General features: G+C 37.1%; 2 protein-coding genes and 1 non-coding gene across 3 annotated transcripts; 2 read left to right on the top strand and 1 right to left on the bottom strand.

Annotated features, from left to right (window-relative positions):
* Positions 1–25,035: 25,035 nt before the first annotated feature.
* On the bottom strand, positions 25,036–70,946 carry LOC120530661 (calpain-A-like). The gene is made up of 14 exons (XM_039755085.1): positions 70,718–70,946; positions 65,729–66,079; positions 64,660–64,791; positions 63,017–63,174; positions 58,664–58,770; positions 55,233–55,416; positions 43,544–43,724; positions 42,841–42,912; positions 40,156–40,250; positions 36,375–36,452; positions 30,834–30,919; positions 30,506–30,628; positions 27,701–27,834; positions 25,036–25,731 (listed from the first exon to the last, which is right to left on the bottom strand). The coding sequence occupies exons 2-14, from the start codon at positions 66,062–66,064 to the stop codon at positions 25,489–25,491; spliced, it is 1,929 nt and encodes a 642-aa protein (XP_039611019.1). The 5' UTR covers positions 66,065–66,079; positions 70,718–70,946; the 3' UTR covers positions 25,036–25,488.
* Positions 70,947–82,110: 11,164 nt separating this feature from the next.
* On the top strand, positions 82,111–113,182 carry prpf8 (pre-mRNA processing factor 8). Its single transcript, XM_039757083.1, has 43 exons — positions 82,111–82,273; positions 82,820–82,934; positions 83,728–83,896; positions 84,079–84,243; positions 84,651–84,869; positions 85,002–85,214; positions 87,163–87,288; positions 87,382–87,487; positions 87,846–88,036; positions 88,156–88,275; positions 88,370–88,559; positions 91,055–91,174; positions 91,311–91,445; positions 91,568–91,697; positions 91,805–92,001; positions 92,323–92,529; positions 93,285–93,448; positions 93,863–93,989; positions 94,873–95,065; positions 97,690–97,877; positions 98,039–98,277; positions 99,350–99,496; positions 99,786–99,996; positions 100,195–100,311; positions 100,554–100,801; positions 101,174–101,353; positions 101,452–101,587; positions 101,925–102,094; positions 102,332–102,461; positions 102,883–103,029; positions 103,138–103,298; positions 103,406–103,597; positions 103,924–104,161; positions 104,379–104,507; positions 104,884–104,997; positions 105,189–105,362; positions 105,485–105,678; positions 106,106–106,345; positions 106,429–106,570; positions 107,540–107,680; positions 107,834–107,973; positions 108,269–108,471; positions 112,523–113,182. The coding sequence occupies exons 2-43, from the start codon at positions 82,832–82,834 to the stop codon at positions 112,675–112,677; spliced, it is 7,011 nt and encodes a 2,336-aa protein (XP_039613017.1). The 5' UTR covers positions 82,111–82,273; positions 82,820–82,831; the 3' UTR covers positions 112,678–113,182.
* LOC120532003 lies at positions 82,623–82,751 on the top strand. Its single transcript, XR_005634191.1, has one exon. It is a non-coding gene; the product is annotated as a small nucleolar RNA SNORA54 (small nucleolar RNA).
* Positions 113,183–114,348: the final 1,166 nt, after the last annotated feature.

Genomic DNA, 114,348 nt, shown 5'->3' with positions numbered 1-114,348 from the left:
AGGTAACATCTACCTAACCAAGGCCAACTGATCACTCTAGCCTGTTCCTTTCATTTTATAACAACCTGTGGTCCTGAGGTTAATGATGTACAATGAAAACAGATTCTATGCACACTTGAACACTCTGTAGTAGTAAACATGTAGCAAAACTAGTCACATAACAATAATGAGAAGGTTGTTGAAATAGTTCAGTAAGGCCGTACAACCTTAGAAACTACATAAACATTTAGAATGCAAATGCAACATAAAAAGTATAAAGTGCATAGGAAAAAACAACATCAGTTGAAAATGCAAGATCAATGACACTGGCATACAGAAAGCAACCTATGAAAATGGTTTATAGAAGACAACATTCTCATCCTATGGATAAAGTGAAGAAATAATTAAAATGCATGTAATATATTGGGGCTTGTTGTAAAATATTTGAATGTAAATCAGAGAATGTTATGCAGAAACTCTGCAAGGTTGTAGTGAGTGATCACCGTGGTATAGAAAAGTAAGCATGTGTCTCTGCAGGAAAGAGCACCCAAGTACATCTCAAATCTAAAGGACATGTCCTTATATGACAGGCAATCAAAGTTCAGGTCTTCAGCAGAGAACACTGCCTGGGGGCATAATCAAGGTGTACAAAATTCAGAAAGGTAGTGATAAAAATTGATCCATCAGAATGTTTTCAATCAATTTTAAAATCGCACATTTTAGAATAGGGATGGGAATTTATGAGAAGTGCATTCACGCTCTTTTTCACACAATAGGTTAGGGAAATCTGAAACACATTATCAAAGTACATAGCGAAAGTGAAAACCCTGACAATGTTTAAAAAGCAACTGAATGAGATATTGGGACAACTTACATGTTACCTAACCAAATGAACTTGATGGATTGAATGGTCTCTTCGCTTTTAAGATGATAAATTTATTTTACAAATCCCTTCTGATCTTTCAGAAGACAGCAGTATTTTAGATAAACAATGAAATAGTTCAATTTGCAATAGAATCTGCAATTGTTTCTCTCTTTAAAGATCTTTTGTAATTTTCAAGATCCCAGTTAAGCCTTATACAATGTCAGCATAGATATAAGGCACTCTTTGTGTTGGAGAGAATCCTGAGTGCCTGGAGAGCAAGACCAGTGTCAGTCATTCCTTGTCCTAACAGCTGCAGTTTGTGTTTTATTGTTGACTACATATTTATTTGTAATGCTCTGAAGAATGAAAATAATACGTATTGGCATAAATTATGAATATGCCTGAAGCTCCATCTTGAAATAACGGAGCACATTTTTAACTTCTCTGATGAATTTGCTCTGCAATATGCTGCTGCTTATGTGGCTAGTTCCTACCTTGAACAGTGAGCTCCTGGGCAGTTTGCAAAATAATTTGATAGATGCTTTCAAATGTGAAGATGGCCTACCTGAACAGATTACTGCCATGGGTCAAGGAAACTTGTGTGTCTGAGATGAATCATCAGACCTTGGAGCTAATGAGCCATGTTAGCAAATATAACATATATTATTATATATAAGAAAAAAAATGAAAGTGGTAATCCTCAACGTAAGTCTGAACATCAAATACATCCATTAATTTGCAGCAGTACCACCTGACACAAATTACATACTAGACTTTTCCTATAACAACAATTTACGTAGAAATTCATGAAGTAGTCAGCTTGATTTTTAGGTTTTTACTAACCGGTTAAACACAGTCAAAGTTTGTACACTGAACTTTTTCTGTTACTTTTTTATCTATTTTGGTGAAATAACAATTTCTGATCATAAACAACATCCAAACCTGAAACTACTGTGTTGCAGTAGCTGATGAACCATTTTTTGTATACAGCATGTTCAACATCATGTGGTGTAAATAAAATAAGTGCAGTTATGATGTAGACAACAATAATATATTGCACTGAAAGGTTGATTATAAAAAAAAGAAATACCCTGAACCAGATTGGTTCTTGGTGACTGCACTGTTGAAACTCAAAATACAGTGGATTAAGAAAATATTCAGACCGCTTCAGTTTAGTCAAAAACTGAAATCCCTGATTCATAAAAGCATTCATATCCTTAATTCAGTACATTGTAGAAGCCCCTTTGTCAGTAATTACAGCTCAGTATTCCTGGGTAACTCTCAATAGAGACTTTATTCAATTCTTCCTGGTAGCTGTTTTAAATTGGATGGGAAGCATCTATAACTGACATCATCAGCTTTCCCCCACAGACTTTCTATGGGGTGTCCAGTCTAGGCTTTGGCTGGGCCACTCAAAGACAGTCAGTGACTTGTCCCAAAGCCACCCCTGCCCAGCCTTTGTAGTACACTTCAAGTCATTGTTCTGATAAAAGGTAAACCATTACCCCAGTCTGAGGACATGTGCACTCTGGAGCAGGTGTTCTTCAAGGACCTCTCTGTATTTGGCTTCCTGCATTCTAACCAAGCTCCCTGCATCTGGCATTAAAAAAGCATTCCCATAACAAGATGCTGCTACCACCTTGCTTCACCACAGAGATGACATTAAGCAGGTGATGAGCAGTGCCATGTCTTCACCTGGCACAGTGGTTGGGGGGTCTGCTCAAAGAGTTTAATTTTTGTCTCATCAGATCAGAGAATCTTTATACTAATGCTCTCAGAGTTTTAGTGGATTGTCGTATGCCTTTTACTTAAGACTGGTTTCTGTCTGGCCACTCTACCATAAACACCTAGTCAATGGAATTCTGCTGAGCTGGTCGCCCTTCTGACAGGTTCTTCCATCTCAGCAGAACACTTCTGAAGCTCTGTTATAGTGACCTGACCAGGCCCTTCTTGCCCAGTTACTCAGTTTGAGCAGACGACTAACTCCAGGAACAGTCCCAGTGGTTCCAAACTTTACCCAGTCCACAATTATTTAGACCACTGTGTACATAAGAAAACTCAAAGGTATAGAAGTGATTTTATATCCTTGCACTGATTTATGCCTCATCACAATTTGATCATGGAGGTCTTCAGAAAGTTCATTGGACTTCATGGCTTGATTTTTATCCTGACATGCAGTGTAAATTGTTGGACATTATGTACACAGGTATGTATCTTTGTAAACGACGTCCATTCAATTAAATTTGTACAGGTGGACTCCAAACAAGTTCTAGATACATCTCAGGGATAATTAGAGCAAAGTAGGATGTACCTGACCACAATTTGGAGTGCCACAGCAAGGGGTCTAAATATTTTTATGAATGAGAGATTTACATTTTTGATTTTTAATAAATTTACAGACCTTTCTGAAAATGTTTTCTCTTTGTCATTATGGGTTATTAAGTGTAGACTCGTGTAAAAATAGCAGATTTGTCCACTTAAATTGAAATATGCAACACATCAAAGTTTGCAGAAAATGAACAGGTCTGAATACTTTGTGAACCCACTGTATCCCTAATAGACTCAGGAATTCAAGAAGGTTCCCTGATAGGCTGCAGAGATGTTACTGTGAATTTGGCTAACTAGACAGGAAGATTTTTTCTGAAATTATATAAATAGTGCAGAACACACTCATCACTGCACTCATCTTGACACGTGCTTTTTCTAGTATGGGGAAGTGGAGTCCATCCTGGAATGACACACACACACACACTTATTATAAGCCAAATTAGAGCTACTAATTAATATTCTGGGCAGCACAGTGGTGCAGTGGTAGCCAGTAAGGAGACCTGGGTTCACTTCCCGGGTCCTCCCTGCGTGTAGTTTGCATGTTCTCCCCGTGTCTGCGTGGGTTTCCTCCGGGTGCCCTGGTTTCTTCCCACAGTCCAAAGACATGCAGGTTAGGTGCATGTGCAATCCTAAATTGTCCCTAATGTGTGCTTGGTGTGTGGGTGTGTGTGCCCCGCGGTGCGCTGGTGCCCTGCCTAGGATTTGTTCCTGCCTTGTGCCCTGTGTTGGCTGGGATTGGTTCCAGCAGACCCCTGTGACCCTGATATAGTGGGTTGGATAATGACTGACTGACTGACTAATTAATTTACCATATATGTTGGCAATTGGAAAATTTGCACTGACACCAAAAGAATGTCTAGATCCATACAGACAGCATTTTGGCTAGAAATTGAACACAGGTCTCTAAGCATTTTCCCACCATGTCAATAAAGATCCATATCTCTTGGGGAAACTGAACTGTTCGATTACCTAAAATGAAAAAAACATATTCGTACTTTCTTTGCATGGAAGAGTGCAGAGTTTTTTTTTTTCAGAACTTGGCAGGAATTTATCAATGTTATTCTAAAATTAGTCTGTTGGGCTCCTGCCTAGGTTTCTGTTTAACTTCTGCTGTTTTAATAAATATGAGGAACTATAATATAATGGGCTTTTTGTTATCAAATAGCTATCTGCACTGGCTAAGGGTATGTTGCAAATGTTGATTGTGATGAATGTATCTTAATTTTTCTTTCATATATCACATTGATTGTATTTAAGATTGAACTACTCTTTTTCAGGTAGCAGTGTGTTTGATTTTAATAGATAAAATAAAATTTAAAAATTAATATAGTGAAACAAAGTAAACAATAATTCCTTACAATTGGGAACATTTCTGTTTTATCATGGTGTTATGACTTTTACAAGACTTTAACATTTGAAACGAGTCTCTGAAGGAAATCACAACTGCTGCAAAAAAAGAGTGATGTGAGAGATGTAATGCTGAAAAGGTCAGTATGGAGACATTAACTTTTTTGCCTACATAAAAGTATAAAATTATATAAACACAAAATAATGTGACTTAGTAAAGGGGGCAATGAGCCTTTCAAGAAGTTGCCACATTCTTACATATTTTCCATAGAGGGTGTTCTTGGCTGGAATCATATAACTTGGTATAGGAACTCACTTGATCTGTTCCTTGTCTACTTTTGGTATACTTTTACCTGACTATAGATACCTGCAATTCTCAATAAAAAATGAAAGTAATATTGATATAAACTGTGACAAAACTGCACAACAGCATCCTCCTGAATGTATGGAGCAGACAGCACTGATAAGATAAGCATAAGCACTTTGTATCCTGAACGGGTTTCCCTAATGTTTACACTAAATCTGCTATGAGGAGTCTACTCAGTCATAGTGTCTTACTGACCATCTCGAGACTTAGTGTATCCTCCAAGTTCTTGTCATACAGGTTATTCTTATGTCTTACTTCCGACCTTCTGTGACACAAATCAGAATATGGTAGGATGAATAAATAATTCGGTATACAATAAAGTCCTGATTCTCCCTGAAAGAACAAGAGACAGCGGGGTGGGGCAGTGGGGTGTGGGCACTGTTTTACTGAACTATACACAAACATTTTTACATTACTCAAACATGTACAGCAAAGCCACTTATATAATAAGGCACTTCATTACTTGTGTACTTTAAACAACATCATTCTTAAAAATAAAGATACCAGAGTGTTTTCAGAGCGCCGCCACAGAAAAAAACATTTTGGTTCCAGAAAGAACCTTTTTTACCTAATTCCTTAACAGTCACAGGTGAAGTTTAAGGCAACGGATGTACTGTTACTAAAATAAATCTCCAATGAAAGGTTGTTTTTTTACCTCAACTGTTTTTTTTTTTTGCATATTTTTGTAAATATGTTGATAATCAACACGTATGATAATTAAATCCACCGTACCTAAACAATTTTCGCTTGTAGGCCTAAGTCATCAATTCGATCAGCATTCTTATCCACATAAATTAGGTATTAATGTACCAATTTCACCTTGAGGTCACTAAGTTGCATATTTTGTTTTCAATATTTAACTCTTTTACATGTCATATAGCCGTTCCGGTCGGCGGCCTGCTCTTCAATTCGCACGCACTTGTGTGTCCGAGTCTTATGTTTGAACGTGCTGTCTGTGCAAACGGCGGAGCGGCGGTTTAGATAAACCATCCAGACAAAATATTGAATAGACGAAAATATCGCTTTAAATAAGTTAATAAAGATGTAAAGTGTAAAGTGCTTCAACCAATCAATCCATCCATTTTCTAAACGCACTTATCCAGAGTACGGGCGCTGGAATTTGGGTACAAGGCAGGAACAATAGCTGTACAGGTCGATGACCTATCGCGGGGTGAAAACACACGCACACACGCACACACGCACATCAAAGGCAAATTTAGCATCGCCAAACTACCTAAACTGCATGTTTGCAAGAGTTAAGCCAGCCTCAGATCAGTCGACGTTATATTTATTTTGCCACAAGTAGGCCTACAATAACCAGATACATTTTTTTTCCTCATTTCAGTATCGTTAGCGGAACCTCTGAATTTTTCAGAATTTCAAAGTTTGAAACCTGTTATTTTGAGTGAGATTTGGGTCGTAGTGTAACTTAATACTACGAACAATTTATTTTACATGAGTTGTGATAAGGGTGGCACGGTGGTGCAGTAGTAGCGCTGCTGCCTCGCAGTTTGGAGACCTGGGTTTGTTTCCCGGGTCCTCCCTGCGTGGAGTTTGCATGTTCTGCGTGGGTTTCCTCCCACAGTCCAAAGACATGCAGGTTAGGTGCATTGGCGGTCCTAAAATTGTCCCTAGTATGTGCTTGGTGTGTGGGTGTATGTGTGTGTGCCCTGCGGTGAGCTGGCGCTCTGCCCGAGATTTGTTCCTGCCTTGCGCCATGTGCTGGCTGGGATTGGCTCCAGCAGACCCCCGTGACCCTGTGTTAGGCTATAGCGGGTTGGATAATGACTGAATTACTGATTTGTGATATGATGTAAAAATGATCGTGAATAAAATGTAATTTTTTGTGGTTCGCCTAAAAACCTCCAAACCCGAAGCCTAAATGTCAAACTCCACCTGGTAACAGGTAACTAGTCATGTATTGATGTTAACAGATTTATAAAATACCAATGAGTTCCTAATGTTAAAGGACAGCTTTCTGTATAAAGTAAACCGGTTTAAATTTTCGTTGTTCTAAAGTTTTTTGCGTCCTCCGCGGAAAATAAAACATCTCCCTCCATATGTTTGACATACCAGTTTTTTGTTCTCTGAAACACTTTTTTTTCAGGTATTAAAATTTTTTCATGTTCTTTAAACGGACAGAGGGTTGCCAGATGTCCAAAATCACAGATCGGTACCGCCACCATTTCCAGCGACCAAAAATAAGTTGTTAAAGAACTAAGGAAGACAAACATATATACAGTATAATTTTATTTAAATGCATCTAGAATTTACCTAGATGTATAAAAATGTAAAATCTAAATATATACAGTATGTAAATAAGTACATCTATAGAAGAGAACATAAATAAGTCACTGAAGCACGAGTATGTTTGATATAATACGACACGACATATGTTAATAGAATCTTATTAACTACCTCGTTAGTCGGAAAGTCTTGGATGAGTGTCATTTCTTTTTCAAAACGAATTATACACGAGAAAGAGCACTCCTGAGGAGCACGCGACTACACGAGCACACGACGTACGCGAACTCAAACGGTTCCAACACTAGGATTCAGCTGACAGTTATACATTTTATTCCTAAAATGTGGTACACCCGGCGATCTACACAAATTTAGGGGGCCACTTTAACTATATGTTCAGTATAAAAATTGAAAAGTTAGGTTTTTTTCTACATACTGTACAATTTTGTTCAATCGGTATTTTCAAATGGAATGTGGGTCTCTGGATTTGTCTGTTGAACTTGGAACAGTCCCGCTCAAATCGGGAAGACTAGCAACTCTGAACGTACGCAAGCGCGTAGTCACGTTGACGGGAAAGCACGTGACCAATGCAAGCAGTTGAATACATGTACATAGAAATATACATCGACATATATTGGTAGAGGCCACATTCACTGTGTTGCCCAGTCGACACGATACGTCAACGCGTCCGTCATATTGCGAGTGGCAAAGTGCCGTTTAAACTAATACAGGTAGACGTGGAAACCAGGTTTTCTGATGAAAAAACAATAACGTTTAAAACAGTATCGTTTACATACAACAGATTTTGGCGAATCGTTTAAATGCAACCATTTATATCAATTTATACACTAATAATGGCAATTATTAAATAATAATAACATTATTATTAAATAATTCCTCCCATATAAGTAACATTTCTCGGACTGCCTTCTTCCATTTCCGAAATATTTCTAGACGTACTGAAGTATTGGTTAATGCCCTAGTCAGCTCACGTATAGATTACTATAATGCGATTGTATCTGGCATCCCACAAAAACTTATCCATCGCTTACAACTTCTTCGGAATTCTGCTGCCAGGATAATAACCTGCTGTTCTAAATCCACTGAACATAAACACCTATTCGCTCTCAACTTCACTGGCTACCTGTTAACTACAGAATACAATACAAAATACCGCTCTTAACATTTAAAGCTCTCCACAACCTCACTGATCTCCTACAGACTTACACTCCCTTTCGCTAACTCAGATTCTCATCTGCAGCTCGACTTTCTGTCCCACACATCAGACTCAGTGCTATGGGAGCTCGAGCGTCTCTCATGGTGCTCATCAACTCGGGAATTCTCTTCCCTGTCATATACGTCAGCTCGATTCAATAACACATTTTAAAACTACCTCAAAACTTATCTTTTCAAATTGGCATACCAATTGTGAATTTTGCACTGTTGCTGCCAGTTACTGTATCTTTTTTTGTTTGCTAATTATTGCTTTTTGATTTATCATTCTCTTGTTTTAATTTTACCAATGTTGTTTGATTTTATTGTAAGGTGACCTTGAGTGCTAAGAAAGGCGCCTATTAAATAGAATGTATTATTATTATTATTATTATTATTGTTATTGAGACGAAAACTTGACCAATGTCTGAAAGTCAAAATAGTAAGACTGCAACTGGCAGTCTGGTCTTTCTTTTATCAGTGAAATGATACACTCAATGACAAAAATAAACAATTGTATTGTATACAAATTGGCTTAATAATTTCTGAAAACATTTCACTCATTTGTCTCTCAATCTCTCTCTCTCTCTGTCACACACACACACACAGAATGTGGTTACTTAAATATATACTAGGATCTAAAATCCCTGAAACAGAATTGTCTTACATAGCTTTTTCTTTGTATTGCCACTCTGTAATTTGAGAGTATTCAGTCTGGCAATATAGTGCAGCCTTAGTTTGTGGAAGACAGACACAACTAAAGACAGGAGCATAAAATGATGGTTGTCAGTTTCAAACTGTGTTTCCTCAATGTGCTCCTTGAGAAAAAATACATCATCTGAACCAATCTGAGCCCAAACAAACTGATTGATCAAAGATACACTGACAGCTTGCCCAAATGTCGACTGTCCAATAACACGCTCAACTACTTTGACCACTTTGACTGGACCCTCAGAAGGAATCATCAAACCTCATTTGCTTTTTAATGTGAGCAAGTGGTAGCTTTGATCATATGATGCCGGTACAGCATCTGTTACCAAACTAGCACGGCACACATCACAGGACAGCTAACTCAAATTCCCGTCAAAGGGCTACATCCCACTGCTTCCTGAGGTGGATTTCTTTGGGAAACCTTCAGAGTTTGAGAAATGTTAACAGCTAACAACAATCTACATAGTTAGTGACTAAATACATTTAGCCAAAACGTTGTTTGGAGGCTCAATTGAGCATATAAATGCATAGATTTGCTAGCTTAGCCTGGCGTAGCTAAAGTTAAGATTATAAAATGGGATTTTCTAATGGCTAAATATAACCAAAACAATTGTTCAGCCTTACCTATGAAATGTAATACCCCGGGATCTGGTTTGGAGCGTACAGCGGTTTGTACAATCCCAAGCAGCACATACATGAGGCATCTTTATCCATTACTTCACTCCACAGCAGTGCCACTAGCAATTTGGTAGCAGCGTTGACATACAATGCTGCTGGTCATGTGGCGTCTACTAATTCTATGTCTATGGTTGACCAGTTCCAAGTTCGTTTCATTCCCTAATTACAGAATATTTGATTTGTCCGATATTGCCTGTTTTCGATAGGATTGATACGATTGGTGATTTTAATGTATTAAATGATGTATGCACTCCAAAGTGCTTTTTCTTCAAGGACTTGTACACTGCTCTGTTGGTGAACTCAGAAACTAGTCATGTTTAAAATACGGGACAATTAGGCTTTAAAAACATTGGGGCACCAAATGGTAAAAAAAAAAAAATGTGATTACCCTTGGAAATACAGGATGGTTTGTAATCCCTGAAGGAATATAAGATTATACCAGATTGTACCATTAACAACACTCTTGAGGAAGAAACCAGTCACACTGACTCATGCCAGACACATTTGGAGTTACCCATTAACTTAAACTGCCCGTCTTAGAGATGTGGGAGGAAGTAAAGTCAAGAAAGCTTTATTGTCATACCATCTATACACACATAGTTTGGTAAATGCAGTTATGTGAAATTACATTTTCCATGGCCACCAGGCAATATTTACACAATATATATGACAATTTCACAATATAGTGGCGTGAGAAATTTTACATAAGGTATATACAGCAAGGAGCAATATTTGTACAGATCAACTACCATGAGTCAAAAAAATGTAAATGGAATGCAGAACAGAACAGTAATATGAGCCTATGATAAGGGCACACATACAGGGACAGATCAGGGTAACATTGTATACAGGGGCCTGTCTGTCTGTGAGGAGAAGCTGTTGTTCAGTCTTTCAGTGTTAGTCCACAGACTCCAATACCTTCTGGAAGCAGGGAACAGAGACTGTGGGTTGGGTGAGTAGTAGGTATCCCCCACAATGTTAGAGGCCGTTTGTAAACAAGACCGTGATGGAGAAAGAGAAGCCTGTTGGTTTCCACAGTGTGTGTCATCCATTGCATGGACTTGTGATCAGACACATTACAGTTTCCATACTGGTCATGATGCTTTCATTGATACCCCACAGTGCTTTCTTGGTCGAAGAGAATGCATTGATTGATCATGTCAGGTCCTTCACCTAGGAATTTGGTGCTGTTCATTCTCTACCACAGATCTCTTGATGTAAGGTGGAGTGTGGGCAGGGTTGGCCTTCCTGAAGTTCACAATCATTTCTAGTTTTATCAACACTGAGAGAGTGTTTGTTATACTTGCACCAGTATAGCAGATGCTTCACTTCCATTCTGTTATTTGTCTCATCATTATGAAACTAAATTTAGGTAAAAAGCATGCAGAAACAATCTGAATCATGTCTACAAGGACAAGATTTTAATCCATGAGGCACTAGTGCTATTCTCTGCTGCATTCTACATTATCAAAAATAATGCTTCTTTAATGGCACTATAATGATTGGGTGATTCATCATAGAACCATCCATTGACAAAAAATGGTTTAATTCAAGGAAGTGTTAAAATGAAGTTGCCTCTTTGGGCTTGGAAATCCTCCATATATATATATATATATATATATATATATATATATATATATATATATATATATATATATATATATATATATATATATATACTGAAATCTTTAATGTATTAAAAAAACTGGACCTAGGATGTTTTATTGGACATATGTAGCAAGAGTCCTTTTAAAATCATGACCCTTTGGTATTTTACAAATCTGTTATCATCTAGTCATGGTTATTCACCATATGCACCCTATTATGTACCAAAATAAATGAATGGATCTTACTGGAACTGTCATGTGGGTGGGACCAAATATAGTTCTCCTATGGCATCACTCTGAAGAACCGCCCTAGCACTTTTATTTTTAAGAGTGTGTCATAACTGATATATTTGCTCCTGGTGAATTAATGTATAACTTTATTAAAAACTTAAATATTGCAACATAAAATTATTAAACAGTTAAAGTATCCCCATAAGTTAGAGAGACAATGTCTCAGTTCTGCAGCCTTCATTGGGCAGGCACTGTGGTGTAGTAGTTAAGGATTTGGACTTCAAACCTTGAGAGTTGCAGATTCAAATCCCACTACTGATTCCATGTGAAAATGAGCAAGTCACTTCACTTGCCTGTGGCCCAATTGGAAAAACAAAAGAAATGTAGCCAAATGTATTTCAGATGTTATACGTTGACTTGAATAAAAGCATCAGCCAAATAATCAAATATAAATTAAATATACTTGTCAGCGTGGTGTAGAGATTAAGGCTTTGGACCTGTTATTTCAAATCCCACTACACTGTTTGTCCATGTCAAGTCACTCCAGCTTCCTCTTCTCCAATTGCAAAGACAAAAAAATAACTAAATATAACAGTCAGCCTATTAAGTAATTGTAATAGAAACGTTACCACAGTAACAGACCCAGCGATCAATTATAGCATAGTGCGTTCATCTTAATAATAATCGCTGCAAGATACCAGTAAAAATAACTGAAATAATTTGTGCTCGCTGCGAATAAGAAGCGTAACGTTTCTTTCCTTACATTGCTGAGCCATACAACTCTCTGATATTCGCAAAACTTTACAGGACATCCGTGCGTCCGTTTGCTTTCAGAATCTCTTCACGGTCTCTTTGAATTTTTAGCCTCACTCATTCTGCCCCCTTGAGGACTTCGCGTTGAAAAACGAAGGGCATTGTTAAAACATGTAAAAACAAGTCTACAAGGATAAGTTTCAAGTTAATGATTTCAAGTAAAGCCAAAAGGTCACAGTCAAAATCAAATACAATAAGAGGAGCCCTGGAATTGTCACCTTGGAATATACGTATTGTTTAGGGATTTTTCTTTGCAAAGTGGGGCATTCGCGCTCGTTGGTCATCAAAGCGTGTATTTTGCGCAAACCCAATGGGTTGACAATGCCCAGTTGATGGCATTTATCAGCCCCGAACCGTCTCTTTTGAAGTTTTAATCCGTGCCAATGGCGGAGTCCCTACAATGCCATGCACACGAACGAAAGCGGTTCAAGGTGTCTCTTTGAAGATCCTTTGGAAAACAAAACAGAAAACTGCGTACGTGCAAAAGAGGTATTTCGAAAATGCAGGGGGGCAGGTAAATTGGGAAAGACGCAGTGTCCACGCAGCCCGAAATACACTGGGGTCTGAACTCTTTTTATGTGTATTTTTCATATTTTTTTTCTAGACAAATGGGAAGAGGCCAGGTTTTCAGATAAGCAAATTCAATTATTCATTCAATAGTCATTTTATGAATATACAGCAATGCAATATAATATTCAACTTCGCAAAATATTATGATTGCCCTGTCTGTGCCTAGCAGATGAAGCTCGTGCCGCTGGTTTGCAGTGCTGGGTTTCTTACTTTTTGAATTTAGCATATCCTGCCTTTGACACCTCCACCCGCTTGGACGTACAGAGCGTCTGAAGTGCTGAAGTCATTCATGTATATACTAGAAAAATAATTGAAATCCACATCTTTTACGCAGTCATAGCTCTTTTTATACATTACACGTGACGTAACATTAGATATTAAATGGAAAATACCATTTCTAAATTAAATATGTTAATTTGGCAATATAGTTACGTTTTAGTCTCGACTAGTTTAAGCTCGAGTATATTTACAAGCAAGCCATTCTACGCGATCATTTTAGCGCTGCCAAATAAGCAACTAATCTAAAAAGTATGTGGAAAGAAACCTGGGGTGTGAAATGTGCAGAGTCCGTAGTGATGGTGACCACTGAACAGCTGTGCCACCGCTGCATCCCCTTCTGTTTGGCTTTTGCAGTTGCTTACCATTAGTAAGGAAGCTTCTTTTAATAACGCACAGTAGAAGATATTTAATTTCTATACAAGCCGAATATTCTCTGAAAGTAGACAAACCCAGCATGGGTTGTTAGTAATGACAACAATCATAATAGGAGAGCATTTTACTGCTTATTCACCTCTTTAATTAATAGTTTTTATTTTAATAAGTAGTGGTCTTACTTGTTCTGATTTGTAGAATGTTTGTGATAAAATGCTTTCATATTGCACCAATTTAGATTTTTTGTTACACTGCAAATCATGTACTCTGCCGGAATATTAAAACTTGTCTTTGAACTTGTATATTTCGGAAAATGAACAAAAACCAAATAAATAAATAAGACTAGATAGATAGATAGATAGATAGATATTTCCTAGTTTACAGTATATTGGCCTGTTAGCCAATACTTTACAATCTACAGTGGTGTTGTTCTATTCACATGAATTAAATCCATTATAGCTTCAAATCACGAAGTTACAGTTCGAGGCAATTAAGTCGACACTGAAAATAAGTTAGCAACAACAACAATAATAATTGTAATAATAATGATGATGATTATGATGACCGTGGATGGTAACTATGAATGTTTTTTTCTAGTTTCGCATTTATTTATTACTGTATGGATACAACTGTTGTGGAAAATAAATCATTTTCTACGTGAATCTACTAGTATATCCGATAAACTGAAACTAATCTTTTTTTGCTTATGGATATTGAAAATCGTCATCACCCTAAGAGCAGTCAGACATTTAGTTAAGTAACACAGTACACATTTGTATCAAGTTTTAAGGTCCATTAATTACACGGGGGCACTTGACAGACGACGGATTGTTTTCAGACCCCTCCGTTTATTGGTCTCCACTCATGAACTTAATGAGATCCCACAAGCCTTGACATGTTTTCTGATTCTTATATATGTTGCCCTTTCAAAGTGTATTTCAAATGTGCCTGTTCCTAAAAGCGAAGCCCGTTTTGGACCCTACGTTCATTAGATAATAAAAATATGTGGCCGCAGTGAAATATTCTTAATAAATAATATCACACCACTAAAAGGTCGCACAGAATTGTAACGTATAAATTATAATTTCTAACAAAGTGAAATGGAAGACGTGCCAAGTAACAAAAGTGTGTAAGTTGGCTCATTGGAGCTGCTGAACAGTTGGATGACGCGCATAGCAATGCTGCCAGTGTTACATTAACACTACATATTCATTTAACACTTGCGATTTTGTTGTGCATTAAAGCTTTAAGGTGATGCAAAATGGGCATTTAAAAACACTTTGAATGCCACTATTTAAGTATTGAATCCACTTTACAATGTTTGCATTTATTTTATTAACTGCAATTACATTCTTATTTTTTGCGTTTTCACTATATTATCAGTATCAGTAGCTTAGTATATTATCAGCGTGACCGATTCAGTCAGGCAAAGCGTTTTAAAATATTCGATTTAATATATATATATATATATCCATTAATATTCTGTTATGCAGATAATAAGCAAATACATTTAAATTTATTTTATGGGATATTCCGAAATTATTTACGCACGGCGATATACAGAGTTACAGTGGAGGAACAGGCAGGCAGGATACATTTTTTTTAATGAGGTGGAATTCGCTTAGAGGGGCACTTCAAAGTGCCGAGCAGGGCTACCCCTCTTACTCCGTCAAGAGCGCTCCCACAGGGGGCGGGGACTCCGCGGACGATAAAACCAGACCACAGTAAGACGGCGGCATCACTTCTGTAAAGATCTGGCGATACTCATAGTGGGAGAGAAACATTTCAAGATCAGGGGAGGTTTTGGAAGTAACTGCAGTTGAAGTATGGAGACGTACCAGTGTTCAATGATTTATAACACCGCTGCGGCTCAAAGACGTCTAAAGGAACAAACTGTACCTCCAGGTAAGGACTGTTTATATGCCTTGTTTTAGTAGCTCTATATTTAGAAAACGATAAAACAGCTCAAATCTTGGCAAAGTCCACGTACCTTTATAAACTAAGGATGTTTACAAGTAAGATTTTTATGCCAGTTTTCTTTATTCGTTTAAAATACACATACACGTTACATGTACTGAAAACACATAACTGACATGTTATGCATTGGTAGTCAGTACAAAACCAAATGAATCCATAGTTTTAGTTTAGTTGCATACAGTCAAAATATATGTATTTTTTGTTTTAAATTGACTTTGAGCAATTGACTTCCAAAAAGTGTAATTTTCTTGCACTGATATGAGAACTAAATTGATATCATGTATGATATTAACAATATTAGGGACACTGAAATCCATTAATTATTTAAATATACAAATAACTTTTCATAGAAAGCTCCCTCTCAAAATACAATGCTACAAGTAGATTAGAAGTAAATACGTTCTAAAATTTTCTTTTTTATCTTTGCTGAGATTGTGTGTTATTCTAGAGTCTGCATGGGTTCTGGGGCCTCTGGTTTTCATGCATGGAAATGGGTACCCGAAACTGTGACCCTGTATAATTAGGTGTAGTTGTGAGTGTACCTTGCACTAGCTCAGAGCAGAAGGTGAATGGATGCATATTTCCGAATGTGTACTGCATTAGATTTGCTTCTTGCCCACTATACTGCTTCTGTTTTGTGAGTTATCTTTTACCTTTTATTTGGTCCTCTGTGAGTTAGTTTTGTTCTATAATACTATAAACTGACACCAATTTCAGGTCTGGTTCTTAACAGACTCGGACCTCTGCAATCTCCTCTGGAAAAAAAATTATTTGAATATACTTAGATGGGTAAGTGGATTGGATTCAATAGAATGGCTTTAGAGAGAACAGAAGATTGTACGAAACATAAGTAATTATTGTTATATGCTATGATCCTGAATTGAATTACACAGGTTTAAGTGCTTTGTTATGTATTTTTTGTGTTCTTTTTATTGTTATTATTCTTTTTAAAACTTTCCTTCCTATTTTGGCATCCAACAGGATATCCACAGAATCTGAAGGGAGTAAAACTGTCTCATGGGCCTTTTCAAAGAAAACGGACGGTCTTCAATAAGCAACAACTGGCTCACCTTGAGAAAGCCTTCAGTGTAATCGCATACCCAGACATCAATGCCAAGGAGGAATTGGCTAGAATTACAGGGCTCCCTGTGTCCAGGATTCAGGTAAGTCAATGTACAGTGCAAACCAAAACAATATCCATAGAAGAAGACAAAATTATAAGATTCCTGAAAATCTAGAGGGGGAAAAACTGCTTATAATTAAGCATTTGTAGGGATATGTGACATCTAAAAAGTGAATAAACCAAATGTGATTCAAACAGGTAAAATTACAAGCACATTGATAGATTTGCAAGTATAGGGAATTAAATTGTAGAGGACATGAAGTGTGTGGCTTGGTGATGGACTGACATGCCGCCTAAAATTGGTTTCTGCTAATATTGGAGTAAAATCTAAACTTGCACCCAGTGCTTCTGAGGTATAGGGTCCCATGTGACAGGAATAAATGTGTTGAGAATGTTATATTTGTTGGTCACCATGTATGTCATTTAACACATTTTGTTATTGTCTAGGTTTGGTTCCAAAACCGCCGAAGAAGATATTTTCAAGGTATGAAGCAGAATGCTGCTAATGATGTTGGCACAGTTGCCCCACCAGAATTTTCTTCTATTCAGTCCTATTCAGCCCTTTCTGCAGCTCCAGTGGTCACCACAAGTTCGACCTGGAAGCACAAGCCGCAGATTCTGGAGGAAATCAGCCAAAATGCATGTCCTGGAATAAGTCACTTATCCGTCATTCCTGTTTCAAAGAAGAACCTTCTCCACTCTACCAAAGGAAAAAAAAAGACTTCTGACCAGGATAACAGTGACAGCCATCATGCTCTTGAATCTTTGTTAGAACCTTTACCACCCAGTAATGTTTTGCTGCACAAGATGAATGAAGCAGTAAACTATGCACAGAGCAGTCATGTGAATGACTATAGTTATCGTGAACATTTCTGGAATTATACTCGGCCATCAGGCAGCTGTGTACAGTCCAGTCCAACTCAGAGCTACAGTCAGACTAGTCAAGTGAAAAGCTATGAACAGACTGACTACTTGATGTGTCCGGATTGGGCCAGCCAGTTGGACAACCACACTCACACCTCCCTGAATAAGAACATCACCACAAACAGGCAATTGGAGCCCTATACTCAAATCAACCAACAGCAGGGCTTCTCTCAAATTGACCAGTGGGAAGGCTACATCAATCAAGTGGAGCACAACAGTCAAACAGACCAATCAGTGAACAGCAGTCATTCCAGCTTATCAGAGAGTTATACTCTGTCATCACAACAAGAAAGCTATAGTTATAGCATGAATCCTCAAGATTATAGTCTTTTCAGCCCCAAGAGGAACTGTCAGTCAAGGAGCCCCTCAGAGAATGGCACTTATGAAAAGCTGAACACGGTTGACCAAACTGTACCTGATCAACAAGAACAAATACTCTTATGGGATGACCTGGAGCAAGAAAATAGCCTGAGCCCAATCACCAATTATCTCCTGGATGTCTACAGTTCACTGCAGTACAGTGATTTCTCCTTGTAGGAGATAGGCTTATACCAAAGGCTTACCTTACTTCTTAATATTTTATTATCTTTAGAACTTACTGACTGTAGAAATTCTGAAGTCTTATTTTTTAAATAGAGCACATAATTGAACCAAGAGACACAAATCTATGAAATAAGAAAACTTCTGCATGTTTGTTTACATTAATTGACATGAATTAGTCATCTCATTATTTTTTCTGATGAGTGGTAAGCAATCTGAAAATATGGAAAACTTTTTATTTTTTAATAACTGAGCATTAAAATCATTGTACAGTAATCTGCTTGTAACATCAAGTAAAGGTGGTGTACCACTCCAGAAAAAATAAAATAAATTATTCTCAGACATCTTATATCTGCATAATGTCCTTAGTAACCTGAAGTTGAGTCAAAGCACTTTATGAAGATTATATTTATAAGTTTTATTTTTATCTATTGACTATTATGGTACAGTGGAAGGTTAAAGTTAGGGGAGCAGGGGTCAAAATGTTGTCTTAAAAGGGTTTAGGTATCCAGCACAAAGTCAGTATTGTAGGCTGTGCCTGGATAACCCTAAGGGTACAGTAACCCAAGAAATACGCAGGTGCCTAATCCCTCATCATAAGGACGAGATGCAGAACAAAATCAGCCCTGTAACAGGAAATGGCTTCTAATATAGATTATGCTCCTCAGGCTGTATTTACTCTTTACATCATAGTTCTTTGTTGGGATCAAGGTTATTATTAAAAAGTTCTGCCTCATTCTTAATTTTTAAGGAAAAAAAAATGCAAACAGTGGAGCACTTAATCTAAAAATAACCCAATGCATCTACAGATTCTTCTTCTGCAAATGGTGTGAAGAAACATCAAAAGAGGAGCCTAAAGAGGGGTGTGAATCCTGCTCTGTCAGAGTGTCATGGTAATGCTTTTTTTCAGTTGATCCATGGTTGAACAAACTCAAAATAACAAGTTTTATCATTTGAAGAAGGAACACGTCAAGTGGGATTTGCATTCTGTTTAGAAGATTTTAATAAAGGCACTTAAAGAAATAAAGTAATATATATATAAATACAAATATGAAATGTTGACACTTCATACAGTACATACTAACAGTAAATGGGATTTTCATTTCTGAATTATGTTAATAACCAGTAATTATATATTATGTAATTATAAAAATAAAATATTTTTTTTAAACAGAGATGTATGTGCTCTTTTTTGTGATATTTGGTACCCCTTCCCTCGTCTACAAAGAAATCAGAAAAGGGTACCTGACAGCATTATCTTTCTTTTGTAAGATAAATAATTTGGCTCAGGTGAGGGTATCTTTTGCTGACTAGACAGACCAATGTGAAACCAGGAGGAATCCACTCGGGTATTAACAAAGTATATCAATGAACCAATCTCGTCTCCTGATTCTAAAAACCACTATCATACATTTACCTTCCTTTCAGGCAGCCTCAGCTTAAAATGCCAGTGTGCTGCAAAAGCAGACTGCAATTAATGTGCCATGTCCACTTTATTTAGAGTTTCTGTGGTGGGCCACCATGACTTCCAGTTGGAGGGCTGTCCTCGGCACTTTTACTTCAGGCTTAGGTCAGGTCCACCAGACTGGCACTGTGTGTTGTTTGAGAAATATTTTTACTTTTAGTGTTTTTTATTTATTTATTTTTTAGCTTTGTATTTTGATTCTTTTCTTTTGTTTTTGTGGATTTCAATACTGGAGTATGAACTGAATTTGTTAGCTTGGGGTTGTCTTGTAGGCAAACAAGTTTTTCAACAATTTTTGGTCCCGCTTTGTTTCTTTCTTTGTTTTTTTTTTGTTAAAAGTACATTTTTTAATATTTAGATACCCTGAGTTTTTACAGGCTTTTTCCTCTTCCCCTTAATAATAATAATACTAATAATAATAATAATTATTATTATTATTATTATTTTGGTGTTGCTATGAACTTGGAGTTCAAAACACAAACAAGTTAAAAAAGACTTTCCAAAAATGCCCACTGGGGGAATTTACCATCAAACCCCAGCTAGATGTAAGGGCAAACACAGGGTTTTTATAAAGTAAAAGATTTATTTCACTAAAAGGCTCAAGTTCTGAAGAGGAAAAAAAGTGCATATAATGTCTGCTAAAGGCTATTCTAAAAGCAACCACACCCAATGCAGTAATCCAGAGAATAGTCAAAAAAGAAGAAGAAGGTCAAAATAATCCAGAAAATCACAAAAGCACAAGCACAAAAAAACACATAAAATGAATTTTCACCTGTCTTATTTGCATAAATTCTTACTTCAGTAAAATGTAATTTCTGGATTGATAGAATAACATAAAACAGGGAAATGGTAGCTCATTTAATTGAAACAGTGCAATTAAATGCAGAAGTTGGATAGGATGAAGAGCTTCAGCTACAGGAGCCCAAATGCCAAGCTTGGGAACCAGTAGTCTAATCAATGTTTATCTTCATTGAAATACATGGAAGAAATTGACCTGATAATTCTTGAATTTTTGAATGTTTGCATATCTCCAGGTCTCCTTATTCTAACTGTTTTGCACTTAAATTGTTTCTATACTTCTTATTTTTTCTCTTAAATATGCATGTCCATTGCTAATATTGTATTTTATTGGCTTTTTATCACATTGTTCTGTAGAAATAAACATAAAGGCTGATTCCTTCCACCATGTAAGTGAGAATGGAACCCACAATTACTGTGGCAAAAGTGAAATAGGTTTCAAGCACTTAGACAGCAGCACTCATTTTGTGGAGAATTAGCCTTTAACAACTTTCAAAAGTAATGGAAAATCCTTGTTGCTTTCTATTTGTCTCTACTGTCTTCCAGTTTTCTCATCATACTTTTGAGCAAGTCCCAAATACATATTTTGGTTTGATTTTATTATGTAAAGCAGTATTTGTCTGAAAAGTGTTGATGCTTGATCAAATGCAGTATCTGACCAGAGTTACTCACTTGACTCTTTTCTTTTTGGAAAACAATGGATTTTTTTAGTACAATGGATACTATTAGCCTTGGAAGTTACCAGGATCTACTGATAAGTATATATGATATACTGTAATTCTGTTCAACTCCTGAAATGTCCAGCTTGGGGATTTCCTGCATTCTGTACTTTAAAGATTCAAATCACTTGCTGATATCTGGTATTGTAACACTTTTGGCAGTAATGACTGTAATGCCTGTTGTCTATTGGTGTGGGATGAAAAACATAAAACAAGTAAACTTATCTGTAACATATGAAGCCTTTTCCCAGAAACTCTGACAAGAAGCTAAAGAATCACTATTGAAACCAGGACTTCTTTTCTCTAATAAAATTCCTTGTAAAGAAACACATCTTATTTTATGTTGAAGATTTCCCTATACTGGCATAAACATATTCAGGGCATCGATGAATGGAGAAATCCTAATGAACACAGTCCAAGGTGCACAGAAATGCACATATACATATACTGTATAGGCATAAACTCAGATTGAGTCTATTGGAAGGACTGAACTGGCAAATTTGCGGCCTACGCCACAATATTTTATCACTAGATCAAGCAAACTAAGAACAAGATATATATATATATAAAATACCACCAGAACACTGGCAGAACATTTTGTTAAATAGATTAAAGTCTCATTTATTTGGTTCAAAAACAACATAAAAGGAGACAAAAAACAGAATTATCATAATTAATTAGGCTTTGGGGTCATTTATTTCAATTTAAAAGCATGCATGTCTTCAACCATCAATGAAAGGAAACAACTTCTGTTTATACTGCAGCATGGTGCAAGGATACTCTAGTTCACCTTACTCTTAATATGGTATAAAATTTACCGGTCCAAAAACACACTTTATTTAAAAATCTAAATTACTTTTTAGGAAAAGAAGTTGGTCACTAAGTCACTTCTCTTAGATTAAGCACCCCTGAAGAACATGTACTGTAGGTAGGTACAAGAAACATTTAGGTGTGTTTACTGTAACTGTGTTTGGGGATTTACGGTAAATGAATGTTGGACCATAAATTTGTTTTTAGTTAAAGAGTCAATTACTACATTTGTTAATTAAATATTTGTGTAATAATAAGTCAACAAACTGTTATAAACTAGTATAAATAAATTTTATGTAATAGTGATGATAGAATGTAATTATATGCACTAGTAGACTACATTAAGCACATGCTTTTTAACTTAAGAATATCGTATAGAGAGATTAGAGAAGAGTTTGTTACAGCGTAGTATGGATGAGCTTGCTAAGCTGATGAATTTCATGTTTACAGTGAATTAATAGCTGTTGAGTTTTTGTAATATTACAGTTGATATATAACAATTCAGAATTGGAAAGGGTTAATTACTGTAATTCAACAGCAGTGTGCTGCTACATTACTTTAATTATGCAGCCGAGTTTACTCCAACAGGTATATAGCCCTCTAAACACAATTCTCTATATCTCGATTAACAATATGCCAGCACTCAGTCACCCATAATGTGTCAAATTACATCAACAATAAAATGAATACTATAATGAAATCATAATCAATATGTTCAATGTTTTGGACTTTGGCAGTAAATGGGATGGCCTGGTTGGCACCCCAACTTTTCTTTGGTTCTTCTGTCCATTATTTGCACAGTAAACAGTAAACAGTAAACTGATCTATGATTTAAGTCACACAGAACATTATTCTTAATTAAGACAGTCAAGTTCCAAAATTTGTCAGTGCTTTTCAAAGGGAGATTTTAAAATTTGGAATGTTTCTACAGTGCACTCTGTTCCATCTGGTCGAACAATTCTGACATGTAAAATTTTAACAGGCGACAAGAAAGATAATGTAGTACATCTTCCACGAATAACATTAGACACCGAAGGAGATCTTGATATGCCATTCGTATTAAAGCGTTTACAGTTTCCAGTTAGAATAGCTTTTGCTATAACAATTAACAAATCACAGCAAACATTCCAAAAAGTCGGTTTATTTATTAGAGAGAAAGAACGTTGTATTGTCACGATGTAAGTCCAAACACAGAATCAAAATTCAATGCGATATTGAAGAAAAATTAATTGCAAATATTGTTTTTACTGAAGTTTTAAAGTAAAAGTGAAATTTTAAATAGTATTTGCATGTTAATATCAAAGACAAACATAATGAAAATGTATAACGCAAAGAATACCTAAAATGAAACATGAAACATAATTTTCTTTCAATTTATTATGTTTTACTATTTTTAACTACTTTTCAACTAAATCTTCTGCCTCTAACAATTCTTTGATGATCCCATACACATATCCGGGGGTTGGCGAGTGAAGTGAGCAGTAATAATAATAATAATAATAATGAAAACTATAGAGAGAACAAAGATAATCTTTGAAATTTTCTGAAAAGATGGTGTAATGTTCTCATCGAGATATTAAATTATTTGAAAGTCTCTTAAGAAAACTCTGAGGATAAAAGAGCACCTACTTCATGGTTTCCTTCAAGTGCTGTAGGCTGTTGTCTAATGAGGGAATTAGTAATGGTAATATGCTCATGGTTACTTCTTCTGGATCTGAGCACTTTCTTTCAGCATTTCAATGGCCATCTCATTTTGTAATTCAGTTTTGTCTGCAATATACAGTCTCTTAGGTTTTCATGGTGACTTGAATGCAAGAACTGTGAACAGTGTCACTGTTACCCAAAAAGCCTGTGATTGTCACATAATGTTGCTGTCTGGTGGCCTCAATGGTGATGCAAACATCTCAATGTGTGCCATACAGGTTATGTGTGCAGGTTGCCAAGTCTCATTTGTGACATATCTTGGTACCATACTGGCCCTCTAGTCTACAAAAAAATCTATCTGCTACATAATAAAACACTAAAGTCTGTATGTCCCAGCACCTCTGGGCAATTTGATTGGTTAGTTTGGCTTTGATGTGATTGGTCAGTTTGGTTTTGGTGACGTGATGAAAGAGGAAGTGCGAGTGTCAGACACATAAGGATGGGAAATGGCATGGGAGGCATGCAGAAGGAAAGTCACTTTCGAGATGGCAAGTATAAAAGCAGACAGGATGCGAGAACGACATTTCGAAAATATATAAAGAGTCTGAGAAGCAGGCTTTATGGGAATGCGCTTGAGAGAGTGAGTGCCAGTGAAGAAACATTGAGACACATGCGAGTATAGAGGAAAGTAGAGGAAAGTACACATAAGGCAAGAGATAGCAAATATTTTCAAATGATTCTACTACAAGTTTTGACAAGTTGCAGGGCTAGTTTAAAATAAAGAGCCTTAATTTATAAGAAATAAAATAGGAATAACTGTAGTGAAAAAAAAACACCATGAAAGAATAAGAATAACACCTCACACAGTGCTAGAGAGCTCCTATTTAGCAGTGCAAGGATCTTCTGTAAAGGGTAAGAAGAGTAAGATAAAATGTATAAAAATGTAATCATTAATATTAAAGAAACAATCATTTAGTTAAGAGGTACCCATGTGTTTCTTGGTGTTCGAGTACTTCGCCTGGCATCTGGAATGGCTTTTGTTTCCAATAAGGTTTAGCATTCCTGTACACTTCTTTCACACACCCCAGCTTCCTCTAACAGTCCAAAGACATGCTACTACATTGACTGACAAATCCATACTGAGATGTTGTGTGTAGGCATTTGTTCTGTGGACTGGTATCCCATTCAGTTTCTTTTTTCAACATGATGCTGTCATGGTAGAGTCTGGCTCCCCTTGTGTGTGCACTGAATAAGCAACTTAAGAAAACAAAGAGGCACAGCAGATGTGTAAAAAAAAGTGAAAATCAATCAGGTAGGTTAAATACTAAGTAGCTGAAAAGTGATTTGCTGTTGTGCAATTGTGTTGCTTTATTCACTTAATAATTTTTTAAACATGTGGGGAAAAAACATGATATTTAAATAATGTTAAATAAACAATTAAACAATTCATTTATTGAATTTTAGGATACTTTGTCATTAACACCACAAAGCAGGCTTTTTTCCCCGAAACGTTCTATTAATGAAACTGCATGACTTGTTTAGTTAAAAAAATGAAGGCCACACAGGTGGAAATGTGTTTCCCAAAGCAGCACACTCAGACAAGTTATCAATACAATGACAAGAGGCACCTTTGCATTAGATTTTGGAAACAGCTCATTCTGCAGATGAGAACTGGAGGACTGTCCTACAGATGTAAAATGTTTGAGAAATTGTGTTCTAAACCAATATCTACAAAGAAAACATCAAACGTACAGGTACATTTTTGGACAACAATTTTGGCTGCCTTAAAACCAGTGGGCAAAGAAACATATTTGCACTCAGCATTGGTAGAAGTAGTAGAGAGTTTCAGGTGAGTCATGTGGAGCTGTGGACATCTGTGGTGGGTTCATATATCACAAGAACAGAAGTTAAGAGCTTCATGGACCAGCACAGGTTCTTCAGTGAATATTCGCAGCATGTAGCTCCCGGTGGCACCTGGGCTGAAGGTACTGGGAATAATGACATAGCTGCCCACTGTCAGCTGGCAGCGGAGGTTGATGCTGCGCTGAGCCACATAGGGACCAGAGTCAGCCTCTTCTGCTTGCTTTGCCAACATGTCAATTGTCAATGTACTCTCTGGCTCATCTGTCTGCTCCAAAAGACAAAATAAACAGACATTAAAATGATGCATGGTAAAAACTGAATTTCAAATTCAAAAGTTATTATGTCACATGATATTATTCAAAACCACTTAATTAATTAATCTAACCGCTTATTCTAAATTTGGTGTCAAAGTCTCTCCAGGACACATCAGGCAAAAGCAGAAAGTCCAGTTCTTAATGTATGATTTATCTTCCCTGTGATTGTACTGACAGTGGAATCAGACACTTTGTAAGAAAGAAATAACAACAGTTATTCCTGAGACAGGACATATCAAAGGTAACATTAACAGCTGCAGCGGGAGTCCGGCTTTATTGTTGATGCATCATCAACAGTAAACTTGCAGATTTGACACAAGAAAAGGGGCGATGGGCTGTAAAAAATGTGGTGTGATCTTTTCTTGAGAAAGGCCTTTCACATAATTCTCAGACTTGACACCCTGTCCTGTCAGTGATTACAAGTATATCTCTTGCTTCTGGTTTTTTGTTAGAAATCCATTAGAACCATTTTTGTTTGATGTAAAATAAATTTTTGTGCAAAATGAATTAAATTTATATTAGTAATGTCAATGTGCTGCTTTGTTTTTTCTATGGATGCTGCCATTTTCTCGGACTGTTTAAATGGGCACTGCTGCTATGTGTTTCTGGTCACTGTGTTTGAACTTAGATATTAAGAGAAATTTAACAAAATAAAATAAACAAGCAAATCACTAAAGAAAGAATTAATTTAGAAGTCTGAACTTAACTCTGGTCTGGTTTCTAGCTAAGTATTTGGTTTTGGTGGTTTGGCAAATAGCTTCTCTAGGTACAGATTCTTGCTTCATCCGACTATTCTCCAGTCTAATCCTTAAACTCAGTTTGTACCACTGCCACTTGTGAGCCATCCAGGAACAAACATTTTAATTTCTAGTTAAGCAGAGTGGAGAATTTGACTTATTCAGTACCATTTGGCTAATAGTGAAAATGGCCAAATCAAAATTAATATCAAAGTTGATTAAAAATGTCACATTTATATATGCCTTACTTGAGTTTTTCTGAAGCTATTATTGGTTTAATGACATCCACCTTAATAAAAGGAAAATTACCTGTGTGTCTGTCCTTTTGCTATGTCTCTGCCATTCCAACAGATGGTGCATCACAAACATTTGTAGTAAAGCATTTTATTAATACAAATGTTTGTGATGGGGGCGGCACAGTGGCACTGTGGTAGTGCTGCAGCCTTGCAGTAAGGAGACCTGGGTTTGCTTCCCAGGTCCTCCCTGCGTGGACTTTGCTTGTTCTCCCCATGTCTGTGTGGGTTTCCTCCGGGTGCTCCAGTTTCCCCCCACAGTCCAAAGACACGCAGGTTTGGTGTATTGGCGATTCTAAATTCTCCCTAGTGTGTGCCTGGTTTGTGTGTGTGTGTGTGCCCTGCGGTGGGCTGGAGCCCTGCCTGGGGTTTGTTCCTGCCTTGCACCCTGTGTTGGCTGGGATTGTCCCCAGCAGACGCCCGTGACCCTGTAGGTAGGATATAGTGGGTTGGATAATGGATGGATGGATGGAATTACAAAATACATTCCTATAGAAGGTGCACTGCAAACATTAACATTAATCTTCGTTAATTACTTAGATTACAAATTATCTTCAATGGGTAGCAAAGCTACTGTCTTTCAGAAAAAGTAGGTATGTAGCAACTGAAAATACTCTTTTTGTCATAAAATGTACTGTACTACAGATATACTTTATTTTGTAACACATGTGTAATATGAATTTTTTATTACTGTTTCATGTTATTTTTACATATACTGGAAGTTAGTGGGTCTCATTTTTGGATATGGTTCACCAGTCTGACTGCTAAGTAGCATTCTGGTATTGGTTTCTACATTTTATAGGCAAATTTAAGTCATCTGAGTCATCCTTTTTGTTATCTACTTTGCTACTCCTCATATAAAGTATGTATGTGCTCAGAAGGCCACTCACCCTGTAAATCTGAAGGCCAATTGGATTCATTTTGAGTCCCAACTTTCTGTCTCTTCTGTTAAAGCTTTGCAACAGGCAGATCAGAACTGAGCATCTGCCATCCTCATCATCACCCTTCTCATCTGGGGACACATCTGTGGAGTGTCAGGTTATAATACAACAACCCCATAAACAAAATAGATAAAGAAAACAAGAAAACAAAACCTCTAACATAGTACATTCAAAATAAACAAATGTAGAATGGAAAAATACTGAGCTGAGTTATGATATATTCTACCTTGCATGTGTTGTATTGTATTCATAGATATTTTAATAGGAAGCACCATCATAAAAATTTTAGAAAAGTGTTATATAAAATTAGACAGCAATGGTCCAATGAAATATAAAAATGGGAGACTTTAGATAACGGTTAAAAAGAAAATAAAGCAACTGACTATAATAAGGAATATAAAAGGAAACTGACTAACAAATCTATTAACAATTAACTAATGACTGGTGCATTGTAAGACAGACTGGCATTTTCCATTTTACTAGGCTGGAACCGGAGTCTTGGTTTGGGAAACTGTTATCAGACACTCTTACTGCCAGCTAAAAGTCTCACTTTTCCTCCCTTTGGAATGCAGCATCTATCTGATTTATCTGATCAGATGATCGATTCCAGACCATGTAACAGCCAGGGACATCTTTCTCTAAGGCACAAAATGCACTCAAGTCCTGAACAAAGGACCATAAATCCAGGATGAGTAACATTGATGGATAGAACTTAGCACCAGGGGCCGACCTAGAGGACTGGCTTATATGCACCCAAGAAGCCAAGGACACATCCTATATTCCTCCCTATAAAAACCCTTGTAACGCCATAACTAATTGCTCTTCTTTCACAACTCTACAGTTTGACCTCGCCATAACTTGGCCACCCCATAGCCAGAACAAATAGCTGATCGGGTGTGGCTACAACAGCGGTCGAAGCAATCCCTTTACTCCAGTTGTGCGGGACTGGAAAGGTGGAATACTGGTCTGTGTTGGAGTTTGGACGAGATTGCCATCAGTCCAACCTTGCTGTGGTATTCAGTTACTTGCACACCCACTGACAAAGTGATGTGCTGAGTTTCATTCTGTACTCATTGTTTCTCCTATGAGTGTGTGGCCAAATACAGCTCCAACTCCATTATTTAATTCAGTGATGACACCACAGTCTTAGGTCTGATCACTAAAAATGATGAGAAAGCAGAATAAGAGATTCAGTGATGCCAGGATGACAACCTCTCCTTTAATATCAGTAAAACAAAAATGATGATCATAGACTTTAGGGAGCAGAAAGCAGAGCACATCTCCATCTACCTCAGGGGTAAATGCTGTGAAGAGGGTAATCAGCATCATTGATACCCTGATGTGGGCACAATATATCTCGGCCATTGTAAAGAAGGCCTTTGCTTCTGTGAAAAGTCCAAATGTCTCTCCAGCTGTGCTTAGTGGTGTCCATCTTCACTGACTGCATAACATCGGGGTATGGCACCTGCTCACCTCACAGCCTTTAATGTACCACAGAGTGATGAATTTGACTCGGTGTATGAGTGACACACAATTCCGTTCTGGTCAGAACACATATTATATGTGCTGCCTTAGAAAGGCAATCAATATCATTATTAAACACCTTGGATAGTTACAAACATCACGTTACAGGCACTTTTCTCCTTTTTGAATTCGTACAGGACCTCATTGGTACTCACACTCATACATTTGATTCAGTGACTGTTTTTATCTAAAGGTATAACCTTACTCAGCAGCCAGTCTTACTGACAACTGCAGGAATGTTTCTTGTATATATATATATAGGTTGATGTCATAATCGATGTTTCTTTTGTACTTATTGTTGGTATTGTACTACTGGCACTACTCTGAAGAATACTTAAGTAAGAACTTCACTGTACTTTGTACACATGACAATAAATATGAAATTGAAGCATGTATGCCATGAAACCATAACCTAAACCTATACCACTGTACCACTAGCAGCAGCAACAGCAGCCTCCACAGACTCTTTGGGTTTTAGCCTTACAATGGTCTTCCCATAAGCGTTAGTCATCAGGAACTGTGAATTATCATGCTTCACTATCCAACGCTTGTATTCCTCAGCTCATTACAATTGCATTTTCTTCTTTCACACTTGTAGAAATGAACGTTGACTTCATCATTGGCTGCCCAAGTCCCATACACAACAAAATAAAGTGAGTCATGCATTCTGTGATGATCATTCGGCAACACTGTTGTATTCATTTGTTAGCTAAATGTAGCCTGTCTGTTACCATGCACAAGTTGCGTCAGCCACCTTCAGTCCCTTTCATTAACAGTCTTTTTGCAAAGGCAGGGTCAGAAATGGCAGAATAAATTTGGAGTGATGACTCAGACTAAACATACTGTGACAAAATCAAATGTATAAACTCCAACAGGCTTGCTTTTCGTTATACATTTATATTGATTCTGCTGAAGCCCACCAGCACTGACATGTTAAAAGCCATTTAAACATTTAGTGTTGCTCATTCTACCTCTGAGTTACACTCACATAAAATTTCTTGGTATCTGACTACCTCTTTTAAGTATCATTCCCTGCACAGATCAAGTAGTCCTTATACAGTTTGGAAAGAGATTGTGAGAGCCACTCAGCAACAGTTTAAGAAGAAGTAAGATCAAGGGCTTATAAATAATATTGTTCATGAAACACTCCATGGCATTTTACAATTTAACAGATTAAATATTGCTAGTAATATTGTCACCTTTTCAGAAAGTTTTCATTACATGGCTTACCTGAGTCCTGGATAGTAATGGGATGTTGTGGGTTGGTAGCATACATCACCAAATTGTTGCGACTGCCTCCTGCATTAAACCCTGGTAGCCATCGACCTTTAACTTCTTGCAGGCTTCCCGATTCTATCAAGTACAGTTACTAGTGACTACTGTTGGACACCCAAAGTACAGAATAAAAGATGTACATCTAAGATTACAAAATTAGGTACAACAAAAAGCTGCACTGCTCCTGCATGTAACAAAGAAAAGTAAGATATGGAGAAAAAGCAAAAAACGTTACTTCTGGAACACTGCTTCTTTTAGCTTGTGGCAATGTTAGAAGTGTTACCTGAGATGCCGTTACAGTTGAAATCTGGCCCAAGTGTAAGGACAGTCACATTATCAAAATGTTCACAAAAATCATCAAACTTCATCCTTAAAAGAAAAAGAGAAAGGCAACCTTCTTTAACACATTTTTTCTTCACTTCCCCACTTTCCATATTAGCAATTCTATATAATCTGAATGTGGCTAATAACTTCTGCTTGTGTCATGCTTGCCTTTTTGGCTGTAGCTACTTTGAAATAATTTGTGACACCACAGATTATGAGGCTCTTTAGACTTTTGGTAGATTGCACATTTTCTTTGTATTTGCATGGCTTTTCTTCTGGGTACTTCAGTTGTTTTCCTATATCCCAAAGATTTATATAATAGGCAAATTGGAAATTCTGATGTAACTGGCCCTGAAGCCATGTGAAAGAATGGACTCAGTGATGGACAAGAAGCCTGTCTAGGACAATAGCAAAATTATATGCAGAAATGTTAGGGGCAATTTCACGAAACTATATGTGAAATTAAACTTGACTCTTTCACTCATCCTTGGCAATAACAATGGCAAAATTTGACACCCGCCTTGAGAAACAAAGTCCATATGAAACTTGTCTAAAGGTTCTTGATGGGCATAGCTCTCAGATTAACCAAGAGCCATTCAAATACTGTGGACAAGTTTTATATTTTATTTACACATTTATTTTTTTATTACACATTTTAACAAAGATAAATTTGCATTGTTAAGCATTTTAGATGGTCAAAGTTGTGGAAACACCTTTTCAAGTAGACTACAGATTCAAGTAGCATTAATCTTCTTGTGCACCTCATCTTAAATGTTTCTAGTGATAGGTGGTCTGCATCATAATCGAGAATTAGTAGAATTCAAGGTACCTTAGACTGAATTCTGGCCTGGGAAAGGGTAGTGGGCCCTTGTCAATTAAATACAGGAAAATAGATGTAAAGTTATTACCAATCAGTCTGAATGCTAAAATAATACTAGAGAGCAAATAAAAATAAATTTCCAACAATGTATTATTTGTTGGAATTTTGTTATTTTTATTTTTTGTTGCTAACTGTATGTACTATATGTTAATGTCCTATGTTAATATTTTTGTTAAATACAGTATTTAGTTATTTTTATGTAATGTGTTTTTTTTTAACTATGGTGTTATTACTATATTTTTGTTCTGTGAGTTATTTTTCTTGACTTTTATATAATGAACCCAAGGGGGTAGGGCCCACTGTAGGAATGCCATTGAGCTCTTATTGTTTAGCTTCATTTAATGGATTCTTAGCTTTTGACTTTTTTCCCTCTTTTTGGTTTATAATTACCACTTTCCAATTTTTAAATTGTTTGTTTTGGTATTGCCTCTTAAAGGGGATATTTTGTAAGTGTATTGACCATTCTTCAGTTTTCTGCAGCCATAGAGGAATGATAGAGTGGGGCAAGGATGCAGGGATCTGCATGAGCGTTTTAAATAATGAAAGAAAAAAAATTGCGCTTTGGAATATGAGGACCCCAAATAGCTTGTGAAATAAAAGTCATATCATTTTACTGAAATAAAAATAATCCATTTGAAAGAATTATGTAATTAATCCAAAACAGATTATAAATTGTCAGAATAGATTAATAATCTGTTCAAACTGATTTTTTTTCTTTTGGCTGACACCTATGGGGTTCTGTACTAGATCATACCGTACCTATGTGCTGGCTTTGTGCATATGCAGTAGTCTGTTCTGTTAGGTTATAAGAGACAGTGAACATGTGGACTCCCAAGGTAAGTTTTTGATTGTTTTTTTTTTTTTTTTTTGCAAAGTGAGTGACATACTCAAGAATTCAGCTTGAACATCATTAAAACAACAATTAAGATATTATTATAGATGATACATATCACCCATTTGTATTTGGGATAATAAGAAACATTGTTGTTTTTCTTCTTGAGTAGAGGGGTTTTACAGTTTAACTCTCCCTTTTAGGACTTATAGGCTTGGCCTTGTTTAAGTGTGTATGGCCCAAGCCTAAATTTGAGTTTCAGGGTCAGATTTATTTTACATTTCTAGGCCTTATCGCAGTTTGAAGGCCTTGCCTTTCCACTGAAGCCTTTTTTGAGTTTCATGGGCCCAGTCTTCCTAGCAGTAAATATGCATGGAAATAGTAAGTATAATAATGTGAGGGCCAATAATCAAATGAACAATAACAATTGAACTTAATTTGTATACAGTATTTCCATCCACCCATTCACCCATCATTCCATCCATAAATCCAGCCATCTTGCAAACAGTTTATTGTGTTCAAGATAATGAAAGTCAAAAGCTTATTTGGGCAGCATCAGGCATAAGGTGGGCACTATAGACATAAATCTGCCTTCATAGTGATGCCATAAACATTACTTAACAGAAACATAGGGACAAATGTATATGGATACTGTTCTGCACTGTTCTAAAAATTTGGAGAAACTACTGTGAGAGAATAATTTGGAGATAACAATAGTTAACTATTTTTGTATACTTTCCATATTAAAATATAGCATCTATGTTAGAATATCTTCTTCTTCTTTCGGTTGCTCCCGTTAGGGTTTGTCACAGCGGATCATCTGTCCGCATGTGGGTTTGGCAAAATTTTACACCGGATGCCCTTCCTGATGTAACTCTGCCCATTTATCCGTGCTTGGCATGAAGAAACACACTGGTTTGTGCATCCTCTGTGGCTGGGTTAGCATTTATCTTAGAATCTATCTTAGAATATAAAAAGATTAATAAATGTCAGAAACCTGTTCAGGCATATTAGGAAACCAGATAAAGGTCAAATAAATAACAAAGATAAGGATGTACAAGTTATCTGGGTATGTAACCCAACAAACCAATCAGAGTAAATATCAGGTGATGTGTATGCATTAATCAGCGCTATTATGTAAATTCAGTTGTTTATAAAATGGACCTCTACCAAAGGCCATCTTAAAAGTAATGTTACAATGGGCACTGGCGGGGGGCCCAGGAGCATAGGGGCCCACAATGTTTCTGATGCCTGTATATGTTTCTGTTTTTCTACCAAAACAGGGGCCCCAGTGCGCTACATTGCTCAGGGGCTATGATGCTGTTAAGATGGCCCCGCCTGCCCTTATTATTCTGATCATTTTGTAACAGACATCTGTGATAAATGCTCCCTCCTTGGCATTTTCTGAGGACAAGTTTTCTCCTGCCTGGTTTCTGACTTTTATTGAACTTGTCCTAGTAGAGGATATGTTTCTTTCTTTAATTAATAATTTAATTTCTACCACACTACTGAGTAAGAAGGTAGAAAAGGCAGCACAGCAAACAGTAGCCAACAGCAAAAATGGACCAGGAAATGGAAAGAGGGAAAAGGAGCAAAAGAGTAGCCAAAATTGTTACTAGAGTGTCAAAATTGATCAAGCACCAAAATCAAAAAAGAAGTGTTTTAGTTGAAGAGAAACAGAGCAAAAGTCAAGAAAATGTTAATCATAAGTAAAAATTCAAAATAAATGCAAGGAAAGGTTTTAGGATTCATCCCAGTACTAGGATACATGCGTAACAATGCAGCCATGTGTTATACTTGGAACATGAAAATGCAAACAAATAATGTAAAATAATGACAGATTTGTTGTATTTATAAACAACAACATCACAAATGTGGAGTTGGGACATGCATACATACGTGGGAATTTAAACAAGATGTTGATATATTTGAGAAAGGAACCCCCATTTTAAGGAAGATGCCTGGGTTAACACAGAAAACAAAGACAGGGACATTTAAGCATTGCAATAGCAGTGCGCTGTGAATCCCACAACATTGATGAGAGCACCATTAATCAACTTTATAGAAATAGCAGAAAGCAAGATACTGCTATGCCATAATAATATGCTGTTTATTTATCTAAATATAAATTGGAAAATCCAATAAATACTTTACAGCAAAAAGAAGAATTCTAAAAAGTGACTAATAATTTTTATTTAACTCAGTTTTTTAAAGTAGTGGCAAGAGGGGAAACCAATTTTAACTCTAGTAATCAAAGCAGAGTTCAGCACAGAGAAGATATTGAATTGTTAGCCCCTGTGATCAAGATGGAGCGAAAGTCTGAATTATCACTGAGTAAAACATAAATTACATCAACCTGCAGACATTTTGCTCATCTTTATCATTGTACATTTTATGGCAGCAATCATAAAAGGAACGACACAATCTAGAATATGTATGTTAAGTAAGGACGAGTTTAGATTCTGTTGTTTTAATATGAGAGGGTTTTATGAGCATGGAACACAAACATTTAATGGTGGTAAAACACATACTAGTATCTAACTTGACTTTAAGAGAGATTTTGATAATATATCTATTAAGTTTCAGCCAGGGATCCTCCCAACTAGGATTCATATATCTCTTATATCTGTTTTGGTTGTTTTTATGTTAAACATTGTTGAACATTTAGTTTCTTTATATCTAAGTATTTTTTCCTATGTGCCACATGTTTTGTTGGTCTTCTTGCAAGAGGCGGGGCCACCTGCCCATCACCATCAAGAGACCACCCTTAGCCCTTTAAAGGTTGAGAAATACCCACAGTCCCCTGCGGCTCATTGAATGCCCTAGGTGGTTTGTGAGTTCCCTTTGTGCTTATTCTGCGCTTTTTGTGAATTTTCTGTATCTTTGTGACCTTTGCCTCTGTTGTTTAACCATTCTGTCACATTTAATATTGGGAATGTGTTTGCTTTGGGATTACCTATTTTGAAGGCAATTTTGTGCTCCCCAGAAAGTATTCTCTACTACAGAGCATTTTTGTTTAAAATAAATCTTTTTATCAATAAAGATTCTACATTTGCCCTTTTTGTGATTAGCTAATGAGAAACTAATCATGAAACTGTGGATTTAGAAAGTGTGCACACGGATATAAACCAAATTTAACAGAAAACACTGGGCTTTGTGAGTCATGTAAATGGCTAATCTGTTTAAGTATTTGTTTAATTCTAACTAAGGTTGAATTTAAATAATGAGGGCTGTTGGTCAAATTTTCATGAACACTTACTTAGCTTGACTAGTAGACAGGATTGATAAAATCTCCCAATATGGAGATAAACAGAATTCAGGCTCAGTCTACAGTATATATATTAAATGAATGTTTATGTGAATCGTTATAAATAGGAGATAAAATATTAAATACAATTACAAAATCTAAGTTACAAGTAAAACTGCTAAACTTTACTAGAAAGATGTGAAAGCCCCGATGAACTCAACCAGCACAGTGGGGCAGAGGAATTGCTGTCTGACTTTTACTATCAATGCAGACTTTAACTCCTTCTCCTAGCGCTGGGATGGTCTTCTGCCTTAATCCTCTTATTTGTGTTATTTACATATACGAAAAGCTGTTTAATTCACAGTGTTATTTTAGCAAGTCTTCTGAGTTGTCTTATATACTTCCTGCCCAAGGTTTGATTCCTGCCTTCTGCTTGATGCTTTCAGGTTAGGCTCATGTTCTCTGCAACTCTATCAATAGATTAAATACATTTTACAAAAGATAAAGGTTTTCTATATAAAGACTAAGTGTATTACCATACCAAAATTCACCATCATCCTTCTTAGTGAACCCAAAGGCCTCCCTTGTCCAAACTGGGATCTCATCCCAAAGAGGTGAGCTGTCAAAAAAATAAATAAAAAGAAATGTACAAAACATACTCAGTGTTTTGAACTCCTGGAGGATTTAATTTTAAAATGGCACTATAAGAATAGCCATCCTGCTTGGTTAAGGAATGATGCAGACAGATTCATCAATAGTGTTTGGATCATAGACTATCTGACAGGTGACAGTTTAGGAAGTTTTGGAAATTGCATGTTGGAGATATTAGTGGTTCAAAAACACGTGGGCATCCCAGAGAACTTTCCTGTCTCTGTTTCACTTCTGTTTTTCAGTAAGTACAACTCCAATTTCTACTGTCTATTAGGAGTTCTTTGGTTATTCCACCATTGTTGGCTGTAGCGAATGGAGATAAGAAGAAGCAGTGCCTAAGATGGATATACATAAGTGATGGCACGTTCTGTTTAAGACTGATTTATTCAATTGAAGAGTATGTCCTCTTGGAATTGTCGGGCGTGCACTATGTGAACAATAGATCAACTGGGTTGGGTTATAGGGATGGGATTGACCCTGAGTGTTTCGAGCACTATGATATGATAATATTCAATGTACAAGGCAGGTGAGTGCTGGCAGCTTGTCTAACAAAATGCATGCTGGTATGCTCAAAAATACTGCCTGCATGAAACTACCACTGCCATTATAGAAATGCTACAAATGGAGAAGTGCCAGTACTTCATGCTGGTGTGTACCAGCCCACTTCAAGCTCTGACAAGAATTATAAAAAGGTAGTGGGGTACTTTTCCTGCTATGCAGGGACAACCAATTGCAACTGACTACAGAACCTGCACAGCAGGTTCTTCTGTTTGAGAAGGTTTAGGTACTTTATTGTTCATTTTAACTATTTTGCACTGTGAACTTACATTTTATGCTGCTGCTGAAGTAAGTTAATATCTATCTATCTATCTATCTATCTATCTATCTATCTATCTATCTATCTATCTATCTATCTATCTATCTATCTATCTATCTATCTATCTATCTATCTATCTATCTATCTATCTATCTATCTAATTCTTCTATACAACTTTTAATCTGTCATGTAATTACCAATAGGAGTTTTTTATTATGCTGGTTGCACTGACTTTGGTCTTTCATCATCTTATTTTGCATGTCATCCTATGTTACTGGCTATGCGCGAGCTACTGCAAAACTCCGGCTGTGATCTAGTTAGCCTTCCAATTTATATCGATTAAAGAAGGGATTTAAAAAAAATTGTTGGTTATGGGCTGGATGTGGAATTGGAAGAGGATTTTTTTCTCATAATGTCACAATCGAAGTGCGTTTGTCTAATCTGTCAATTTATCATTGCTGTTCCAAAGAAGGAAAATGTGGAAAGGCACTTTCGAACTGTTCATAAAAACTACAAAACTGACGTCCTTCCAAAAAGCAATCTGAGAAAGAGAAAGGAGAGGGAACTAAAATCGCAGTTAATCGGACAGCCATCAGTTTGGCCCCTCATATTGACTGCATTATTCGCCTCTGCCTATTTATGCGAGTCAGCCTTTTCCCACATGAAGATTATTAAATCCAAATACTGTAGCGACCATAAATGTATTGAATTGTTATTGTGCCATAAAGGTTATTCAGTTATGCAAGGTACAACAACATATATTTTATGTATAAAGTATACTCAGTGTGTATGTTATATATATCATTTTTAATGTAGGTAGATCATTTCGACCTGGTCATTTTAAAAGTAGCTCGCAAGCCGAAAAAGTGTGGGCACCCCTGCTATACACAAATAAAGAAGCACTATGTCCACTACTCCTCTTAGATCTGAGTGCTGCATTTGACACCATTGATCATAATATTCTTAGAAATAGCCTTAGTCAATGGGTGGGCCTCTCTAGCAGTGTCTTAAATTGGTTTGAATCCTACCTGACAGGGAGAAAATATTTTGTTAGTTGTGGTAATTACATCTCAAAGACACATGATATCCAATATGGTGTTCCACAAGGCTCTATCCTGGTTCCACTGTTATTCTCAATCTACATGCTTCCGTTAGGTCAGATTATCTCAAGTTACAACGTGAGTTACCACAGCTATGCTGATGACATACAGCTGTACTTATCAATAGCACCTGATGACCCCGATTCTCTTGATTCACTAACACAATGTCTGACTTGTATCTCAGAATGGATGAATAGTAACTTTCTCAAGTTAAATAAAGAGAAAACTGAAATCTTAGTGATTAGCAATAATGGATACAGTGAGGCTATTAGAAATAAACTGGATACATTAGGATTAAAAGTCAAGACGGAGGTAAAAAGTTTAGGGGTAATTGTTGACTGTAATCTGAATTTTAAATCGCATATTAATCAGATCACTAGGTCAGCATTTTTTCACTTAAGAAACATAAGTAAAGTTAGACCTCTTATATCACTGAAAGATGCTGAGAAATTAGTTCACTCATTTGTTTTCAGTCGACTAGATTACTGTAACGCACTCCTCTCAGGACTACCCAAGAAAGACATAAATCGTTTGCAACGAGTGTAGAATGCAGCTGCTAGAATCCTAACTAGGAAAAGAAAATCTGAACACATTACTCCAGTTTTGATGTCACTACACTGGTTACCTGTGTCACTCAGGATTGACTTTAAAATTCTTCTTATGGTTTATAAATCCTTAAATAATCTCGCCCCATCTTATATATAGGAATGTCTGACACCTTATATTCCAAATCGTAACCTCAGATCCTCAAATGAAGGTCTTCTTAGAATTCCAAGAACAAAACTTAAAAGAAGTGGTGAGGCGGCCTTCTGCTGCTATGCACCTAAAATCTGGAATAGCCTGCCAATAGGAATTCGCCAGACTAATACGGTAGAGCACTTTAAAACACTGCTGAAAACACAATACTTTAACATGGCCTTTTTATAACTTCAGACTAACTTAATTCAACTTAATCCTTTTACTCTGTATGTTCAATTTCCTCATAATAATTACTCATGGTGACTCTAAAATCCGTACTGACCCCTACTCTCTTTTTCTGTTTCTTTTTCCGGTTTCTTTGTGGTGGCGGCCTGCGCCACCTCCACCTACTCAAAGCTTCATGATGCTCCAACAATGATGGATGGATTAAAAGGCAGAAGTCTACGTGACCATCATCATCAAGTCCTTCCATGAGAACCCTAAATACAAAGAGGACTGTTTCATTTATGTTAGGTAGAATGCCCAGTGGGGACTGGGCGGTCTCGTGGTCTGGAATCCCTACAGATTTTATTTTTTTCTCCAGCCGTCTGGAGTTTTTTTTTTTGTTTTGTTTTTTCTGTCCCCCCTGGCCATTGGACCTTACTCTTATTCGATGTTAATTGATGTTGACTTATTTTATTTTCTTACTGTGTCTTTTATCTTTCCATTCTTTATTATGTGAAGCACTGTTTATATGAAAATGTGCTATATAAATAAATGTTGTTGTTGTTGTTAAGAATGGTTGATATTTGAGTAACGTACGCGTAGATCTCCGCATTAATGTTTACAGGGCACCATGCATAGCATATGTCTCTGTCATATGCTATTTGGTATGAGATTCATGAAAACATTGTTAATGTTTGTGATGCGCCATCTACTGGAATTGCAAATGCAATGGATTATATTACTAAAAATGTGATCTGACACCTTTTGAAATGACAGAGACATAGTGGACAGACACAGTGACACAACCTTTTAGTAAAGTGGATTTTGTTGTTTTTTTCTGCAATATTTACCTATCTCCCCAGTCTCCAGTCCACTCCATTGCCTGTCCAGAACCCCAAGGATTTAGAATTCGAACCAAGGGCATTCTGCCTCTTGGAGTAGTTAGCTAGGGGTTTGCAAGAGAAAATCAGAGAATAAGTATTAGCTTCATATACTGCTCATATAGTAGCACACTCATAATCTTACTTACTGTATGTAAACAATCACAGAGTGAGCCTAAAAAGCTCTTATATATTAAAAGCAGGAAGTATAAATTACTTTAATTGTGAATATTTAAGCTGCCTAATTTTTAAAGAAGCAACATGATCCCTCTCCGTCCAGTTAGGGGTCATTTGCCACACATGAATAAACGTGTTATTACCTTCCTTACCTAACAATTACATAGAAATCCTAGTTCCAGCCTTTTTATCTTGGGACCTTTTGCTGCCACCTGTTGGACAGGAAGCCTTGCACACTCTTGCTTAACTCTTAAACTCTCATTTCTTTCACATTTATTAGAGAGTCCTGCAACTCCCCTGTCCATAGAGTTGCCTGCTATATGATGTTCTCCAGGGAGAGGAATGAATTTATCGTTCCATGAATATCATATCCTCTCTTTCTTTTGTTTCAGTGCCCCTAGAGGTTTCACCTTTATAGCATCATGCTTGACACAATCTAACAAGTGCTGTCTCCCCACATTGGAATGCAGAGTTGCATTCTCTTTTCCAGTATGGTATTCTGCCAAGTGTGGTAGTATGCTCTGGAGCTTCTCCCTACTCAATGATACAATAAACCAGATATATTTATTATGATGAGGGCACCTTAGTATTACACCAAAATCAGCTTATGTGGTTCTGGGAAGTGTGACACGTAGCATTATACTATAGATACAGGGGCATTAGCACTAACTTCACAAGACTCAGAGTGCCGCAGATCATAAATATATTGACAAACGCATGATTAGTTTTTACACCCGCGCACACACACACACACACACGCAAATATATGTTGCATAGTTTACTGTCAAATAATGCAAATGTTTGCCGAATGGAAGACATCAGACACTTGGACATGAACCCAGAATATGCAAGCTTAAAAAGAAAAACATGCAAATAATGAAAAAAGACTTTAAGACCTCTACTCTCTGAACTTCACCTTACTAGTGACCCCCCCACCACCTACTCCTTCTTCCTCATTTGCTATTTATTGTCTTTCATTCCTGTATGTCTAATAATTTTCCTCTGATGATGACACCTAATAAGTGTTGTAAGCTCAGAAATAAAAGACTATTTTAAGATAGTAATTAATTTCTGATTATAAATACCCATATGTGTGCTTATGTACGTGTGTGTGTTATATTTATCAATTTGTATTCACTATCTTTTTGTTTCTGTTGTTAGTATTGAATTGTGAAAAAGTATTCATTATATTAACCTTCAGCCTGAACTTAACAAACTCACACACAGATGAATAATCCAGTGAAGGCCTCTTTGTACTTAAGTTACTGCTAAGCTGTGATCCTTTTATTGACATCATGCCCTGTGTGATTACTACTGCAGAATGTTTTTAACACACGGCTTTATATAACAGAAGTACGACTGCTAACAAAAGTGATGATTAATGTGTTTTTCCAGTAGCACCTTAATTCCATTTTTCCTCCAGTGGCTCCTGGAACCACCCACGAAATGTCACTCAGTTGGTTTCTGCTCAGACATGGCAATGCCTCAATAAGGCTGCAGATGCCAACACTGTGACCCTTTAATTTTAGCCCATGTCGTCTTATTGATAGAAAGCCTTAATATTGTTCATTACTGCTGTTTGTGTCTTTATTGTTTTGTGTGATACTTGCTTTTCATGCAAAATGTAGTAACAACTGGAATGTACACAAAGACCAAATTATAATGGTCAGTGTTTAACAAAATTTGATACAATAAAGTGCAAAAAAAAAAAAATAACAATAAGAGTTGAGAGATATATATATATTATGTGTAGGGCGGCATGGTGGCGCACTGGGTAGCGCTGCTGCCTCACAGATACGGGACCCTGGTTTGTTTCCTGGGCCCTCCCTGCGTGGAGTTTGCATGTTCTCCCTGTGTCTGCGTGGGTTTCCTCCCACAGTCCAAAGACATGCAGGGGAAGTGCATTGGCGATCCTAAATTGTGCTTGGTGTGTGTGTGCCCTGTGGTGGGCTGGTGCCCTGCCCAGGGTTTGTTTCCTGCCTTGTGCCCTGTGTTGGCTGGGATTGGGTCCAGCAGACCCCCGTGACCCTGTAGTTAGGATATAGTGGGTTGGATAATGGATGGATATATTATGTGCAGCATAAACCAGAGCAAATAAAAAGTTAATATGAAAACAATGCTACACTAAAGGCAGCTGGAGAAGTTTCCTTCATATCTATTAGGTAGGTATGTATGCTATTATCCATTTTTAACATTTAACACAATAATTGTTCAAGTAACATCTTCTTCAGCATTCCCACTTTCAATGGAAAACACCTCTGTAACTCAACTGTTAACCTTATTCTGGTTCAATGTATCATTAAAAATGGTTGAGGTGTTGCAGATGTTAAACTTAAATGGGAGAGAAAGAAATAGTCACAGAAAACACAGGAGACATAGTGGTATCCTCTCACACAAAAGGAAAGTAAGAACTGTGTATATAACAGGTACATTTTATAACACAGGAATCTACAATATCCAAAAAACATTTGTACAAACCTTTTTCACAGCTGTCACGCCATAGGCATGGCCTGCCACTAATCCGTCGTGCTGACCCCCTGCTTCTGTTTGCTAAAAACAGTCAAATGGAAAGGTTTATTGCTTGCTCTCATATGTAAGGACATGCTGAGAAAATGCAGAAAGAGTGTGTAGGTGGGTACCTGTTTGCATTTCTGGTGGGCAGTGATTGTCAAACAGTCAGCAAAGCTAATATATATGTAAATTAATACAGTTGATTTAAATTTGACTTACACTTACACTTTGATATTTCTTTTACAATAAAATTAAAGGATTTCTGTAAACCTACAATGCATCAAATGCATGAATTATTTTATCTTTATACTGAACATGGCTCCTTATATCTAGCAAAACTGCATCATCTGTTAAACCTACCTAACCATTAAACAGTGAGGGGGCTTCATGTTAAATTCACTCTACAGAAGTGGGCTGAGGATTTGCAGTAACAGAAAGCTTAACAACAAACAGTTAATCTCTTTATTGTAGTCTGACTATCACACATTTTTGGCGATGTCTTCTAATATTTTATTCTTTAACAAGCTGCACTCTTCATATTTCAGTCAAAGCTACCTGTTGAGCTCACCCCTTAGTGATGTCCTATTTACAATTCTTTACAATTCTCATTTTCTTTCATGACTGAGTTTTTGCTGTGCCATTATACTGTAAGTCACTAAAGAGAAGTTACCTGGCTAGTACCACAAGTAATGAGAGCTCTTTTTCTTGAGGCAGTAGCTAGCTGTTCATAAAGATGTTCTCGATGATTCGCGTAGTCAGCAATCCGGTACATCTCCCCGACTCCTCCAGTTAGGTCAGTTAGTGCATCCAGCGTCCAGCCACCTTCAATTGCTTTGTAAGAGCCATGAAGCCTGTGGAGTTACAGAAGCACTATGACATATTATTTCATAAATGTCCATAATCATGCACTTGAGGCTTGTTACCACTATGCATCTCAGGTAGAAATGAACCTGATCTAACCATTAATCTTCTCCACATAGACTGAAAAAGAGGTTTCATGAGTTTTACAGGAAACGTATGACCAACAGATATCATTGGTAATAGGGTTACACTTCCAATATAATGCAATATAGCATGACATTCTCATATCAGTTTAATCCAAGTCAGGGTCATGGAAGCTAACAGCTTACTCTGGTAACATCGAATGCAAGGCTCAAACTAAGCCCTAGCAGAGCAACAATCCATCACAGGGCTCACTCGAGCACACTCACATTGGGACAGTTAACCAAATATGCACTTTTTAGGAATGTAGAAGAAAATGTGAATTATCCAGAGAAAACCTATGCAGAAAGGGGGAACACACATCCAAGATTGTGTGGAACATGACTGGCCCTTCTTCCCGGCCAGTACCCCCAGGCCACCAGATGGAGCTCTCCCTGCAGCATGGAGGTGCCCCAAAGACCAGCAGGGAATTCTGGACAATGGAGTTTTTAGCCGCAGCCCTGCTGGATACCATGGGGACCACAAGGGAGTCTGCAGGGAGGCACAAGGACATCTATTTTCCTTACACCCCGGAAGTCTGTCCCAGTCACGTGGACAGAAGGAATAACGTGCTTCCGGGATGAAAAAGAAGAGTTTTGATCTGACCCCGGGGTGCTAAGAAGTCACATGGACTGAAGGTTTAGAAGCACTTCCGGGTCATGGACTATAAAAGACTCTGGGAAATCCCAGACAGATAAGCTGAGCTGGGTGGCAGGGTGGCAACGTGTCTGGGAGAGAGGAGGATTATTGATTATTGGTATTTGTTTATTTATATGAGAATTGTGGAGAGGAGCATGCTTTGTGCACATTATTATTATAATAAATCCATTATTTGGACTTTTATCTGGTGTCTGATCTGAGGGTTCAAAGGGACGATAGCGGCCCTAAACTGTCATAATTGGAATAAGTGGATTCAAGAACATTATGTTATTTGGTTAAGAACATTTTTATAAAGCCTGTTTCTGTTTTTTTAGCTAGTAAGTTGGTGGAGGGTTAGCAGTGTGGCCAGTGATTAAGGATTTGGACTTCAAACTCAGGTTGTGGGTTCAAATCCCGCCACTGAAGCTGTTTGACCCTGAACAAGTCATTTCACCTGCCTGTGCTTCAGCTGGAAAAACAAAAGAAATGTAACCAATTGTATCTCAAATGTTGTAAGCTGCTTCAGATAAAATCATCAGCCAAACAAATAAAAGTAATGTAAATACTCCACTGTGATTCGCTTAAATGCCAGTCCTCGGCACTCACAATGTAAACTGTGCATGTTCACCTTGTATCTGCGTGGGTTTTTCTTAGGGAATCTTCTGTTTTCCACTTGTAACATAAAGATTATACACATTAGTTAATTTGCTTAACCACACACATATTATTGATTTAGTGATTACTGTAAAAATGTTAGCAAAAATATCCTGCCTAGTGTTCATCTATATGTGGTATATATAAAAGAGTGTTCATCTATATGTGGTATATATAAAAGAGCAATGACATCCACATTTTTGTGTGTTTTTTGTAGTCTAATGTTGGTAGAAATACATGCCATACTGTAGTTTGGGCCAAAAAAGTGAAGTCAGGCTGATAAAACAGAGAGTGCTGCTTTATTGGTGTCAGCTTATATGTGTCTCATTATGTCAGGTTGTTTATGGAATTTGATGAGGAGCAGCACCTTTGTGATTCACCATATCCCGTGAAAGGATGTTGATCAGTTAATCTTAATTTTTTTGTGTTATACATTTTTGTCTACCTTGAACACATTCATGTTTTGCTAATAAGTTTGGGCTTTGATGTGTTGTTTCTCTGTGTGCAGTGAAAACCCGGATGAATGAAGGAAGGATGTGCAAACTTGCCATATATACCATAGAAAGACCAAGCAGAAGTCAAAACCGAGCCTTGAACTCTAGATGATTCCTGCAATGCACCTGACAATGCAAGGGTAAGATCTTCACCACATGTATTTGGAAGATACATAAATAAATTCAATGTTGTTCAAATGTATTATTAACTGCTAATGTGTTTAAAATATTGCTAAACTATCAAGACTACTTGTTAGAGCTAACTATGAGCTAAGAGCTAAATGAATTCTTGTCTTTACTGGTTTTTTAAACTTGATTTGGGGGAGTCTACACTATAACTATGGTTATACAATTCTCTGTGAAAGAAAACTGGACATCTGCAAGTGGCTGTTGGGGATGTGGGTGGCACTGGGGAGCGAGGAGTAGTTGGGTGTATCACAGTTTTACAAATCTGTATTCAGACGCATCTACACTGCTCATACTTGCGACATCTTTAAAGAATAAAAACAAACTGGTGATGAATGAAACAGGTACGTTTCCATTTGCATAGTTTCTCTAAACTGACATTAAAATTTATTTTGAAGGCGATTTTGCAACCGTGAAACATGAAACTCACTAAAAAGTTTTTTTTATATTTATTGTAGCTTTTAAAGGTGTTTTGGGATGAACAACAAGCCATATTGTAAAGTATTGTATTGTATTGTAAAGCCTCTATCACTCCATATTTACCTGTGTTCTTTCCTGCAGCTGCATAATGCTTCTAATCTGTACCACACCAGTAAAATCAATACTATTTATGTCTATGATTCACTTCACAGTGGATTGTTCTTTTAAGAATGTGACATGCTGCATGTTTTACTAATGAAGACACACTAAAATGCACCATCATCCACATTATTGTGTTTTCTCCTCAGGAAAATCTCACTACACAGGGCATGTCCTTCCACCATTACTGGGAAACTGCCCTTTGTTTCTGGAAGCAAAATGTAAGCTATTTCACTTTTTTTTTTTGCAAAGCAAAGTTTTCTGCAAATTTAGTTTTGTGTCAATAATTTCAGTCATCACAAAAACCAAGCCAATACAGCTTACAAAGCCACAGATATATTAAGGTATTTTTCTATTTGTGTACTTTGCACACCATTTCTTGCACTTGCTTGGCAGTGTATTGCTATGCTACAATGCTATCAACACATACTTTTTTTATTGCTTTCACATATGTTTTAGGAAGAACAAACTCAATAATGTCCTTACTTAGAAAGACGTTCTTGGCTGCTCACCCTCTGTCTCTTGTGGTGGGTTGTATTTATCACTCATTGTGTTTGTCCTTAAGTAACTTATAGAATTCACAGCATTCAACTCCAAAACTAACACGGACAGATAACATTGCTTTCATTGTGGTAATGCTCAAGAAGTGATTTTCAGGGGACCATAAACTTTAAGGTAACAAAAACACACACTAACTGAAGCTATAGTTCCAGAAAGATGCAAAACAGTTCTAACAGCCTTATCTAGTGTACTGTAATTAACCATTGTTGGGAAAAAAATCTTTTCATCACTCAACTGTTTTTTTTCCTTTACCCCAGACAGAAATATGGTAGTGAATTATGTCTTTTGCACTGGGCCCTTGGTTAATTGGTATGCTTTCATCAATTACAACTATTCTGGAAAATTCTTGAATCAAAATTGGAAAACCTCTTCTGAATTTCATGCCATGTTGGAATGCTCTTCTGTAGGACCAACTTCTGCTTATCTATTTCGTCAAACGCTCTGCCCAAGTGGTCCAGGTATTTAGCAGAGGTTGCAGAAAATGTCTCAACAGTACCATAAAACTCCTCTCTTATACTATTGTCATCTTTGAATAAAACACCCAACACCCAGAAGCCATACCACATGCACTTCAGAACAGGTAATCCACATGAAGCTAAGTATGCTTGGGCCTGGAAAGTACATGGATGGGAGCCCATCTAGAAAAAGCTTGGGTTGCTCCTGGAAGAGGTGTTAGTAAGGCCAGCAGGGAGTGCTTATTTGGTGGTTTGTGTGTTGACCAAGTGCAGTGATGGGGACACTGTGCTGTAAAAAGTGGCACCTTTCCTTAACTAAAACATAAAATTGAGGTCCTGACTCTCTGTGATCATAAATGATTCATGGGCATCTTTCATAAATAGTAGTGTGTTTCCTGATGTCCTTGCTCAATTGCCCATCATGGCCTGGTCATTCCAGCACCCTGATTATCCTCTGTCCCTTATTGGCTAACTACTTTTCTCACCCCTTCACCACCTTATAACTAATGTGTAGTGAATGTACTGGCACAAAATGGCTGTCGTCAGATCATCCAGATGGATGCTGCACATTGGTGGTGGTTGAAGTGGCTCCCCCTTTTATGTAAGTGCTTTGAGTGTCTTGAAATGCGCTATATAAATGTAATGTCTTCTCCTTCCACTCCTTACAACTGTGCCTTTAAGTAACTTGTCACAAATATTTCACTGTGTCTTGATGATAAACACAATTTAAGGTTACAAATGTGCAGTGCAATCTCCGTGACACTTATGTGCTTTCTCTCAATAATCTGTACTACTCTGTGAAATATTAAAAGAAAAAATAACAATTTTGTGCAAGTATTGCATAGTATTGTTTTCTAAGACGGTTTAGCACTTTTCTTGAGAAATAAAGTAAAAGCTGGTTGTAAAACTGAGCAGGTTGGGCCTGAACACCACCCTCTGCAATTGGATCTTGGGCTTCTTGACAGAGATGCCCAAGTCAGTTTGGATGGGCTGCAACACTTCCACCAACATCACACTGAGCACTGGAGCACCGCAGGGCTGCTTGCTTAGTCTACTGCTCTTCATCCTGCTGACTTACGACTGCACAGCCACACCCAACACCAACCACATCATCAAGTTTGCAGATGATGCGACGGTGCTGGGACTGATAAGCAGGGATGATGAAACAGCATACAGAGATGAGGTGGAACGGCTGTCCACATGGTGTGAAGGCAACAAGACAAAAGAGATAATTGTGGACTTCAGAAAATCACATCCTGCCCACATCCCACTCAGTATCAACAGTTTAGATGTGGAGACTGTTAGGAGTACCAAGTTCCCAAGCGTGCACATAACTGAGGAACTTAAGTGAACGCATAACACCTCATCACTAATCAAGAAAGCCCAGCAGAGACTACACTTCCTAAGGTGGATGAAGTGAGCAAGTCTTCCCCCTTCCGTCCTCACCATGTTCTGCAGAGGCACCATTGAGAGTGTTTTGACCAGGTGCATCAATGTCTGGTATGGCAACTGCAACATATTTGACTGAAAGCACCTAGAAAAGGATAGTGAAGACAGCAGAGAACATTATTGGTGTGCCTCTCCATTTACTGCAGGACATATTTTACAAACGCAGTGTCCGCAAGGCCTGCAGCATTGTGCAGGACCCCTAACACCCCTCACATGGAATTTTTCATACTTCTGCCATCCAAGAGAAGATACTTATGATTCCAATGATTAATAAAATAACAGTGAGAGGTCGAGCTTTTAGTTACAGGGCCCCTAAACTGTGGAATGGTCTGCCTGCTACAATAAGAGATCCCCCTTCGGTCTCAGCTTTTAAATCCCAGCTGAAGACTCACTATTTCAGTTTAGCATATCCTGACTAGAGCTGCTGATTTACTGTACATACTGCATCTCTGTTGTCAGTCATTAGCACTAAAACATAAGTAAAATGATAAGTTATAATTTGATACTAACCCTCACCTATTCTGTTTCTCTTCTCGGTACTCACATGTGGCACTTGGTGCCATGGCCCACCTGCCAAGTTGTTGTGCCTGCTTATGGTAAAGTCATCCCTGATGGATGATCGCTGGAATCATGGGAAAGAGAAGTCCTTTCATCGGATTGGCTGGCCCAGCACTGTTTCAACTGTGGAATGGCCAAATGTCATTCATTGCTAAATTCTGCTACGTACTTCTAAAATTTTTATTTTTATACTGTATTGAGGATTTGTTCTGTTCTGTGTATTGTATTGTATTGTATTGACCCCCTTCTTTTTGACACCCACTGGACGGCCAACCTACCTGGAAAGGGGTATCTCTTTGAACTGCCTTTCCCGATGTTTCTTCCATTTTTTCCCTACTGAGGTTTTTTTGGGAGTTGTTCCTTGTCTTCTTAGAGAGTCAAGGCTGGTCAAGGCTGGTCTGTCAAGAGGCAGGGCCTGTTAAAGCCCATTGCCGCACTCCTTGTGTGATTTTGGGCTATACAAAAATAAATTGCATTGTATTGTATTGTATATTGCAGCATCAAAGCCAGATCTGCCAGGCTGCAGGATAGTTTTTACCCCCAAGCTGTCAGACGCTTTAACACCATGTTGCCACCTGGGATCTTCCACACTGCGTCAACCACCTCTAAAAACAGAACGTTTATACCACTTTTATGCCACTTTCCTGCAAAGACTAGTGTGCATGTAGAAAAGTACTGAAAATCAAATACTGACCTTTAAGTATTTTGACACTCTTGATATCCTTCTGCTGTGAAACATTCTGACCTGTCATTGTTTACACATGTCTTAAATAACTATTATCATACACTAATAATTTCTCTATTATCTATATCTATTATTTATTATTTATTATATTACATATCTATTGACTATATTTATGTATCTAGATTGCAAATACCATGCATTGCATCAATGTTCATATTGCTAACTACAGTACACGTCAATATTGCTGCTACTTCTTTGTCTTGTCTTGTTTGTGTTTTAATTTTAAATTTAAATTTTTATTTTAATTCTATGTTTAATTTATTATTTGCACTTCATGTTGTTACACTGTGGACCCTGAGTTTCGCAATTTTGTCTATCTGTATACTTGTATATGATTGAGATGACAATAAAGTCCATCAGTAATATTGTATCAAAAGGCATACTCCTCTGAAGAGGAAACATTTTATTAGGCACAGTTGAGTGAACTTTCTCCATGACAGCCAACTAAAAGATCTGCTACCCACCACGGTATTTAAAGTTTACATGCACTTCAATGCTGCATGGGACCCAGGAACATACAGTATGAAAAACAGTACCTCTAAATGACAGTGGGCAATCCAGCCTTTAAATATTAGAAAAGAAGGGATTGTCAATACAACTAATATTAACTAATCAGACTTCATCTGGTACTTACATGCAGAAGAGAAAATTATGAAATGTTCAGTCAACAGCACTGTGAAGCATGATGGTAGTCTACACTCCCTGATGCGACAATGTTCTCCCAAGAACAGGTCCCAGAAAAAGAAACCGCTTGCCAAGGGTGTTGTAAAATATTTATATGCTGTCAATACCTATTGAAAACCTGCTGTCAGAAATCATGTATTTCACGGATGGCCTGCTTTAGGCAGATTTACAGGTGTGCCATACTATTTCCATTTCTTAATGAATGATGTAACTGGACTACGAGGGATATTCAGTGACTTGGACCGGTTCTTTTCTCCATCGCCTGACTTGTGTATTCAATCACCTTTTCACGGAGTTCCTTAAAAACCTCTTGACTACAGGCAGGTGATCTCCATTGAACTAATGTTGTGACTTCTAAAACCACCAGGCTTCACCAGTGATGATTTAGGTGTATCATTAAAGGAGTGAGTGCTTATGAGATCAATTATTTAATTAACATCACCAAGAGAAAACATCATGCCAAGGAACCTCTGAGACCAAGCTAGGACATGGAAGTGGTGCAGATCTACAAGCATCTGGGGGTTCATATGAACAACAAACTTGACTGGTCTGACAACACATTGGCCCAGTACAAGAAGGGCCAGAGCAGACTCTACATCCTAAGGAGACTCAGGTCTTTTGATGTGTGCAGTAAACTGCTAGAAATGTTCAACCAGTCCGTAGTAGCCAGTGTGGTGGTCTACACTGCAGCTTCCTGGGGAAGCAACTTGAGCTCAGGAAAACACATTGCCTAAACAAATTATCATGAAACCCTGCTGGTCTTTTAAATTAAACACAAGAGAACTGGATTGAAAAAGCCTTGGAGTCAGCACTTTTCAGTTTAATAGTCTATATTTTTCAAAGATACTTTCATATTCTGCTTATTATGCCAGGTTAGAGCATATTGGGTATAAATAATTGGGGTCTGTTATGGTTATTGTCCTTTACTTGTTATATGCACACAGAAACAGGTTACACTACACAATAAGCACAGGGAAACGTAATATTGTGTCATGAAATTCATACTTAGTGGTTGCACCTCAATGGCAAAAAAGATATAAAAACATACACCAATATAAATTCCCACACCAGCAACTTAAAGATACTCTCAGTGGAGTACCTAAATATTGCTGAGAAATTAAGGAGACATACCAATTTTCCTCAATCAATTTTAATATCAGTTTGTGCCATCTGTTTTGTGTGACCAGGTAAGGTCCTCATTGATATGCAAGCCACAGAATACAAAGTTGCTATCCTTCTCGATCCATTGATGTGTAATGGTATGTGCAGTGCCAGTGCTAGGTTTTATTCACCCCAGGCCAAACTTATTAGTGAGCCAACCAACTGTTCTGCAGCTGACCTGTGATGCTGGGTTCCTCCCTCCTTATGATCTGCACACTAGGTGAATGCCTATTTCGCCTTAATTGTGGCACCGGCCCTGGGTATGAGATGCTTTATCTTTTCTTCAGGTCTACACTCAGGTCCTAATCTGGGTTCCTGAGTTGGTTTGTCATGTGGTGGGTGCAGCAATGTGCTGTATCAGTGCATGCTCCTAACCTACAATCATATTTTTCATTTTGCTCACATTCACACTGCTAGATCTGCCACTTCTTTTCTGTAAGCTGTCTCATCACTTTTGATGATCGAACCTATGACTATGCCATATTTATCAAAATTGTTAATTATGTTGGTTTCATTGGTGGCAGTACATGCATGGATGGAGAGTACATAAAGCAGGGACTGAAAACACATCTTTGAGAAGTCACAGTTTTCATAACCAGTTTTAAACTGACTGAGGTCAGCTCTGTGAGGAAGTTCAATATCTAGTTGCTGAGGAGCGGGACCAGGCCAAGAGTATACAGTTGATCGATCATTTTGGTAGTGATGATTGTGTTGAATGCTGAGCCATAGTTGATTAACAGCATTCTTATGTACCTGCTCTGTGAATATGTTGGGACAGTGAGCAAACTATAGGGGGTTTAATTTGTTTGGGATAAAGGTATCTGTCTTGAAATAGATGGGGACTATGGCCTTGACAAGGAATGCACAAAAGATATCAGCAAACACATCTGCCAGTTTCATTGCACGTGCCCTCCTACATATACCCCGGTACTGTATCTGCACCTCCAGTGTTTTGTGTATTAATTCACTTCAGCATCTTAAATACTCTAATGAAGGACCTCAACAATGATATTTCCTGTGTACCAGCAATGGCAGTAATCTCTTTTGGTAGCTCGGTGTTAGGTTTTAATAACAAGCCTAAAAATGATACCATCTGCCTGGTAGAGGAGTGTCATTATTAGTTTCCTACGTTTTACATTCTTTTATTCTTTGCTGTGTTGCATGCATTGACTATTAGTAATAGTAAAATGACATTACTGTTTATTTCTGTTTTATTTTTTATTTGCCTTAAAATAAAATTTCTGCTTATTTTTATCTTGCTTTTAGTTCCCTTAATACTTGGCCATTTTGTAGCTACCAGAATGTGTGATTAGACAGGTTTGTGGAGGTTGTATGCAAGGTTTTACTGTTATTTGATGTGAAAAATAGCTTCAGCACCAGGTAGACTGGAAAACATGTTTTATACATGGACCCTAACAGGGTAGATAAAGGTTTACTGTTTCCGATTGGTTAATACTCCCTGCTGAATACCCAGGATGTGTGGATTCTGATCCTAGACTCTAACTAGAAATACAAGGAAAAGTAAGAAATTATGGCTGTACCTGTTCAATTCTGGATCTAGGTTGCACCTACAGTTAGGTCCGTAAGTATTTGGACAGTGACACAAATTTCAGAATTTTGGCTCTATATGCTACCACAAATGATTTGAAATTAAAAATTTTTACACAAATGATGTGTAGGCTTTCAGAAATAATTCAAAGGGTTTAATTGTATGAGCCATTTAAGAATAGAAGCCATATTTATACATGGTGCCCCCATTTTCAGGGTGCAAAAGTGTTTGTACAATTGACTGACAAGCTGTTCCATGGCCAGGTGTGAGCAGGTCCCTCCTTATTTCATGAACTATTAAGCAGGTAGTTGGAGTTGATTCCAAGTGTGGAATTTGTATTTGGATGCTTTCTCTGTGAACTCTCAATATGAGGTCAAAAGAGTTCTCCATGCAAGTAAAAACAAGCCATCATTAGGCAGAGAAACATCCAAGAGACAGCAGAAACACCAGGAGTGGTTAAGTCAACCATCTGGTACATTCTTAAATAAAGGAACACATTGGTGAGCTCAGCAACACCAGAAGGACTGGACAAATATTGAAGACAACTGTGCTGAATGATCACGGAATTCTTTCCATTGTGAAGAAAAAACAATTCACAATATTTAGCTAAACCAAGAACACTGTCTGGGAGGTAGGCCTATCATTGCCAAAGTCAACAATCAAGAAAAGACTTCACAAAAGTAAAAAATGTGGGTTTTCCACAAGGCTGAGTAAATCCTCAATCATAGGAAGGACAGAGTAGGTTTTTCTAGAAAATATTTTTTAAAAAGTTCAGTTTTAGAACAGTTTTCATTGGATAAATTAAATTAAAATTGATGGATAGAGAAGACTATGGAGAAGAGAAGGAATGGCTCATGATCTGTAGCATACCACATCATCTGTGAAACATGGTGGAGGCAATGTTATGGCATGGGCATGCATGACTGCCAATGGAACCTGATCACTGGTGTTTATTGATGATATGACAACTGACGAAAGTTGCAGGATGATTTTTGAAGTGTACAGGGCTACGCCATCTGCTCAGGTTCAGGCAAAACTGATATGACAATGCTTCGCAGTAGAGAAGAACAATGAGCTAAAACATACTGTGACAACAAGTGCATTTCAAGGCAAAGTAATGGAAAATTCTTTAATGACCAAGTCAGTCAATTGACCTCAACTCAGTTGGACAAGCAGCACCTGAATATAGCTGCAGTAAAGACCTGGCAAAGCAACAGGAGGATGGAAATTCAGAACTTGGAAGAGACCAAGTCATTGATTGCAAAGGATTTTCTCTTATGTATTGAAAATGATTGTTATATTTATGATAACGTTAGCTTGTCCAAATACTTCTGAGCCCCTGAAAATGTACAAATGTACAAAAATGTACAAAATTGTCCGTCTTTTCTAAATGGCTCATACAATGTTTTAGTTAAATGCCTTAAATTAAAACTGCAAGTATACACTTCAATCACATCTTGACAATTGAAAATTCTGAAAATTATATCATTGTCCAAATACTGTATATGTGTATATCGGTGACAAATGTACAAGTTAAACAGAGTGTTATGTATTTTTCCAAATATTTGTAGTTATTGACTTGCACATTGCATTTGTCAGTATTGACTGAGGCAACTGAAAAATACAGCAACTCGGTGCATTTAAATTACATTAAAAATACTAACTTGGCAAAGGCTTTCTCCAGAAGAGAAGGCCAGAATTCATTCTTTGCTGCAGAGCGTGCATAAATAAGTTGGCCATGCCGAACTGGGAGAAAATCATCAACCAGCACTTCCACCCAACTCCCGAATTGCCAGAAATGAAAGCGAAAAACAGATGTATAGCTGCCGCCCTCCAAGATGGTCTGCCCTGCAGAGAGAGAAAACCTATAGTTAGTGTTCATTTACACATTAGCAAGGTATTAAAATGCAAGACAGATGTGGTTAGATATGGCTCTTTAAAAAAAGATGTGCTAAATGTATTTTTTAGATAAACATTCTCACCCCAGCTTAATAAATGTGAAAAGTTACACTTACTGTTATTCTGTCTACTTAAAGTTAATTTTAACTTGAGTTTTAGGCAAATCTCTGCTTGGTATGTGTGATAGAGTAAAATATCTTCTTACTGAGGGTGAATATCATGAACAATATCTTTTGCAGTTTAGGAGTAAAAGAGCATGTACTGAAGAGCACATCAAGAGGCAGTCATAGATGTAATTATCCATCCATCCATTATCCAACCCACTATATCCTAACTACAGGGTCACAGGGGTCTGCTGGAGCCAATCCTAACCAACACAGGGCAGGACGCCAGCCCACCGCAGGGCACACACACTAGGGCCAATTTAGAATCGCCAATCCACCTAAACTGCATGTCTTTGGACTGTGGGAGGAAACTGGAGCACCCGATGGAAACCCACACAGACACGGGGAGAACATGCAATCTCCACGCAGGTAGGACCCAGGAAGTGAACCCAGCTCTCCTAACTGCGAGGCAGCAGCACTACCACTGCACCACCGTGCTGCCCAGATATAATTATTTCTTTTGAATTGTTTACAATATGTGAATGTACAAACTGTGGTTTTGTCTTTTAGTTTTTTTCATTTGATTATTGTTTTACAATACACCCCTTTATCCTTGCGATTTTGTTCTGGTCTCTTCCCAGAAATCCCTCTCTCAGGTGTTCAATCAGGAATTACGAGACAGCCTAATCTAAAGCACCTGCTACCATAACCAGACAGTATTCTTTGGCTCCCTTTTGTACCTTTATAATATTTTTTTTCTGATTTTGGCACTTGTTTTCAGGTTTTTGAGTATTCCTTTAATTGATTTGGGTTTTTCATTTCTTTTCTTGGATCAGCTCCTTTCTTTTATAACACTTTGGAATTTGTTCATATTTTTCTATGCTTAGTTTTGTTTCTTTAACCTATTTTTCTTTTTGAACTTTTGGAATTTTTCATTTTCATTCATTTAAATAAATTGCATTTAATGATTTTGCTATATCAAAGTTGTTTTGGGTGATGTTGGCCTTCCGTTTTAGAGTAAATTAATAACAATGAACTAGCTCTTTTTTATTGTTCCTTGAAGAATGACTAGTATATCAAAAGGACATGCAGTAAAAAAGATAAAGCAAAAAGGATCACCAAAAAACGGCCATTAGTGGCAGTCAAAATGATGCTGTAGTCAGATGCTGTAGGCGGTTAGCAAGTGTTTAAAACTACAAAAAGTCAAAAACAAATAGTTATTTTGAAAATCTAAAAGCATGGACTCTGTGAGTTGGGCACAGCCATCTTATGTACTAAAGGGGAACTGGCATCATTGAGTCATATGACTGGCAAATGTTGCAACAACTGAACAAAATGGCTGCGTCCAAAGAAAATCAAAAGAGTATTATGGCAAATAATAAATAATATTTCAAATTGATCATTTAATCATTCAATGTAATCATTCAAGAGTGAAAGGGAAGGTCTACAGGACAGTAGTGAGTCCAGCTATGTTATATGGGTTGGAGACGGTGGCACTGACTAGAAAGCAGGAGACCGAGCTGAAGGTGGCAGAGTTAAAGATGCTAAGATTTGCATTGGGTGTGACGAGGATGGATAGGATTAGAAATGAGTACATTAGAGGGTTGGCTCTAAATGGACGGTTGGGAGACAAATTCAGAGAGGCGAGATTGAGTATATTGGGAGAAGGATGCTAAGGATAGAGCTGCCAGGCAAGAGAAAAAGAGGAGGGCCTAAGAGAAGTGGTGGGAGAGGACATGCAGCTGATGGTGTAACAGAGCAAGATGCAGAAGACAGAAAGATATGGAACAAGATGATTCACTGTGGCGACTCCTAACAGGAGCAGCCAAAAAAAGAAGAAGAAGAAGATTTCAAATGAATCATTTGTCAAAAGACAGCAAAAACATGTCAGCATAACCCAGAGGCTTATGGCAATTGTCTCCACTTTGTTTATCCTTTGGCGCAGTATCAGATAACTTTGTGGTGTGTAAATGTTTATACAGTCAGAAATGAGGTAAACATAATTGCACATTACTTACAATTGTACAGTTTATGCCTTTTTTAAACTCACACTTACTGCTAAGTAAGTAAGGCAGGTCATTGTAATGACTGTTAATTGTGATGAGACTATTCCTCACAAGCACTTGGGTACATATTATTGATATTATTTTGGATTCTGATGTATGTTCAATTGCTGTGTGATTGGAGTTTGTACATTTTCCCTGTACCTGCATTTTTCTGTTTGTATTGCATTACATTTTCAGGTAACTGGAAATAGAAACTCTAAAATATGTTGTACAGTATATTATGACTCTAATTTGCAACATATTTAAAATACGGTGCACAGTTTTCTAAAATGTGTGTATAATATATTTTTCTTCCCTTTTTAAAATATACTATTAAATACATTTTTATATATCTAAAAACATATTGCAGTATAAAAAAATTGTAATAATTTACATATTTTATAATGCATTTCATTATACTGCAACATATTGTAATATACTTATCCTTGATGTATTTTATACCATATTGTAAAACATATTCATAGAGGTAGTAACATATTTTTGAAAATATACCATATAATTAATTTTTGTAAGGGTGTGTCTGCACAAGATTTTCTCCATGTAGTTCTATGTCTGTCTCCACATCCCAAAGACATGCCTGTTAAACTAATCAACAACTCCAGATCGACCCATTTTAAGTGACTGTGGGTTTGTGTATGAGGGAGCTTTAGCTATAGGACTGAAAACTCTATAATGACCCATCTGCCAATATTTAAAATAGAGCTGAAGACTGTCCTTTAATATGTGTATGTGTGTGTGTGTATGTTTTTCTGGGTTAGGATAGCACAGTGTCAATATTAGGCCCACAACCTGTATCAATTCACTCTCTATATAAGACCTGCACATTCCCTAACACATAGGGCCATATAGATTCTTTATAAAATGAAAGATTTTTTCTTAATGCAAATGTTCCAAAATAAATGAAGCTCCATGGAACACAAAAAAGTCATCCAAGGTGAACATCCAAGGCCCAATAAAGAAATCTAAGGCAAGGTCAAAAATCAAGAACCCACACTAAGCGTATGGAGAGACATAAAACAGACTCACCAACTCCCTTGTACATTCGAATGAACCACCCAGGAACTGTGGGAAACCCCCTACCTTTATATGGCTCAGGGCAGTCCGTGGTGGTGATAGGCCAGTGGTCTCGTCTCCTGGGGAGCCACCCAAAAAATACATGGAACATAACAAAAGATACATAGATACACAGAAACTACAGTAAGTAAATAAAAATATCTCTCTATTATAATAAAAAATCCTGTGACGAGACAAGACTTTTTAGCCTGGGACGAGATGTGACTTTTTCAGAGAGATGCTTTCACATCCTGCGAGATGAGACTTTGTGCCAAGAGATTTAACCACACCCGGGGCCGGAAATAAAAGACAAACAGTAGATGACAAAGTAAATTTCATAAAGAATTCAAAAACATTGGAAAGATACACATGCAGAGCAGGTTAGAGATAATGAAAGTATTAAAATTCAAAAGTCTCAAAAAATGATAGTAAAAAGATTTAAAAGAAAAACCTGAGACGAGACATTCTTGGAAATAATTTAAAGACCCACGAGAGATTTTAAAATCCCGCGAGACAAAACTTTATGCAAAGAGATTTGGAAAAGTTCTGCAAACATCTAAAACATTTACAACCACGCACATGATTCAATCATTTCTAATTTGTGTGAATGCTATTGTCAGACACAGTTCATGTAGAGAGAAAGAAACGATATTCACTCATGGGCATTGTCACAATGTAATTCCAAACATAGCGATATTGACTAAAAGGTAATTCCAAATATTATTTTTACTGAAGTATTACAGTAAAAGCATAAATTTAAAAAGTATTTGAGTGTGAATTTTAAAGCCAAAAAGAATGAAAACATATAATGCAACCAATACCTGTAATGCAACATGAAACATAAATGCAGAGCAGGTTAGAGATTATGAAAGTACTAATATTCAAATGTTTCGAAAAACTGATAGTAAAGATCGCAATAGTGCTAACAAACGGAAATTATTACTCTGTAAAATAACGGAACAGCAAAAAAGAGATTGAATATATGGACATAGTTGATATGACAGAAGTATGTAGATATTGTTCAGCATTAAACTTTAAGTTGGAGACTTGTACATCGTCTAATTCGTGTTGCCATCAGGGAAAAGTAGTGTTTCTTACTAATGAAGAGGCGTATCCGCGAGAATTAAAAGATTTGTTGTTTAGTGAAAGTGAAATCCACATACGCGAGCAGCAGAGATGCGAAGTGGCTGGAGCGCATAGCGCAGGCAGGGGCGTTGGTGAGCAGGGGACAAAGCCCCCTAGTTAAAATAAAAAATGAATCCAAATTGAACAAAACGGGCAATAAACAAGAATCTGAACCCCAGCCAGGGAAAGAACCCTGGCTGAAACATAACAATGTTAGGATAACTGATGGTTTGAAGGTGACTCCATGTGAGTATAATTATGAGTGTGTGTGTCTGCTGCCTTATCCAGGGATAGTTTCTGATAAAGCACTCTTCCCAATGTCATGAAATAGATTTTGAATGCTTGGACACTTTCTATAATTATATTTTCTTTTAAACTCTAGTAGCATGAACAACCCAAAAAGAGAGATGCTGGAGAAAGTCACAGAGAAACATTTGATTCTAATAAAGTAAACACACAGTTAAGTTTTGCTGGGTTGCCTTTAAGACTGCACTGTTTAGCATTTTGAATTAAACCAAAGCTCTACTTAAAAAACAGATCATTGGGATAAATTGCATGCAATCAAGTATGCAACTAACCTTGCTCATTTTTACAGATAATATTTCCATCCATCCATTTTCTTAACGCAATTTTACCATTATGGCATCACAAGAGTTAGAGTCTATCCCAATTGCACACTCTGTTTCTGGAATTATGATATTTTCTCTGGGTCTGGATGGGTTTTCCTGACACCCCATTTTCCTCCTACATACCAAAGGTGTGCAGGAGATGTTAATTGGCAATCTGAAATAGTATGTCTGTCCAAAGGTGTTTACTGCAATAAACTGGCCGCCCACACAGGTTTGATTCCTGCTTTGTGGTCAGTGACTTCAGGATAAGCCCCAGTTCTTTGTGGTTTGGTAATGGATAAAGAATGCTTAGAAAAATGATAAATGAATGGTTGGAGGGTACCTTTCATGATAAACTTAGTCATGGGGGATTTCCGAAGCTGACAAGACTACAGTTTAATACAATTTGCAAAATAATGTAGTAAAAAGTAAAATTCACTGAACTATGTGAGTTTAGAAAATGCGTGGACATACAGGGGGATGCAAAAGTTTGGGCAACCTTGTTAATAGTCATTATTTTCCTGTATAAATCGTTGGTTGTTACGATAAAAAATGTCAGTAAAATATATCATATAGGAGACACACACAGTGATATTTGAGAAATGAAATGAAGTTTATTGGATTTACAGAAGGTGTGCAATAATTGTTCAAACAAAATCAGGCAGGTGCATAAATTTGGGCACCACAAAAAAGAAATGAAATCAATATTTAGTAGATCCGCCTTTTGCAGAAATTACAGCCTCTAAACGCTTCCTGTAGGTTCCAATGAGAGTCTGGATTGTGGTTGAAGGTATTTTGGACCATTCCTCTTTACAAAACATCTCTAGTTCATTCAGGTTTGATGGCTTCCGAGCATGGACAGCTCTCTTTAACTTACACCACAGATTTTCAATTATATTCAGGACTGAGATGGCCATTCCAGAATGTTGTACTTGTTCCTCTGCATGAATGCCTGAGCAGTGCTTCGGGTCATTGTCTTGTTGGAAGATCCAGCCCCGGCGCAGCTTCAGCTTTGTCACTGATTCCTGGACATTGGTCTCCAGAATCTGCTGATACTGAGTGGAATCCATGCGTCCCTCAACTTTGACAAGATTCCCAGTCCCTGCACTGGCCACACAGCCCCACAGCATGATGGAACCACCACCATATTTTACTGTAGGTAGCAGGTGTTTTTCTTGGAATGCTGTGTTCTTTTCCTCCATCCATAACGCCCCTTGTTATGCCCAAATAACTCAATTTTAGTTTCGTCAGTCCACAGCATCTTATTCCAAAATGAAGCTGGCTTGTCCAAATGTGCTTGAGCATACCTCAGGCGGCTCTGTTTGTGCTGTGGGCGGAGAAAAGGCTTCCTCTGCATCACTCTCGCATACAGCATCTCTTTGTGTAAAGTGCGCCGAATGGTTGAACGATGCACAGTGACTCCATCTGCTGCAAGATGATGTTGTAGGTCTTTGGTGCTGGTCTGTGGGTTGACTCTGACTGTTCTCACCATTCGTCGCTTCTGTCTATCCGCAGTGGCTGCAGGTTTTTGTTCTGACCTGGTTGCTTAATCAGAAAGCAATTCTTGCCAATAAAGCACCAACAAGCTATGAAATTAAATTAACTCTGCTATGTCAGGTCATTCTCATATCCTAGATTTTCTTTCCCTTTCTATCATGCAAATGATTTGAAGGCTAAAATGGACGAGTAATTCTCAGTCCTTCACTTTTTTCTCTTCATTTTTCTTCCAAGTATTTAATTAAACCCAATAGTGCAGATAAATACAAACAGGTGTAAATGTAAATAAGCTAAATGGAGAAATGCTGCTCTCTCTTGTCATTTGCATGTTATTGATAATAAGGAGCAATTAAAATAGCTGTTTAATACAAAATTAAGCAATAAGGGCTCAAAATCACTAAAGTGAAGCAGAAGTGTTACTTTAGCAATAAGTGCTTTTTATTAAGCAACTGGGTTGGAGCAAAAACCTGCAGCCACTGCAGCTCTCCAGGACCGTGATTGAGGACCCCTGCCCTAAACCATGATGGTGAACAATCTTTGTCTTCAGGTCATTTGAGAGTTGTTTTGTGACCCCCATGTTGCTACTCTTCAGAGAAAATTAAAGGAGGAGGGAAACTTACAATTGACCCTCTTAAATACTCTTTCACATTATAGGATTCACCTGTGTATGTAGGTCAGGGGTCACTGAGCTTACCAAGCCAATTTGAGTTCCAATAATTAGTTCTAAAAGTTTTGGAATCAATGAAATGACAACGGTGCCCACATTAATGCACCTGCCTGATTTTGTTTGAACAATTATTGCACACTTTCTGTAACTCCAATTAACTTCATTTCACTTCTCAAATATCACTGTGTGTGTCTCCTATATGATATATTTAACTGACATTTTTTATCGTAAAAACCAACAATTTATACAGGAAAATAATGACTATTAACAAGGTTGCCCAAACTTTTGCATTCCACTGTATATTGTATATATTATTAATAACAAAGTTATTATATTGAATCTTCCAGAAAGAAAAATATCTTGACAGTCTTTGTTGGGTTACTGTTGTGTGCTTTTTGAATTATGTTTGTCTATTGGATGTCCCTTCACTCTGCCCACATACCTGAAGGGATGACCTGCGTGATGAGTTTTCTGGAATGCAGTACAGTAGCCACCGAAGCCCAAAACCAGCAGTCACCAAGCTCTCCCTGAATAATATCACTTTTACTGACCCCATCCTCCATAAAGCATGCCTTCGGGTGAAGACGCTGTGGAGATTATGTTAAGAGAAAACAGCACTATCTCATAATGGAGCATCACAAAGGCATTTCACTCCTACAAGGCAGAACTACTAGAGAATAAACAGAAAAAAAACATTTTATCATAAAAGTGGTTGTTAATATTTGTTCATAATTATTGTACTCAGCATCATTAGGTGCAAGGCAAGAACCAACAATGGATTAACATCCAGTCCATTATAGGGCATACACACATGCACACACCCATACAGGTCCAGTTTAAAATGTGGGAGGAAAAGCAAAGTAGACACACAGAATGTATAGACTTCACATAGACAGTGACCCGAGGTGCTGGATTTCTGAGGCAACAGTGTTAAACACTAGAGCCACCATTGATAATTTGCTTATATGTAAATGTAATATTAATGTGACAGAGATCCAATGCGAGAATGGTGTGCTGCCTGATGTGCGCAGTTCAGGGTGGAGTGGCACCACAAGATGTTATCATGCTTGCATGTTAGAGGGTTACCCTCTGGGTTCTGGGTAATCTCACCATTGATGCTAACTGTGTTGTCTTCCTTTTCCTCCATATTGCCTAGAAATCACCCAGTGAGGGCCACTAACAGCGCTCCTTCTGGTCCCTGGACGAAACAATCGAGACCACCTAGAAGGAAGTGTCACTCACTGACAAAGCAGACAACGTGATGGAGCTTCTTCAAATCCAAACTGTACTGAAAGCAAAGAGCCCTTAGGAGGGCAGCTCCTGACACAGAGAACCATAGAGATGTGGAATAATATAGCAGAACTTTAGGTACCTTCACATTTTGACTTGATGTTATGTTGATGGTGAATAGGAATGGCAAGGTTCTTGGGCTGGACGGCCTGCTCTCACCACAATTGTTCCAATATTACTCGAAACACATTAATAAAGCATACACAGAGGATCATGCTGCATTTTATAGCAGCTCTTCCATAAAGGACTAGCACTTACTAATGTTTGATAAGGGAATGGAGGTTTAGATTCCCAGCCTGGTCACTGCGTGTATGCAGCTGACATGTCCCCTTGTGTCCTTAAGTAAATAAGAATTTAAAAAATTAAGAGGAGACTTCTTGGCCCATCAAACTCATTTTGGATATCTAACAAATAAGTGACCAAATAGGGCTGTGTGCAAGCCACTCTATCTTATTGTAATGGACTAGATACTGAGGGGTTTCCCTATTTAACTACATTCCAAAGTTGTGTGTTAAATTAACTAGCCCAGTATCTTTATGTGCATGCTTGTGCCCTATGAAAAATGGCTATCCAATCCATGACTGATTTCTGTCTTGTACAAGCTAGTGCCTAGAAACATTCTGCCTCTATGCAAACCTATGCTGGATAAACTATAGAAAATGTTGTTTGTTAATGAGTGTTCTTGTAATAATTCTATGTTCAGATATGCCATAAAATTGCAGAATTAATGCAAATGAAATCCGATATCACCCAGTGCTTGTACAATAAGTTATTTTATTTACCAATGCTCTGAGCCAGTTGATTTCAGTCTGAGCCACATCTTCATATGTCAAAGATGATGCCACTGGTGGAAATTCAGGATCCTCCCAGGCCTTACCAGACTGCTGAATCTCCAACATGATCTGCTGGTATTGCTTTTGAATAAAATGATACAAGAGAGAGGCAGAACACAAAATACCCTTGAGCAAAACACGGAGGAAGAAATATAAGGGACACCAAAAAAGGTAATCAAACTGGAAAGTTAGGACTATCATTTAACATACTGTATACAGGGAGGTGACTTGTGGGCGAGGGGATGCCAGTGATAAAATGGAAAAAAAGAGGCACAATCAACAAACTTTAAAAGAGGGTCCCAAATTGCTGAAGGGACAACTATATCTAAGAGCCAGTACTGAAATAATAGAGAGGCCATGGGATACTAGCAGAATGCCAAGTGAACTCACTCAACATGTGGCAGCTAAGACACGACCTAGCTACATGTTACAGAAGGAAGGAAGTCTGAAAGCTACCCAGGGTACCTGGCTCTTTACATACAAACTGAGGCTCAGGAGTGCAGAAATTACCTTAAGCTACTAGGGACTAAGACAGCTCTTGTACTTTTAAAGTGTGTTGATGATCCTAGTGGTATTCCAGTGGCTGCAGCTGGATATCCCACAAATTAGGTTTATTGGCGTCTCTCTAACAGTGGAATATTGAGCTGAAAGTCAGAGGTTGAGGTACATCTTGTGTGTTTAAGGATTTAAAAAGTTAATGGGAGAGTGTTTGGAGTGTGGGCAACCAACATCATTTGACTGTAAAGGAACAGGCCCTGTATAGTTAGGCCACATGGAACTGCTAGTGTTTGCTTCCAGTTTATTTCAATTTGATACTTTATGCTCCACCTATCGCACGTACAACAGAAATGACATAGTGTGATATAGAGTGTTTGAGAGTGAGTGAAGAACTGGAGGATAGAGGGAATAAGACTGGTAGAATCAAAAAAAGGAAAAATAATAAGAAATAGATTAATCTGGAGATTAAGGGAGGAGTTTCTCAGAAGTGGTCTAATCCTTATGCTCTGTGACCACTCACCGAAGAGATCTGCTCACTTTTTGCTACCCATTCGGTCTCACTTGCGTTCTCCTCTCCCTGGCTGGTGAGGTCAGGTTCACTTCCCCTCTGGCGAACAGCTATGAGTGCATGGATTCCTGCAGTGATTTTGTCCCATCTTTTCTGCTTCACATCATCTCTACTGGTATTTAGCTGTGCAGCACAGTGTGTCTCAAAAGGTGGGTAGGACTGTGATGCAACCTGGGGAACTGCGTTCAGGCATGAATCCAACTGCTGCTTCCTTTTGCCAGGGGGTGTTTGGTGCAACACATGGATCTGAGTAACAGTGGTGTGGCTGCAGGAGCAGCTGTTTCCCATTGAAATTAGTGAGTCCTGTCAAAAAAGAATAACTTGGAGGTAATGCTCAGGACAGAAACTATCTTCTCAAGCAGGAATATTCAACATGGTATAACACACTCTTTTGTATTGTAAATTGTGATGTTGCTATTGGAATATGATTATATTTTATATTTTTATACTGTACAGGTTGAAACTTTGTAACTTCTCCAACATTTCCCCCAATTACTGAACAGAAAAAAAGTAAACATCCTGTAATTTGTGCAACTTCCAAACATTTTTTTCCTAGCCATGTCTTTTAGGTCAAATTTGATTCACCGTTGACTTTAATGGATTTTCAACTACATTTAGAGGAGTTTGTTCACAACCCATACAAGCATCCTCAGTGTCATCTTTCATCTCTGAAGTCTGAAGGCTTTTAGTAAATTGCCCTAACTTTACAAAAAATGAAAAATTCATTACAAATGCTACATTTTTGAACAGTTGATACACATTTTGAACACTAATGTGTCCTGTTTTAAAACTTAGGATATATACTGTATAAAATATTATCAATCAATCAATCAATCAACATTTATTTATATAGCACAAATTCATACAAAAAAATGTAGCTCAAAGTGCTTTACAAAATGAATAGAAAAATAGAAGACACAATAAAAAATAAACATAAGTCAACATTAATTAACATAGAATGAGTAAGGTGGCCAGGGTGGACAGAAAAAAAAAAAACTCCAAAAGCTGGAGAGAAAAAAAAAATTTGTAGGGGTTCCAGACCACGAGACCGCCAAGTCCCCTCTGGGCAATCTACCTAACATAAATCAAACAGTCCTCTTTGTATTTAGGGTTTTCATGAAAGGACCTGATGATGATGGTCACGTAGACTTCTGGCTTTCAGTCCATCAATATTATAAAATAGGTTTGAGGAGAAAAATCTGACCTTCAACACACCTAAAAAATGGGCGTTGGAATCAGATTAAAAAAGACTCATCAGGCACATCATTCAATCATTATTTGTAACATTGTAAAGGTTAAGGCAGGTTCAAGAGGAAGGTCAATTAAGCCTCAACCACTTCAGCCTGGTGAAACCTTTTACAAATTAACTTGCACTTCCTGCAAGACTTCTAGATGGATCATTAACACGTTCTTTTTCTTCTTTCAAGGTGTTTCTACCATGCAGTCACTTGTGGACATTTTCATATTGTCTGAATCGCTCCAGTGTTGATTGTTCCTGGGTCAGGTTTTCTGTGCTCTGCTCCACCACCTAGGTGTATTCATCCCAAATCCCTATAATCCTTCAAATCTTTCTGCCACCAAGCCCAATCAAACTCTGGAACTTTAAGTGTCAAACATTCTCCTGTTTTGTGTCTACTACTCCAGTTCTCCTAGTTCCAAATACACTCAAAGCTGTTTTTTTTATGAAAATAACTTGTAATTTTCAATCAATTTCATTTCTCTTTTATAAGAAGAGCTGCACACTGCACAGGCCTGTTTGCTGATAAATAAAATACGCAAACTATATCCTAGGACACTGTTGCAAGGCTGAATATAAAACAAATGTGCTTATTGGTTTATTTTCTGCATATTGAAATGAATGCTGTAAGCTGTCCCTTCAATGTTTATGGTAGAACATGTAAGATAGAAGGCCATTTAACCCAACAAAAGTTTGCTAATCCTATCCAACTAATTCCTCCACAATATCATCAAGTTCAGTTCTGAATGTCCCTAAAGCCCTACCATCTCCCACACTACTTCCTAATTTATCCCATGTGTCCATGGCTCGAAGTGTGAAGAGAAACCTCTTAACGTATGCAGAATTTACCCTTAACAAGTTTCCAACTGTCCCCATGTTCCTGTTGAGCACCTTTTAGAATAACAGTCTGTATCCACTGTACTAATTCCTTTCATAACTATTTCATATTTCTCAATCTGCTTGACTCCTGAACAAAGTTTTATAGTTTTCTAAATTCTGCATGTTTTAAAACAGCTTGTTCAAAAGTACAGAATATTCATATACTCACAATAATGTGCAATACACATGAAAATAATGTTTACTACACAACTAAAGTGGGTGCAGGTAAGTAGAAAATTACTCAATTTCAGCCTTTAAGTGAAACCATTCCAAATACTCTATGTGTCCTGGTTGATTTATTTGCCAAAGTTTGTAATTCTTATCAAGATAATTTATCAAAATCAGTATATGCTGGCTTTTACATTAATTTTGCTTATTTAAAGTCATATGAAAAAGTTTGGGAACCCCTCTTAATTCTTTGGATTTTTGTTTATCATTGGCTGAGCTTTCAAAGTAGCAACTTCCTTTTAATATATGCCTTATGGAAACATTAGTATTTTAGCAGTGACATTAAGTTTATTGGATTAACAGAAAATATGCAATATGCATCATAACAAAATTAGACAGGTGCATAAATTTAGGCACCCCAACAGAGATATTACATCAGTACTCCTTGTGCAAATATAACAGTCTCTAGACGCCTCCTATAGCCTTTGATGAGTGTCTGGATTCTGGATGGAGGTACTTTTGACCATTCTTCCATACAAAATCTCCCCAGTTCAGTTAAATTTGATGGCTGCTGAGCAAGGACAGCCTAGATGAATGAGTCTGACTTGTCTAAATAAGCATTTGCATACAACAAGTGACTTTGTTTGTGGCGTGAGTGCAGAAAGGGCTTCTTTCTCATCACCCTGCCATACAGATGTTTTTTGTGCAAATTGCACTGAATTGTAGAATGATGTACAGATACAGCAAGATGTTCTTACAGGTCTTTGGAGGTGATCTGTAGGTTGTCTGTAACCATTCTCACAATCCTGCGCATATGCCGCCTCTGTATTTTTCTTGGCCTGCCAGACCTGGGCTTAACAGCGACTGTGCCTGTGGCCTTCCATTTCCTGATTACATTCCTTACAGGTTAAACTGACAGTTTAAACCTCTCAGATAGCTTTTTGTAGCCTTCTCCTAAACCATGATTTGATTTGAGGATCCCATGCTGTCACTTTTCAGAGGAGAGTCAAAGGGAAGCACAACTTGCAATTGACCACCTTAAATACCTTTTCTCATGATTGGACACACCTGTCTATGAAGTTCAAGGCTTAACGAGCTAATCCAACCAATTTGGTGCTGCAAGTAATCAGTACTGAGCAGTTACATGCATTCAAATCAGCAAAATTACAAGAGGGCCCACATTTTTGCACAGCCAGTTTTTCACATTTGATTTAATTTCATACAACTCCATACTGCTTTACTAAAAATCTTTGTTCGAAAAACACCCCAGTACTCAGATGTTACGTGGAAATTAAAGACATACCACTGTTATATTTTTTGTTGAAAGTAGAGTAAATTATTATGCAGACTTTTTCGTATGACTGTATTTACACAACTTACAGTATTTAATCCTGCAGATTTGCCCATGTGTTTTATCTTTTCCAACAATTTTGCTTTTAATTTTTAAGGAGAATCTGAGACTGTTCTTAATTTTCCCTTCTAGCTAAAAGATGTTATAAATAGTGGACATATGCTCTTTTAAAGTAGATCTAGGTTATGGAACTAGGCAAAATTAAGATTGTTTGGCTAATTAGATAGATTTCTGTACTTATGAATACAACCTGTCATATTATTCAGAACTGTGAGACCTACAAATCTTTACCAATCATGTACCGTTTCTGTTAATGCTGTGCTGCAGCAGTACTTTCTTCTACAGCTCAAATGATGTACCTTTCGGAATCCTGTAGTCAGACTTTACTGAAGTTTACTCCAATAAATGTGGGCCTTGACTCTAGAAATATTTTCCAGGAATTGAGGAGGAGGTAAGTTTCTTTTACTCCCTAATTGTGAATTTATCTGCTCTGTAAAGCTCATTTGTGATGGGGTATCTGGATATGGTGCCTGAGGTGTGTTTCATATTGAGTCAGGCCTTTGAAGCACAAGGTCATATTGGGTCTTTTTTTAAGAAATGTTAGCTTCTCCCTGATTTAACCACGATAAAGCTGGTGTTGAATTTTATAAAGGTCTTAGGTTGTCTAGAAATGGCATGATGGTGCAGTGGTTAGCTCTGTGGCATCACAGTACCTGGGAATTGGTTCCCAGTCTAGTCACTCTCTATGCAGAGTTTGCATGTTCTCCAGTTTCCAAAGATGTGCACGTTACGTTGTCTCTAATTTGGTCCCGTAATGAAGTTGGTGTATCCGTGAGAGTGCTCTGTGATGGTTTGGCACCTATTTAGGGCTGGATCCTGACTGTTTCTGTATATTATTTACAGCTTTCACTACATTGAATGATTTCTAAAAGTTTTTCAACCATAGTACATTGTTGCTCCTGCCTCATGTTAGTCCATTAGTGATAACTTCATACTGATAGAGAAAGAGAGGGTTACAGAAAGAATTAATTCTCTTACATTTCAGATGATTCAGATGTATCCTAATCTCTTAACTATTTTTGCTCTAATTCCTAAAACTATACCCCAATGAATGTCACTCTTAAAATCTTCATGGTATTATAAATAGGTTGTCACGTGTTATAAAGTTATGCACAGATCTCAATTTCTAACTGTTAAATTGTCATTTTAAGCACGGAGCATAAAAAATGGTGGGGTCTGACAACAGGATGCACAAGAAGTCAAGATTTGAGCCAAAAGACAATTATGACTGACCCATAATACTTACCTTGTTATCTGTAGTAAATCCTGAAATTCAGTCTGAATGGGGAATCTTCACATACACTCCAATCATAAGCTATTTATGTCAAAGCTTAGTATTTCTTTAGCCTTCATGTCAAAAGTAGATGCACTTCATTAACAAAAGAGGACATAAGACGTGCTAAAATACTCCAAAAGCAGGCTAGTGACTTTTATTGCAGGGTAAAATGTCTGAAATCACCAGCTGCGTCCAGCATCTAGTCTTCAGAGAAAATGTCATTTTTCTTTAAAGTTTCATTTAGGAGCACCTTTATCATTGTTCACTTGCTTTGTATAACTGAAAAAGCAGGAGACCTACCATTCAGAAAAAAAATACACATCACATATGCCGCACGTGAAAACACATATTGTTTGTTTGTATATATCAAAGACTTACATCACAGTATATTACTTTTCTGCCTATTCATACGGTTTGCTGACTCAAGGCCCTTCATTATGATTGGTATTTTAATATACCAGCTGCTCCAAAAGCATTAGGAAACATGAACCAAAGGCAGGTCAGCAGTTTCCTGGCTTCTTGGGTTTGCAATTACAGTTTGAAAGCTAATATTAAAATGGTTCTCCTTTCATGACAAACAAGATATTGTGTGATCATGTGGTGTGCTTTCGATTATTTATAATAAACAAAATTCCATAAAGCACTTTGCTGTAGATCTGAATTTATTTTCAAAATTAAATAAAAAGACACTCTCTTACTACCTCTTTTCTGGGGATATTCACTATTCACTTTGCTAAAGTGACATTTATTTGTTCTTGAAGTGCACTGGCCTTAAGGAAATACATTTATCACATGCCTTCCTCTTCCTATAAATATTTTAGCACAGCCTAATTTTTTTTTTTTTTTTGCTGGCAGGAAGTGTTGTGACAAGCTCTTAGATAAAAAAAACACATAAGTTACTAATTACAGAATTTACAAATAAATAAACAGATTTGTTAAAACTGACAGGTAACAAAGTACTTTGAAATATAAATGAAGCCTAGCAATATGTATCCATTAAATGTTCAACTATGTCCAACTGACAACAAAAAGTTCACCTTTAAAGCCAAAAGAGAAAAAAACTGAATGGCAACATATGTTCACAGAGATAAGCACAAGCACATCCAGAAACCTCACCCAAACTTAGTTCCTGCTTTGCTGCTTGTGCTGCTGGGATACACTCCAAACACCCACAGCGCTGAAATGGATTAAGAGAGTTTCATAATAAATGAAAGGACATTTACTGTATCTAGAAGTGCTACTCATGTAATCTAATTGATATTTAAAATGAACAATTCACATTGTAATTCATGACACACATGGACTGGCATCCCAGCCGGAATTGAACAGTGCAATGGAAAGACCTTGAGCACTGGTGAATATTTTTCTCCCCATATACCAGATGGCAACATCCCTGGGTTAAGATTTCCACACGGACACCAGCAGGAGATGCTGGAAACTGTAGTCCCATGGGGCACCCCTGTTGGATTCCATGGGAGCCTCCAGGGGGGGTTGTTGGGATTCACAACCCCTACTTTCAGAGACTTCCATTCAGCAGGCTAAAGGTACCTTGTTAAATAAAATACATATTTAAACCAGGATTGTTTTGGTGAGTTGGTATTCAGGGTTTGAAGGGTACTGTTGTACCCCCTTCTGGTTACAATGTTCATGTTCTGTTTCTAGCAGAACCTTGTAAATACATTGCTAGAAGATTATCTGGATTTTCTAGTAATAATGCATGACGGTTTTCTGTTCAACATTGTGTTTTGTATTAATATTGCACTTCAAGTCAGATTTGTAATTATTGTATTGCATGTTAGGCTCATTAGCAATAAAAATAAATGGCATTGAACTTTATTAAAACATGAATTAAATTGGAATTATCTAAATAAAAACTCAAATTCAAGTTTCAAGGAATAGACAAACAAAAGTGGGGAAGTTTTGTATGGGACCTGCATGTCAGACCTCCAGTGGCAATGACCTGGAGAAACTAACAATAACAGGACTACAATAGGTTAATTACTTGAACAACAAACTTCAGACTGCAAGGAGTCTTTCTGAAGAGCTCTGTGACTTCAAGCGTGGTAGGTACTGTGATAGGATGCCATCTTTGCAATGTGATGGCTCGTGAAATTTCATCCCTGCTGGATATTCCATAGTTAACTCTGACACATCTTCAAAAAGCAAAAGTGAGAAAAATGCATTTTTATGTGCTGTATACCATTTACTAGAAAATGTTTCCTAAAGTGAATCCACCATACATTTTCTACTGGAATCTCCAACATCACACAATGTCCCATATATTCTGTGCAAGTATAATCTAAGGTTTCTAGACAAACATCCAAGTACAGTTCAATATACCGTTAATCATTATATACCTAGAAATTTGCACTTACAAAAACATCTGTCCATCCATTTTATGAATTAGCTTAATCCAAGAGTAAGGTCACAGGGAGCACACCCTGATAGCAATAAGCACATGGAAGACAAACTGTCCATATTTGTCTATTTCTAGTCCCGGGGGTTTTAAATAACAAGTAAAACAAAGCAGAAGAGTTCATTTAAAAAGAGAATAATAATTTTCTTGAGCACTATTAGTAATGAAATAGTATGTACTTCATTCAGTAAATTTTATTCTTAATATAATGAAGAGTTTTGCCTTTTTTATTTGTACAGCTTTAGATAATATGGCCTATTTAAAATACATGATGCCATAAATTTACAGTGGCTATAAAAGTCTTCACGGCCCTATCTATTAAAATGGCAGGTGTTTGGGATGTAAGAAAAAAAGAAACCAAGATAGTTTTTGTCAGATTTTTTTTCACCTTTTTTTGTGAAATTGCAAACTATGCAAACAGTGTGAAAACAAACTAGAAACTGTTTAGAGAAAAAATAATAAAAATAAAAAAAACTTACAAGAACCTGTTTGCATTAGTGTGAACAACCCTAATCTAATAATCTGTTGAAGCACCTTTTGATTTTATTACAGCTCTCAGTCTATTTGGGTAGGAGTCTATCAGGTTTCACATCTTGACTTGGCAGTATTTTTCTATTCTTCGATGCAAACATGTGGTAGATCCATCAAATTGCAAGGGCATCTCCTGTACACAGCCCTCTTCAGGTCACTCCACAGATTTCTAATGGTATTAATGTCTGGGCTTTCACTGGGCTGCTCCAGAACATTAATCTTCTTCTAGTGAAGCCACTCCTTTGTTGATATGGATGTATGCTTTGGGTGGTTGCGGTGCTGAAATGTGAAATTCCTCTTTATAATTATCTTCCTAGCAGAGACCTGAAGGTTTATGCCAACATTGACTGGTATTTGGAACTACTCATGATTCCCTTGACCTTGATTTAAGCCTTCTGGATGAAGAATGCAGTTTTAAAACATATTGCTGACACTACATGCTTCACCATGTCTCTGGTTTTCCCAAACATATCTTTTGAAATTATGGCCAAAAAGGTCAACCCTAGTCTTGTCAGACCATAACACATTTTTTTCACATGTTTTTGAGAGACTAGAAATATCATATTTGCAAAATTCATCCATGGATTTTTTATTTGTGAAAAAAGACTTCTGACTTGCTACCTTCCACAATAGCCTAGATATAAGAATAATGGAGATTGGTGTCACATGTAGAGAGCAACCAGTATGTTCCCGAAAGTCCTGCATCTCATTAAATTATGCTGTACTTCTCTTCACAGCCTCTGTGACTGGTTTTCTCTTTGTCTTCTCCTTAAGTTTGGAGGGACAACCTCCACTTGTTGAGGATTGTCACATCTAATGCCCTGGACATTCTTTTGTGCCCCTGTCCTGATTGTGAACGTTCAACAATGAAATCCTGTTCATATTTTGAAAAGTTCTTGAGGACAATGGCTTTTTGCAGTAGGATAAAACCAAGACGATGTCAGGATAATCCTATAGGAACAGCTGAATGTTATTAAGAGGCAATCAGTGTGATTATAATTGATGGCAGGTGTATACCAGCCGGTATATAACACAAGATTAAATATGATTGGTTAATTCTGAACACAGTCACATCCCTAATCATATGTGCACACTCATGTAACCAGATTTTTGAATGTTTTGATCTTTATGTTCAGAATTACTTATGAACACTTTGAATTCACTCTTTTTTTGTCTGGCATCACCTGTCTCACTGGAGAATATCCCCTCCCCAAATGCCAAAACATACATATAGGCATCAAGCTTTTTGAGTTCCCTGCTATTTCTAGAACTCTAACCCCCTAGAAAAACTCAGTTTTAGGACATTTCTGGACCAAATAAAGTGTAAATTATATAGGTGTCTTCAGCAGAAATGACCAGAAGGACTTGAAGTTGTGCCTACAACATCAAATGAACCTAGGGGTTCAACCCCCTAATGGGATACAAGGGGTCAAAGTTACACCTTTTCACAAAACTTTGAAAAAATGGGGATCAGTAATGTAGAAATGTGGAGTGTTATTTATGCTATTTCAATTGCTGATCATGAATATGATAATATTTTTTATATTTGATTCTTTACCAGTGGTCCAAGCCCTCTGAGAGACACTGCCAGAAAGTGAAAAATTGGAAATTTAAAACATAAGCATGTGGGGTATCATGTTAGACTATTTCATGGTATATGATGGTATTTTTTTTATTGTTGTTTCTTTACTAGGGATCAGGCTCTCTTAGAGGTTAATTTCTATTACAGTCAAGAATATTTTGAACATTTAATTAAAATGCTCAAAACATCTAATATTATAAATAAGAATATTTCAAACATTTAATACAATTATTCTTGTTTATTATACCTCATGAAATGAATCATTGCTTTTCTTATGAATAATCTGAATTAGGGAGCCTTATACTACAGTATATCAGACACTTTTTAATTAAAAAACAACACTTGTTCTTTGCCAATTGAACTTATTGTTCACTCTAAAAACAATAGTATTGTGCATTCCTTAAAGTTATATCACATGTGAAACTCTGTATGTCTGTAATTTTATATTGTATACTTCATGTAAATGGCAGGTCAAATATGAAACTTTTTACTTTACATGGGAAATACTGCATTATTTTTTAAGCCTTTCCAAGGTTAAGCTCACTTCATTATTACACAATATGAACTAAAAATAATTACATCTATTACAAAAACTATGTAGGCAAAATTTGTTTGTTTTGCATCCACTTGAGGTCAATGATCATTTTGCAAGATATTTTAAAAATGTCACCATTGTCAGCAATTGTTTCTCCCTGACAGCTTTGATATCTTATAGAGAGAGAGGTTGGGTGCGCTAATAGCACATGACAAACCACCTGGACTGGGACCGAAGTGCAGCGGGCAACACCTCAGGCCAAAATAAATTCACCTACACCAAGTGAGTCAAGCCCTACATGTTAAGAAATACATTTGTCTTCACTATAATATTTGTAAGCCAACTGCTACTTTAAAATAACTGGAAACAAATGATTGTTAAAGTACTGTTAATTAAATTAATCAAAAAAAAGTTTCATGAAGGGTTATGTGCACTCATGTAGACTGCTACATTAGGGAACATAATTATATTAAAGTTTATTTCAAATTAAGTTGTCTACAGATTATTCTTTAAATTATTATGTTCACCTGACAATATAAATTTCCAAAACTTTGTGGTTATTACAGTAAATCTTATAAATGAGGAGGACCTCATTTTTTTTATTTTTCATCTCTTAATTTTTCATTTTCATTTCATTTTCATTTTTCATTCAAGATTAATGGGTCAAATTATATTCTGTATAGTAGTTCCCCTTTTAGGAATGATATTTCCAAATTTGTTTTCAATCAGCTCAATGGACTGTCTTTCCTATTGACATGCAATTATAGAATAGACAAAATCCTATTAAGCTAACAGGCATTACTGGCATTATTGGATTATTGAAAGAACATCTATAAGCATAGCTTTCTCTAGAGTATTGTTAAATTTGGAATAATGGTGATATTTTGTGCAAAAATAAGTGTATTTCCCAAAAACTTGGTTTGATCAAGACATCCTCTTGATAAGTCAGTTCTTGAGCACATGGGGGACTCTCATGAGTTGTGGTGAATTTACCTCTTATTGTAACTTCTCTGTTTCAGCTAAAGAGTTTGCCTTTGCAATGGAGGCTGTACCTGATGATTATGTGAGTTTGTATATAAGCATCTCTTACACTAATGTTGTTTCATTAGTTAACCCTGTTAATGCGGCTTGTGGACAAATTTGCTTTTCACAGTTCTTTAAGAATATTAATAATCAAGCTATTCATTCTTTATTTCAAAATGGGTATTTTCTGTACCTTATTTATCTGCATATTGGAGCATCATTGTTAATAAAGATGATAAACTTGAGAAAACAGTGATAATAATACTTGATAATAAACTTGAGAAAAAGCTTATTTATTACTGCATACATATTTTATTACAAAGTAAAGTAAATATATTTTAAAATTATACACATTTACCTTGTAAAGCACTTTCTTCAGAAATGTAAAAAAAGATGTGGTTGTTCTGTTTGTCAAATGCAACCAGAAACAGTGCAGCATCACTTTTGGCTTTGTCAGTATACTAAAAAGCTGTGTCAAGATATCTATATGTTTATTACTGATAAATTGTAAAGTGACTTTAATTTGTTTTATGAACATCTATTGTTTGGATTTCAAAATTACAATCTAAGTATTGGAAATCAGGCATACTGTATATGATTAACTTAGTATTAATGTTGGCAAATCCCTTGGGAATAACAAAATCAAAAAATCTGTTTAATATCTCCTACCATCTCCTTAATATCTCTTATATTTCCTAGACAAGAATGAGATTAGAAAGAAATAAAACTGAGACACTTTCATTTGTCACCTACTTCTCAGATTTTTTCCCCTGTGAAAAAATAACTTGGTATACTCATATGTGTTTCCTTGAATTTCAACAGACACCTCGGCAAAGTCACACAATGGTCTCAGATTTTTCAACATCTAAAAAAATTCTACAGGTTTATAAACATTCAAAGACATAATCCTCTCTGATTTGGTGCTGTGAATTGCAATTATCATCTGATCCATGCTATCCATTGAGGAAAGAGAAATAATCATAAGGGTTGGAGCTCAACCTGTTACCATGTTAAATGACTAATTTTATTGTTTCCAAACACAAATCAAAGTTCATAAAACAAAAGGTGTTGGACTGTGCATCCCACAAGTAACGCTGTTTCTTCAAAAACGATTCCATCCTATAAAAAGAGGCTAGTTTCCTAATGAACAACAACTTCTGGACTTGAGGCTGCTTGTATCCTTAGGGGACCAGTAGGGGCAGGGTTTCTGGCCAATGGCTGCATGTGATGTCACCATTCTGATGGCCTCTCTTCTTCTACTGTAAAGGAAACAGTGTAACGCAGTTACTGACTATGTTGCCCTTCCCTGTTACCTCATCAGAGGCAGGAAGTCACCCTCTAATCTTAAGTGTGTGTGATGCCATGTTAATCTTACTGCACTACACTTTTACTGTATAACAGCTATTTATTTGTCTAACAGATGCATAATCCTTGACACATTTATTTGGTCTAACTAGGGGGCTTCGCGCGCCAACTACCTTCTCCCCGGCCTGCACTATGCGCCAACTACTTTGCGTCTCTGCCACTCACATTGTGAAGAGAGGGGCTGAACACTCCACAAGCAGAAGCAGTCACTCCTCCAAAACACCCTCTTAAATGGTGATACAATTGGAAACAAATACAGTTTTTTTTACCTCTTCTTTGCTCGATCAGCTGCTGGCTGGCTTGCTGCTGCTACAGTGCCGCGTGATCTGCATCTTGCCCGGCTGTCCTTTTGTCTCACTGCCTTGGCTCTCTTCTCCCACAGACATCCTCTGCTCCTGTGGGGGGGATCCGCTCCCAAGGTGCGCCCCTATGAAAAGGAAGTTTTCTATTCTTTAAATTGAGAGACAGAACTGTCTCCTCTGACTACACACAGAGCTCAATTCACTCCTGAAAGAGACTTATGTTTGTTTGAAGTGTCTGAATAAAGGTTCCGTCCCTAAAATCTCCTGTGTATCTGTGCAATTCTGTGACCCAAGTGTGACAGCGTATGTGGATTTCACTTTCACCAAACAACAAATCTTTTAATTCTCATGGATATGCCTCTTCATTGGGAAGAAACACTACTTTTCCTTGATGGCAATACGAATTAGATGATCTACAAGTTTCTGACTTAAAGCTTTAATCCGAACAATATATTCGATCTCTTTTCGCTGTTCCATTATTTCACAGAGTAATAATTTCTGTTTGTTTGCGCTAATGCGATCTATACTATCATTTTTTTGAGACTTTCTGAATTTTATTACTTTCATTATCTCTAACCTGCTCTGCATGTTATCGCGCCAACGTTTTTAAATTCTTTACGACGTTCTACTTTGTTGTCTAATCTTTGTCTTTTATTTCCGGCCCCAGACATGGTTAAATACCTTGGCACAAAGTCTCGTCTCGCGGGATGTGAAAGTATCTCTCTGAGAAAATCACACCTCGTCTCTCCTTCCAAGATTTTTTTATTATAATAGAGAGACATATTCATTTTGCTTTGGCACTAACAGAGTGCAAGCAGAAAGGTAAACCTTTACATGCAGAAAAATCTGTCAACGCAACATTTCAAACATAAGAAAGGTTTAAGTATAGATTTTTTTACATTTTGTTTGTTAATATAGTTATTTTAGTGTTAACAACAACAACATTTATTTATATAGCATATTTTCATATAAATGATATCGCTCAAAGTGCTTTACAAGATGAAGAAAGAAAAATATATATATATATATAAAAATAAGGTTAGGTAATCCTAAGTAACAAAGAATAAAGTAAGGTCCAATGGCCAGGGAGGACAGAAAAAACAAACAAAAAAAAAACTCCAGGGGGCTGGAGAAAACAACAAAATCTGCAGGGGTTCCAAGGCCATGAGACCATCTAGCCCCCACTAGGCATTCTACCTAACATAAATGATTTCAATCAGTCCTCATGGTTTTCAGGCTTCACATGGAAGAATTAGATGATGATGGTCATGTGGGCATCTGGCCTTCAATACATTAATGTAAGGACTGCATGGTGCCTTGATCACGTGGTGGCGATGCAGGTCACTACTACAGAAGACTAGAAAAAAAAACAGCAGAGAAAGTGGAGGTTAGTTTGGATTGTGGAGCCATGATAAAAATGTTAATTAAATGCATATACAGAATATCAGTGTTATACTAAAATGAGGCTATAAGAAAGCCATATTAAAATAATGAGTTTTTATCAGTTTTTTGTGCTCCACCATATTAGCCTGGTAAATTTCTATTCCAGATTTTAGGTGCACAACAGCAGAAAGCTGCCTCACTGCTTCTTTTAAGTTTAGCTCTTGGAATTACAAGCAAACACTCATTTGAAGATCTAAGGTTACAATTTGGAGTGTAAGGTGAGAGACATTCCAAAATATAAGATGGAGCGAGATTATTTAAGGCTTTGTAAACCATAAGCAGTATTTTAAAGTTAATTCAATATCGCATAGATACCCAGTGTAGTGACATCAAAACTGGAGAGATGTGCTCAGATTTTCTTTTCCTAGTTAAGATTCTGGCAGTTGCATTCTGCACTAGATGCAATCGATTGATGTCTTTTTTGAGTAGTACTGAGAGGAATGCATTACAGGAATCTAGTCGACTAAAAACAAAAGCGTGAACTAATTTTACAGCATCTTGCAAAGTTATAAGGGATCTAATTTTTGCTATATTACTTAAGTGAAAAATGCTCTCCTAGAGATCTGATTAATATGTATTTTAAAATGTAGGTCAGTCAATAATTACACCTAAATTCTTTACCTCTGTCTTGACTTTTAATCCTAATGTATCAAATTTATTTCTAATATCCTCATTATATCCATTTTTGTGAATTACAAAGATTTCTGTTTTCTCCTTATTTAGCATGAGAAAATTACTACTCATCCATTCAGAAGCACAAATGAGACATTGGGTCAGTGAACCAAGAGAGTCAGGATCACCAGGCGCTATTGATGAATACAATTGTGTGTCGTCAGCATAGCTATGGTAGCTCACGTTATGCCTTGAGATAATCTGACTTCAAACATTCAAAGCACAATAAAGAAAGTCTTATATAGGCCCTCTTTCTCATTTCTAGGTTGTATTCCTTTACCATTGTATACTGACAGATCCTAAGCAGTGCAGGCATTCTAAAATGTCTGTCACTCTTTGAGCTTCAATACTTTTGTATATGCTGTACATTATGGTTATATGTCTGTAAAAATAATGTTACTGCCTTGATTCTTTAGGTAGCCTATATTACTGTTGAAATCTGAGCAGTGATTTGATTTTTATTTTGGAATATGAAAGTACTTGTATTGTGTTTTCAATAATATATGGTGCAATGTTTGTGGTAATTAAACACATTACCAGGATTACAAAACTGTAGTCCTTCTTAATAATTTTATTTGTTGCTCTAATTTATATCACTGTGCTCCAAATAGATTGTTCTCATTTTGGAAACTTGAAAGAGATGTAGCATAGCGGTTTAAGCATTGTATCTCAAACCCTGAGGACGTGGGCTTAAGTCCTGCTGCTGACACTGTGTGACCATGAACAATCACTTTACCTGCCTGTGCTCCAACTAGGAAAAAATAAAAGAAACCAAACTTGAATCACATGTTGTTGGTCATTTTGAAAAAAGGCATCTGCCTAATAAGTAAAAGCAAGATTAAAACAAGACTAGAAAGAGAAATGTCAAAATCCTAACACCTATTTCCAAACCAGATTCACGGTTTTGGCTACTTTTTACCACAGTTGTATCTCATGTCAACTTTATCAGTAAAGCTGTTTCTCCTAATCGAGTTTTAGGAGGAGGAACTGTGACAAAGTTGACTTCTTAAAATGAAATATAAATGAGAATCTCTGTTAAGACTCACAAATATCGGCCTTGGAGCGGCAAAAGTTTCCTAAGGGATATTATGCGCATGGTTTAAATTTTCCAGTAAGAAACTTTTTACTCTATTTTTGTGAAATATATGCGAGATTCTCTGTAAAAAAAGGCCATAACATGTATAGTGCTTTCAACGCTTTGTACGTTTTGTAACTAAAACTAGGGTCGTTTTAAAATTATACTAATTACTTTCTTGTGGCAATTTACTTTATATGAAACTGTTATAATTACTGTGCAATTTGCTTTTGTTATTTTTCTCATTACAAAAAAAACCCTAACTATGAGCAAGTACACGTTCTCTCACACGAATACATCCACCATCTTGTGTGTTACTGGACTCTGCCACATGCTGTTGGCAACTAGAGTGCCTATTGGTTGAGGTTCAGCGTGCAGTGACGCACAAGGACGTAACGTCCTGTGCGTGCGCATGCGCGTTTGTTGTACCGAGCTTGCGTGAGCAAGTGTTCGGTGCTGTACCTTGGCGCCTGGAAAAGATTGCATAGTGATGTTCGACAGGGAGTATTAAAAGATCAACACCATAGAGAACTGCGTTCATTAAATTGTTTTGTGGACAACTCGGTTGTCGATTACACCGAGGTAAGTTTTGCATATATTAAGAAAAGTAATTAGTTGGAGTACTTCATTTCAGGGAGGTAGGAAGGCCTACTCTCTGCATGGTGTGTTTTGTGCGGCTGATTATAAATGCGTAATTTTCAGAGGACTATGATCAATTTTGAGACACTTATTGTATGTTAAATGTGAGATCGTTTGAAGATTATGTTAAATGTCCTTGTATCTCTTTCTTTCCAATGTTAATGCCAGGCCGTGTTGTTTTTAAGTATCGTTGGAGCTCTCCTGCAGTTGAGTGTGTCAGAGATCCATTTTAACACCGACATCGGACTTGTGTGTATGAGTGATTTTTGTACGCGGGTGTTTAATGATACATATGCACTGCTCGTAACCCATTATCATCATTTCCCTGTTACTGGGTTCCATTCCAGTGCTAAATTAACCCATCTTGAACAAATAGTTTATTGCCGTTTGCTGTAAACTTCAGTTCTAGTTTGGGACAGCCTCATAAACTTTCAGAATTGTTAGTTTTGTTTTAGTGATTTGTTACAATTGTATTTCAAACATTTTTAGGTTTAAACCACAATGGCTACCCCTGCATTTCCGTATACCTTTGTCCCTCCTGGGATACCCACTCCTCCTGCTCCAATACCGGATTATATGTCAGAAGAAAAACTGCAAGAGAAAGGTATGTTGAATCACAAGAGTTTCTTTTTGTTATGTGTTTATTTTTTAAGATTGTGAACCGGGAGATTTAATAAGCATTTTTCCACGCACATGAGCTGATCATATCTGGATTTCGTTAGTCATTTGTGCTTTTTAAATCGGTCATACCTTTGTTTCTTTTGCTTTCTACATGATGTACATATCCATGACCCACTATACAGTTTACCAGGCCTTACTGTACATTTTATTTGTTGATATACATTATTGCAGTATTAATTATACATTTTTATACCGGCTTTTCCCTGCTCAGAGCGCTTCAGAGAAATTAAGAATGAACGACGGGGCATATCGCACATCACTGAATACAAACGACGCCTGCATAAAACATTCAATAACGATAAATCCAGGAAAAACAATGTTTTGAAGCAGAGTAAGGCACAGAAAACCAGATTAATGAATAAATCAAACCTTGAGAGAAAGTGAAAAGCTTTACAAAAAAATGAGGTGTGGTTTTTGCAGACAGAAGCTGTAGCAAGCATGTGCCATCCATCCCTGCAAAAATTCTACATTTGAATTATCTTACATCACACCTTGGCTTGTTGCCTAGAGTGTAATTTTTTTATGTTTTGTAAAGTGCAGTGTTATGTTGGTCACGATAAAATATACTAAGATGTGTTTTTGCAATTCAAAAACCAGTACAAAACACTCTTGGTAACTATACGATTGTAATGGAGTCTTTTTAGATTTACACCTCTTATTTCATACCGGATGAAAGGTTTTGCCTGTGCTTATTTGTTTAACTCTTTTTTTTGTAGCACGTAAGTGGCAACAGTTGCAAGCAAAACGTTATGCAGAGAAAAGAAAGTTTGGGTATGTTGATGCCCAGAAAGAAGACATGCCTCCTGAACATGTCCGTAAGATCATTCGTGACCACGGTGACATGACCAACAGAAAATTCCGCCATGACAAGAGGGTTTATTTGGGGTAATGAGCAACTTTTTCTTCCCTATATTGCATTTTTGGTTGTTTGCTTATTTTTAGATATTTTAAAGTGTTTGAACAAGCTAAACAATCAGCTGAAACAACTATAGTTATATTCAGAGCTAATGTGTTGAACAATATTTTAATGTTTTTTTGGTTTTTTTTTTCCCCCTTTCCGGGGACAGTGCTCTTAAATATATGCCTCATGCAGTTCTGAAACTCTTGGAAAACATGCCTATGCCGTGGGAGCAGATCCGTGATGTACCAGTGCTCTATCACATAACTGGTGCAATTTCATTTGTAAATGAGATTCCTTGGGTCATTGAACCGGTGTACATTGCACAATGGGGGTAAGCAAATTAAAAATCACATTTAGAACTTATAACTTCATAGTCAGTATGTGTGGATGTATACCTATGGTATTTATTATGTGTTTGTTTATGTAGTGTATATACGTTTTCGTCTTATTAACTTCATATTTTTTAAATCCTCATTAAAAACTAATTTCTGTAATATGTCCTTTGTTTAAATTAAAAACTGTTAGTGTTGCCCTAAGAAAGGTGTTATATAAGAATAAACTGAAGTTTAAGTCATTGATATAGAAAAACGGTCTTCCGTTCAAGATTTTGAACATCTTATACCTATTATGTTTTGTTTTTGCCCAAAAGCTTGTTTGTTTCTAGTTTAAGATTTTAATAGCAGTCGTGTAATGCCATTTTCATACAACTTTATTTACTCTCCAATTACTCTATGGCAGCTCAATGTGGATTATGATGCGTCGAGAAAAGAGAGACAGACGGCATTTCAAACGAATGCGTTTCCCACCTTTTGATGATGAGGAACCCCCTTTAGATTATGCTGACAACATTTTAGATGTTGAGCCTCTGGAAGCCATTCAAATGGAGCTGGATCCTGAAGAAGATTCCTCAGTTGCTGATTGGCTATATGATCACCAGCCTCTTAGAGACAACACCAAGTATGTGTTGTGTTTAAATATTAGACTCTTGAATATTCCTTATACTCTAATGTTTACAATCATTACATTTTTAAATGGTACTGTTAACCAATTCAGTCACTTATATTTTTTCCCTCTCTCCTGACTCATAAGGTTTGTGAATGGGTCTACATATAGGCGCTGGCAGTTTTCTCTTCCAATGATGTCAACTCTTTATCGTTTGGCCAATCAGCTTCTAACAGACTTGGTGGATGATAATTATTTCTATCTTTTTGACCTCAAAGCCTTCTTCACCTCCAAAGCACTTAATATGGCCATACCAGGAGGACCTAAATTTGAGCCACTTGTTAGAGACATCAACTTGCAGTAAGTGCATTAAAATATCATCTTGAATTTGACTTAATTTTCCTTATTTTGAGTAATACAAAGAATAATCCAGAATTCAGTCTTTGGCTGTAAGTTTGATGCATGTGGATGTTCCTTGTGGTTGAGTAGTAATCTGTCCCGAGTTGGTTGTTCTTGTAGGCATGGTTACCTGATTAGGCCATATGCCTTTTTATCCTGAACAGGGCAATCAGAATTATTTGGCATATGGAAATATTGATTTTGATTTGTTTCAGTTATGTTTGATAATTCTAAAATGTAAAATCACTGTTGAACAAGGGTTCCCAAACTTTTTGTTAAACTCAGGATCCCACAAAAGATTGGACGATCTGTTCAGTGTTCCTCAGTGCATGATCTTGGATTCTTGGTTATTGCTGACAGCAGCCTACTGCATGGTTTTGTTTAGTAATAGACATATTAAGTAAAACATGTTAACTACAGTAGACTATTGATACTCATGATCAAATGTTGTGCGATAGCTCTGGGCCAGGGGTTATAACTTTTATTTAGTTTTTTTATTTTTTTTAACTTTGCATCTCACCTTAGAAAATTGAATGTCTCGAAACACCACAATTTTTAAATTAAGTATTGAACTCTTATTAGGAACGGAAACATCTAAAGGCCTTTTTCTTTTTTAAACCCAACCCTAATATTGCAATTTTGGGGATTATAACTAGTGGTTACTGATAGCAGTTGTAGTTGCATGTCTTTTAATTCTTACATAATGGAAATTAATGTAAGAACAGTAGTGTGATTTACATATTTTTAATTTACAAAAAATATAGTTGTATGAATCCATATCAAAAAAGTAGAGAAACAAACTATATATAACTTTGGGTGAATAAAAACTCTGTCTGGGTAAAAGCCAAGTCACCTTCTAAGTTCTCCCTACTCCTGTATCTATTTGTGGAAAGATTAAGGTTCTTGAACATTGGCAGCTCTTTCCAAAACACAGGCTTTCCACAGTTGATTAATATTAGCGAGTACTAAATGAATTGTTAAATACATATTATTAATGTACGGTATATTGCTGTTACATCTTTCTCATTTTTAATATGTCTGCATTAGTCTGACACTTTCTGCTACAGTGATAAACACAGAGGTACACTAAAAAAAATAACAAAATCAGAAATATAGCACTGTTGAAAAATTGGTACTGTAAGAGTCAGCGAGATGCACACTCTGCTCAAACTTCTCGTGGGAAGGAGGAAATTCGCCTGTTAAGATGCTCTTTTTACAGAAAAATCCCTCAGTTTTGTTGCATGGTTTCTGTGCAGTCTCAAGTATGGTATAAATTGACTCAAAGAGGTGGGGATCAAGAGTGTTGGGGTTATGTTACACCCCTGGTAAGCAGAGGGAGACTTCAGATTGGCGTAGGCAGTTGCCATGATTAAAAAAAGATCAAGATGAGATTGAGATGGAAGTGAAGGCTTTGCATTAGAAGCGCAGGGAGTCAGAGAGGAGTGCTAGAATTAAAGTGATGCCGAGCAGAGAGAGACTTTTTTTTCCTCCCTTTTCCAAAGGCCTCCTTTTTTTTTTTTTTTTCCTTTGTGTTTCCCGTGTGTATCACCCGAGAGCCGCATGCGTATCACACAGGTTCAAACCTGCAGCTGTGGTCTTAACTGCTGCTTTAAAGTGGTCCTATATGCAAAGCAATTGAACATTTTGATTAATACTTATTTAAAAACTATGTGAGATAATTTAAAGACAATCTTTAAAATATGGCTAATTTTCTTTTAAGAGCGGCGGCCTTGGCTGACCCCCAAGCAAAGTATGGTCTCCCCCAGTTTGAAAACTCCTGGTCTAGAGCATTTTTTGTAGTTTTTTAAAACACAGAAATAATTTAGTGAAGGAATGTAATTGATCGATCATATATGTATATGTATGTATATTTTATAAAATCTGCTCTGATTTTTGTCCTGCAATGTAGGGATGAAGACTGGAATGAGTTTAATGACATCAACAAAATCATCATCAGACAGCCAATAAGAACGGAGTACAAGATTGCATTTCCATATTTATATAATAACTTACCTCATCATGTTCATCTTACTTGGTAAGCAAAAGTCTGATAGAAAATATTTTAACTCTGCATTTAAAAATGATTGAAAGGCTAATAAATGTTTAATATCATGAATTTTGATTCCAGGTATCACACCCCAAATGTTGTTTTCATTAAAACTGAAGATCCTGACCTTCCAGCCTTTTATTTTGACCCCTTGATCAATCCAATTTCCCACAGGCACTCTGTCAAGGTATGTAAATGTTTTAGGTAATTGTAAATGAACTTGTACACATGAATGGCAAATATTTCTTGCAGCGTTACTATTTTATAGTGAACTATGATACTGCCTTTTACTAAATGTAACAATTTTAAAAGACAGTTTATGTGAATAACATTTTTATTCTTGGTTATAACTGAAGATATTTTGTCTTGATGATTTAGGTGCTGTACTGTTAAACAGAAAACTAGCATTTCAGGGTCTCCCTAACCCCCACATAATCTGCAGGTCCTCCATTGTAGAAATATAATTTATAAACAATCTAACATTGGAATAACTTTTGAAAAACTTTGAAACTTACAAAATCTATTTAATATTCATTTCTTGGTAGAGTCAAGAGCCTTTGCCTGATGATGATGAGGAGTTTGAGTTGCCAGAGTTTGTAGAGCCATTTTTGAAAGATACCCCTCTTTACACTGACAATACAGCCAACGGTATTGCTTTACTGTGGGCTCCTCGTCCGTTTAATCTACGTTCTGGGAGAACCCGCAGGGCTCTAGACATCCCACTCATTAAAAACTGGTGAGCAGCCATTTTTTTCGCTTGTGTTTTTATCAAAAAATATGTAGTGATGACTGTTTGTGATAGGTATTCTTTTAGCGCGCCAGTATTTGTTAGTATTTTTAATTGGTTCTTCTTAGGTATCGTGAGCATTGTCCAGCTGGACAGCCAGTGAAAGTACGTGTCTCCTACCAGAAGCTACTTAAGTACTATGTTTTGAATGCCCTCAAACATCGGCCACCTAAAGCACAAAAAAAAAGGTTGGTACAGAATATTTTAGACTTTTTTTATTTTAATGTTATGTTTTTCTGCAGTTCATTAAATTACTCCTCGATCATTTTATGTCCTTTACAGATATTTATTTCGCTCTTTCAAATCCACAAAATTTTTCCAGTCTACAAAGTTGGATTGGGTTGAAGTTGGCCTTCAGGTATGTAGACAGGGATACAACATGCTGAACCTCTTGATCCACCGGAAAAATCTTAACTACCTTCATCTGGATTACAATTTCAATCTAAAGCCTGTGAAGACTCTCACCACAAAGGTAAATGGGCAAATCATTTTTTTTTAATGTTGACAGATTTTTAGGTACTATGGTCATAAAAAATGTATCATGAAAATCTACTGTTAAAGAATTATGAGGAAGTGAAATAAATTTCAGTCAGCATTCTTAGTGTAGTAGTTTATTTTTTTGGATGCTTATACAGTCATATGAAAAAGTTTGGGAACCCCTGTTAATTATTTGGATTTTTGTTTATCCTTGGCTGAGCTTTCAAAGTAGCAACTTCCTTTTAATATATGACATGCCTTATGGAAACAGTAGCATTTCAGCAGTGACATTAAGTTTATTGGATTAACAGAAAATATGGAATATGCATCACAACAAAATTAGACCGGTGCATAAATTTGGGCACCCCAACAGAGATATTGCATCAATACTTAGTTAAGCCTCCTTTTGCAAATAGAACAGCCTCTAGACGCCTCCTATAGCCTTTGAGTGTCTGGATTCTGGATGGTGGCATTTTTGACCATTCTTCCATACAAAATCTCTCTAGTTCAATTGATGGCTGCTGAGCATGGACAACCTGCTTCAAATCATCCCATAGATTTTCAATGATATTCAAGTTGGGGGACTGTGATTCCCATTCCAGAACATTGTACTTCTCCCTCTGCATGAATGCGTTTGTAGATTTCGAACTTCAACTTTGTGACTTATGCTTGGACATTATCCTGAAGAATTTATTGATATTGGGTTGAATTCATCTGACCCTCGACTTTAACAAGGGCCCCAGTCCCTGAACTAGCCACACAGCCCCACAGCATGATGGAACCACCAAATTTGACAATAAATAGCAGGTGTTCTTCTTGGAATGTGGTGTTCTTCTTCCGCCATGCAAAGCACTTTTTATGACCAAATAACTCAATTTTTGTCTTGTCAGTCTAAAAGCACTTTGTTCCAAAATGAATCTGGCTTTTCTAAATGAGCATTTGCATACAACAAGCAACTCTGTTTGTGGCATGAGTGCAGAAAGGACTTCTTTCTCATCACCCTGCCATACAGATGTTCTTTGTGCAAATTGCACTGAATTGTGGAACGATTTACAGATACACCATCCTGCAGGTCTTTGTGAGAAAGGTTACATACAACCCACAGATCACTTCCAATCATATTCATATGCTGCTCCTGTATTTTTCTTGGCCTGCCAGACCTGGGTTTAACAGCAACTGTGCCTGTGGCCTTCCATTTCCTGATTGCATTCCTTACAGTTGAAACTGGCAGTTTAAACCTCTGAGAGAGCTTTTTGTAGCCTTCCCCTAAACTGTGATACTGAACAATATTTGTTTTCAGATCTTTTGAGAGTTGCTTTGAGGATCCCATGCTGTCACTCTTCAGAGGAGAGTCAAAGGGAAGCGCAACTTGCAATTGACCACCTTAAATACCTTTTCTCATGATTGGACACACCTTCAAGGCTTAACGACCTAATCCAATCAATTTGGTGTTGCAAGTAATCAGTATTGAGCAGTTACATGCATTCAAATCAACAAACGTTTTCATATGACTATTTCTTTAGAGTATGAGCTATTGGTCCTCTAAAATGCAAAATTTATTTTCTCAAAAACAGAGCTGTTTTTATCAAGACACATAATCAACTGTTATACGTAATGGTATGTGCACTGTTCCTTTGAGAAACTGCAAAGGTTACTGTGAAACATTTGCAAAACAGACAGCTTGATTATCTAATGGAGCAATCATTGGTGCCTTTTTTGGTAGTGCAGTACCATGCAATGAGTGTATTTATTTCATATTGCTTAAAAATGTATACATTAGTTGTTGTGTTTTTAACCTATTGGTTAACCCCATGTACTTTGTAGTTATAGCAGAGAATAATTGTTAATCATGATTCCATGCAGAATGTGGATAACATTTCTGATAGAATGGGATCCTATGGTGAAAACCTCTGGACAACAATAAACAATATCAAAAATGTCCATCAAAAAGCTTGAATTACTTGTGTCACATAATCCATACCTCAGTTCATCTAGTTGTATGATTGTATGACTTGCATTTTTTTGCTAAAATATTGTTAGTTAGCTAATGAAAGTATTTCACAAATAAAAAAATAGCCTTGTTGTACTTTGTTGGCTTTGAATTCTTGACCAATGAATCAGTGGGAGAAGCTGGGTATTTAACTCCTAGACATTCTAATACACTCAATTTTATCAAAAATTATCTCTGTTCTCCTCAAACTATATTAAAGTTTTTTCTTGACCAGGACTATAAACCACATTAGGCAAATAAAAAAAAAATACATAATTTTGTTGTGAAGTATTCATTCGAAACTTTTCACAACCTATTGAAAAATAAAGGGTCTATTTAGTAAGAGAGTTCAACATGAAGCCATTTAATGTTTAACAATTCAGGTTTACTCTTTGCCCTACCATTAGTGATTCAGAGTTGTTTAACTGTTTCAAATTTATTTTTGTTTCATATGTACTTCTTAAGATCATGTATTTTTTTTTTTTTTTTTTGCATTGTAGGAGCGTAAAAAGTCTAGATTTGGCAATGCGTTCCACTTGTGTCGAGAAGTGTTGCGTCTCAGCAAGCTTGTGGTTGACAGCCATGTGCAGTACAGACTGGGAAATGTTGATGCTTTCCAGGTATAAAATAGACCTATAAATTTACTGCATTTTCAGTTTTTCATTGTGTGATGTTTAAATGTTAACTTTTTGTAAAATGTATTTATAAAAATTGATTAAATATGCTTTTGTTTCTCTCTCCTCAACTCTGTCTAAGCTGGCAGATGGCCTGCAGTATATCTTTGCCCATGTGGGTCAGTTGACTGGAATGTACCGTTATAAGTACAAGCTAATGAGACAAATTCGAATGTGCAAGGACTTGAAACATCTTATATATTACAGATTTAACACTGTAAGTGCCTTAAGGGAAACTTGTTTGTTTCCAGATTTAGTGCATTTTATGTTTTTACGATATCGTCCCCATTTCCTATAATCAGGCTGTGAATCTCATTTGACTGTGATTAATTACCATAGGGTCCTGTTGGAAAAGGCCCTGGCTGTGGATTCTGGGCTCCTGGCTGGAGAGTCTGGCTCTTTTTCATGAGAGGGATAACACCACTTCTGGAAAGGTGGTTAGGAAACCTGCTTGCCAGGCAGTTCGAAGGTAAGTTAATGTGTTTTCAGTGCCATGTATTTATCATACCAAAGCCTTTTATTTTATATGTACCATTTATTTATTGTTCCACTGTTGCAAACTTTTCATTTGTGCAGGACGTCACTCAAAGGGAGTGGCAAAGACTGTCACAAAACAGCGTGTGGAGTCCCACTTTGATCTGGAATTGAGAGCTGCTGTAATGCATGACATCTTAGATATGATGCCAGAGGGCATCAAGCAAAACAAGGCAAGGACCATTCTGCAGCATCTAAGTGAATCTTGGAGATGCTGGAAAGCCAATATTCCTTGGAAGGTGGGTTTAAAAAAAAAAAAAAAAAGAAAAGAAAAATTAGTCCATACATTCAGAATATTTTTAAGAATTGCAGGAAAGCAGTGCTTTGAGTAATGTTTTTATGTTTTTACATCTTTATTATAAAAGTGAAGCATTTAGTCAACACATTTAATTTCTTAAATGTACTAAAATACAAAAACAGCATTATTTTTTATATATATATATATATATATATATATATAGCAACAAAGTCAGTGTTAATCAACTGTTAGTGATTGAAAGTTTTAAATATTTGCATAAAATCAAACTCATAGTAATGTTTTCAATTTTCTCAATTTCTAGGTTCCTGGCCTCCCCACCCCAATTGAGAATATGATCCTTCGCTATGTAAAGGCTAAAGCTGATTGGTGGACAAACACAGCCCATTATAACAGAGAACGAATTCGTCGAGGGGCAACTGTTGACAAGACCGTTTGCAAAAAGAATTTGGGTCGCTTGACCAGATTATACCTCAAAGCAGAGCAGGAAAGGCAACACAATTACCTGAAGGTATATAAACAAGCACTGTAAATAGAACAGTAATCCAAATGGCTCTTGTTCTGTAATGATGGCTAATTTAAGGCATGAGAATAACTGGTATTAATAGTAAAATATAGAACTTGCACCTGAGTTTTATAGTAACCTGACACATCCTTGCAGTTTATTTAAACAACATTGAAGTGTTTTTACTTATTTCTATTGTCTAGTAACTGATATTTTTAGATCAGCTTGATCTGCATGTGGCCAATACATCTGTGTAATGACCTTTGCCTGGTCATTGTCTATGTGGAGTTTGCACGTTCTCTTGTCTGCACAGGTTTCCTCTGGGTGTTTCAGTTTTCCATCCACATTCTATAACTTGTTAGTGAAGCTAATTGGCTGCTATAAATTGGTGTGTTTGAATGAGGTATGCAATGACTTTCGTTCCAAGATGATTCCTGTTTTGTGCTCAGTGTTTACAAAATGGGCTTTGGTCCATTGCACCTTTGAATTGGATGAAGTGAGTTTGAAAATGTGGGTCAACTGATTTGGCTTTTTGCCATTCAGTGGTAGATTGTCTAGATGATACTACATAGTGTTTTAATTTGAGGGTAAAGTGTGTGTATGATTTTTTGATTTTTTTTTTTTTTTTCCCAACCCCCTTACCAATATTTTTTTGTCTCTTTTTGGTTCTGGTAGATTCTCTTCATGTCTGAGTGTTTCTGCTGTTACTATTCTTCAGTCTTTGAAGTCCATAGTCTTGACTCTCTCCCTTGTTTCTACAGGATGGGCCCTACATCACTGCTGAGGAGGCTGTGGCTATCTATACCACCACAGTTCACTGGTTGGAGAGCCGAAGATTTTCCCCTATCCCATTCCCTCCTCTTTCATACAAACATGACACAAAACTGCTTATTCTAGCCTTGGAGAGGCTCAAGGAGGCTTATAGGTAAATAACTATTCAATTTGAATGTATATACTGGTGGATGTTTGCCTTTATAAATCTGAAATATAAAAGTGTAAATTGAATTATGTAAACTAATGTTTATTTTTTTTAAATAATTTCTCTTTATAAATAACATTGCAGTTCTAATTAGTACCCCTTTCTCCTAGTAAGAAACATTACTTGTATAGATTCATGTATGCTATACTCAGTTACTACCACTAATAAAAAAATAGAAAATATAAAGTTCAGAAAAACAATGCAACTGAGAGTAAAATAATGTGTATTGTGATTTACTAAAGGTTACAGTTCAGCAGCGTTGGTTTTAAATAATAGCTGAGCAATGTGCTCATTGTGTTTATTGCACTTTATTATTGAGTGTACTCAATATGCTTACCATTTTTCTTTTTAATTCCATAGTGTGAAATCTCGTCTTAATCAATCACAGCGAGAGGAGCTGGGTTTAATTGAACAGGCTTATGATAACCCTCATGAGGCGCTATCAAGAATCAAGCGTCATCTCCTTACTCAGCGAGCCTTCAAAGAGGTAGGTTTTTAAATTCATAAATACTGTACATAAACACGATGGAAAAATGTGTTGAGTGACAAAAAAAAAATAGTAAATGACTACATTCCTTGCCCACTACCCGTTACTCAAAATGTAATGACTGCTTGTGTCTCAAAGAAGTATTCTTACCTCACATTTCAAACCCTTCTCCATTAAAATACACACATAAATACAGTGTAATCAGAAGCAGGCTTCTTGGGTAAATTATTTTTAAACATTTAGTGTGATTATGATTTATTATGACATCCAGGCATCTTTTTAAGTTTTATTTAAGGTAATTTGTTTCACAAGTTTGTGCTTTTACGTTATTAGATAAATCTATCTATTCAATTTCAAATTTTCTAATCCAGTTTAGTTTTTTCTTCGGAAACCTCATCACTTAACATTACAGTTCAGGCTTTGATAATATTCAGTTTTAATACATTATGGGGTTTTATTACTCTATATTACTCAGAGGGGACTCGGCGGTCTCTTGGTCTGGAATCCCTGCAGATTTTTTTTCTCCAGCCGTCTGGAGTTTTTTTTTTTTTTTTTTTTTTGTTTTTCTGTCCACCCTGGCCATCAGACCCTATTTATTCTGTGTTAATTAATGTTGACTTATTTTTATTTTGTATTGTATCTTCTATTTTTCTCTATCTATCTATTCATTTTGTAAAGCACTTTGAGCTACATTTTTTGTATGATAATGTGCTATATAAATAAATGTTGTTGTTATACTTTTAAGACTTTTTTTCTGCTTCAGATGCCTAATTAGTGTTTCAGTTTTAATACATTACTAAACGATGTAAAGAATCCATATGGCATGTGGTGCTTTGAGCCTTTTCTGTTTCCAGATTGACCCAAACTAATTTTTATCTCACAGGTGGGAATTGAATTTATGGACCTGTATAGTCACTTGGTTCCTGTGTATGACGTTGAGCCTTTGGAGAAGATCACCGATGCTTACCTGGACCAGTACCTGTGGTATGAAGCTGATAAGCGCAGGCTTTTTCCACCTTGGATCAAGCCAGCAGACACTGAGCCGCCACCACTTCTGGTCTACAAGTGGTGTCAAGGTAAGGCTGTGTGTTCTTTCTGAGTTAATTGTAATACACCTAAAATATGTTTGTCTTAATGTTGGCAAAATTGTGTTTAAATCTTACTTGCTCTAGAATTTCTTACAACCTTTCTAACATATTTTTACAATTGCTGTCCTAAGCTTTTCCTGTCATATTTTTCCAAAGAATTTAAGTGGGGGAAAAATGGAAACAAATTGTTTATGGTCTTCTCTGTGTTATTTTATATTTAAATACTGTAGCCACAGCAATTAGGAAAACTGTTACATGAGTGTGGATTAGTTATCTCTCACTTTAATCCAAGGTGTTTTACTGAATCCTGAGATGGCACATTTGCTTATGTATGTTTTTTTTAATAAGTATATGTAGTTTGTGAAGTGAGTGGTGGTTTAATTGTGTAACAGAGATTAAAAAATAAAATATTTGTAACTGTTAAAATTTTACTTTGTTTACGGTTATATAAAGACCAAACAACCAGCTGCCTAAATTGAGCAAGTTAGTTGTTTATACAGTGCATAACACATCAACTTCTCGAGTTATTGACGCACTTTTTAATTTTTATTCATTTTTACAACCTTCATGAAACTGCATATCTCAAGATTAACTTTATGATCAAAGCCTACTCCAGCCTTAATCCGAAGCATTATGTTATTGACTACGTTTTGTCATTTCAAAAGCAGCAGGCATTAGGCCTTGATTACTGTTGTTCTGACATCTGTTTAATCATAAGTGACCACATTTCCACTGTACGTGAATATTTCTTCTGTGTCGGTCCTGAGGTTAGCCTGTTAGCTTGTATAATCCTGTCATATGTATATCCCAGTGTGATTTTAAATGTATTAAATATGTAATGTGATGAAGTATTATGATGGCAGACAAATGCAAATCAAATTGTCTTAATTTTAACATTATCTGAATGGTTGGTGCATAAATTAGTTGTGTGCCCACTACAAGTGTAGTTTCATTTAACATTAAAGTGTATAATTTTTGGTGGGCATTCTTTACAATAAAATAAAATCACATTAGTAAGACAACAACCTTCAGTTAGAGTGGACAGGGTGGGACATAGTTGTAAGTAGTGAGAGAAATAAACTGATATGAGAGACATTATTATTCTTTGTGATCATGTGACTCGGTATTTGTTCCTTGTATTATATTAATCTATGATCACTTCATTTTCTTTAATGGTGCATTTGCAAAATTCAACCAAGGTTACAGTATTTCCGTGGGATGCATTTTAAGGTTAACTGATATTTCAGTCACTAACAGTTGATTAACACTGACTTTGTTGCTATATATACAGAATACCTTTTTTGTATTTTAGTACAATAAAATGAAATGCACGGGCCAGCTGGGTCAGATTAATAAAGTATCTATCTCTATCTATTGGTTCCTAGAATATAGAATGATCTGTTCATTTCAAATACTGGAAAAGTGTGAAGCATTTAGACAAGAGATGGCTCACTTAGCCAGAAACTACCATTAGAAATCTATAAATCTCCCATACAGAACACAAGCTTGTTTCTAGCATAATTATGTAATTTTGTTTGATCATGTTCCTGTCTTATTAATTCCAAGTTTCCCTTCTGTGGTTAAAATACTTCAAGAATGTTAAGAAAGGAAATGGGGTGAGGTGTTTACCAGTGCTTAACAGCTACCTACACAAATTGAAGTTAATTCTGTTGCACACACGCCTAGAGTTCAGCTTTTATTCCTGTCACTGCATGCACAAAAAAAAAAAAAATGCATTCTTAGGTAAAAAAAAAATTACGTTTATTATGCGAAATAAGTTGTTATAAAATTACAGTATAATATGTGTAACAAACATGTAGTTTAACTGTGTCCTATCTTTTAGTTCTTTGTATAAAAGTACTTTCTGGTTAATTATGTATTTTTAAGGCATCTCAGAGGTTATCATTTTCATTTAATAGGTAAGAAAACTGCCTGTCCACCTTTCCTTTTCTGAACCCACTTAATCTATTTTAGAGACACAGGGTGCCAGTCTGTCGAAGAGCACACTCATTTACATTTCTAAATTTACCAAAAAACACCAGTCTTTAGGTGGAGGGAAAACCAGAGCACCTAAAGAAAACTCCACACAGACATTGTACAAGACAGTTCTAAATTCAGTTCCCTGACGTTGTGGGTAGTACTGCTACATCACTGCACAACTGGGATATGTTGAAAATACATTAAAAATTTTCTTTTTGGTTCTTAAACCCAACCCGCTATATCTTCTTGACAAACAAATCACTTTGATTGTGTTTAGTTTTTCCATGTTCTGTATGGAGTTACTCTTGTCTAGCCAGCCTGTATTCCAAAAACTTGAAAATACATTTGTACAATTATTCAATCAAAATAAAAAAGTGACCCATTCTGTTAACTGGTAGCACATGAAATAATTTCATTTACAATCTTGACTCAGATACATGTACATACTATATGTAACCTGTGGAGCGAAAACTTTGGCAGGTGACTGCTGAGTCCTCTTAGTCTTGATTTTTGTTTAATCCCATGTAATTTTTGAAATAATTTGCCAATCTGTACATCATTCTGAGCAGGGTATTTAATGCAAGTAGAGTTTAATATATTTTTGATACACATTGTTTTTAATTTTGTGGCAGGCATCAACAATTTGCAGGATGTTTGGGAAACAATAGAAGGAGAATGCAATGTAATGCTGGAGTCTCGGTATGAAAAAATGTATGAGAAGATTGATCTGACACTTTTGAACAGACTGCTTCGACTCATTGTTGATCACAATATTGCTGATTACATGACGGCCAAAAACAACGTTGTTATTAACTATAAGGTATGTGGTAACTTTTTTATGTAGGTCAAAATGGAGTATTTCAGGTTCACTTAGATTCATATTTTTTTAGTTTGTGTTGAGTTTCTCAAATGCAGTCAAGTTTATTTCTTTGTTTCCTATCTGTGACTGTTAGGTATGATGTTCCTAAATTTCTCTTTCAGGATATGAACCACACAAATTCTTATGGTATTATTAGAGGTCTACAATTTGCCTCTTTCATCGTCCAGTACTATGGCCTGGTAATGGATCTGCTGGTGCTTGGCCTACATCGTGCCAGTGAGATGGCAGGACCCCCACAAATGCCCAATGATTTTCTTAGCTTTCAAGACATTGCTACTGAGGCGGCTCACCCTATTCGATTGTACTGCAGATACATTGATCGAATTCACCTTTTTTTCAGGTAGGTTACCACTATAAGTATCTAGTGAAGGATGGAATCTGTAGTAGTTTTCTGTTTGTCTTACTTAGTAGGTGCTTGTTTTTCACCATGTACCACAAGTCTGGAAGGCAAATGATTGTTTCTTTGGGCTTTTTTCAGTTTTACATTGTTTTCCAACCCACTCTTATTCACTACATTGTACCGTTTTTTTTTTTTGTTTTTTTTTCTCCTGTGTATTTAGAGTTCAAAGCTGTGTTTTTTATGTATGTACAGTAGTAATGTATAGGTAATCACATTTGATATTTGGTATACTATATTAATCCCCAAGAGGAATTTTTTTTCTCGTAACCTATGGGCGTCAGAGCGCAAGGTCAGCCATTGTACAGCACTCCTGGAGCACAATCATCAGGTTGAAAGGCCTTTGCTCAAGGGCCCAGCAGAGTAGGATTCCTTCTGGCAACCTTACAGATACCTGCGCAGATCCTTCGCCTCAGAGCCACCACTCTGTCTTTAGTAGCAAATTAGAAATTCAGGACCATAACTACCTCCTTGTACTGAAATCATCTGAGAGAGTAGTGACAAAAATAGTCAGTTTGTTTCAGGAGTGTAATCGGCATAATAAACTGATTTTATTTACAAAAGTGCCACATTTAAACTGAGCTTAAGTACCTCTTTTTATAAACTAAAATAATTTAAAACAAAGACTTTGAAAAGTGCAAATGCATTAGTTTAGTTTTCCATTGTAATAAAAGACCTATGCCTTGTTACCCTAAAGCTTTCTAGTTTTGTGAGAAACCGGCAAATTGATATGGCAGTCTATTGCTGTACTGAGATTAATTTATTTCTATTTAAGAAGTGCCTATGTAAAGTAAATATACTGGTTCTCTGTTCATAAATCGGTTCCTTCAAAAATGAGTTATTTACCCTATCACATACTTGATTCATGGTGTGTTGTTTATCTAAAACAAAGGTTTTTGTGCCATTGTTGAGTAAATGTGTTTGGCATCACTCTAATATTAGTATTTTACAAATAAGAAATTTTTTGTTTTAAAGTTTAAATATCAAAGTAACCCTGTCCCTGTTTTTCTATAAGATTTTCAGCTGATGAAGCAAGGGATCTGATTCAGAGATACCTGACTGAGCATCCTGACCCTAACAATGAAAATATCGTTGGGTACAATAACAAGAAGTGCTGGCCCAGAGATGCCAGAATGAGACTAATGAAGCATGACGTCAATCTGTAAGTTTTGATTGGAGGGGGGGAGGGCTATTTTGTAACAAACTTAAGCAAGCATCTTTTTGAGGTGATCTGAACTTCAGGAAAGAGTTTAACTTTTACAATAAGCGGCTTGTTTTTATTGTCATTACTGTGGTGGGGACTATTGTAAAAAATTTCTGTCTATTGCTTTACCTACTTTTTTTCTTTTTTCAAATAGTACTGATGGTTGTTTAACTTATATTACTCATCATTGTGGATTTTGTCCTTGGGAATTCAGCTGATGCTTTAAATTGTCACTTTTTTGGTGTAGTGGTCGGGCTGTCTTTTGGGATATCAAGAATCGACTTCCTCGTTCTGTAACAACAGTGCAATGGGAAAATAGCTTTGTATCGGTGTACAGTAAAGACAATCCAAACCTGCTCTTTAACATGTGTGGCTTTGAGTGCCGCATCTTGCCAAAATGCCGCACCAGCTATGAGGAATTCACACACAAAGATGGAGTCTGGAATTTACAGAATGAGGTAATGTTGATAAATAGTATATTTTAAAGTTCACTGAGCATAAACGGCTTATGAATATGTAACATGATTTAAAGTAGTTCTGTGGAAAGAATAAACTTAAGAAAACTCATAATTGGTAAAACGGGCATGACTTGATGAGTGAGAACACCAAATATTAATTAGTGGCTGACTGATTTCTTTGTAAACACTTTTTCACAGGTAACTAAGGAGAGAACTGCTCAGTGCTTCTTGAGAGTTGATGATGAATCTATGCAGCGTTTCCATAACAGAGTTCGTCAAATACTCATGGCTTCTGGATCCACAACTTTCACAAAGGTATTATCTCAGAAGTAACTCTAGTAAGATTGTATACCTCTGTATCTAACACTGCATTTTAAAATGTTGTTTTGCTGATTTACTGTGTCTGCCTGTGTTGCCTTCACAAACCATTAAATGTCGTGTGTGTTTGTATTTCTATCTATATGTAATACATAGTGTGTTTATGCTGTATGTACAGTATATAAATGGAAGAGGGGGGGAGAATTGTCATTACCTTCAATGTTTTTGGATATTTTCAGATTGTAAACAAGTGGAATACAGCTTTGATTGGCTTGATGACCTATTTCCGAGAGGCTGTGGTGAATACACAAGAACTTTTGGACTTGCTTGTAAAATGTGAGAATAAGATTCAGACAAGAATCAAGATTGGGCTCAACTCCAAAATGCCAAGCAGATTTCCCCCAGTTGTGTTTTATACGCCAAAGGAACTGGGAGGACTAGGAATGCTGTCAATGGGGCATGTCCTCATTCCACAGTCTGATTTAAGGTGAGAATGCATTAATATATCATTTTAAGTTCCAGCATAAAAAGATAAAACATCCTGACACAAACTACTGAGCTTTAACTTACTTGGATGGCTCTTACCAGAGCGTGCATAGCAAAAATCACATTTGTGGTGTTCTCCCATTCTAGTCAATCTCATTTTTTTGTCTAATAAATTGATCTCTACAGGGATGGTAAGAGAGTTTGTAGTAGTATAAAATGTGATCACCTGATAGTCAATATATTAAAGATTTTTCTTTCTATGGAGGTGGTGGAAGTACATGACTTGACCCTGCAGTCAGTTGGAGGATGAACAAACTGGTGGATACGATTTGTCACTTTAAAATTGCATTTCCTTGTATATTACCTTCTTTAGGTGGTCCAAACAGACTGACGTTGGTATCACCCATTTCCGTTCTGGCATGAGTCATGAGGAGGACCAGCTAATTCCAAATTTATATCGTTACATCCAGCCCTGGGAGAGTGAGTTTATTGATTCTCAGAGAGTGTGGGCAGAGTATGCATTGAAGAGACAGGAAGCCATTGCCCAGAACAGGTAAGAACAGTTTGCAATTGTATTTTACCTAAGAAAAGAGTTTGAATGTTAGTTTTACTCTTTGCCTTTGTTAAAACGGCATGTCTGTTCTCTTTCAGACGGTTAACACTGGAGGACCTGGAAGATTCCTGGGATAGAGGTATCCCAAGAATTAATACTCTGTTCCAGAAAGACAGGCACACCCTTGCTTATGATAAGGGCTGGAGAGTGAGAACAGACTTCAAACAATACCAGGTCATTATCTGTACTAGTGCATATGTTTCTTTAGCTTCTTGGCATTGACACCACCTACATTAACTCCTTTACTTTGCTTTATTTTACTCTGATCCTTAGACTTATTTGAAATTGTTGCTTTCTTTTCAGATAACCCTTTTTTTTTTTTTTAAACTTTTATTTACAGCTGTCCAAAATGCTGCATTCTTGTTTGATTTAATGTAATTCATTTTAATGTTAAATGGTTTTAAAGCACTTTTTTCCTAAAGTATATAAAACATTTAATATCTCCATTCCTGCACCATCGCCACCTTTAAAAATGTGTTTTTTTTTTTTTTTGTTTGTTTTTTCCTTTCAGGTCCTGAAGCAAAATCCATTCTGGTGGACGCATCAGCGCCATGATGGAAAGTTGTGGAATCTAAACAATTACAGAACAGACATGATCCAGGCTCTGGGAGGTGTAGAGGGTATTCTGGAGCATACACTGTTTAAAGGAACCTACTTCCCCACCTGGGAGGGTCTCTTCTGGTACGTTGTTCTTTTATCTTTTTTCCCCATTCAAGGAAGCGCCTCCCATTTACTTTTAGTTAAAGTTATGTGTTGCATGCTTCTGAGGGTGTAGAGTTATAGAGTGATGTTCTTAAGATGTTCATTCACCATTTTCTTTGTACTGTACATCACCTTTGTCCTTACTACTAACATTTTCATACATAATTAGAATGATTAAAATAATAAGCTTATTTAAAAGATTTTTTTTCCCCATAGGGAGAAAGCAAGTGGATTTGAAGAATCCATGAAGTGGAAGAAACTTACAAATGCCCAGAGGTCTGGTCTGAATCAAATTCCTAATAGAAGGTTCACACTTTGGTGGTCACCCACTATCAATAGGGCTAATGTAAGTCGTTTTTAGCCATATTCAACAACAACAACAACAACATTTATTTATATAGCACATTTTCATACAAACAGTAGCTCAAAGTGCTTTACATATTAAAGAATAGAAAAATGAAAGACATAATTATAAAAAAATAAATCAACATTAACATCGAGTAAGAGTAAGGTTCAATGGCCAGGGGGGACAGAAAAAACAAAAAAACTCCAGACGGCTGGAGAAAAAATAAAATCTGTAGGGATTCCAGACCATGATACCGCCCAGTCCCCTTATTCAGAAATAAGTTAATTGCTTCTTTGGTTATTACACAATATCTTCTTAATAACATTCTTTAATATTCTACTATACTGTGTAACTTTAGCTTTTTTAATGACCAATTTTGTATCCAGTTGTATAACATTTTTTTAATGTGTCTGTCTTACAGGTATACGTAGGCTTCCAGGTGCAGCTAGATCTGACTGGGATTTTCATGCATGGCAAAATTCCAACACTCAAAATTTCACTGATTCAGATTTTCAGAGCCCACTTGTGGCAGAAAATTCATGAGAGCATTGTTATGGATTTGTGTCAGGTATAGCTACTTACACCAATAAGGCATCCTCCATACATAGAAAATAGGTAGTGTTCACTTAATTGAAAGAGGCAGTGTTCTTTAAATAGTTTTATTTTCAATCCTCAGGTATTTGATCAGGAACTTGATGCACTTGAAATTGAAACTGTACAGAAAGAAACAATCCATCCCCGAAAGTCCTACAAAATGAACTCCTCCTGTGCAGACATCCTCCTCTTTGCCTCTTATAAATGGAATGTTTCACGGCCATCTCTTCTTGCTGATTCAAAGTAAGCTTCGTCCTTTATTTCATTATGCTTTTACTGTGTATAATTTAATAGACACATTACTGTGAACAGATTCCTGTTTTGTATGTATACTTTGTTGTTTTCTACAGGGATGTGATGGACAGTACAACAACTCAAAAATACTGGATTGATATCCAGCTGCGTTGGGGTGACTACGATTCTCATGACATAGAGCGATATGCCAGGGCCAAGTTCCTCGATTACACAACGGACAACATGAGTATATACCCATCACCCACAGGCGTTCTTATTGCTATTGACCTGGCATATAACCTGCACAGGTACTTTATTTATTTTTGACACATGACTTGCACGGGCATTATACTTTTTAAATATAGAACTACAGGTGTATCATCAGTCCATGCTCATAAACTGAACTACTTCAGACTTGCTTGTAGAACTAAGTGGAGATGGGACCTTGCATACATGTGTTGTGTCTTGCTGTAGATTTTCCTCTTATTGGAAAATTCTCTGATTCTAGTGTTCAGTTATTTTTGATCATAAATCCCACCTAGCGTATGTATCTTATGGGTTGATATATATTTGACTCTGCATACAGTATGTTGTCTTCTCAAACCTTCTTTTCTCCCCCATGCTCTTTCCTTAGTGGCTATGGCAACTGGTTTCCAGGAAGTAAACCATTGATCCAGCAAGCAATGGCAAAGATAATGAAAGCCAATCCAGCTCTGTACGTATTGAGGGAGCGAATCCGCAAAGGTCTCCAGCTGTACTCTTCTGAGCCTACTGAGCCGTATCTGTCCTCCCAGAACTATGGGGAGCTGTTCTCCAATCAGATCATCTGGTTTGTGGATGACACAAATGTGTACAGAGTGACCATCCACAAGGCAAGTACCTTTTTCTATTTCTGTGTGTATGTGTGAGAAATGGTTTATGTGATTATTAAAATGTGGCAGGGGGAGTTCTGTAATGGTCTGGAACGCATGTTCTATCTTTTTGTGTGTAAGCATGGTGGAGATTGTTTTTTGCCTTTTTAACTTGATATCACCGTAGCATTGTTTAACTGTGCCGTAATTAAACAACCCAATTATTGTAATTTCACAGACTTTCGAGGGCAACTTAACAACAAAGCCCATCAATGGAGCAATTTTTATCTTTAACCCCAGAACTGGTCAGCTGTTCTTGAAGATTATCCACACATCAGTATGGGCTGGGCAAAAGCGTCTTGGACAGGTAAAAAAAAGACGACAAGCTGCTAATAACAAACCCATTGATAATGAACAAAAATGGTCTCCATTGAATGTCATGTTAATTAAAATTATGAACATTTTATCTATACAGTACATAGGTTTTTAAATATTTCTTGATAATTGATTACTACATGCAAGTAAGAATTTAATTGCACATGCCAATGACTAAATGTACAATAGCGAGATAAATATCCACAGTGAATAGTAAGATTTGATTTGCTTCCACAATAGATTTAATTGTGCCTGTCTGCTGTCTCATAGTATGATGTTACCCACCCCACCACCATTTTAAAAGAGCAATTATTATTCCAACGCTGCAACACCTAAAAAAAATGACATATGATGTTGCTTTTTCACAGCTTGCTAAGTGGAAGACTGCAGAAGAAGTTGCTGCCCTTATTCGTTCTCTACCTGTAGAAGAACAGCCAAAACAAATTATAGTTACTCGGAAAGGCATGTTGGATCCACTAGAGGTAAAAGTACAGAATGATTCATTTTAAAGACCAAGGAACTGTACAGTTAAGATATGGAAGTAATATAGTGTATGAGACATTTGTAGCATTGAAGTTATTTGTCTTGTAGCAATCCCTGGGGTGTATTTTGATTAAGAGAAATATTCAAAGTTCTGAAAATTAACAAGACATTTTAACATTCATCCTTTCAGGTCCACTTGTTGGATTTCCCTAACATTGTGATCAAGGGATCGGAATTGCAGCTTCCCTTCCAAGCATGTCTGAAGGTGGAAAAATTTGGAGATCTGATACTAAAGGCTACTGAGCCGCAGATGGTCTTATTCAACCTGTATGATGACTGGCTGAAGACGATCTCGTCTTACACTGTAAAATGCTGTTTATTGATTTTTTTTTCTTTCTTTGTTTGGTTTTGTTTTACGATGCATTAGTTAACTTGGGGTACTGTATTCCAATGTTTTTTTTTAATTTTCTCTCCTTAACTTTGAAGGCATTCTCTCGCTTGATTTTAATACTTCGGGCCTTGCATGTTAACAATGACCGTGCAAAAGTAATTTTGAAGCCAGACAAGACCACAATCACAGAGCCACATCATATCTGGCCAACACTTACAGATGAGGAGTGGATCAAGGTTGAGGTGCAACTCAAGGACCTTATCTTGGCTGACTATGGCAAGAAGAACAAGTATGTTTAAAATCTGCTTAGGTGGACAGTGGTGTGACAAGTTGTAAAAACATTACTTGCAAAACCACCTACGAGTATGTTGGGGGTTCCAAATGTTTAGCCTAGCAATGTTGGTGCAATTTTCATTTATGCCAACTCCTAACACTGAGATCTACAGTAATTACTTGTAAACATTGTAAGCAGACCAGAATAACCTTTTTAAATAATTTAATTTGCAAAATGTTGTCAAAGAGCCATCAAAGATTTAGTATAAAAACTGCTGTACCTTTCAGAACTTGTAATTTGACGTGAGATTCTAACTATTTTTGTGTGGTCGTGTGGTGTGTCCGTTTTTCTAGTCCATTGGTAGAACTGATAATGCTCTTTTGAAATGGTCTCTTTCTGTTTCTTTCTGTGTTCTTATATATTCTGCCCTTTTTCTTTTCAGTGTGAATGTAGCTTCTCTTACCCAATCAGAGATCCGTGACATCATCCTGGGTATGGAAATCTCTGCACCCTCCCAGCAACGCCAGCAGATCGCTGAAATTGAGAAGCAGACCAAAGAACAATCTCAGCTAACTGCTACACAGACGCGCACTGTGAATAAACATGGTGATGAGATCATAACATCCACCACAAGCAACTATGAGACTCAGACCTTTTCTTCTAAAACAGAGTGGAGAGTTCGGTGAGATGAATCTCTCGTATAAATCAATGTCACTTTTGCCAGTTGATTCATTGTGCTTCATTGTAGTGGCTTGTGTATTACAGAGCGATTTCTGCTGCTAACCTACATCTGCGCACGAATCACATTTATGTCTCTTCGGATGATATTAAGGAGACTGGTTACACCTACATCCTACCCAAGAATGTCCTGAAAAAATTTATTTGTATCTCTGACCTTCGTGCTCAGGTATGTTATTTCTTATTAAAGGCCTGTTTACATTTAAATTTTTATGATCTCTCTGAGGTTTATGTGGCAAGATGGTGTGTGGGTTCTATTTTTGTTTGGTACATATCTTTAGGATCCACCATCATTTTGTTTCAGTTGGCTCATTTACAGTTTTCTCCAGTGTATGGCAAGAAACTGTTAGTCTTTTGACGTGTCAAGAAAATTCAGTCTGTCTCTGCAATGTTTAAAAGGCAACATTAGAGAAGAAAGCACTTAAAATGTTGCAATGCCTGTGACAGTGTAGGTATTTCATTCTAAGCACATTATCAAAGCTGCTGTCCATGGCAGCCAAACTCAAAGAGCAGAACTGATTCTGTGTGGTGTGTTTTTTTTTTTTTCTCCTTACAGTAGAATATGCCTGGGTATTAAACAGGTTTACGGTATGTTTTGGAGTTGGGGTTCCATGTTATCCTAATCACCTCCTCCCTGACTTAAATGATGTAATACTATGCTGTCACTGATTTATCGATGTACATAACTGCAGCAATAACAGACATATGTAGCTGTTTAATAAGTAAAACCTAAGGGATTGTTAATGACAATACTGAAAGAGAGACTCCTTCTGCCTTCTGTGTTCACCACAGGACACAGCGGAGCATAAAACAGCAGTGTATGTGATCATTTTGTGTAGATCTGGTTCGAATACATGACTGATTTATTCACACAAGAAATTTGACAAATGAGAGAAGACAATTCAGTCCCACAAATTTGTTTAGCTAATAGCTAAGCTGTCCCATTTTCTCGGCCAGATACTTCAAGGTTGTCAATGTATTTTGCGGTGACAGGTTTCTTTTGAGGAGGTCATTCATGACACCGCAGTCTTTGTGCAGCTCTCCACCTATAACTGTAGGTGAAAAAACTATAATGTGAATGAGTGGAATTTCAAGCAGCATTGTCATCCTTGACTATCTTAACTTGTATACCCTTCAGATTGCTGGCTATCTGTATGGCACCAGCCCCCCTGACAATCCCCAGGTGAAGGAGATACGTTGCATTGTGATGGTACCTCAGTGGGGAACCCACCAGACAGTTCACCTTCCGAATCAGCTTCCACAGCATGAATATCTTAAGGTATGTGAAAAGCCTCCTATTAAAATTTTTCCAGAACACAGATATTGTCAATATAAATATGCCAGCTCTTAATGAAAGTATACCAGACATTTTGGGATGAGTTTCCTCTTGCGATATTTATTCTTTCTTTTTTTTTTTTTTTTTTATATAAAGGAAATGGAACCTCTTGGTTGGATTCACACACAGCCTAATGAATCGCCTCAGCTATCTCCACAAGATGTCACAAGCCATGCCAAAATCATGGCAGATAACCCATCCTGGGATGGAGAAAAGACCATCATCATTACTTGCAGGCGAGTCCTTGAGCATTTTCAGTACTTTAACACAATACATTCAGATTCAAAAACTGAGTCTTAAAGCAAAGGTCTCTTTGATTTGACTCAAGATTTTGTGATGATGTTCTTTCCTCCCTACAACAGAACCTTTGGGGGAGTAAAAAAGAAAATGTGAATGATTTTTTTTTTTTTTTTGTCCCCCTAATAATTGCTTACATACATCATTGTGTGTTTTCACGTGTCTTGTTCTTATCAAAACTTTCATTAATCTGCCGTGAATTAAGCCTTTTCATTTTCCTTCTTGCTTTTTTAGCTTCACTCCAGGCTCTTGTACCCTCACAGCATATAAGCTGACACCTAGTGGGTATGAATGGGGTCGTCAGAACACAGACAAGGGGAACAACCCCAAGGGGTATTTACCCTCACATTATGAGAGGGTGCAGATGCTGCTGTCGGATCGCTTCCTTGGTTTCTTCATGGTACCCGCTCAAGTCTCCTGGAATTACAACTTTATGGGTAAGTGAAAATAAAATGACTTTGATTGCATTTTTTTTGTGATTCTACTTAATATAATGCCAGCTGTCTTCTATTCTGTAGTTTGTTTTTTTTATTATAGCAATAATTCACAGTAGGCATCTCTCCAGTGTAGTCTGGCCGAGGAAAAGTGCTACATAGCAATGATGTTTCACAATATAAGCTTAGGTCAATGAGATTTGACTGATGTGACTTTTCACAACTGGCGTGTTTTACATTTATTTGTCATAATAGATTATTTTGATGGGGTGTGTGTTTTTAAATTTTTTTCTCAGATATTCAAATCATAAACATTTCAGCAGAGTTAGCTCCCCTTCTAATCTTAGGTCACTAGGTTAATAGATGTTTGTTTCTGCAAGGAAGCCAAAATAATATGTGAGCAAACCATTTTTAAAATGAATGATTTTCGTGTGAGTTCTCTGGTGTATCCTTGCTGGCACTTCCAGTTTTTTTTCTTCTCAGATTTGGCAGTGATCAGTGTACTGTACAGTTACTGTTAGGGTGACCAGACTTGCTGGTATCTTAGAATTTATTGTTACAGTACCTTATGCAGACAGTACACCTTACAAGTTGTTACATATCCAGCCTCGCTGTGGTACTACAATTAAAGGACTGGTATTTTTGAAGTCTGGAAAATTTTTCTCCCATTTGCATCACACATGCATTTCCTCTGGAAACTTGTGTTTCTGAGTGAAGTATAACATATAAACCTCAAACAAGTGTCTTCTCACAGCAGCTGACAACGGGCCATCGGTTTTAAGGATTATTGCCAGCTGTTACTTTAAATTGAGCTCTTCATCTAGAGGACAGTTGCACAGATGAAGAGGATTTGGAGTACATTTGGCACAAGCACATGGTCTCGGCAGCTTCACACCACGTGTTCTCATATTTCTGCTCAGTTTTGCAAACTGGGGACACCCAGCGTCAAAGCAACGCTACTGTTTCTGTGTTATTTCGCTTTCTTTTTCATATTTGCATCCATGACCGGGCATTATCAATTACACCAAAATGAATTGTATATCATTTACAAACTTAATTCACTCGATTGTAATCATTCTCTAACAATATAATGGTGCACAGAATGGCCAAACTGTTCCAACTACCATAGCTGCTTTAGCATTGTTAGAAGACATCGCAAATGGAAGAATTAGAAGAGAGCGCATATTTATAGATGACGATGATAACGACTGGCTTCTAAGTCGATTTCAGTTTCCAGGAGCTATCCTCTTGGACTTGTGTGCTGAACTGGCGCCAGCTTTGAGAAATTGTATTCTACCTGTGTGTTGTGCCCTGGGATGTTGGTGGGCTCGTGAAGCGAACAGGGGGCAAAGCCCCCTTGTATAAATGAGATACATATACAGTGGGTACGGAAAGTATTCAGACCCCCTTCAATTTTTCACTCTTTGTTATATTGCAGCCATTTGCTAAAATCATTTAAATTAATTTTTTCCCTCATTAATGTACACACAGCACCCCATATTGACAGAGAAAAAAAAGAATTTTTGAAATTGTTGCACATTTATTAAAAAAGAAAAACTGAAATATCACATGGTCCTAAGTATTCAGACCCTTTGCTCAGTATTTAGTAGAAACACCCTTTTGAGCTAATACAGCCATGAGTCTTCTTGGGAAAGATGCAACAAGTTTTTCACACCTGGATTTGGGGATCCTCTGCCATTCCTCCTTGCAGATCCTCTCTAGTTCTGTCAGGTTGGATGGTAAACGTTGGTGGACAGCCATTTTTAGGTCTCTCCAGAGATGCTCAATTGGGTTTAAGTCAGGGCTCTGGCTGGGCCATTCAAGAACAGTCACAGAGTTGTTTTTAAGCCACTCCTTTGTTATTTTAGCTGTGTGCTTAGGGTCATTGTCTTGTTGGAAGGTAAACCTTCGGCCCAGTCTGAGGTCCTTAGCACTCTGGAGAAGGTTTTTATCCAGGATATCCCTGTACTTGGCCGCATTCATCTTTCCCTTGATTGCAACCAGTCATCCTGTCCCTGCAGCTGAATAACACCCCCACGGCATGATGCTGCCACCGCCATGCTTCACTGTGGGGACTGTATTGGACAAGTGATGAGCAATGCCTGGTTGTCTCCACACACTGAGGAGAGGTAAGACACATGACAGCCTGCATGGAGTTTGCTAAAAGACACCTGAAGGACTCTGAGATGGTGAGAAATAAGATTCTCTGGTCTGATGAGACCAAGATGGAAGTTTTTGGCCTTAATTCTAAACGGTATGTGTAGAGACAACCAGGCACTGCTCATCACTTGTTCAATACAGTCCCCACAATGAAACATGGCGGTGGCAGCATCATGCTGTGGGGGTGTTTTTCAGCTACAGGGACAGGACAACTGGTTGCAATCGAGGGAAAGATGAATGCAGCCAAGTACAGGGATATCCTGGACAAAAACCTTCTCCAGAGTGCTAAGGACCTCAGACTGGGCCGAAGGTTTACCTTCCAACAAGACAATGACCCTGAGCACACAGCTAAAATAACAAAGGAGTGGCTTCACAATAACTCTGTGAGTGTTCTTGAATGGCCCAGCCAGAGCCCTGACTTAAACCCAATTGAGCATCTCTGGAGAGACCTAAAAATGGCTGTCCACCAACGTTTACCATCCAACCTGACAGAACTAGAGAGGATCTGCAAGGAGGAATGGCAGAGGATCCCCAAATCCAGGTGTGAAAAACTTGTTGCAACTTTCCCAAGAAGACTCATGGCTGTATTAGCTCAAAAGGGTGCTTCTACTAAATACTGAGCAAAGGGTCTGAATACTTAGGACCATGTGATATTTCAGTTTTTCTTTTTTAATAAATGTGCAACAATTTCAAAAATTCTTTTTTTGTCTCTCAAATATGGGGTGCTGTGTATATTTATGAGGGAAAAAAAATAATTTAAATTTTAGCAAATGGCTGCAATATAACAAAGAGTGAAAAATTGAAACGACCTTCTACATACGTTTTTTAACATTATTAGAGCCCTCTAGACATGAAATAACACCCTTTAGTCAAAAGTTTAAACTGTGCTCCATGACAAGACCGAGATGACAGTTCCGTCTCACAATTAAAAGAATGCAAACATATCTTCCTCTTCAAAAGAGTGTGCGTCATGAGCAGAGAATGTCAGAGAGCGAGACAGAGAGAGCAAAGCAAACAATCTAAAATCAATAGGGCTGTTCGGGCTTTTAAGTATGCGAAGCACCACTGGACAAAGCAGCTGCAAGGAAGGGAGCAATGTGAAGGTAGTCTTTCATCATTTTTTAGCGGAGCGTCCGTATCCTCTAGGCTAGTGTGCAAACGGGCCCTCTGCTCACACCCCTCCGTCAGGAGCAGAGAATGTCAGAGAGTGAAAGAGACAGAGAAAAGCAAACAATCAAAAATCAATACGTGCTGTTCGGGCTTTCAGGTATGCGAAGCACCGCGTGGGAAGCATAGAGTATATCATTGAGGAGTTTTATTTAATGCGTAATACGTGCTCTGATTGGGTAGCTTCTCGGCCGTCCGCCAATAGCGTCCCTTGTATGAAATCAACTGGGCAAACCAACTGTGGAAGCATGTAGCATAAATTAAAAGACCCATTGTCTGAAGAAATCCGTGAACCAGCGAAAAATCTGTGATATATATTTAGATATGCTTACATTTAAAATCTGTGATGGAGTGAAGCTGCGAAAGTTGAAGCGTGATATAGTGAGGGATCACTGTATATATATATAAATAAGAATTGATTATAATCCACCCCAGTAATCTACAACCCAGATTAGTATTGGCATCCCCCTAACCATTATGGATATATCTGGTGCGATGCAAATGTTCTGCTTTGTTAATAAGTTTATATTCTAAAAGTGAAACTAGGAAGCAGCTTTGCTATTTCAGATTTAAAATCTTGGTATGTATGATTGCATTTTTTTTAAACACAATATATGTATAATTCTTGCCCATCTTTTCAGTATTATTATTTTAAATTCCCCCCTTTTGCTGCCTTTTGTCTGGAGAGTTGGAGTATTTTATGTATTTTTCTTCTCCTGATCAATAGGTGTCCGCCATGACCCCAACATGAAGTACGAGCTGCAGTTGTCCAACCCGAAGGAGTTCTACCATGAAGTCCACAGACCATCACACTTTCTGAACTTTGCCTCTCTGCAAGAAGGGGAAATCTATAATGCTGACAGAGAAGACATGTTCACTTAAGTTGTCCAAACCGTTGGGTTTTCTACTGTTGATATTCAACAAAGGCTAATGTTTAGAGCTCATTTTGTTTAAAAGGGCCTTACCCTCTGTCTTTGTAATGGTGTGTAATTATTTTAACCTGTACATTAAATGTGCACTCATTAAATAGAAAATGATGAGAAAAAATGTATTTCATGTAATAAATATGTGCTTCCCTTGTATGTATTTCAGGGAGTTTGTTTCCTTTGCATTTATAGGCCAGTAGCCTAAGCCAGTTTTTCAGTCATTTTGAGTTCTTTCCTTAATTTTTGTACAAAGACTTTAGTGATACAGTAAAAGTAGGGATATTGCTTCAATCAAACAGTTCATGATTCTTTTTGAATAAATTTAAATAAGTGTTTTATTAAAATTCAAATAAAATTGCATTTGGTTTCTTTTCCCAGTAACGCTCTGACTAGCTTTCTGTATATGTGTGTGTGCTGTTTGTATACCAGCTATAAATAAAGCCTCTGCTTTTTTAAAATGGTCTGCTGCTTTAGTTAACAGTGTGTACACATTTAATGCATCACGTTTTATTAGTTAAACCTCAAATGTGCGAGAGAACTGAATTTTCAAGTTCTTTGCATGCTGCTGTTGGGACGATTCCTCAGGTCTCGCTGTATGTTGAAGCGACAGACGAGAGCACTTCGAGCGAGCTGGCTGTGTACCTGGGATGTGCTTCAAGTCTTTGATCAGGTCAGGAGTGTGTTGAGGGGTGGGAGAAAAGAGCAATCCCCCCTGCTGCTGGCTCTTTGCTGATGACTTTGTGTTGTGCAGCACCAGAAAAAGAGGAAGTTGGGAAGAATGGAGAAGAGCTTTGGAAGATAGAGGGTTAAAGATCAATAGGAAGAGGACAACATACACTCACCTAAAGGATTATTAGGAACACCATACTAATACGGTGTTTGACCCCCTTTCGCCTTCAGAACTGCCTTAATTCTACGTGGCATTGATTCAACAAGGTGCTGAAACCATTCTTTAGAAATGTTGGCCCATATTGATAGGATAGCATCTTGCAGTTGATGGAGATTTGTGGGATGCACATCTAGGGCACGAAGCTACCATTCCACCACATCCCAAAGATGCTCTATTGGGTTGAGATCTGGTGACTGTGGGGGCCATTTTAGTACAGTGAACTCATTGTCATGTTCAAGAAACCAATTTGAAATGATTTGAGCTTTGTGACATGGTGCATTATCCTGCTGGAAGTAGCCATCAGAGGATGGGTACATGGTGGTCATGAAGGGATGGACATGGTCAGAAACAATGCTCAGGTAGCCCACGGCATTTAAACGATGCCCAATTGGCACTAAGGGGCCTAAAGTGTGCCAAGAAAACATACCCCACACCATTACACCACCACCACCAGCCTGCACAGTGGTAACAAGGCATGATGGATCCATATTCTCATTCTGCTTACACCAAATTCTGACTCTACCATTTGAATGTCTCAACAGAAATCGAGACTCATCAGACCAGGCAACATTTTTCCAGTCTTCAACTGTCCAATTTTGGTGAGCTCGTGCAAATTGTAGCCTCTTTTTCCTATTTGTAGTGGAGATGAGTGGTACCCAGTGGGGTCTTCTGCTGTTGTAGCCCATCCGCCTCAAGGTTGTGCGTGTTGTGGCTTCACAAATGCTTTGCTGCATACCT

Source organism: Polypterus senegalus, chromosome 6, assembly GCF_016835505.1.
Source record: "Polypterus senegalus isolate Bchr_013 chromosome 6, ASM1683550v1, whole genome shotgun sequence".
Classification (NCBI taxonomy): domain Eukaryota; kingdom Metazoa; phylum Chordata; class Cladistia; order Polypteriformes; family Polypteridae; genus Polypterus; species Polypterus senegalus.
Note: the sequence above shows the minus strand (reverse complement) of the source record. Positions and strands in the feature narration are given on the sequence as shown.

Bases quoted from the DNA above. Each gene is read 5' to 3' on its own strand.
- LOC120530661 (XM_039755085.1), bottom strand. From the start codon at position 66,064: ATGGGAAACAGCTGCTCCTGCAGCCACACCACTGTTACTCAGATCCAT. The intron at 30,920-36,374 runs GTATGGTAATAC...TTTTCTTTTAAG, and splicing joins AAGGATGATGGTGAATTTTG to GATGAAGTTTGATGATTTTT. The intron at 30,629-30,833 runs GTAACACTTCTA...TGTACTTGATAG, and splicing joins CAACTGTAACGGCATCTCAG to AATCGGGAAGCCTGCAAGAA.
- prpf8 (XM_039757083.1), top strand. From the start codon at position 82,832: ATGGCTACCCCTGCATTTCCGTATACCTTTGTCCCTCCTGGGATACCC. The intron at 93,990-94,872 runs GTAGGTTTTTAA...TTTATCTCACAG, and splicing joins CTCAGCGAGCCTTCAAAGAG to GTGGGAATTGAATTTATGGA. The intron at 104,162-104,378 runs GCAAGTACCTTT...GTAATTTCACAG, and splicing joins ACAGAGTGACCATCCACAAG to ACTTTCGAGGGCAACTTAAC.